Consider the following 120,636-nt stretch of genomic DNA (forward strand, 5'->3'; position numbering starts at 1 on the left):
AATATTTGCTTCGACCGGGAATTGAAACCGCTTCGTAGTCAGATTCTCTAGCGACTGGGCTATCCGGTCATCAAATTAAATTAAACTATAACGATGTAGAGCAATAGCCCTACTATTTTGTTATTCGCTACAGTCAAATATAAATTATTATTATCAGCGCTGGTCTCTTTTTCTGGTTTTTCTGTGCATCCATATGCCTCACTTTGTATTTTCGATATAGTTTCACGGGATACCCGTAAAAGTAACAAATTTGGAGTTGAAATAAAAAATACAAAAATACTCCAAAAAAAACAATCATAATTTGATTGCTTAGTAGCGATATCTCTTGTCTGGGTGAGCGGTTGGTTCCGAAAGAGTGTGACGTCTCTCGATGAGAGCGGAACATAGATGTCGCTAGTGCTGCTGCATAAGTAGCGTAGTAGAAATAAGCAACCTGAGATATGTATGCATAGGAAAAAATTTTGTCTACGAGTAGACTCCTGTCCAGCGGTGGTGTAGGGGTTATAGCACGCAGCACGGATTGCTGAGGACCTGGGTTCGATTCCCAGCGCTGGTCTCTTTTTCTGGTTTTTCTGTGCATCCATGTCTCAGTTTGTATTTTCGATATGGTTTCACGGGATACCCGTTAAAGTAACAAATTCTGAGTTGAAATAAAAAATACAAAAAGACTCCAAAAAAACAATCATAAATTATTACATTTTAGATATTTCAAGTAAATAAAACATTAATAATTGCAGGATTCGATTTTGGCAAATAAACGTCCAATCATATAAATCAGGGCAACGCGACGGTCTCCGAGGAAATTAAATTAAAAGCAACAGCGACGCCACCAAAGGCCATTCATGTTCGGTAATACCGTTAGGCTTGAATTTGCTTTTGCAGAATCCAATTTTCGCTATAACCGTATATAATTTTATGCGCAAATAAAACAAAAAGGGCCGTTACATCGTTCTCATTGCACAAGCCGTAGCGTGGTAACTTAATAGTAATGTCGAATAAATTCCTTCACCACCCAAAGGTCCAATTTTTTTTATACATATAGGCTTGCGTTTGGCCACAATCACGCCTGATGGAAAGCGAGGATGAGGCCTACAACGGAGCACGCTTGTCTATTAAATGCTCATTCACCCTTGACTTGAAAGCGGCCAAATTGTATTTTTCAGGAAACACAGTCGCAGGCAGGGAATTCCACTCTTTTGCTGTGCGGTTGATGAAGGAAGAGCAAAAACGCTTTGTGGGGGTTTTGGGAATAATGACAACGTAAGGGTGGAGACCATCTACTTTTAGTCGACCTGTGAAATAAAGGAGCAGGTGAAATAAGGCCGTGCAGTTCCGAAGCACATAGGTCCAATGTCCAGGTGAATAGCTTAAAACATCTAAAGCTATTTTCACTAATAAGTCAAATGTGTTATCAAGTTATCATTATCAGCCTTATTGTTTTTATTCTGATGCAGGAGCTGTCATAAAAACTGGATAAGTGTGAGTCGAACTCGCGTGGAGAGGGTTCCGGATGATGAAACGTTTTAAATTCATTTGTTAAGCCACACGATATAGTTTACAATTTTTTTTAAATTTTCTAGTTTACCCCCAAAATTCTTTAGGTCACCGATTTACATGTGTATAAATTTTCAACGCAATCTGTTCAGTAGTTTCGAAGCAAAGTGGCTGGGACAGACGGACAAACAGACACGCAAGTGATCTTATAAGGGCCCCGTTTTTTTCTTATGAGATACGGAACTTTAAAAATGACAAAACACTTACCAGGTTGACTATACGAGTGCTTCTCGAAACGAACTCGCACCTAACTTTTGATTTTTGAAGGTAAATGTACTATCTCATCGGAGGGCTCCTCGGTATATTGTACAGTACTCCAGATCCAGAAGTTTATTTTTCTTTAGTAAGGGAAACCTAACACATCTGTAAAGACACGGTATGACGTAATCCACAGCGCACGCTTTACCACGATGCCAATTGTATAAAGAAATATATTCCTGCCAAACTTTCTAAAGTTATACCTACACCTAATTTTAATATCCTCAACTTGTGAAAGCCTTATTTTAATTTACCTACACTAGAAAGCTTTACCATACTATAAAGTAGGTAATAAATATTTTACAAACCCATGGTTTACCTAAGAAACGAGCGTCAGGTAGGTTAGGTTATATAGGTATATGTTTATGAAAATTTAGAGCCAGCCAAAAATGTGACTATATAATTTTTCTTCCCCTATCGACAGCTAAGTTTTACCAGTCGTTTCTGAATGCGTCCAAGTCGTCCCGCCACCTCCGTCTCGGTCTGCCGCGCCTCCGTTGACCATCTAGGGGCGCCCACTGTTTAGTAACCTGTGGCCATCTCTCCGGGTGCATGCGGCAGATATGGCCAGCCCAGTCCCACTTCAGAAATTGGAAATCCGAGGAAGAGGCCTTTGCCCAGCAGTGGGACATAGAAAATGGCTAATATATAAATAAATAATAATATTTTTTCTGCCTGTTGTCTTCGTGAACCTAATCTCCCCGATTTTGAAAATGTTATCATATGTTAAAATAAGTAGTTAGCTATGTTGCACCGGAAAAAAATATATAACAGTAGTATGCAACTCTTAAATTATAAGAAGTGTTAATTCAGTAATTCTCTGAATATATATCCGCAAACTGCGTATCTTCTTGAAATCGTATGAATCTTCAGCGAAACGCAAGTCAACAAAGATGTTTTTTTTTCTGTCGAGCTTGTCGTATATTGATTTACCCCCATTGCCCGTAGCTTTGTTCGGCATAACTTTCTATATGACAGTCATAGTCATACTAAAAAAAGCATCTACCTAAGCGGTAAAGAGAGATAAAACGGCATTATCATTAATTTTGGAAGCGCCGGTAAATACCGCGTTTTCTCCAAAGAAATGTTTACATTAAAAACACTTGGCTGTATTTAGTTTTTTCAGATGAGGGCATCCGGAACTTACTTACATCATTAGATATATAACCATCAAATATTTTAAAAAGCTATAATACCTATCATTGTTTTCCCCTTATAAGTCATGGTGTTCTGTAATAAATAGTTAGCTTATGCTCTTACGAGTAAATCAATTTTAACCTGTTGTAAGAGGTGCCTGGAAGAGATTGCTCTGTAGCGATAAAGCCGGCTATCGCTTATCAGATACAATTTTTCTCTATAATTTGTAGGTATGTGTAAGAACACATACTGTAAGAACAGTGTGACGTCCGCAAAGTAGGTAACGGTTGATTGAACAAATTATTTAAATTGAGGGATATCAAATTGTTATTCTAACATTTTGTACCTCAATCTTAAGGTATGAAGACCTGCAGGGCTCCGTACTTGTTCGTAAGGTTTTAATAGTGTAACGAGTTTAACCCACTGTTTCACCACTCATTGATAATTTTTATATAACAAATATCTTTGATGCTGTCTCTGTTTGTTTTGTCCGAATAAACAGAGAGAGCATCACATTTATCTGTCAAATAAAATTTATCAATGAGTGGTGAAACATTCCCTTAATCTTCTAGCGGCGCTGGCCGTGTGTGCTTAGCTCTCGAGCGTGCGCCGCCGCCCCCGGCGGGGATGAGAGCGGGCTCACACTCGACAAATAATTTAAAATCTTCCTTATTTCTACTTATTCAAGTAAATGCAATGATATCAATTTCTGTGATGTTTTCTAGACTCTGGCCATTAACTGTTTCGAATAGTTAATTACAAGAGTCAGTGTTTTATTTTACCGAGCAAAATAAGATCTCACATTAGCACCCTAATTGGGTTTAAATGTACATACCAATTCAAAAGAAAAAAAAAGAGCCACACAGTAAGGACTAAGAAAGGCTTTCGGTTAATTTTATTTGAGTATCCTGTTTGTGCCTCCATAGTTTGCAGATCTGTTGTTAGTCGACAAGCAAGATTTTCATGTATATCTGAAGATTTATTAATATCTTAGTGAATCTAAATGAAACAGTCGATGAAATAACCGTGTAATGGATTGTTAAGTAAAAGCGTTAATCGTGATTAGCTGGGGAAATCCCGCTTATACTTTTAATCTAGATCGGCGCACAACAAAGCATTTCGCGCAAAGGGCGCCGAGGGAGGCAAGGCGAGCTAGGGGTGCCTGCGCGCGCAACCTCGCGCCGCGGCCGCGGGTCGATGGGGCTGAGTGTGCGCCGTGCCTGCCCCACACTCTTTACCCAACAATCAGGTGCAAAAGCGACATGGCCGACAGCGAGTTTGAAGAATTTCGGAGAGTTTTCGACAGGTTACCACAGCACACAAAGGCCCCGACGCCGTTCTATTCGTAAGCGCATTTTTTTCTCTATATCTTACATCAGTAACAACTGGTTACGGACGCGTTAACTATCGCAACTAATCACGTGAGTGAATAGTCTAAGACGTATTACGAGACACTGTGAGTGAGTCAGACGCACGGGAGATCTCCTAAAGTTGGAATGTGGTGTTACAGTTTAGTGCCAAATGTGGGTTTGGATGACGAGTCGCCATCATCAAAAAGCGATGGAACGCCGGAAGATGACCGAGGGTGCGTGGGCGACAATGATTCGGGCACGGCTGCTCCCGCGGGCCCGCCGTCACCGGGGCCCTCGCCGGACCTTGTCGAGGCGCAGCGGACCCCGCGACACCAGACCTTTGTCAATGGCGAAAGACGCAGACGAAAACTCCCCGAAATACCAAAATATAGAAAATGTAAGTTATATTTGTAGAACCAGTTTATGCATCGGATTCCTGTTGATTGTTTTCATTGGTTCAAGACCAAAGTTTATGGCCGGTTCGATAGTTTAACGCTGGCGCTTGCATCGTGCCTATTAATAGACTCTGCACCTGCGCTTTGGCGAATGCAAACTATTAGAGAACCGTCCACGACTAAGTATATTGCTGATGCGATTTTCCGAAACCTAGACTTCTTTCCTGCAGAAAAATCTTACAATATACAGTGTAATGATGAAGGAAGGTAGGTACGTACGTATCTTTAAAAGTTGATGACTGTTCTTCGGTATCTCTTAAATTTACTCTGCCTACGTGTATAGTAATCGTTCGTTTCATTGGGAATTAAATTTAACTTCATTTAAAAAACAATGTTTTAAATATCGACCATCATTTTCTTAAAATGCAAATTACAATGGATTTCATGGCTTCAAGATTTAGGTCTTCTTTTTTTCAGCAGTAAATATGTATCCAAATTTTTTGAAGTCATTAAAGTAGCTTAAAATCTAAATAGGTTACAAAACGTGTAGTTGTTATTTTGAAAGTCAGACACGTATTTAGTTGCGGAAGTTTGAGTGTGATGCGCATGCGTGACTTACGTACCGCTAAAGTAAAGGGTCCGTCAGTCGTAAGAAGAAAACAACGCAATTCCAGAACCACTCATTTGTTATCAAATGATAATGTTATTTTAGTTTAGTAATTTGTGCGTAACTACAGTTTTTAATTATTTAACCGATTGAAGTCCGAAAATAAAGCAGTGACGAGATTCGACAAGAGAATCGAAATTTCGGCAGGTGGTTTGATTTATAATATTTCTTAATAAATAAGCTGCACTGATAAGGCAATATTTTCAATTTTAAACAATATTTTTTTTCGTTTGAGTTATTTGCCTATTTGATTTTGGATACACAGACTAGACATTTTTTTTTTTAGCTAAAATCAGAGTAAATGGATAAAATGTATTTACTTAATTACAAAAATTGTAAAAGTTGTGGCTAAAATATAATTCTTTTACCTAAATGACAATTTAGCTAAAAGTGTTATGGTGTGGTAAAGTAGTAAGTGGCTTGACCAGAAATCACAGAACCAAAGTTCTCTGATTTCTAGACATGCTACACATAAGTTTACAACTTCGACCTTTCAGCCAAACCTTTATGTGGTTACTAATTGCATTATTACACTTCCAGCCACCATGCTGGCTTGTGGCCAGCCGGCGTCGCTCGCCGACGAACTAGGGGCCCTGGCTGGCCCCCTTATCCGACCAGGATGTCAAGGCCGCCCGCTCCTGGTGCTCAAATGCGGATACCTGCTCGACGAGGACTCGAGTCCGGACTCCGAAAGGTTGCAGAGCTTAGGCGACGTCGACAGCGGCCACAGCACAGCACACTCGCCCATAGACACAGGCCCTAAAAGTCTGTCCCCAACACCTTTACAACAGAATGGTAAGTAGGTACCTGTACTATTTATAACATAACATCACATACTCGAAGCAACGGTTATAATTTTACAAGGCTGATCATACGAGTAGGATAACAGGAGGGGTATCGTAATTAACTACATTTATAACAAAAAAAAACTGCTTTTGTGTTTATTTATTTTTTACCGTTTGTTTATTGAAAGGTGGAGTAACGCAAAATGAAATAGACTTCTCCTGGCTACAAAATTTACTGTCTTCTGAAGTCACATCAACGCATAAGCAATTAACATTAAATTTGTCGTTCTCTTTAACAGAAACAAACATTTCAGTTTCCCCATCATCCAGCTGTAGCATCAGTGGTATTAATTTTGCTGGCAACATGACGACGGTTCCTCACAGCCAACTGGAAATGCTCGAAGCTACCCACAGAGGCCTACACAAGTTCAATCCGAGGCATCACGACGAAATCGAAGTGGAGATCGGAGATCCTATCTATGTCCAAAAGGAAGCCGATGACTTGTGGTGCGAAGGTAATGTAGACAAAGTTATTTTTTTTAGCACCTGAAAACTGTCATGGTATATTTAACGTATTTGGGAGGATTCTAAAAAGTTGGGACATTTAAAACCCTACTGGTTAAAGTGAGGATTATTCTATTCTACAACAGACAGTTAATAATATAGGTAATTTGTATGAGTACTTTCTCTCATAACTATTAAAACTTCTACCAGCCGGTCGATTTGTATATTTAACTAACAGTTCACGTGGTCACGTAGGTACCTATCAAATTTAAAGCCAGACCAACCATAGAAAGTGTGTCGAACTTTTGTACAACTGTATATGTCAGTAAAATGCCTATATAGGCATTAACAGAATGGTATTCTATAAAACATTGCATTAAAAACTAAACTATTTGTTGTAGGTGTCAATTTAAGAACTGGACAGCAAGGAATATTCCCTTCAGCCTACGCTGTAGATATGGACTACAATGACTTCGATCCAGCAAATGCCAAAGTTAAAAGAGAACGCTATTTATTAGGGTATGTCTACAAAAAACTTACCTTTTTCAAGTAAATGTTAGCATTAAATAGGCATTCGATTCTTAATTACGAAGATCAATAACAGAAGTTTACAGTAATAACTATAAAATATCGCGTGTTAATATAAATGATTATTAAAAAAAACTATACCAAAAAGCCAGTAAGTACTCGGCTAGTAGTTAGATTAGGCTCACGAATAAGAAAGTCCATAGATAGACCACAAAGACATGATTAAATAATGTGGTATGTACTAAAAGCGCTTTTTTCAAAACTAAACTTAATATCACGGCTTCAAACCAGTATTATATCTCTGTTTAATACCGATATCATTTGTACTAGATTACAGCCCTGGCTCCATTTACCGGTTAAAATATATCCCTTTAATACAGGATACAGGCATTATGGGTACTAACTAGCTTAAAGCCTTCCAGGAAGTGGCAATATCGTAGCATATATTATTTTATACTCGTAGAACTTCTTGGTACTTTCCGTAAGTGATATATTTTCATAACAGGTGTAATAATGAGCCGAAACAACCTACACATCCCGCGACCTCTAGGAAATTACCCTTGACTCTTTTCTTTGTGTTTAGGTACATGGGGTCAGTAGAAACGTTAGCCCACAAAGGTACTGGGGTGGTGTGTCAAGCCGTCAAAAAGATAGTCGGAGAGTGCAGCGGGGAGCCGGGGACACAGCCGTGTATCCTGGAAGTGTCTGATCAGGGCCTGCGGATGGTCGACCGGTCAAAACCAGAGGTAAACTTCTTTACTTTCGTTTTTCAGAATCTTTTTGATCGCCATGAAGCTGTTTCATTTAGGGAACACTTTTAAGTTAATCTTAACGGTAAAATTTGCACACTTTTTTTAAATGAAATAACGAAACTATTTAAAATTGTGTTAACTTCTATAATAAATACCGCTAAAAAAGTTACATGTTAGGTAATTTTAGTCAATTTGTGTTCGAAATACCGAGAAACATGTGTTACAATTTGACCGATTATTCAAACCTTAAATTGAACGAAATATAAAGATTTATTTTTAAACTGTAATTTTTACATTAACTAGCTCTTTCTTACTTTTTTACCTCCACGTTATTTCATCCCCAGTATCACAATCGCGTATATTGCAATACACTTTCGAGCAGTGAAGGTATAACACTTATGGTCGCTACAGACCTTTAAGACGTTAAAATTAAAGCGCAACGTACACAACTGCATCTATTTCCTTTGCTCGACAGAGAGGTGGCAATGGACCCTGCATCGACTATTTCTACTCGCTGAAGAACGTTTCGTTCTGCGCGTTCCATCCGCGCGACCACCGTTACCTGGGCTTCATTACAAAACACCCGACGCTGCAACGGTTCGCCTGCCACGTGTTCCGCGGCCAGGAATCGACCAGACCTGTGGCTGAAGCTGTAGGGTAAGTGCTTATAAATTCATTGCCATAAAGCATCACGTAAATAGAAAAAGCTCGTAGCTCGAAGAATTGCAAAATTGAAGTGGCAGTGGGCGGACGTCTTTCGGCTGACATGATGATGATGATGATGATGATGATGATGATGATGATGATAATGAAATAGAAAAAGGGACGTGCTACTGCTTTAGCGGTGAATATTCGAGCGTTTTAACCGCTCGGTTAAAAGTCATTACCATTCCACGTTTATCAGCACAACGGAAGACCAAGTTGCAAGAATTTTGATCACACTAGATTTAGCATCGGTATTGTCTTTAGTTTTCATAAAAATTAAATCCTTAGCGTCATTTCTGATAATAATAGGTATCTACTTGCCAAAACGGTAATGATAATGACGAAAAAAACACTTCGAAAAAGCTGAGTATTTATTCTTAAAAATCTGTAATTTTCGTGTGACTGACATTACCAATTCTGTTTGCAGGCGAGCATTCCAGAGGTTTTATCAAAAGTTTATAGAAACGGCATATCCAATCGAGGATATATATATAGAGTAAAGCTATGTTATAGCAGTAGCAGTTGTAAAGGCTTCTCCGTTGCATTTGTCACAGTTATCGAAGATTGACTGTGGGGCGGCTGGACGGCGTACGTAACTAGATAAGTAAGACCGTGTTCAAATACACGCTTCTAAGAGTACTGAGCAGCAGGATGGTTGCTAGGCAGGACTTTGGTGCTAACATGTTTTCTCCCTCATTAACTTTACGGTTTAAATTAAAACATCGTTGGATTTTAACGATAAACCCTGCGTTATGTGAAAAGTTAATAATATGTAATTTTCCATAGCAATTTATGGTTAATTTTTCGGGCTTACAAGCATTTATTAATTATGTGGAGAAAATTTGTGAGCACGTATGCAGAACGTTTACTGTGACAAGTCCACGAAATCTTTGAACTCGTTGTCGAATGCTGTGTCGCCTACCAAAAATGTTTTGAGTATTTTTAATAATATCATTTAGATAAGTGTGGAATGAAATAACATCAATGATAATTGTCACCAGATTAAATTACCTTCAGAGTTTTACATATTCATCAGGTGGATCAATTAACGAACTGAATATTGTTTACTAATGCATTTATGTTAATGATAATTCAAATAACTAAAGAATTATATGTACGCTTCTTGCATAGAATAATTACAAAGATCCACAGTGAATATGGTAAATCTTAACTAAACTTACATGGAACCAACATAAAGAGGACATAAAATAATGAATACTGAAATGCCTGCCCGCAAAATTGTAGAAAAAATACTCATTTCTGTTACATTAGGAAAGTAACAGTTTTTAATGATTCTGATTCAGCATACTGTTCTAGTTAGTAACTGTTCATATCAGTAATCAACGCGATCTACATCAAGTACAGTAAAAATACGCTCAATATCTAAGTAATATCTAACAGTTGCTAGATACTTCGAGAAAATCATAAATCACAAGACAAGAAGGAAGTAATAGAAATAATATTTTGAACATGAAAGTACCGTGAGCTGAACTCGATTTAAGACGTGAGTTATCCGGGTCAATATATTTAATATGAGAAATAATATTGACGAATTTTTATTTAGCTATGATCAGAAGTTAAAATTTTCATAATTTCAAACAGTTCATAATTTGTGAAGTGCCAGAATAAACGCGTCAAAAAACCCCTGATAAGTACTTGCTTTCCTTTTCTAAAAATTCTAAAATTTTAAATAATTATTGAAAGTGTCGCCACTATCTTGCTCTATTTCCTAATCATTAGTATTTGTGCTTAACATATGTATAAATAATAGTGGGGCGCACGTGCTTAAGAAGAGTTACTGCTATTAGAAAGCAAAAGTAGATAGACTATGTAATGTTTGATATATATAATATATTATAATCATTAGAGTTTAAAATTGTAACTAATGTATAACGATTAATATTTGACAGTACTGTAACTCGGCACTCTGTTTTAGACAACAAACATCACAAGAGTCTACCAAGATGTGCTTATCAATATTAATGTCTATATTTAGTGGAGAAGCAAGTAGGTATAAATAGGACAAAAAGCAATTAAATCTGAAAAAGTACAACAAGGTTATTTTTCATGTTGAAAGAATCCAGTAGGGTGATGTTATGTTAGTCATATTTCTGTTTCGTAATAAATCATTTTGTAGGTAAAATATAAGCAATCTAGCCTTGATTACTTCATAAGGTAAGTAAAAATAAATATATTAATTTGCCTCGATAATTCCAAACAGCATAATTAATCCAGCGAACTTTGCGTAATATACGTAGTAGGTAATGTCTAACGTAAATGGATTATTATAGTAGGTAGGTTCGACGACCTGATGGCCTAGTGGTTAGAGAACCTGACTACGAAGCTTGAGGTCCCGGGTTCGATTCCCGTGTCGGGGCAGATATTTGTATAAAAAATACGACTGTTTGTTCTCGGGTCTTGGGTGTTTAATATGTATTTAAGTACCTATGTATCTATCTATATAATTATATTTATCCGTTGCTTAGTATTCATAACATTTATTGACGTCAGTAACGACGAACATGGCGAAAGCGGTGTACATTATGTATAATTGTGTTATTATACCCAAAGATATAAATCTAACTCACGCTTCTCTCACTCTCCCTTTCCTTACTCTCACTTACTTTAAGATATGTAGTTGGTGTTTTTTTGATTACGCTGCGTGTTGTCCATTAAAAATACCTACCAAGCATGTGTGAAAGAAGTAGCGCCACAATATGATTAGATAATGATCAAAATAGATATTGACGTTTTGGAAAGTTAGGACAGTTTTTTCCGAACATTTATACTTACGCAAATTGAACACTTATTTTCGTTAATGTGTCACAGCGCATTAATTTTAGGGCTTATAGACACTTGCGCTATAATTTCTGCACAATGTGAAAGAGAAATAAGATCAGGTAGTATGAAGATAGATAGATTGATGCTGGACTCGAACTTTGAGTGCGGATGACGTCAAATTACACACCCGAAAACCCCTACATACCAAATTTCATCGAAAACGTTGGAGCCGTAAGAAAGAAGATTTTCCGTTTTTGGAAGTATGTGACAAAAACGTGTATTGCTCTTGTTTCGATCGAAATATAGCACCGAAGATCAGCAATATCAAAAAACATTTGAAGACAACCAAATATGCCCTGAATTATTAAAATAACGCTTACTTTTATTTATTACGAGTATGTATGTAACGCTGAAAATTTTCAATGCAACCCATTTGACAAAATCAATGTATTTTATGATTATAATTCATCTACTTTTATTATAAATAATCTTACCTTATGGTAACTAACAAGTTTTGTTAATCTTATTTTATTTACCACATCATTCTGTATGGAAAATTACGTAATTTTTACATTATCCGCACTTAAAGTTCGAACCCTGTATCAGCATTTGTGCATATGCACGCGTCGAATACAGGGGTCCATATCGACTATCACAATTGTCGCAATTTGTAATGTAATGCTTGTCATAATATTGTATTGTTTTTCATAACTCTTTTTCTCTGAATCCATTACCTAACCTAACCTAACCTTTAGAGTGCTACAAGAAAACCATTTAGTAATTTCTATAAAAAATATTATTTCGACGGGAATAAATTATAAATAACAAACATTTAAATTATGAGAGTATTTAGATGCGCACCACGAATACAGACTCAGAAAAGAATATATATGCGTCCCCGTAGAGCGAAAAGTCAAGTCGTATTTTGCTGTTTTGAGATACGGTGGTTTAATAAATTAAAGTTGTAAAAATATAAAAAAAAACTAACGTTTTATGGCGTTGAATATTTATCATGATTGTGGTATTTATCAATGGTGATAGTGGATAAATTACATTATTTAAAGTTCCCATAAATGTCAGATAGTGATTTTTCGACTAGAGTAAGTGATTTTTCGGCTAGTTAGTGACTATTGGCATGATATTTAAATTATTATTTGAAAAAGCCGTGGTGGCCTAGTGGTTTGACCTATCGCCTCTCAAACAGAGGGTCGTGGGTTCAAACCCCGGCGCGCACCTCTGAGTTTTTCGAAATTCATGTGCGGAATTACATTTGAAATTTACCACGAGCTTTGCGGTGAAGGAAAACATCGTGAGGAAACCTGCACAAACCTGCGAAGAAATTCAATGGTGCGTGTGAAGTTCCCAATCCGCACTGGGCCCGCGTGGGAACTATGGCCCAAGCCCTCTTGTTCTGAGAGGAGGCCTGTGCCCAGCAGTGGGACGTATATAGGCTGGGATGATGATTGACATAGCAATAAGACTGAAATTTGCAGAAAAAAAATGCAATATCGATGGTATTAAAAAGTCTATTTCGTGATTTTGGGACTTGGTGACTTTTTGCTCTACGGGGACACGTCTAGAACAGCCAAACATTGAAATTTTTCTACGTAATGATTAAAGTAAAATTTAAATTAATTTCAATGAAGTACTTTTTTAGTTCCGATTTGTTTTAAAAAAAATATATATTTTAATCGGTTTTTACAAAAAGTACCTAAAGTTGTACAACTTGTGTTGTTGAGTAGTTGTGTTGAAGTTTAAAGCTTACAAGGCTTTAAGAGTACAGAGTACCCCAAAATCAACAATAAAGCTTATCCCGACTATTGTGCCTAAGATGTACCTCTACTCACGTGCTGTGCATTTTTATTTTTACACATATATTCAGCGAAAAATAGCTAGGTTAGTTATCAGTTAATTAATCTAAATGATAGCAAGAAGCAAAACCATATTTCAAGTAAATGATAATAATCATTAATAAAATTAAGATGACAGCGTGCCTTTGCAAATATTCTGTGCTATATTTATAAATATTATGATACATAATGGATGTTCCCTGCAATGAAAACAGTAGGTACATTAAAGTGACATATTTAATAAGAACCTTTTACTGCCGCATTTACTCTTAATTTTGATTATAGGCCGCGGGCCGTGTCTTGCTGACTTCTGCTTTACATAGATTATCGGCATTCGGGCATTTCTATTTAAAGTTGTACAGTTGCCATCAGATATATCGTAGCGGCCAAGGTGACCAAACCAAATTTAAATAAATTCTGCACATTGTAAATACCATTTATTTTATATCACAGCTATTACATTTGCATAAATATCTAAACACGATGTTTTTCAATAATTTCTTTGCATACGTTCAGCCAAAAATATCTGATCGCACAAAATGTCAAACGCAGGTGTCTAAGCAATAAGTGCTTTGACAAAGATCTGCTCATTTGAGGAAAATATGCCTTGTGTCATTGTCTTACGTAGTATAATTGGTGCAGATCTTTGTGAACGCTCTTATTGCTTCAATACGTTTGACATTTTGTGTGATCAAATATTTATGGCTGGACGTATGCAAACAAATTATTGAAAACCAGTGCTTAGATGTTTATGGCATTACGATAGTTATGATAGTTATTAGGGATGGGCCAAATATTCGTTTTATATTCGGTATTCGGCATATTCTGCATATTCAGCAGGTTTACCGAATATTCGTATTCGGCCAAATATTTGGCTAAGTCGCCGAATTTTCGGCAAAGTGGTACTCAAACTTTTTACTGTAATGAGCCATGTATGATTTGAGTGTTAATTGTGTTATTTTTATGAGGTATAGTGAGGCTTTATGCGTTTTTTGACACTGTAGCTTTATTTCCAATAACAGCAAATAAAAAGGATGGTAATGAAAAACAAAATACAAGTATGTACCTGTTGTGAGATTAAGCTACAGTGATCTTTATAACAAACTAATATGGTAATATAATCAATCAGGCCATTATTGTGAGAAATATTTTGTTTTAATCAAGAGTTGCATGATTAAATTAAAACATTTCAATAAAAAAATAATCATATTTCTAGTTTCTAGTTAGGAATCAATTATGCCGAATGTAAATGGTATTTGCAGTGTGCAGGATTTATTGAAATTTAGTCTTGCTCAGAAATATTTGGCCACCTTGGCCGCTCCCATAATATCTGAGGGCGACTGTACCCTCTCCGATTTTAACCAAATTTGGGAGGTAGACTCAGACTCAGACAGAGCTGTAAAACAGGGTCTCCAGGTGCGTTCCCAAAATATTGTATGGATGTACCCGTTTTGATAAAAAAAACAATAATTTTTAACAAAACGAACACATACAAACAATATTTTGGGGACACATCTGACACTGTTTTTACAGCTCGGAATCATAGATCGAGTCTACCTTCCAAATTTTGTTGAAATCGGAGAGATAAACTCAGGGTACAACTTTAAATACAAATGCCCATTCATATTTAATAAATTTTAACGTTCTAAAGACATAAAACTTAGAGAAAATAGCTATTCCATTCAGGATAAACTTCACAGTCAATGGATCTAGCTATAGCCTAATGATATTCCATGAAAAATATATTTGAGATTTCATCGAAATTTACTAGAATTGTTTAAACACTTGAATTATAAATTGCAAATTAAAATGCATGTCATTTTTTATAAACAGATTTTTTTTATTACACTTATACATTTATGGTATATATTTATTTTTTACATTCATAACTAACCGTTTGTTAGCAACAAGGTTTTATAATTTACTAATTAGCATTATTTTTAATGCATTACTTTTAAAGTAGATATTAGTAAATAAGATAATATTTATTATATTCTATTTTTCGTCTACGGTTTAGTGACAATACAACATAATAAACTCATTATAATAAACGCTCCCGTGATAGCTATAGAAGTTTAATTTGTATATTTTATGATTGTTAATAACAAAATATTAACAACAAAATCATATCCTTTTCAACACTTCTCATAAACTCCATCTGACCCAAAAACAAGTCAGAAGTCTACCGTAAATTAAAGTAATTATGAGGTAATTTTAAGGCCAAGTCAAATGAAAAAGTACTAAATTACTAAATTAATTAATATTATAGGAATATGTCTGAAATTATAATCATGTGTAATTCGTAGTATAAGTATTGAGGCGAAGAATTCTATGCGTACATAATATAGGTATATACTAATAGCTATTGGCCACACATCCAACATTTAAATGCAGTAAAAACTTCAAAAATAATAGTAGGAGTATAATGAAATATAAAACATTTCAGTTGGATTAGTATCAGGGAATAACTTTCTCGTTTAAATGGGTGAAACGTGCGCGTACGCAGACGGGCCAGCGCGTAGTGACGTCATAAAATCTATAAATATGACGGTGGTACGGATACTGCAACATTTCATAAATTAAACCTATAGTTAAGGCGATGTAAAAGACTGGATTTTTTCTTAAGCTTCAGTTTATTATATTTTTATTTAAAGTAATTTAGCATTTTTTTAAACCTTTTGTTCCTTTACGTGATGACACGTGACATTAAAATTATCAGTTGATAAGTGATTTTGGACCTCGAACAGAGATAATAATTTAGAAAATGAGTCATGCCATTCATGAACGTTACAAAATAAGTTACTTAATTAACATCAAAATGGAACGTTAAAGAGCAAAATCTGAATTTTGATATTTAAGTAAGTACCATTTTGTGTAACAATACTTTTTTTTTCATTTTTTACCGCTTTTAAATTTTTAGATTTAGTTTTTAAAATATTCGCCCCCATAATTATCCTCCTTGCATCTCGTGTGTCGACGCCATAATAAATAGGTACCTCAGCGGTTTCGCCTCTTGTACATACACTACTTAAATAAACACATCTTGGCTTAGCCAGAATAGTGCGCGGAAAAAAAGGCATTCTTTGACCAAGAATATTCATAGTTTCAGGAATATTGTTTAAATCCAAGTAATTTTTTTTTTATTCGCCTGGATGGTAAACGAGCAAGTGGGTCTCCTGATGGTAAGAGATCACCACCGCCCATAGACACCTGCAACACCAGGGGGATTGCAGATGCGTTGCCAACCTAGAGGCCTAAGATGGTATACCTCAAGTGCCAGTAATTTCACCGGCTGCCTTACTCTCCACGCCGAAACACAACAGTGCAAGCACTACTATTTCACGGCAGCGAGATGGTGGTAGCAATCCGGGCGGACCTTGCACAAGGTCCTACCACCTGCAAGCTGCATCTTTCTTTAAGTAAAATAATAGTTTTAACCCAAGATAATATTTGTCTTCATCCAATACAATATAGCGTCCGGCTATATACGAAATAATATTGTCTTGACCAAGGGTATATTGTCTTAATCTAAGACATCCTTTTTTTTCATGTGGGAGACGAAAAGTTTTAGTCGGGTAAAAATAAATGCAAAAAGTACCTATAGCTAAATACATTTTCTACCATTTCGGTTGTTACACACCGCGCGACCGCAGTTTTCACGCTGGGTTCTATTTTGGGCACTGTAACTAACTAATGGAGGAATTCTAATGATCTTCAGATCATCCGGCGACTTGGTGCGTGCGTCGTACGGTAAGCAACAGCTACGTATATTAACAAGGGCAGAGTTCAAAATATTTTACGAAAGCTCCTTACGCCTTTGGTAAAAGAGTTTGAATAGACTTTTGAGCTCTTCGGCTATGCGCATTATATTTGCTGCTGACTGTATAAATTCGATGTGTTTTCAGTTTGAGTCGTAAACTAATAAGACGGTATTTTTATTATACTAATTTATCATTACTAAATATCTGTCAGATTCACGCTTAAACCACTGATATGATTTAGATGAAATTTGGTATGAGACCATAGGTCAATTTTTATCCCGGAAAATCATCTGTAAGCGGTACAACACATTATTTCCCTTTTACTTATGAAATGACTTGGGATTATGTAAATATACGTTAGTGTTAGTAAGCATAATTAATCTGTCACTCTGAGCGAAGATGCATCCAAAAGATATATCCGTATGCTACGCCTTTCTACAAAGCACACTAATTGATTACAAAAATGTAGATGTAGGTACATGTAACTATATTTTGATTAAAGTGTTAGTGAAAGTAAAGTAAAAAAGAATCGTAGCATGCTTAACCCATAATAATAATAATAATGTAGTTGCTGTTTTCTTCAGTAGGTATATTTCATAAGCAAGATAGTGGTATGTACATTTTTTGTTGCTTTAAGTTATCCCGAAAACGCATCAAAGAAGTAAATACCATTTCGTACAATCTGGGCGACTGATCAAGTGAATACTTTTAAACTGTGCTGTTATAGACTTAATTTGGATTAAGTACTTAAATTGTTATTTCATGGCACGAAGAGGCCAACGGGTTTATTGCTCGTTTAATCTAAAGCCCTGTTTAGACCTGTAAGTAAAATTCTGCAAGGTGCGTTACATTGCGAGGCAGTTTTAAGTGGTCAATAGAACACCACGGTGTTGCCCAATGCAATGTGATGCAAGTCTAAACTGGGATTAAGAATATTAAAAATAGGAACAGATAAATTAAGATTGTCAAATTAATAATTTTGAAGTAGGGCTAAGAAAGTGTCGCCGAATAAATTAAAGTCACCGATAAACCAAGGTTAGCCCTATTCAGTCAAAATGTTTTTAAGTGGTTATTATTACTGACAATCAAAGTTAATTTTTGGTGACTACGTAACTGCGGCGTGGCATTTCACTATTCACCTTACAATAAATATGGTTGATTTAATTATTTAAATGTAAAGTATCGTGAGAATCTCAAGCACTGTGATATAGAACAGTTGAAGTGTGTAAATGTAAAATTGTTTATTCTTTTAACCTTTATTATACGTATTGTAAAATTTATTTTCGCTTTAGAGACTGACTGATGGATACCACATAAAGTATTACATTATATACAGCTGTCAACAATTAAGTATTTCACCTATGTTACGATGGTTATAGGTATTTATCATAAATGTATTCTTGTATTAACTGTATAAAATAACTTGATTGTAAACGAGACTATTAAAATTGGCTCTATAAAAATTGAAGATGATAATAAAGACTCGACTCTAGAAGTTTGGCACTGATATTCCGGGCCCTTGATAACTCAATGATAAAGTGGCGTACGTACTAGGTAATAAAAAGCACAACAACGTTTTCAAATTGCATTTAATCTTATAATATAGCTCCACACTTTTTGATCAGAGATATTCTGAAGATAAAATCATAAACACAGTCTTAATTAAATGAACTAAAAGAATTTCCTTGCTCACCCGCGACCTTACGATAGCTAAGCTTATGCAAAATATGCGTGTTCATGCAGTTCTTCCACCTCCAACTGTAAGAACACACACAAATCACACAAACCCATCGATCACCACCACCACACTACACTGACGCGTTTCGAACTCAACCAGAGCTCATCTTCAGAGTGACACAACCGTACACCATACTACCAGTTGTTAGACTAACGAACCACAACCACCGTTTTAATTTGTCACTGTAACTCCCCAAGTATCCACATATATTTTATGAAACAAAACAAAACTACCCACAAATTATATTTTTTTTTTAACCGTCCTTGATTTTTTATTTATTTACTGTCAAGGCATGTTTTATTATCTACCATTACTGAAATTAGATCCAAGCCGTAGCAAGGGAGATGAAACTAAATTTACCTGCTCATTAATAATAGACCCCATACTGTTGTATCTAATTATCTCCATACATTCTAAAACATCGAGACGAAATTCCTTGCCACAATAATGTAACACTTCATACGAATCTGAGTCCGATAAAGAATTATTTAATTCCAACAAATGTTTGGCAAAATTCGACTTATCAGGATGCTCATGAATGAATGGAATTCTTTTAGTTCATTGATATGGACCTCCGCAAAGTAACGCCTGATTCAATAAATTACAGTCTTAATTTTCTAGTGTTATTGTTTTCTAAAGACTTAAATGGAAATTAAATTATAAAACTTGCTTATTTCGGAGCATGTCATGCAATCTTGCAACCGTAAGATAACTTTACCTAGCTGGAGTTTTTTTTAATCGACTGGTAGGCAAACGAGCAAGTGGGTCTCCTGATAGTAAAAGATCACCACCGCCCATAAACATCTGCAACACTAGGGGTATTGCAGACGCGTTGCCAACCTAGAAGAGGTCTAAGATGGGATACCTCAAGTGCCAGTTTTCACGCAATGAGTTTTTCTCTTTTTCAGTGGGTTACTGTACCTACTGCGTTGAAGGTACTGTACTGAGACATACTTTATTATTTAATTTCAGTATAACATATACGTATGACTTCACAGGAATAATAATGAATCAGTTTTAACATGAAAAATATTTAGACCTCCATCTATGAATATATTTCTAGCTTTCATTGCGTCATACAGCATTAGTTATATTTCTCAGAATAAAGAATTACATTTACAATTCACAAAAGATAGAATATTACCATACTTAAACCTAAACTCTTCTGATGTTTAATGCATACTTTCCAAAATTATTGATTGAAACAGTTACAAGATTTATTTTATTTTAAAACTTTCACTTTGACACAAGTGATTGACTTGACTATTATCGACTATACTTTGATTTGATATTGATAAAAATGATAACTATAAACATTTTTGGCCTATATTTAACTGCCTGCATGTAAATAATAACAAGACGGTATCGTTCGGGATTTCCAGTAATGGAGAGACTACGGCCGGTCGCTGCAGCTGAATTCAGGGACACAATATACCTGAAGACACGCTGCTGCAGCAATGACAATACACTAGTAACCCTGCAGAACCTAGACAGCAATTCAAAAGAAAACAAAGCTGAACAGAGCTGTGAATCAAATGTTATTTATTTTTTCATATAATGCATAGGCAACTGACATTACATTTAAATAATACAATCCGCCTCAAAATTGTTCCTAAATGTTTGAGCACATGGTTCGGATGGTTTGACTGTAAAGGCAAACCCCAGGTTCTACATTTTGTCACACCTTTGACGTGGTACAGTTAGAATATCAAGTGATGCAAATATGAAACATTATTCAACCACAATAAAATAATCCTGAAAAACATTTGCAGGGGAGTTCAGCGAAACTAATCCAACTACCTGCTGAAATATTCCTGAATAATTTTGAGACGCCTTGTATAACGCAGGAGAGTGGTTCTTTATAGTTACTTACGAGAACATTTAAAAGTGAGCTTAGTTTAAATTAAACATTTGGCTACTGTTTGAGGCATCTACTAACGGATATATACAGTGAAATAACTGTATCATTTAGTGTACCTACGTGCAGTCAACATCTTTATTAACAGAATAAATTAATAAATCAACTGCAAACGAAACTAGCTCTTTTCTCTCGATGTATGTTAATTCTGACTGTAGTACACAACATGACGTAAAATTTCGACAGTTGGGTTAGGTATTCGAAATCTAAACAAGATACCTTAGTTAGAATTGAAGTACTATTTAACAACTTTAACACTTGTTTAGCCAGTCTGCCGAAATTTATATGTCTTATATGAACCCCGTACTCTTTGGACACTTAGCCAGTGAAATTGTTATTAACCAACTTCAAAAAGGAGGAGGTTCTAATTTTGGTTCTATTCTTTTTACTCAATCTGTGTGCAACTTCTGTATACCTAGTTAAAATACATTGTTTTGAAACTTATAGTTTGTTTGACTCATTCGTGTCTTGCCTTTAAATAGAAACTGGTACAATTATTTTTTAATTAAAATAATAATAGTCAAGTCTAGGTACTAAGACTATTACATACTAGTCAAAGGGAAATAAGGGCCACTTGAGTTTCATCGGTAAAATCAAATAAGTTAACACGAATTTTTCCTATGCATACATATCTGCATAAGTAGCGTAGTAGAAATAAGCAACCTGAGATATGTATGCATAGGAAAAATTCGTGTCTAGATTCCTGTCCAGCGGTGGTGTAGGGGTTATAGCACGCAGCACGGATTGCTGAGGACCTGGGTTCGTTTCCCAGCGCTGGTCTCTTTTTCTGGTTTTTCTGTGCATCCATGTCTCAGTTTGTATTTTCGATAAGAAGTATTTGTATTTTGTCATCTTGTATTAGTAAAACCATTTACAAAGGATGTTATAAATAATTATATTATTATTAGTATGTTTGTTTTACCGTAAACTCACCTGGCCCCAATTTTCTTTTGGGTAGTATACAAGGTGTTCATTAAATAACTGAAAACCAGAAAGTAGTTTGCTCAGAATAGAGAGTAGAATCGAGTACACTCTGTTTTTAATTAAGTTGTGCTCGTGTTTATGAATCCCTTTTTTATTGTGCCCAGTCTAAAAGTTAGGACTGCAACAGGGGCTAAATAAATATTTCTTTCCGGTGCATTCGACAGTAAACTCAAAATACACCAATACTCAATACGACCCAATATCCAAAAAAAACTATTCTCATAACGAATAAAACCCAAATTAAATTATTACCAAAATGAACCGTTCTCGATATGCAGTTTTCTCAATATGAGCCAATTTTGAAATTTGGAGCTCATAAAAGCCGTAACACAGAAGGCTCCATTCCCAATATACCATAGATTTGAAATTGCAGAACACCCGATTCCCATAATGATTGATTCACAAAACGGCCTGTTCCCAAAATACACTAAATTCTCGATTTTTATACCAAAGCCTTTTTAATGGAATAAAACCTCGTGTAAACATAACTGCCACTACAGATGCTAAAAATTAAGTGTCAATACGATCATAAAAGGAACCGCTATCACTATTTATTGTTTCTTGAGCTTCGCAATGTCTAATAGTGAAATATTTTTTTTTGAAAACCAGAAAGGACGCCCCGCTCTCATTTATGACGGGCACAGGTACAATTTTAGCCGCAACAATAAAAGTTCTAGTAAATGGAAATGTGCGAATCGAACGACAGGTTGCTTTGCCTCCGCGACTTTGAACAAGAATAAAGACACAGTACTGAAGGCAAGTGACCATCTCTGCAAGAGCCACTACAATGAGAACATACGCAATGTTGCCATAGATGCTTGTAAGGTGGAAGCATGTAAGAAGATGACACCGGTAAAGAAAACTTTTGAACTAAAAGTGACAGAGCTGCATCAAGCCGATCCCAGCTTTAGTATGTGCTCCTTTGACGAAGTAAGAAGTTCTTTGTACAGGGCCAGGCAGAAGTTTCTGGAGCAAAATAAAACTGAGTTTACTCGGATGGAAAATGTCAAAGTACCAGATTTATTGGCACACGAATTTCTGGTACGGGAAGATGGAGACAAGGAGAAAATTTTAATTTTTTCGACTAATATTTGCAACGAATATTAGAGATATTGAGAAAACTGCAAATCGAGAACCGTTCATTTTGGTAATACTTAAGTTAATTTGGGTTTCATTCGTTATGAGAATAGTTTTTTTAGATATTGGGTCGTATTGAGTATTGGTGTATTTTGAGTTTACTGTCGAATGCACCGGAAAGAAATATTATAGTGAGGTTGGTTTTATTTCGATAATTTAATACTAATTGTTTTGCTGTCAATGTGTGATTTTCTTTTAAAAACGTCAGAGCGCAACTGACAAATACAAATTATGAGTGTAGAGTTAGAAATGAAGTAGAATAAGGTATTCAAAAATAAATGCAATCAAGTGACTTTAAATGGAAAAATATTTTTGGGGTGTCTGAGGTTTTTAGCTAGGTATTTAATTAACAAACTGTACCTATATGCTATACTTACATGCTGGGGAACCATTACTTCAAAGTTATTCAAGGAGGAAAACGTTTTATGCCGAAACATAATTTTGACATATGTAGCTGTGGAAAAAAAAACATTGCATACCTTAACATTATTTTCGTAACGCTGTTATTGTATTGGTAATAGGTAAGTACATTCTGTATAGGTAGAGTCATTTACGATGACGCGTGACGTGGTTCTTATTTCAATGTCATTAATGTGTAATTTTGACAAAATCACGCGTTTTCGTGGATGGCACTATGTATATTCAGTCTAAACATCACCACACCACTAAACTCGTGGACTGCTACTTATACTTTAAAATCCTGACATCTACCAGATTTCTACAGTATCACTATCTACCTCACAGATCATATCGAGGTACGCAGCTTGGCAACGTTGCGTTATATCTCTATAAACAGAGATGGCGCTGAACCTCATTTTAAATCGCCTTTATAAAAAGGTGAGATTCTTAGTTCGTCGAGAGCTTTTTATCTATTACATAAAGATGGCGAGTACCTAACCTAGCCATAATTATATGGGTTTCACTTCTTCTTATAGTTTGGCATTTCTTTCTACCATTGTACCCTGAGTTTATCTCTCCGATTTCAAAATTTGGGAGGTAGACTCAGTCCATGATTCCGAGCTGTAAAAACATGGTCTCCAGATGTGTTCCCAAAATACTGTATAGATGTTCCCGTTTTGTTACAAATTTTTCTTAATAATTTTCCAATACCAATCAATACAATATTTACCAATCCATAAAATATTTTAGGGACACATCTGGAGACCCTGTTTTGACAGCTCGGAATCCCAAATTTTGTTGAAATCGGAGAGATAAACTCAGCGTACAACGGTAAATAAGAAATGCCCAGTTACGAAGATTAAGGTCACCTTGAAACTAAAATTTATATTCTATATAGCAGTTCTTAAGCCTTTATTCTGATAACTGAGGCCTAAAATTCATAAACAAGTACCTGTACCTACTCGAACGCTATAGATATAGTTTTCACTTCATTACTTTTCTGATTTTCTGTCTAAGCGGCACTGCCGTAGCAATATTACATTTCTTTTAATTACGGGTAACGAGAGTATGTGTGAAGGAAGAGTAGCGATGCTTAAGGTCATTGACGCTTGCCTTGTTATCATCTTAAAGCCGTGCTTTGCGTTTAACTGGAAGTTAACGACAACAGTTAAGATTATTTGCGGCTACCGGTGCGCGCTCTCCGCGCTCTTTCTCAAAGACCACTAGGAGTAAATTAGAGACTTGAAATTTGATATTGTTTTTATCAAAAATCAATTTTTGAAAAAAATCCTATAGAACCCTAAGAAGAAGAGATAGCAAAGCATTTTATTTTCGCTCATATGATCACGTTCGGTGTTTAAGATCCAAGCGGTAGCACAGAAATGTCTCCTTTATTTATCTAAACTGTCTTTTGTAGTCCAATTTAGCCATACCGCGCAGAGCGAGCACGGAAGTTCCCCTGCCAAGTTGGACCACCGCCAAATAAAACAACAGTGCAGATCACATTCTTTATTGGATCAAAAACTAAATATTTCTTACACCATTGTAACTAAGTGATAAATTTATTATGTTTGAGCAACATCATAGATCTATGTACTTATTATAAGTATAGATTTCACGTGAAATAAATGTATAAGTGTAAATAAATATTGCTCTAACAATGCGCCAATGACGCACAATACTTATTTGGATTGGATTTCTATTGTTGTTGTTTAAAATGAAACGTTAATTTGTATACTGAACTGATGTGCCAAAGGAAACTTTCAAAGATTACGGAATTTTTCATATATGTAGGGAAATTTCGTAGGAAAATTTCGGAAGCTTCTCACCATTTTGTATAGGGGTTGAAACATTCCGTTTCTTAAACTTAAATTTCCTATATTTTTTGTGAAAATTTCCAGAAATTTTAGAGAACATTTGTAACTTCTTGGAAAATTTAAACAAATTGCGTATCTGTATCTAGGTACAGCACACGCTGCGCAAGATACAATTTTGTCTACAAAGAGATCGATACTGTCAAAGTTAAAAAAGTATGAGTACCTACCTACCTACCAACATGTCCTTAGTATTACGTTAATAAAGTCGTGTAATCGAACATTAGACGTATCAATATCTTTGTAGTTGGATGTACACACCCAAGCGATAAACACCAGCTACGATTTAAGTGTTGTCACGTGCTGCATACGCTTGTGCTGTAGTAGGCTTTTAAAAATAGCGGGATTTTCGTGCATTCATGAGCTAGAATTTCCATACATTATAAGTGTGTGTAGTACGGTCAGCATCAAGAGTAGCTGCATACTTTTGTATCCATTGTAGCTTTACAGCAACGTACTTAACACCATACTAGTTTGACAAATGTGTTAAAACGACAAAGTAAAAAAAAAATATAACAAAAAATTTAACCGACTACAAAAAACCATGAAAATAGTTTTCTACCAGTCTGAAGTCGGTGCCTCAGCACGAGCCAGCAGGAGTGGACCTATAGTCGTCTACCTCACCTACATACTATACGCGTATATTGGGTTTCAATCACTCCTACTGGCTCGTGCTGAGGCACCGACTTCAGGCTGGTAGAAAGTTATTTTCATGGTTTTTTGTAGTCTGTTCAATTTTTTGTTATAATTTTTTTTCGCTCTTTTTAGTGTAAACGATCTAAGATACAATAGTTTATTGTTGTACAATTAGTTTAGTGTTGAAAAATTGCTTTTTCCGATGCAGAGACGTTCATTATTGAGTTGTCCTGGTGCTTCGTCACCCGTTCCGTTTCACCATATGCATAACGATGAGCTTAAATTGTTTCGCAACTGTGTTAAAGAAATTAAAATTCAACCCGTGAGTTACTTGTTATTGAATAGTCCTCCGTTAATCGAATGTGGTCTTCATCATCAGTAACACTTCACCAAATGATGATTTTCAAGCGCAAATGCATTTTTGAAATCGGTTCATAAATGACGGAGTTCTGAGGTAACAAACATAAAAAAATACAACCAAATTGATAACCTCCTCCTTTTTTTGAAGTCGGTTAAAAAGTGATCTGCTACTTTTGATGCTGAATATACATAGTAATTTATTAGGTATTTATAATTTTCTAAATTCGTCTCAGTATTAACACGTGGAAGAAGTAATTATTCCCAGCGGAGCTAATAATATATATTGTTTACAGTTATTATAAGTAAAAGCACGTAGTGTCTCAAAACACATCGTTTGAAAACAATTATGCTCACAAAATTTGCAGCTTTTTATAGATTGATTGTAATACAAAATACATGATGGGTTTAAAAAGACATAAATCACTAATGGTCATTAACAACATAGCCAACCCAAAAATTACCTCTAAGGTGTGACAGGATATGAAATTTACAACCCCATGTTAAAGGTATTATCGAAACTCAAATTTACAAAGATTATTACGATTCGATTCGAATCCGCGCCTCCTGCGACTTTGTACCGCTAACGCATAACTTTTTTTAACCCTTTTCCAGGCCCCGCCAATTTAGATACGCTACAATAAAACGTTTTATATTGTCTACTTATGAGGGCTTAATTTAAAAACGAATAATATTTTTAACGACTTCAATTGATTTTGTATCTAAGATATTGTAAGTTTAGGAAGGTCGAATATTTGTATACATTTATGTCTTCGATGCACTAGGCCAGGAAAAAGGTTTTAAAAAATCTTGGGTTTCGTTGTCCAAGCGTATTGCTGTAAATACAAAGAGCAATAGGTACTCTCCTACTTTTATCAAATACAGACAGCAAGTACCTAATTCGTCGAACGTAAAACTAGAAGAAATAACAGGTTTTTAAAGTACGTGATCGACAAATTTACTATTATTGAACGCTGCGGTAAAAATTGTGTTAGAGAGTGCTATTATAATTAACAAAATGTGCATTAGAATATTTTTTTTACTTCCTTCATTTTATTTTTAAGCATTTTATTATAATATTTATAAATCATATTGAAGAGTTGGGTCTGTTGGGGGTTTATACAAATTAATATAACTTTTTTTCCTTATCCAATCGTCACACGATTTTATACCTGATGATTTTATGACAACATATACGAAATAAATTATTTGGAATACTTAATTTATACATTTAAAGTCAGTCTCAAAGAAATATAGTTATAGGATAACATCAATTTAGAATACATTTATTGCTAGATTATATTATGGTCTAACAAGGAGATTTGTTTCGGAAGTTCATTTATGAACCTACTTAAAAAAACTTTTACTTAAATAGTTTATCTTATAATTTACTACTTCTTACATAACTTATAAAGCCTTATAATTACTTTCCTATATCCCTCTGTGAAAATAAGCTGTAAGTGTAGTAATTATCGAAGACATCCTAAATTTAAAAACGTTTATAGATCGTCTTCGTCTATGAAAAAAAAATACAATGATACTCGTACCTACTAAAGTTAAAAACATCGAATGTCGGAACATTACTCTGAAGCTGATAGGTACTTTACTCATAAAATATGCGGCGCTTTTGAAAAAGTGTAATAAGATTATCTCAAATTCGAAACTACCTACGTATCTATAGTACTGGTTGCAATAATAAATAATGAACAACTTTAGTTGTGTATATATTTTAGCAATAAAGTTGTTAGAAAAGTTACAGCTATACTTTGGCACTTTTTTAATAAAAGAGTTGTTACTATCCTAACAAAGGGTACCTATACGAGTCCACAGCTGTGTAAGTATGTGGGTACTCCAAATAAAAATGAATTTTAAAGCTACGTTTGTTGCGTCTGTTGATTACTTGTTCATACAATATAACTAGTGAATGAATACCTATAACGCAACGAATATAGTTCGTACTATCACCACCACCACCATCCCAGCCTATATACGTCTCACTGCTGGCCACAGGCCTCCTCTCAGAACAAGAGGGCTTGGGCCATAGTTCCCACGCGGGCCCAACTATTCGTACTATCAAAGATTAGATAAAAAGAACATGTTTGTCCAAGTTACCATTTTGTGTTCTGCACGTTACATCCTAAATACAGTCTTTAATAGAGGTTGCCACATTACCTATGTGGTCGTACTCAAAGCAAGTATTAAGTGTATACAACGTGTTATTTTTTTAATCTCCGTTAACTTCAACAGCTCAAATGAAGTTAATTTATCTAAGAAACTAGTGGTGTAACTGTAAAAAGATGATCAAGAACATAAATTAGGTAATATTAAAATAACTGTGCGCTGTGTTAGGCGTGGTAAAACAGCGCAAAAGGTTCTCAATTATATTGTTTTCGATTCATACATACCTATTTAACTAAAGAAGGTTAAAAAAAGTATGTAGTAAGTGATTTCTCTTTTAAGTATTACGTCAACTTTATTTATTCAAGTTTCTGAATTTTACTAAGTATTTGATATTTTGCAATAACGTTTATAAACGAAAAAAAAATTTCCACATGGCCAAAGTCAATTACTTAAGCTACTTTTGAAGTTGATGGAAATAAAAAGAACACGATGTATAGCTGTATGAAATTCATCAAGCCCCTGTACTTTGGCATTGCTGATCTTTACAGCCTTGTAACAAATCAATACATACATATATAACATATTTCACTTAGTTTTAAAGACTGCAAGTAAATTCAATTCATCGGCAAATAGCGTAAAAGATTTTTCCTTCGAATAGGTACAAAAAAAAATTAGGTATATGTTTTATGTTGTTTAGTTGTTAGTTGTAAGTTGTACATATTTATTTTCATTTTATTAGTGGACCGCATTGCTCTAGTACTAGTAAGTACTTAAAATTATTTACTTTGATTTGACTACGTCCTAACAACAGAAATATCTTTCAATATATTTTCAACTTTAATTTGATATACTTAACAATAATAATAATCTAAATAAGTAGATTTTAATAGACGAACTTTTCAATTATATTATCTAATTTATTAAATATATTTAGAATTTTGTTACACAAATGTGGTTTACGGGCAATGCGCGCTATTTTACTATGAACAATTAAACGTCAGAATAAAATCTAACTCAATTTGCTTTAGTTGTGTGAAAAATACACACATACGGCATTGTAAATTCGTTTTTTTTTTGTATACTTACATTTGACGATCCTTTTCTGAATTTCTTATAATTACCTGACATGTGTTTATAATGGATTTTTCAAAAAGGTCATAAATAAATTCATTTATCTATATATCATAATTTGCAATCATGGTTGATTTTTGGAGCATCGCTAACGCAATATCGACGGTAAATAACAATAAGGGCGTATCCCGAAAAAGGTCGTAACTAGACTAAGCTAAGGCTATAATCAGCTTTTTTTTTCTGCGTCGATTGGTCCGTGTATCGTTGCTCTACGATGACATAAAATCTGAGAATCGAGCAGGTTTTTGAAAAGTTTATGTGACGTTTTTGGTCGTAACTACCCAAAAAACAACGAATTTAAACTTTTTAGACATACGTCGAGGCGAATTTTGCATTTTTCACAAAAAAATAGATACGCTGTTCCTGTTTTTACGCACGATAGCTGTTCCGACCTTTTTGCGGTATGCATTTTTTAAACTGTATTGCTTACGACATCCTTACGCTTCGTATTTTTCTAAAGACAATGAATAACCTCTAATACTGCAATTTCGTTGGTGACTAAAATCAATTCAAACCATGTTAAAACAATATTAATAGAATCAATATATTGAACTACCTATAGTTAAGACGAATCATAGGTTTTATTATCTGTAAAACATTCCAGTTTTTCCACGCTTACACCCCAGGCAATTATAAATCTACTTATAAGCGATTTTTGTTAATTATTTCAGTTGACGCACAAATTATGATTATTATAGGTACTGATTTCGTGTTGTTATTAATTAAAATTCAAATAAGTAATTGTGACGTAGGTATTTCCGAGTTAAAATACGATTTTGATACGTGTACATTTTAAAGTTCAATAAATTTACACTCGGAAAAGCTTACGACATTTTAATGAGATCATTGGACTTCTAGCGATTTAAGATACGGCCAAACTTTCTAGCCATTATTTTCATTACGAACCTACTTAAGGTGATTTTTCCACCGGCGAGGCGAGACGAGACGAGACGAGAATTAAAATTTGTATGGCAGCGCCCGCGACGGCCTGCGGCGGGCGCGCGAGAATGCCGACAAATTTCAATTCTTATCTCGTCTCGCCTCGCCGGTGGAAAATCACCATTACACCCCGTTCCTAACAGGAAATTTTAAAATAAATCAGTTACACACTTTTTAAGGTTAGCAAATTTTTCATAATTTCATGCTTCAGTACAAACACCATGTCAAGATATTTTTGAGGTCTGCAATATCTGTAGGCAATGGTCGTCACTCGTCACGCGAATAACTCTGTTTCTAGCAATAGGAAATTCATATTCTGTAGACGATTGAATACCCATTTGGATTTTATAGTTATAGTCCAAAAATTACGTCTATACGATATGCCGTTTCAAGTTTATGATTTTTTTTCTGTTTTTTGGCTCTGGTGCAAAGTTGGGTTTTCAGGGTTACGCCCTTATCGTTTTTTGTCGTCATTAGCTCTGAACGGAAGTCGCGCTTAAAACACATAGTAAATGTATTGTATTGTAATAGGATAAACTGATAGTCGTATCCATGTTTACATAAGTAGAAAAAAATAGCAGGTAAATGACGCGCCTTGCCCGCTCCCCATCTGCTGTATTATACGCTAATATTGTAACTTAGAGACTAGGTGCAATAAATGCGGATCCACAACTTTTATAGTTCTTTCAATTAATTGAAAACGTTATTTTTGCGAAGTACTTATGAATACTACACGTAAAGTGACTTATGTAAGTACTTAGAATCTTAGATTGACCGTCTGTATTATCCTAATTAATAAGTTACGAAATACAGACAGCCAAAAATACTTGTCTTAAATATTTTTTATAAACAACTTTTGATAGTTGTCATCCCCGACCGGTTCCGCGTAAACGAAAAATAATTGTTCTTGGATGACATCTCTCGTAATTGACTTATACCTAGTGCCATCCACGAAGACGCGTGATTTTGTCAAAATTAGACATTAATGACATTGTAATAAGAATCATGGCACGCGTCATCGTGAATGACTCTACCTATACCTATAATAAATCTCCAAGTTTTAGTACAGACTGAATAACTTATCTGTGAATCGAAAAAGTTTTTACAATGCACGTGCTCGGAAAGTGCCTCTTGACGTGGGTCAACATATCCATAGAAAATTAGTGATTCCTGCATGCATCCACAAGTGTGCAGAAAAGTTGTATGGATTTTACTTACCGCACTTGTGCGGTAAAGTAACTTTTTAAATTGCCAAATGATGTCCAAAGTATTGTTTAATAGTTATTTATGATACAAGTGCGGAAAGTAGGCAATTCCCAACGAGTGGCGGAGAACTTGAAACACGAGCGAAGCGAGTGTTTTGAGCCGGCACGAGTTGGGAATTTCCTACTTTCGACACGTATATCATACAACGTTTTACAATGCATTATGCGAGGAAAAAAATCGAGGCAGTGACTACATCATTTATTTGCCATACTCCTTTTACTACAGTAGCAGGCAGTAGATATACATACCGACATGCACACCGAACCAAAATCGTTAACATATACACTTTATTTAACCAACTTTCATAACAATCATTGACTCAGAAGATTAGAACAGCTACAGCTACTAATGATATGTAAAGGAGACTTTGTTTTAATATCGTGATTTTTTATGATTAATTATTAGCCCTTGTTGCTTGACATTTTTCACACTTATATCGGCTAGTCCTTATGGAGGAGTGCACGCTCCTATAATGCTAAATATCAGTGCAACCCGTGAATAAATCCCTGTAATAGTTAAGTAACATCAAGTATATGTATTATGTATCTAATCTACCAGCTCTTAACAAAAAGTTACCGTAAATCTGAGATTTTTTGGCTTTGGAACTGTAAATAAATCAAAACTGGTTCACTAATTCTAATAGATAAAAGCAATTAAATAAGAATAAGACATACCGGTAGATGTTATAATATCCATGCGTGTAGAAGTAGATTATTCTATCAATTTACGATGTTTATTAACTTAGGTATGTATATTATAGTTCACGTATTTTGTTCAGCATTGAGTTTGTCACTGACAATATGTGCTTTGTGGAGGACGTAAGGCGGCGTAAAGTCAGATATAAATTCATCATTTAAACTCTTCATTTTAATTTACTCATCAAAAATTAATTCATCGGACTGAACTCATGAACATTACTTTGGCGGGGTTTCATGACAGGCGCGAACGGGTAACCATGATTGGTCCGTGCTACGTCGTGCGCGCGCACTGGAAGCTCATTGGTTAACTTTCGAGTGCGCGCGCTTGACGTCGCACGGTCCGAATTGGACTCAAGAATTTATTTCATTTTTTTTCATAACTTTAGACGGAATTAAAATACGAGTTTACTTACATGAAAAAAAAATTAACGTTCTCTTTTCTGTCGCGTTTAATCTGTATTATCTTATCAGTAAATATTCTGTTGGCTGCATCAAACGTTTTCTTATTTGTTCAAAGCCTAACTATAACGACTCTTTAGACTTATTTTTTACAATGCACGTGCTCGGAATGTGCCTCTTGACGTGGGTCAACATATCCATAGAAAATTAGTGATTCCTGCACGCATCCACAAGTGTGCTGTAAAGTTGTATGGATTTTACTTACCGCACTTGTGCGGTAAAGTAACTTTTTAAATTGCCAAATGATGTCCAAAGTATTGTTAAAAAAATAAGTCTAAAGAGTCGTTATAGTTAGGCTTTGAACAAATAAGAAAACGTTTGATGCAGCCAACAGAATATTTACTGATAAGATAATACAGATTAAACGCGACAGAAAAGAGAACGTTAATTTTTTTTTCATGTAAGTAAACTCGTATTTTAATTCCGTCTAAAGTTATGAAAAAAAATGAAATAAATTCTTGAGTCCAATTCGGACCGTGCGACGTCAAGCGCGCGCGCTCGAAAGTTAACCAATGAGCTTCCAGTGCGCGCGCACGACGTAGCACGAACCAATCATGGTTACCCGTTCGCGCCTGTCATGAAACCCCGCCAAAGTAATGTTCATGAGTTCAGTCCGGTGATTTTTTTTAATGAGTAAGTAAATTAAAATGAAGAGTTCAAATGATGAATTTATATCTGACTTTACGCCGCCTTACGTCCTCCACGAAGCACATTATTGTCAGTGACAAACTAATGCTGAACAAAATACGTGAACTATAATATACATACCTAAGTTAATAAACATCGTAAATTGATAGAATAATCTACTTCTACACACATGGATATTATAACATCTAGCGGTATGTCTTATTCTTATTTATTTGCTTTTATCTATTAGAATTAGTGAACCAATTTTGATTTATTTACAGTTCCAAAGCTAAAAAATCTCAGATTTACGGTAACTTTTTGTTAATAGCTGGTAGATTAGATACATAATACATATACTTGATGATAATTAACCATTACACGGATTTATTCACGGGTTGCACTGATATTTAGCATTATAGGAGCGTACAGGAGATAAGGACTAGCCAATATAAGTGTGGAAAATGTCAAGCAACAAGGGCTAATAATTAATCATAAAAAATCACGATACTAAAACAAAGTCTCCTTTTACTATCATTAGTAGCTGTAGCTGTTCTAATCTTCTGAGTCAATGATTGTTATGAAAGTTGGTTTAATAAAGTGTATACGTTAACGATTTTGGTTTGGCGTGCATGTCGGTATGTATATCTACTGCCTGCTACTGTAGTAAAAGGAGTATGGCAAATAAAGGATGTAGTCACTGCCTCGATTTTTTTCCTCACTTAATGAATTGTAAAACCTTGTATGATATACGTGTCGAAAGTAGGAAATTCCCAACTCGTGCCGTCTCCGCCACTCGTTGGGAATTGCCTACTTTCCGCACTTGTATCATAAATAACTATAATGTCGTTAGCATAAAGTTATTGCTTAATCTGATTCACAGATAGGTAAGTTAGTGTGTAGAGACTTGAGCTTTTGCTTTCTGTCATATTATTTAACACCAATATAAACTATCGATATGAATACAAACATTTTGACAAAATGTAAATAATGGGTATTTACATTAATAATGCAATAAAGTGATCCCACCTATGGTCGGACAATGCCTTTTGCTAAATATTGTTTGTAGTTTATAGACTTTAATTGAAGTGTAACTTGTAACTAAAGCAAATGTATAATAAAAACCAAAGTTATCTGGTTGAATATAACATGCGATGCGACCGATAAAATCTATTCTATCTAACAACTGTTTATAATTAGATACTGTATAAGCTGTCAAGGTAAAATAAAATTTGCCAACATGTGAAATACATTTTAAACAATTTAATATTACTTTCAAAAAATAAATAGTACTCCTACCTACTATATAATGAAGCCTATGACTGCTGGTAGGAGCCGAGTGAATCCGAAGACAGAGTGCCACGAGAGCGTGCAATAAAAACCGGTAGTAGTGGGCTGTAGGTCTCGTTAACATACGCATAATGCTTTGGTTCCATTCCATGTTCTACTATCAGGATGATTTCGGGGTCGAGATTCTAACTATTATTTTCTGACTCAGTAAATGATTGCGATGTGAACTGTTATGTCTTATGGGTATTCATTTATTTTAATTTTAAAAAGTTATTAACTTAAAATTATAGTCACCCTACTTTTTAATCTCCAGCCTTTTTGTAAACTAACCGTCTTTGCTAGAATACTTAAGAAATTATGAGTAATAATGTCACATTACGTCAAAGTCAATCAACATGAAAATAAAGTTGAAAGAGTAGGGTGGCCATAATGTCCATTCATTCCAGTTCTTTTTTTGGTTGTTTGTAACAAACTAAGGCATATAATACCTTTAGTTCTATCCTACTATGATTATTTTATAAAAGTATGTTTGATGCTCATTCTTTGCTCCACGACGCCGAAATCACCCTGTATTGATTTTGTCACTAAGTTGATACGTTTTCCAGAAAAGGAAAACAATAGGTAAGTACATCAAGTTTGATGTGTCCAAGTGAGTATTAGCAAAATAATAGTATCGAAAATACAAACTGAGACATGGATGCACAGAAAAACCAGAAAAAGAGTTACTCCTGTCCTGTCCTGTCCAGTGGTAGTGTGGGTATGGGACGCAGCAAGGAATGCTGAGGACCTGGTTTCGATTCCCAGCGCTGGTCTCTTTTTCTGGTTTTTCTGTGCACCCATGTCTCTGTTTGTATTTTCAATGTGGTTTTATGGGATGACCGTAAAAGTAAAAAATTTGGAGTTGAAATAAAAAATACAAAAAGACTCCAAATAACCAATCATAAAATAGTAGTTTTTAACCTAAAGATCTTATCTACGTTAAGGTACTCTAGACGTGAAATTGGCACCATGGCGCTCTAAGTACCTACCTACGCAACGCACCAACATTCCGCCTACATTTTTCTTTCAAAAATCCCTTAACTGAGGTGAATAACGTTACCGAGTGGAGTCAAATAATTTACGTGATAACTTTATATTGTATTCCGATCCAATTTATGACAAGCGTAAACAAAGACGCCCATTAACCCGACCATAGACATTTAGTGATGTGAAAACCTAGAACCTATTGCAAAATAATTAATCTGTTCAGTAAATCGATTATTTCTTAATTGAAAAGATCAACGTATTTTTGTCTATTTCATTATTTACAATACTTCATTTAATTCCAAATACTGTTTATTCAATTATAAAAGCAGTAACTATTTTTTAATTTTAAGGAAAGTAAAAAAAAACGCTTATTCATCCGCGCATCAATCGATTTTTAAAATGTAAAAATTTTCCACTATCTCTACGCTAGTCTATGCTACTACAGATTATACATGTCGGCGGCCGATCGTAAAATCCGCCAGATCACGAAATTCCTAGGCATATCGTGAAACGCCGCCATTTCATGATATGCCTAAACGTTGGCCAGGCATATCACGATGTGCCTGAGAAATAATACGGCAGATCGATTAGAGCAACGCATTCGTCGATATTCCTAGCTCTATACCGGGCACATCGTAAAATAGTTTCTTTTTTGGCCACTGGCGGCGCTGCGTATGCAATGGCGACCATGACCAGCTGACCGGCCGTGTTTGTTTAGCGCGTGAAAAATGTCGGCGTCGCAACAAAATGATCTTTAAACCGAAAATAGTGATTGAATTCAAAAAAGAAGTGCAAAAGAAGCTTTTGAACATCAGCTCCGTTCTTTTTATGTGAATGTCGGACTCTGTACACAATGTGAAAAAACCATGCACGTCTGCCCGTATTTTAGAGGTTAGTATTTTGTTGATAAATAAAGTATTCACTAGTTGTTATTTATTTATATAGAAAAATTTTGGTACGACGAGCGAACCGAGGAGTGGTTAGTATTAATTATGATCACGACGCACGAGCCGAGCGAGCGAAGCGAGCGTGCCACGGCAGCAGCCGGCGAAGTGCCAGAACCGATATGGCGGCGTTTCATGATACGCCTAGGAATTTCATGATCTGCCTAAACGTCACTAGGCAAATCGCTAAACGGTGAGTTTTGAACGATATGGCGGATGTCCCTTAGCCAATTCATGAAATGGCGGCATTTCATGATATGCCTAGGAATTTCGTGATATGGTGGATTTTACGATCGGCCGCCGACATACACATGTTTCAATCAAGAAATAACGTCAGATTTTGACGAAGATTTTTCAAATGAAAAATAAATATCAAAATCAAGTGAATTTTGGTGAAAAATGTGATTAGACATCTAGTTAAAGTCACGAATTATAGATTAATGTGTTATTGATTCGATCCAGTGGGTGTTTATACAAGAATTTTGATGAAATCGGTTTGTTTACACTTTTAATAAATTGGATAGGCATAACGTATACTAAGTTGAGCATATTTCAAATGTGACAACTAGATTTGATGAATCCTCCTTAACTTGAAAAAAATAATCATCTCAAATATGTCGCACTGCAGGGCACAGGTCTCCTCTCAGAATGAGAGGTTTTGAGACGTAGTTTCCGCGCGGGCCCAATGTGTACTGAGAACTTCACACACACCTGCAGGCTTCGTCACGATAGTTTCTTTCAAATATAAATATAACCATATAAATGGTTGTTTATACTCATAAGTTGAAGTTGGTACACCTACCGCAAAAGACGCGGGTAAAAAAAATCTAGTCTATATATTATCTTTATTTTTTTAATCATTGAGCAATGCAATATAGATCGAAAATATTGTTAAGTTATCAATAAGTGACTGATGTTTTTAAAAAACGAACGTATTATATTACTAACGTATTATAACTTCAAAGTTTCTCAACTATGTTAACTTCGTCAGTAATGACTCTCTTATAAGCGAAATTAATAACTACCTCGTGTTTAAACGTCACAGCTCATTAGTGCCACCCAGCACCCGACCAGCACCGACCGCCTTGTCGTTCGGCGTCCACTCGTTGTCGACAGTTGGTCCACGTGTGAACGCCGCTTTGACACCGAGTGGACATCGCGTGGTCCACGAATCTCCGAGTAGTCTACTATGAAGGGAGAGCGCCGCATCGCAAGCGTGCGGGCAGCGAGCTATCACCGAGTAGTCTACTCGCCGTCCGCGCGTGGGATCATCACGGCCGAGGCGATCCGGTGACTCAACGGAGTTGGTGTAGTGAGTGCATGCCCATACAAATCCATATAAAGTATACTAACCGCTCGCGGCGAGACGGTGCGGATTGGGTGCCGGGTGGCTCTAATGAGCTGAGACCCATAAATAATGCGAGCACCAGCTTTTGTTCGTAACTTCCTCCAGGTATGTCTTACTCGATAACAGGGCCATACATCGGGTCCAAATTATCTTATCTTTCAAGTTAGAACCAACCATACAAATATTATATAAATTTTCGTAGAAATCGGTTAGATGGTTTCAGATCTTAATGTTTTAAAACATAGTAAAATGTGATTTTTATGTATTTCTTTTATAAGTAAAAGTAAAATTAATAGTCAATAAGTGACGTAAGTCTTCGTTAGAGTTTTTTTTCCAATAAGTATAAGAGATCAAAATGTATTGTCTCGTTTTACTAAAACTATAATCTTCCCAAAAATTAAACACAGGAAACGTAGGTACTTATTAGTTTTTCATATATTATAGTCTTTTTAAAATGTCAGTGCCAGTTAGTAGTCTAATTCAAATCATGTTGGTATGTAGGGGTACAATCAGCAGCCTAAGTTGATAACCGGTTGTGGTGCTCAAAATAATCTAAACACTCTCTTATTACCTTCGTGTGTAGAACCTTTTGAGCACTTCCATCCATCCTTCCGCTGCTGACTGTACCTAACGGAATTGTTGACCATGTCGTTCCATATCGCTTCATGCAGCCACTACGCCTGTCAGTAGAAGTGGATGTGCGCGCTAGTCAACTTTAGATTAATTGTGATCATTGTAACCGCTCATTCTCTTTTGCTGCTAACTGTACAACAGAATGTAAAAATTTGACCACTGTGTGTGACAATCTAACTACGATATCGCCCATAAACGGGCAAAAATGGTTTCGTTACAACAGGATGTTTAGCGTGCAAACCTATTTTTATGTTTATATACCTACCTGACTACAGGTACACATATTTGTCTACTTTTATTTTTATCCTTTAAAGACACCATAGGATTACAGTATAAAGACTTATACTGTGGGGTATAAAAGTACCGACTGTCCACTCAAATACTTTGTATGAGCAACTCAGACGCAGACGTCTTTTTTCGAAACCCAACGTTCAAAGCAGAGAACTGTATCTTTTGAACATGAAACTACCAGCTAAACACACACATGTCGAGCTAAATTCGATTTAAGACGTGAGTTATCCGGGTCAATATATTTAACTGTATCTTTGTGGTGATCGTCCATGCTCACTAATTGAGTAAACGAATTGTACGTAGTACGTAGTAAACAAAAACGTATGATGAATTATCGAAACCATGCTAACCAAGTGGAGATTCATATTTTTTGTATAATTCCTTAACAGCCTGCAAACCGCTCCCTAAGTTTAATAAGCCTTCGCTTGCCATTTAAAATTATCATTAGGTATTGTCAGAGGGTTTTTATTTTATAATTCGATGGATAGTTCCTATTTACATGCAGGGCAACGATTATAAAAGTGGCATTTGTGAATAATCTTAAAAATTGTTACTCAAATATCTGGTGATATTAGAACATAAAATAGTTACTTAATAGAGAATATGCAAGCATTTTTTTAATTCTCCAAATATATCTTTTTTGTATGTCAAACCAAGTCGTGTTTTTTTTATATCTTGAAAATAAAATCAAATTCAAAAGAAAAAGAACGAAGATATGGACATTTTAAATTGACAATAAGACATGAATGAACTTTGACGTCAATGCAAACTTCATTCGCTCATATACATATGTCGCTCATAATAATAATAGGTACCTTGTTTATTCTTCAGCAGATATTGATGATTTTCACTATGAAATGTTTAAGAGAAAATTTGGGTTTGATGCATATTCCCTATTGGTGCCGATATGAGGACATTAGATTACTTATACCTGTAATAATTAGAACATCTTACGACTAAGGCATTGTCCTAATAGAACGCGAATGCGCGATCAAGCGCGAGTAAGCGAATGCGACCATTAATCGCGTGTTCGCGCGATGGCAAAAACTGGGTGGCCTATCATCGCGCGAATTGACGACGCGAATTGACGACGCGAGCGAGCGAGCGAGCGAGGTGCCCCGCCGACGCAAAATCGCGCGATTTTCAATTAGGACACCTATTCGAATGCAATGTGTTTGATCGCGCGTTCGTACGAACTAAGTTCGCGCGAATAGATTTACAAACATTTGAGTCGCGCGAACGCGTCGTGCGATTGTCAGTTAGGACACCTATTCAAGTTCAACGCGTTCGCGTTCGCGCGTTCGTACCTACGAGTAAAGTTCGCGCGAACCTATAATGTTCGCGCATTAGCGTTCTATTAAGACAATGCCTAATATGTTGGCGAATGAGATCGCATACTACGAACATACTCGTATCGTATGACAGGCAAATATATTGATTATTTAATAAAATTTAATAAATTCTCGTTATTAGTGTTCCTCGCCCAGCAGTACCAGATCGTCGGCCACGACGTCGGAGACGTGCAGATAAATGATCCAGTACATGAGGTTGAAGCACACGAAGCACACGGGAAATACGATGCGCGAATACTTGTCGATGTCCGAGGGGGTAGTGCCCAGTATTTTACTGATGCCCTGCAAATATTCGTCATCTCGTTTCAAAAAGCTGCTAAACTTACTTAAGCTTTTACTTGTAATGAGAATTCTAGCCAAGGTAAGAGCTCACAAAATGAACAGTAGCGTTTTAGCGAGCCTTCAAGCGAAACAACGGAAAGTTTGCTTCGAACTTTTTACTCAGCATGTGTCAAACAATAATGTCATTTTTAGCGATCCAATTTACAGAAAGGGTAAACAAAGACGCCATTAACTTGACCACAGACATTTAGGGGCTGTTTCACCATCCATTGATTAGTGTTAACTGACGGTTAAATGTGATGCATTCTCTAGTTGTTTTGTTCGAATAGACGGAGACGGCGTCACATTTAACCGTCAGTTAACACTAATCAATGGACGGTGAAACAGCCCCTTAATGATGTGAAAACCTAGAACCTATTGCAAAATAATTAATCTGTTCAGTAAATCGATTTCTTTCTAGAAGTTAACCTATATATCATTTATTCACAGCACAAGATACACCAATGAGGAAACAAAATAAATCTACATAAATATACCTAACAATAAAAAGAAAACACCATGTAAAAGGCCCTCCTGCGGCATAGACCCCAACACACTGGCGGCATTAATTATTAATTGAATAGATCAAAGTATTTTTGTCTATTATATTATTTACAATACTTGATTTAATTCCAAAGACTGTTTACTCAATTATAAAAGCAGTAACTATTTATTAATTTTGAGGTAAATAAATAATAATCGCTTATTCAATCGAGTATTAATCGATTATTAAAATGTCAAATTTTCCACCATCTCTACGCTAGTCTATGCTACTAATTACAGATTATACACGAGTTTCATTCAAGAAATAACGTCAGATTTTGACGAAAGTTTTCAAATGAAAGTTAAATATTGAAATCATGTGAATTTTGGTAAATAAAGTGATTAGACGTCTAGTTAAAAGACACGATATTAGATAAATGTGTTATTGTTTCGATCCAGTGGGTGTTTATACAAGAATTTTGATGAAATCGGTTTATTTACACTTTCCATAAATTGGATTGGCATAACGTATAAAGCATTTTCTACAATGATCGTGTAAATTTTCGTAGCCGTTTGGCTCTATGCTGGGTAGGCTCTGTTCATTGTTTGATATTCTGTTACAAGTGAAAGCTCAAGTTTATCAGCACCTTAAGGCGTTCAAAGCAATTTTACCAGGAAAATTTGCGATATTAGTTTTTTATATAACAGGGGGCAAAGAGCATGCGGGTTACCTGATGGGAAGCAATCACCGCCGCCCATGGACACCTGCCAACACGAGGGGTATCACAGGTACGTTGCCGGCCCTTTGAGAGACTGATAGGCTCGTTTTTTAAAGATCCCTAAGCTGTACCGCTCCGAAAACACTGTCCCAGGAAGCTGTTTCTATATTTTAGTCGTGCGTGGAAAAAAAAATCACTTAAAGCGGACGGTGCTAGCTTACCAATCATCAAGGTGGTGAAGATGAAATTACTGACGCCTGTGCGAAGTACGGTAGTGAAACCTAGCTGCATGCAATAATCCGAATAATTCATCTGAACACCCCATGATACAAGATACAGAGTGATGCAACATCCCTCCGCATTGCCATAGGATCAAGCCGGTGAGATACGAGTAGTGTCCGGTTGCCGACAAATCTAGCAGCCCTACATTGGATGCGGTCAAATGGAAGAAGCTGATACTGGGCTGATATGTGGATGGGAACAGTACTCCATAAGCGGCCTAACCTGTGCTTTAAAAAGCTATAGGCGACGGGTCGGCGTGTAGTACTGCGTTGCTCTATTCAGTACCCCCAGTTTCTTTGAAGCTAGTCTAGCTTTGCCCTCCAAATGACCACGAAACTGTACGTCACTCGAAATGTCGACTCCCAGAATCCCAATAGTCGGCTTGACCTCAAGTGATTTGCCCTCAAAACGAGGCGATACAACAAAGGGATCCTTTTGAGCGGAAAACATGCATACCTACTTGTGTCTTTTGGTGATTAAATTGGACCAAGTTTAGTCTGCCCCAATTAGTTCAGCAAAACATTTTGTAAATGTACCTATGTGTAATTTTAGTACCTTAGCGGCTTTCAGAACATGAGGCGGAGTAGGTTCCTCGTCGGCGTGCGGTGGAGGTGGAGGAGGCACAGCCGAACGAACCACGTTGACTGTGTTCTCATGAGTGCTTCCTTTGGAGTACGCTTTAGGGTCGTGGACTTTGAATCTTACTTCCTGTACGCGCAAAGTGGAAATATTACGATCGAAATTGCCTATGAGGTTCGTCCAAGAACAGGACGAATCATTAATATTGAACTAAAAATAATTACTTTACTCCCGCGCAACCCTACGTATATGCAAGACCACACACATATCACACAAATCCAACTATCACCACCACCACACTGCACTGAGACGTTGCGTCAGCCGTTCGCCATGCTACCAGATCACATCAGATCAGATAAGATGGTTGCTGGTAGCATGGTGTATGGTTGTGTTGCTCTGAGGATGAACTCTGGTTGAGTTCGAATTGCGTCAGCGTAGTGTGGTGGTGGTGAGGGTGACGGTTGGGTTTGTGTGATTTGTTAGGAATCCCGCAGCGGAGAGGCGGCTCGCCTGATTCAATAGACAATTAACAATTGATTCAATGTTACCGATGAGCGGCTAGACGGTGGTCTGTTCAGCGGGATCCCCCGCGGCGGCGGCACCGGCTCCGGCCCAGATGGACCAGGCAAGCCGTCAGGCTGTGGCTTCTTGCCATCGGTTTGCAGTTTCTGAGCAGCTGTGAATCGCTGCTTCCTCATCTGTATCCTCTTTGCCATGTAGCCGACCGTAGCGTACTCTGTAAAGGTTTATAAAAATATAAAGTAGATTAGACTCTAATCGGTTTTTGTTTTTTAATTTGGTTATAAGAAAGTGGAGGCTTTTCCCTGCAGTGAGACACCATTATAAGCTAGTTTAAAAAAAAGAGAACGTTAGAGAACATGGCAAATTAGGTGGTTTTTAGGGTTCCGTAGCTTAAAAGGGAAAAAAAGGAACCATTATAAGATCACTTCGTTGACTGTCTACGCGTCTAGCTTAGGAGCGCTTGGCTTTGCTATAATAACATTCAATTTTATACATAGATATGGATTTTATGGAGCCTTGAAAGATAACGAGCGCTTCGGTATTCTGACACTTCCAAACTTGTACAGAGCTCTCGGTGGGCAAGTCCGTAACTCACTTGGTCGGTTTTTAACCACTCTATCTGCTTGTGTCAGTAACTTTTTTTTTATAAAAATAGGCTTACGTTTGGCCTCAATCTCGCTTGTTGGAAGGCGAAGGTGATGCCTAAGATGGTACACGTTTGCCTAGAAGGAGTCTGTTCACTTTGACCTTTTAACCGCCAATACGTTTTCATTCGTACGTGCCCGTATCGCCACCTACACCGAAACTATATGACATTTTGACTTAATTATAAGACTGCGGCGAAATGAGCTGAATAATTTTTGTCTTATAATTCAGACAATGACGGTTAAAGGGTTAAAGATGTCTATGAACCCCCAACCACACTGTGTTTTGCTTAGGAGAGGGGCTCAGCAAGCACTATATAGTTGTAGACATCTACAAATTTGTACAAAACCCGCAGTTCGCGAGTCCGACTCGCACTTGGCCGGTTTTTCTTAACCATTACTATTGGATAGATTTCTGAGTGAAAAAAATCTATAGATTAGGAGAAAATATTGGACACAGCTTTTTCTTTTGTTAATCAAACAAAACATTACAATGATGAGGCTCGTCAAAGTTTGGGAGTGAAAGCCCGTGATATCACTCCTTAGTAAAAAGTGTACGTAGGTGTCACATGGAGCTGTTAGTTATTATATCCATATATTTTTTTTATTTTGTACCTAAGAGACTGGCAAAAACCATGACGAAGCAGGTGCCGAGGTAGACGTCGATGGACTTGACGTAGGAGATCTTGGGCAGCGCCGCGTTGGTGGACGACATGAGCGTGGTCATGGTGAGCACGGTGGTGACGCCGAGCGACACGCGCGCCGGCGTGGCGTTGCGGTTCAGCCAGAATGACACCCACGAGATTATCACGATCAGCCCCGACGGGATGTAGATCTGGATCAGGTAGTAGCCCATCGACCGCACGAACTGGATCTCGCACGCCAACCGAGAATAGTTTCCTGTTTCGATATAAAACTAGCGTGACACTCGGGCACAACGATTACTAGAAGACGAGCAACGGCATACGTACAAGCACCGGCATCAATATCAATATCTGACACAACAGAGTGTGCATAAATATCTGGTATGGCTCTATTTCTTCGTTTTCTTTAATTCATCCCTGGTTGGTTACAGAGTTACAGAGCCGTGGTGGCTGAGTGGTTTGACCTCTGGCCTCTCAAGCCGTGAATCGTGGGCTCAAACCACGGCTCGCACCTCCGAGTTTTTCTAAACTCATTTGCGAAATTACATTTTAAATTTACCACGAGCTTTACGGTGAAGGAAAACATCGTGAGGAAACCTGCACAAACCTGCGAAGCAATTCAATGGTGTGTGTGAAGTTCCCAATCCGCACTGGGCCCGTGTGGGAACTACGGCCCAAGCCCTCTCATTGTGAGCGGTGGCCTGTGCCCAGCAGTGGGACGTATATAGGCTGGGATAATGGCTCTATTTCTAGGGCGCCGGTATAACGTGTCAGATATTTTTGCATGCTCCACTGTGGCAGATATTAATGCAGATACTGTACAGTCGAACAAATTGAATCATGACCCAGGGTGAACCTTTGTGCTACTAATGTCATGTTGACATCTCATACCTTTGACAAGGAAATCATAGTGAAATTGATTATTAAAAGGTTCCACCCTGGGTCATGATCATGAATAGTCATGATTCAATTTGTTCGACCGTACATAAGTAAACTGTGTGTACGCCAATGAGCTCAAAAATCGAAAAATATTTTTTTTTAATAAGTCCATAGAGTAGAGATACTCAGCCTGTCCAAATCGTTTGCCCTACTTATTTATTACTAGCTCTAGCTCGCGACTCCGTCCGTGTAGAATTCGTTTATCGCTATCCCGCGGGAACTATGCAATTTTCCGGGATTAAAATGTATGCTGTGTCCTTCCCCGGGATTAAAACTATCTGTATACCGAATTTCATATAAATCAGTTCAGTAGGTCCAGAGAGTACCCCGTACAACCTCACAAACCTGTAGTACTTAGTAGTAATAGTGTAAATAGTATATGTATGTATACGTATAGTCTATACTAGGTATTGAAAATACAAACTGAAATATAGATGCACGCACAGAAAAAAAATTCTGTGCATCTATATTTCAGTTTGTATTTTCAATTTAGGTTTTACGGGTGACCGTAAAAGTAATAATTTGGAATTGAAATAAAAAATACAAAAGATTCCAAAAAACAAATCTTATACTAGGTATATCATTTGTCAAAGGATATTTGACAAAGGATAGGAACCCAAACTTCTGTGGTTGAATAGGCATTGTGGACAAGACAAGAAGAATAATTTACTGTTTACTTTTATTTTTATGAGTCCAAAGTATAGTTACCTATAATTTGAAAAAAAAATCGCAGACAGAGATTTAAAGCTAATAAAAAAAAATTAAAAGTCCTTATGCCGCCTGGCGGTGCAATAAATCTGGTTTTAGTTAAAAGCATGGTACTGTCAAACTGAATTCAGGTTAAACTGCAAACCAGGATTAGGGTTTTCTTTACTACAAATTGCGATAGAATAAACATTTGACTTGAATAAGGTAAAAAATAAATACGATAGATAAGAGAGAGGTGTGTGCGTGACCAAACCCTTTAAGTCGACTTAATGTATCGGAGGAGTTTTAAGTTAGCGTGTTTTATAGAGTTTTTTTTTTCAACAGTCAAATAATTCGACTTATGGGGTTTGACCTGGGAATTAAACTGAAATAATTTCGAAATTTTCTTATTTTAAAATTCAATCATATTGCGTTTTATTTAAAGTTTATTTGGGAAATGTGAATGTTTCGAATTGTTTCAGTTTAATTTCAAAGGTGCGAATATGACTAATATACAGCCACACCACTCTTTTTGTGCAATGATACAAAAGCAGGACGTGAAAAGATTCGTGACTGTTTCTGTCCAGTGTTTTAGGTAGTGGTCTTTTCACTTGTTAGTTTCGGGTAAGTCTCCCGCGATACCTGTAGTAAGGGAGATCTCCATGGCTCGCTGGCGATGCCCGAGCACCTTGAACTGCGGCAGCGACACCTCGCTGGACACGCCCACCGAGTTGGGCCCCTCGTTCCATTTGTATCGGATGTCTCGCATGGTGTAGCCGACTGTACCATGCACAAATTTGAAAGTAAGCACCCATCGCACTGGGCTTTTGATGTAAAAAGGAACTTTTTCACTTCAAGGAAGTAGTAACCAACATTCAACAAAAACCAACAAAATTAAGCAGTAAGATCACTAATTTTTATGTTAACTTTATTCTGCTATAAATAAATATGAGGTAGGTAAGAATATGTACAATGGATAAAAATTCAAGCCATACACATACTTGTACAATGAGTTATTAAGACTGGTTCAAAATTGTAGTACGTAGATACGTACGGAAAGAAATAAGGTTAACAAACGTAAGCGATATGGTACAAATTCACTCACAACTCTCTATTTCAATATTGCATAATTGACGATCCATTGGAAAATATTGCAGATCCATAGGACAGGACGCCGTGATGGTCAGCCTGCAACAAAAACGTAATGCAGCAAACTGACAAAAACACTATCTATCACATTAGGTCATTAATTTTACTACATAGTTTACCTAATGCTCCTCGTGATAGACCCAGAGTGATGTATGCGAATAAATTCGTTACTCGTCGTAGCGATGTGAAAATAAGACTGCTTCTCATTGACGAAGAACGTATCGGGTACCCAAATGTTTCTTATGAATTCTGATCCAACGGAAAGCGTTTCAACGCCAGGGCGTTTCTTGTAGGCGAGCCTCGGGTCAGTCCAAAATTGACGAAAATAGAAGTCCAATGTAAAATCCTGGAATGGGACAAATATTTTTAAAAGTGAAAACTCTTGAGTCTATATAGGGGCAGCTTATGTGTACCTATGGCCTTCCTTTAATGTGCTTTTAAATATGCGAGAAAAACTTGCAAGTCACTTTACGCAGAGCTAACTATGTAGTTGCAAATTATCAATTGATCTTCGAGCAGTAATGCTAATTTGCACTTTAGTACCTAATTGTTTTAGATCTTTGTGAAGAAACCGACTGTGAACCAGTGATACAGGTGATACAGGAGGGACTTTAATTAAATTGAAATTTATAGGTACCTATTTACGAGTAAAATACCACGTCAGTAAACGTGCCCAAGTGATTTTAATTAAGTAGATTAATGTAATATTTTCTTCAAAGTTTAGGACTTTAGAACATTAAAAAACTTTACTGCGCCTGCGTATGTATAGTAGTTTATCATCATCATCGTAATCGTTTTGATTTATTGTTTCCATTCTGATTGTGACCAAAAGCTGGAACGGAATCGCTATCCCGCAGTAACTTTGCAGTTTACTGAGATAAAAAGCATCTTTTGTTTATAATTTATAATGCTATGTGCCATTATAATCCGTCCTACCGCTTTTAGCGCCAAAGAGTACACACATTAAACGTACACACAGTACACATTTCCGTGTATCTTGAGTGTTGTGTTGTCTTAGGCCCTGAATTTGGTTCGCTGGTTAAGTTCTCGCGAACTTTATAAGCGGAATGTTATTAAATTTGGTTAATTATTTAGGATCTTAAAAAGCCACAGATAGCACAGGTTATTCTTTGTTTTAAAAATGCCAATCCAGCCAGCTACGTAATTGCAGGCTCGACATTATCAAGCATGTATGAGCATTTCGTATAGGTATTATAGGCTAACTAAACGCAATGCTTACTTGCAGAAGCGTTGTAATTTCTTTGACGCATGGATAATTAAAAGGGTTGCTCATGTACGTTTTTCGAGCATGCCGCTACTTATAGAGTTGGCTTTACATGGCTTGCTACTCTTAATCTCAGGTCCACATAAAATCACGTCCAGTAGTGAGTTCAGGCAGTCCCCTTGATTTGGTTTCCACATGGGGTCACATACCCTGGTGTCACTTTGACAGTTTCATTTGGAACCAACAAGGATAAGTCCAGGTACGAAGTAGGCATCATGAAAACAGGGTCTTAACATATTAAATATCACACAAATCACATCACGACATCCATCTAGTACCGAGAGGTATAGTAAGTATCACGTCACCATAATAATATAAATAGAGGTAATATTCAAAAAGCAAATAGATATAACATAAAATAAAATAAAAAACTACTACTTCAACCACACTGTACTGTAATATCGTTTGAAATTTAGTTGTCAACATTAGAAAAAAAAATCATTCAAATGAAGTAGGTAAGAGCTCTTGGAATAATTTATTAAATAGCACGTGTACATAATTATTTTAATTATATTAGACACAGTATGGTACATGAGAAATTTATAGGTACTTACACAGAAGATATACAAAAAACATAAAAAGCTCAAAACAATAATATGGAGCACAATTTGGTCCTGTTTTGCTTGTAGTAATGTTTTTCAGCAAATTCCATCTTAAGTAGGTATATTTTTGGACTGAAACTTTGATCTTCCTGGACGGACGCACCATTGTTATTTTTTAATACATGTAGGATTGTTCTACAATCACAAGCATCATAGTTATGAACCTATAAATACATGGGTTCGTAATTTCGATCTTATCTTTTGGCATATTGACATTTTATTTTGTACCTGAAGCCAAACAGAAACTATTTATATTATTCCGTAAGTACCAAAGAGTAAACCAAAATTTGATTAATAAGTGAATAAGTATATAATTTTCATTAAGTAATTCAACGTTTCATTCTTAAATCAACAAATATTGTACTGGTTTTTTGTACTGATTTAAGAAGCTATTGTGCCATTTATTATCCTTGTGTCAAGATGCTTAAAAAAAGGGTCTAAGTATTATGGAAATGTTTATGAAATTCTCCTACAACTTTCTGGCATATGCCTTCTGCTGACGTCGATCATGAATTGTGGGCGCAAACCATCGCTGAAAATAATGACACATAATACAGTTAATTTGGTACCAAAAACTAAAAATGGTGCATCGCACTCCAGGAAGTCGGCTCTAAAACCGCATGCTCGCAGCCTCGTGTCTGGGGCTGCTCGGCCGCCGCGGCTGCCGCCGGAGCGACCGAGACAAGCGTGAGTTGACAGTGGCGAGTACCATGAGCACTTCGGAGACGGAGCCGATAGAGAGCACATACATGGTGACGCCCACCTGCACTGGCGGACCTGCAATCAAGTCCAATAGTGAGTCGCCCGTGAAAACCAAACCAGATAGAGAGCTGTCGCCGGAGGAACACGACGGAACGCGCGCTGAGTTCTGCCGTAGACCTCAGCCCTCGCTCCACCGAGCTTTAACCCTATACGCTGCTTACGTCATTTGTCACACTAACTATAAATGACGAACTACTTTAAGCACTTTTACAGTATTTAATACCATTTTCACTTCAGATAAGGAGCTGATGGAGAGCACGTACATGGTGACTCCCACATCCACGGGTGGTCCTGAAATTACATCGGTTGAGTTACCCTTGTGCTTTCCTGTGCAACTGTGGCACTACAAGCATGCCATAATATTAGTAACTGGACTGTGCGTAAATCTGGTATTCAATAATCCAATGCCGAAAATGGAATTCAAAAAGATTCACAAAGAATATAGCACATGCAACTATTGTTGCCGAATTTTTTTTACGATAAGTATTTATTTAAAATTCTTTGAGGCAATATTGTATTCGAAACAAGCCAATAGTATAAGTAGGCAGGGTAGGTAATGGCTAAATGCTATTCAATGGCACTCGTTCAGCTGCGATCGCTAACATAATTAATTTAAAAAAAAACAGACCTCATCCAAAATAAACTGACGAGCATTAGTAAACAATGCTACATATAGATCTCTTCCTACCGGGTGATTGTACGTTTTACTCGTCGATACAAGATATTATTAATTTGCTTTTGTTATGGTAAACCTTAAAAACCCATGCTAGACCACACGGCAGTGATATTTGTTTTAAACATTTATTTTTCTTACCTCCATAGTTCGGCCTCACTCTCTTGTCGTAGCTGACGCTTAGAGAATCCAAAATGGCGGAAATATTGACATCGCCGAACATTCCACCACCTCCCGTGCCTCTGTAACAAAGAAAAGAATGGGGAAAATCTTAATACCGCCCTCAGATTTATAATTTATACTTATTAGGGTATATAGTTCTAACTAGCCTCTTAACCGCTATCAGTTAGCAGGTATCCTGTCACAGATGTTGAAGAAATGAGCGATACCGAGCGGTTTCTTTTTAAACAGTGTGCTTAGTATACAATTTCAATTCGTTAATATTTTATGCTAACTCTCGGGTATTTCCTTGATATTTGCAACGGGAAACAGACAGCGGTTGAAACGCTACTAGAACTACCCCTTAATCGTTTTCATTTGCTATCAACTGGTTCTAGGTATATTTAATTTTAATAAACTTGTGGCGACCTTATTTGTGTATTGTTGTAATTGTATTTTATTATTGTTTTTGTTGTGTTTTGTAGACGGACCCTATTTACTGTAGCACAATTGTAGTGTGGGCCGCCTACAATAACGTTAGTATTTATATTAAGTAAGCCGCTCGGTGCGATGCGCGCGCGCAGCTGTTCGACCGGTTCTTACGTTCGGCAAACATCGGTAGCCGCCGCGCGCGGGAGCCGAGCGCGCCTTCGTGTGTTTTCGGTTTGGACAGTGAGTTGCGAATTTACCTCTGTCGATGTAGGACGCCGCGCTCGCGCGCCGCTCGACCTAACGGTTTACTGGTACTTTACTACGCGACTTGTATAACTGTCGGTTTGCTTGGGCGCCTTAGTTGTTGTTTAACTATGGTAGAACGCTGTTGCTTTTGCTAAGCTTTTATAGCATATTGTTTCGCTTGCCATAGTACGCTTTTATGTGACTTTCTATTTCTTTCTTCTGTGACTTTCGTTTTTATTTCTTGTGACATTATAATTAATATATGTGGAACAAATTAGTTTTAATCATATCCATTTAGAACGTTCCCATAAAGTCTTCTTTTAATTTTCCTTTCAAAAAGTTGCTTTCTTCGCAGAATCCCACATAATAACATTATTTATGTGTCGGATATCCGTATACCTTTCATAATTTGAAAATAAATTAAAGTACCTAGTCGTAGGACCTACAAATACTAAAACAACAAAAAAAGTACTAATACAAATAAATAAAAAATACTTTTATCTTTAAAACGCCAAAATATGTTTTTACTTAAAAGTTATTATTAGAAAGCAACAGCGCTAATGCTCTCGGCAGTCCAGTTTATAGAGGCTTTGTGACTCTTGGGGAAATCCGAACGAGCTTACAAAAGGCAATACAAAGCGAATTCAGTTTCTAATATAAAGTTATATGGTCAAACTATTGAATTTGTAAAATCAACAGTATTTTTAGAAATAACGCTCGATTCTAAACTACAGTGGAGACCTCACGTCACAGCAATCGCGGGTAGATTGAGCTCTGCTGCTTTTGCAGTTTGGAAAATACGGCCTTATTTTATGGGATCCCCGGCTGCAGACATTGAGTAAATTTTTATCTTACAAAAGAGAGCAATTAGAGCAATTTATAATTTGAAGACAAGCGAATCTTTAAGATCTTTTATTAAGGAAACAGGTATCTTAACCCTGCTGTCGCTTTATGTTTTTGAAATAATCATGTATGTTAGGAAGAACGTATGTGATTTTCCCACTAACGTCAAATAGCCGAAGGCTACTAGAAACACAGGGAAGCTTAAAGTTCCATCTTAAAGACTGGCTAAAACCAAAAAGTCCTTTCTGGGAAATTGCATACGTTTTTTTGTAATTAAATTCCAATAAATATTACAAATGAAACGGATACAAAATTCAGATCTATTGTCAAGAAGACATTAATATTCTTTTTAATCAATTGCTCGTACCTACGTACATGGGGGTTGGTACGTGCATGTTTCCAGTAGTCTTAAAGTCACTCTATAATGGTCTTAATTTGGACCATTTTTAATAACTAAAATGCAACCATAATTTTAATAACTAACATGATTTTATCACATGAAAAGGATAACCGCTGATTTCTTCTTCTTCTCTTTTAAAATATGGCTTTTCTGTCCTAATTAATAGGACAATTTCGCCAGTGTCAAGGTAAACTCTCTTTGAGAGGGACGTTGTACGGTAATTGTAGTTTTTGCAACTTGATATTAAGATTCCAGAAACCACGTGGAGACCACTTGCATATTAAAAAAATGTTAGACACGAGAACAATATAGGATTTTGGGATCACTGTTCACTGTTAAGGTTAATCGCCGCATAAAACACTATCAAAATTATACTTCAACTAGCCAAAGAAACAGAAATAGCAAAATTAGATATTGTCTACATCCGCCATCTTCGAATGCTACAAATCGAATCAACCGCTGATTTACAAAGTGACAGTAAAATGGCACTAACTTGTGCACGGTACTCGTACACTGTACTTACTTCAAAATAAAAGTGCGGGGCAAATTTCAAGCGTTACACTAGCAATTAAATATAGTACACTCGACTGTACTATATTAGTGACAGATAAGATAAAACAATGGTAAATTCAAAATTGGACGATCAGTATTCGTTGTATTAATTTTAGACTATATTTATGCTTGATTACTTGAGTAACTTCTAGATTGTTTTAATAGTCACTACATCAGCTAAGCCTAGGTTTTAAACTTGAGCTCGGTCACCGTAACAGCCTGGCCCAGCAAACTGCTGACCTTGACCTTACCCCAATTTGGCTCCAAAGTTAGACACATTTTTATACTTTTAGAATTCCCGCAGCAATATACCTAGCCAATCCCAACGAAGCGTTCATTTATTCAATAGGCACAGCACGCCAACACTATGGTTGGTGCAGTATTCTGACCGCGTTTTACAAGTTTTGCTTCTCTTTACATAATTGTATGTACAGAATGAAACTGATTCCATTCGCAATAATGACATCTATATACTAAAATATCATTCATTTTTGAAGGATCACTTTATTGTCCGCCTGTCTGTCAATCCATCTGTCTGTGAAATCTATATCATATTATTTTTCGTCTATAAAAATTGATCCCAGAATGCGTAAATTTTGCTTAGCAGCAGAGTTTTGCTGATACTGAATATTCAAAGTTATCTACAAATTTGTACCTACGCAACTCTTGCTGCGCTAGTCCGACTCCGACTTACACTTGGCCGGAATGGGATATAAATATTTCCAACGAGGGTTTCTTTCTGTGACAGGCTTTGTAGTTGGAGCTAGTATCGTAAGGTCGGTTTGCCAACTTTGACATTTGCGTCACGTTTATGATTGGTTTAATAACAGAATGAGCTAATCATAAGCAAGATTGTAACGTCAGATAGACTCAGACTTCACGGTACTTACACCATCTAGCAATATTTCGCTTATTCTGTCGATTATTTCTTTCAAAATTCGCATTTATTTCTTTCAACTTTTCCTAGTAATACAACATACCTATATCTATACATACAGCAAACAGCTTATGTTAAATTTAGAATCTGCAACGAGGCTATCCGACACAGACCTAATGTCATCGACATAACTAAGACAATAAACAAGTTGAAGTAACAGTGGGCTGGCCAAATCTGCCGAAGAACCGACAATTGGTGGAGTATACGAATTTGAGTGGAGACCGCGTCTCGGCAAACGTACCTAGTGTAACTTTATGTTTATATTATAATCAGATTGTACTTATACCTAAATTGCCTTAATTAATGTTAAAAATAATTCGATGTTTTCCTGCAGAAGTTACCCAGTCGAGATATCTGTCACTGTTGTGTAATGTCAACAATATGTTTTTATTTTAAGCAATTTGTTACTCATAAGTAAACACAAAGTGTTCCTATAAATAAATGAATAATAAAAATCATTAATACAATTTCTTGAGGGAACATATTTCATCACCGCTGGTGCGTGGTGCCTCTTTTTAAGTAAAATAATACCTGTGCACAGATATCTACTTTGTATAGTGGAAATTTTTATGCAAAATATTGCATGGGAGAGGCCTATGTCCAGCCTAGACTGTTATAGGCGGCTGCTGCTGATGACGATGATGATAATGATGATGACGGTTAGTAAGATGACGGTTAAAAAGAATATTAGGATTGCAAATCTAAATCAATCAATGCTAAGGGTTTGTTATAATTGCTCTAGAGCGAAGAGCCTCAGGGGCAGCGGAGAGGCTCTCGATAAGAGGGCTGTTGGCGAGTATGCTCTGAAACACTGCTCAAGGTTCTTAATGACGACTTGTTAAGAATTATCATTATAAACCGTCTTTAAAAAAAGAGGTTCTATATTCCACTGTGAAATATTTTTAACCGGCTTAATTTTTTTAATATTATAGTTACTTTTAAGTAGCTAAATATATAATCTAAAAAAATCATATGTTTGAACTTAAAGTGAGCCAAGTAAAGCAAGTTAGCTGAAGGCTAAATAAAGCTACAAAAATGCTTGCGTTAGTCAACTTCCTTCTCTAACTCTACTTTGATATCATCTAGTTATTACAATGTTTCAATAAGTTTTATTAAGCTATCGAATTCATTAAGTACGCCATGCCATGATCGACGGAGATCAACAAAGCAAGTGAAGTGATATCTAAAGCCCTAGTAACAGTAAGACAGCACGAACATTTATTGACCTTGGGAAGTGGCTAAAGGAGTTATAAAAGCACACTGCGCAAACCTGTTTCTACTGCCGAAACGTGCCCCAATCATATGAGTGAAAGCCCCACAGAGACAAAACTTTGTCCAACTGCACTTCGATAAGTAGCTACATACGAAATAGAACATACGGGAGAAGAAAATGCTAACCTTCTGGTAATGTTTAGATAAAAGCCAAAGCAACAGAAATCCCAAAATACAGAGATCCATCCACATTTGGATCAGATATCGCATTCCTAGAACAAAATTAGATCAACTCAAAATAATAAATCTAGTGAATAATGTTTTGCCATCGTTTTTGTCGGAAAAGTTTATAATGATCTGGCATTGGTCTCAAAAAAACCATTTTTAATTTTATATTTTTTTTCATAAAATAGGCGACTTTAAGACACCTATTCGAAGGATTTTGGTTTTAGTTTAGTTTTAAATTTATTACCCTATTTAGAAGTTAACGGAATTATAGCTAAACATAGACGCCACGGCTTTAAAAAGTAAGTTTATCTTTGCCCCGTCACAATTATTTAATAGGCGGTTTAGTTATAGGTATAACGTTTATTTACAATTAAAGTCAAACAAAGGACAAACGATATTTTTCAAATATATACACACGTTCAAGTAGTATTTTTTTACTGAAATTTTATAAAATGATTAAACAAACCTATTCCTAATGGAAATGGTATTGGAAATGGTTTTGGAATTAGACCACTTTGTAAAAAAAGTGATCAATGCCATTTTAGCTTCAGTAAACTTCTGTACATCTGTACCCCATTTTCATTTAGACTTCATTCAATTTCTAGAACATCTAAATTAAAATGGTGGATTATCTATATTTACAGTTGCTATGCTCTTGATCTAGGATTCTAGGAGTACCAAGTACCAATAGAGGAAGAAAGCAATTTATTTTGACATAATATTCATCACATATCCCTTAGGCCTCTAGGTTGGCAACGCATCTGCAATCCCCCTGGTGTTCTGCAATCCCCCTGGGGTCTTCCAACTGTAGAGGCAGTATACGGAATTCTTTATAAAAAAAAACAAGAGAAGCGGCATTAATGCAACGAAGTTGCATACTTTATTAAAAGATCGGGATAATTTACATTTTGAAAATATTTCGTTGTCATGTAATTTATTAGGTATCGATATATTTTTAATACCATAATTTAATTTAAGATTGTAATCAACACATTTGATCATTAATTAATTCCTCTTAATGGCGGCCATAAGGCTTGCGCCAATGTCAGTTAAATTAAAGATAAATATATTCTTCTTATTCACGTTGTACGGTGATTGTAGTTTTTGCAACTTGATAGCAAAATTCCAGAAACCACGCGGAGACCACTTGCGCATTAAAAAATGTCAGACACGAGAGCAATATAGAATTATACTTCAACTAGCCAAAGAAGCAGAAATATCAAAATTAGATATCGTCTACATCCGCCATGTTCGAATGCTACAAATCGAATCCACATTTGATCCTATCTCTCGCTTTTTTCGTGTTGAAGTGATAGTGACAGATCTAAGTGAAGTTCAAATATTTGGAATTCAGTGAGTAGACCCAACACTGTACTCAGCATTTTAAAAAAAATTACTTTGTCTCACGGGGTGTGCAAAATGCGATTTTGCTCACTGATTTCTCATAGCAAAAACTACCTGTTTGAGGTGCTGAGGTGAAAATGTTATTGTTATTGGTCATTTTAGTTCCCCGTTAGACTCAGGCGGTTATTGTAAGATTTGCTGTCTAATTAGGTGACTACCTATCAACTGTCTATCAACTGATTTAATAGGTATAATTTATTTAATAATATCAACTGATTTAATTGAGGGACGCGTTATTTTAGCTTAGATAATCTCTAGCTCGTTATATAAACTTGATGCAACTCACGCTAAGCGTGAGAAAGTTACTAAGTATAAGGTAAACGTACGAGTGCTCGTCTCTGTGACAATAGTTGCCATCTTTCATTTTATATTGTCATTAGCAATGGATGTGACAGAAGGGTGTCATCTATTGGGCATTAGCGTGTCGAGCACTCGGACGTTTACCTTACTATTTTCACTTCTCATGCTCGTAAAGTTCGTGTTTATGCTGTATCTAGGCGACATAAAATGACTTTTTAAGCTCTAGTGCATAAAATAAAATCTTCGTCTAATACCAACTCAAGACCAAGGTAATCTGGTGTCAACAGCCACAAACAAAAAAGTTTCTATATATTTGTTGAATAATTTTTAATTTGTATCAAACTAAAAATCAATCAAATCAATCATAATAAATCAGTAACATTAAAATAATGGAATTATTATAATAATGCATAAAAAATAAAAGGTACATCAGTGAATCATTGTTTCCACTGTTGCTATTTCACTTCCTCGCCATCGAAGTGAAAAATAGAGTGTAAAACTCGAGCATTAAACCCATTTTCTCCTCGACGTGTCTATCCACCCTCGCCGTACCGGCTCGGGTGGCTATATGTGAACGCCTCGGGTAAAATGGCTCGTTTTATGCTCTAGTTGTACAAACTACTAATGTCAAATCACCTGTCAAATTTCCGGTTTAGAAAATTACTGCAAGCTGAGCCAAGATATTTTATCGTTATAGTCACATGGTGCAACTCACGCTACTCACACCATATCAATGACCGGCAAGTTACATTCTGAAACACCAGTTTTTTTTTTCAAAAGGCTACCTACTAAAATAATTATAAAAAAAATACCTGCTCGTGGCAAGATTTGCCGTGAAGACACGTAAATCACATTTCCACCAAATACCTATTTACTGGTAGAATTTTACAATAAGACCTTAGGCTATCTAAAAGGATTTGAACAATGGATCAATATGTCTATGATTTGGATTTGAAGCGAATCCGATCCGAATGCGCAACCCAACCGGATTGGTTGACTTGGATTTTAAAAATTACCGTAGCGTTCTGAGTTTGTTCTTTTATGGGCCTATGCTGTAGTAACCAACCGTTGAAAATTTTGCAGTTTCACTCCGCCGAGACAGCGTGCATTATTGAGGGCTCTCGTCAGCAGCAGAAAAATCTAGTTAGTTTGAGAGGCCTTTAGAACCGTCTAGTCTGCATCATCTTTGGATGGATTTGGATTACTATTAAAAATGAATTCTGAGTAACGTTCCAACATGTGAAAGAAAGAAAATACATTTATTGACAACACAAGACACAAGAATAGCATTAAGTACAAATAGACAGTACGAAGGATTGTATGTGTCATTACGGTTGTGAATCGGACACTGGTTCAGCATAATGCTAAAGCTTTATAATAAACACACCACCGCTGATTTTCTGCCAGCACCGTTGGTGACCCTCGGACCGTCGGATACGCATGATTTAATAGTTATTTATGTGGCTGGTGCATAATGCCTAATTATGTATAGCCGCATACATAACTTTATCTACATGCATATCATAAGTTTTCTATAATATGTTCAGATATGGCCTGTATTTTTAAGTTAGTGTTATTGATAACTAGTTTGAAGTACCTACCAAAGCTTAAATAAAACAGATAATAAAAAACTAAAGTTTTATTTATAATAATAATAATTATTATCTACATGCATGTCATAAGTTTTCTACAATATGTACAGATATGCATTGTTAAAAAAAGTATTACCGATACTTTAATGTAAACATTAAGATGCACTGTACTTTAATGTGAACATTAAGATGCACCCGCAGATACCAGGTTTCTTAATAAAGGCCATTTGATAGTCGTTTCTGAACATATAATAGGGAAGTTATGATATGCATGTAGATAAAATATGTTTTCTTATTCCAATTGATTTAATTCAAGTCATGTAAACTTTTTACATCATATCTTTTTAGAAATTTGTAACCAACCAAGGATGAATTCAATCTTAATTACTTTGTGGGATAACCATAATGATTCTTGAATAACTTTATAGTTTAAACGAAATGGAATTAAAAAAAATAGTTACGGACATTAGCGTAGTTCACAGTTGTTCCTTTTATTTACTTACTTACACGTAGGTACCGGGTGAGTAGGTACTGATTATTGAAATCATATTTATTACTAGAAAATACCATTCGAATGTAGGAAAATCGGTACATATATTGGTGCAACACCAGTCCAATACAATTTTAACCTAGTGGTTAAAATTTCATTACTGCTGTAGCCTTCTCGTATTTAAATTCAGCACAAATTTTCAACATGTTAATTTATTTGGTGTTTTCGATTAACTGCGTGTGCTAGATTAGAAGGACCACGGTTGTTGTGAAGAATGTTATCAGAAATTGGTGCAAACGGGCTGAGCGTATAGGTACGGGGAATCTCTTAGTTATTTAATTTATTGGGTTAGCCGGGTCACTCGGGCGGATCAGTTCAAGGTTAATACCTGAGTTCACCCTTGACCGCCATGTTCTAGCTGGCAGTAAAAAAAATATCTAAAAGTAATTGCTTGCATAAACGTAGCTATCATAAGGTCGCAGATGAGCAAAGTTTTTGTTTTAATTTAAGAGCACTGCTGTCCACTCTCACATCATATGAGTATCTTAGAACACCCACATAAAAAAGAAAAGTCAGCCTAAAATAACATAGTGATTATACCGAAAATAGTAAATAAGTCATAGCAACATAGTAAATAATTAATATTATTAAAAGTTAATTTTTTGATAAATCAAATTTTATACCACCCATAAGTGGCAATTTAAATCGGGAATATATAACCTAGCTCAAAACGATAGAGCTGCACTAGCCGAACCACCTTATTTTATATTTATTACATCAGATGCTGACCCAACGGGAGTGAGTCCTTAACCTAGTTTATAGTGTAGTTTACCAGAATCTGGAAGGAGCTGAATGTAATACTGGGATTCGTCTGGGAGCTACGGACCGGGCGTTATTAACTCGGCAGCGATATTTTTATTATTATTTTTATTTATGAAATAGGGAGGCAAACGATTATCTGGATTACATGGTAGTGAGTGAATGAGCACCATCACTCCTGTCCCTGCATTAATGTCTGCAACAGCGGAGCGTGAAAAATCTGACACTTCCTACTGGCCCTGGAAATAGTGTCGTATCAGATATTGGCCCGAGGTACAGGCTTCTGCCTAGTTTGGGGCCGGCCGGATATCTCACAATACGAATGTACCTACATATTTTCAATGATGGTTTATAAATAAATGTATTCTTCTTATTCTTATTTATGCACGCTTTGATGTGTCAAATATGAATGCTGGTAATTGTACACTGATCACACCAGAGGATTGCAGATGTGATGCCAGCTACTAGTATCTTCAAGAAAGAAGAAAAAGTAAAGAAGAAGAAAAAGAAAAAGAGTGAAGATGTAGTAAATAATTCATGCGTCAGTAGTTTTATTGGCTGCCTGAACCACCTCGCTGTGACACAGCAGCAGCAATTCTCGCCAGCGATTAAGTTAACGTTATGAAATTAATTTATATACAATGCACAATCTGATTTGTTTCGCGCGACTTCGTCTGCGAATAATTTCTTTCCCCCTTATTCATAAAACTTAACAAGCCTATGTTAACTAACAAATGCTTTGTCCCTTTCTAACAAATACAAATGTCGAAGTGACAGATAAGGACAAACGAATTTTAGCGGCATTTTAACTAAAATAGGTTTGATTGTCGTTTATGAATAAGGGGGTAACTATGTAATTTGACGGATGTATGAAAAGAGGGGGGAGGGGGTTAGTATGTTCTTTTCAGAATCATAAACTATGTCCATACCAAATTTCATCGAAATCAGTTCAGCGTTCAACAGACAGACAGAGTTACTTTCACATTTATACTGTTGGTAAGACTGGTAGGTCTCGATGTCGATGGTAGGCGGTTCCATTTTTTGTTATTTTTTTATTTTTTTGGAGTCGGCTTTACTTTTTTGTTAAAAATTTTCTTTATTTCTCACTTTTTAGTGGTTTGTAGCCAAAGTACATCTCACAACGATTCCATGAAGCCCAAACACGGCTTAGTTACGTTGTTTTATAACAGAGTTCCGTTGCCTACCTTCCCGGCTTCAGTATCAGATCAGTTCGAAAGAATCATTAACTTAAAGCTCCTTCTTTGTCGCTTATCTAGGTATATTAATAATGATCGTTTCGGTTTGTCTCATGACGAGCGAGAATTACTTAGCTTTGACGAGTTCCAATGGTCATCTACGGTCTTCTTCATCAGGTCCAGTTTACCAAATGATACTTTCTGAATATAAATGCTTATCTTAATGCTAAAAATGCCTAAATCGCCATAGGTGTGCCTATAAAATTTGAGGTTTGCCCTCGATTACCCTAAGAGCCCATCATCAGATCTTAACTTGGTGACAATGGACCACCTCACAAGAATACTCTTTCGCATAAAAAAAGAATTTTGAAAATCGGTCCATAATTGGCCGAGTTATCGGTGAACATACATAAAAAAAATACAAACGTTTGAACATAGAACCTCCTCCTTTTTTGAAGTCGGTTAAAAAGCACTATACAAACCTCGGCCAGAACAGGGATTGCTGGACTCGTTTTATCCGGCCTCGTTTACGACTCGGTCGTCCGTCAATCCCTTACTTCATGGCCTCTGCAGTAATGTACATTATTACTTTGTCTCATCTATCAATATAGAGAAACGTAGTTAGTCACCATCGTGTAACTATGTAATACGAGCGCCGTGTGTATGTGGTCAAAAATATCTAAACACGACCGCATTTGCAATCGTGTAAGTTGTTCAGATATTTTTAAGGATTTAGACAGCTCCGATGTTATTGAAGGTGACTGTACAGAGCTAATACCAGACAAGATGTCCTGATTTCATAGTATAGTGGTTTATAAGTTAAATAAGTTGATAAACTGGCCAAGAGCGAATCGTATCACCGTAGCGTCGAAAACAATTGTTTTTTTACAGACCGGATAACACTTATTAATTTAAACCTCCTCAAAAAACTGTCGTATATTGCATGCTGCATGTTTTATACATTACATTGTTCATAAACTAGACTTAACACCCAGCTTCGCTCGCGTTATACATTAGATTTTGCATTCAAATTGAAATTCCGGGATATCGCAAAATTCCCGCGGAAATTTCTATTAGTGACATCGTAGTCTTCATTGACTATGCATGCACTCTTAGCGTTTGACATTTCGGAACTTTATTCCGATCATGTGGGAAAATTGGGATAAACGTAGGCTACAGCAGCAAGGGATCTATCTAACTGTATGTATGCCAAACTTCAAGTAAATCCGGTCTGTCATTTTACCGTGAAAGAGCCACAAACACACGAATGCTGATTCTCACAAACTTTCACATTTATCGTATTAGTAGGTAGCATAAGCAACTCATTCATGTTATTTATGTTGGCAATTTATCAAAGTAACAAATAAAATACTTAGTGTCCCGGCCTATCTTTTACCTCTGATTACTTAAAAACCATTTCTTATCTTGTTAGGTATACGAGGGAGGCCTATGTCCAACAGTGGACGTCCTAAGTAAGTCGTCAACGTCTGATATGATGACGATAATGATGATCTTGTTAATGATTGCATTAAGGGTAGGCAATCAGCAGTATTGTAAAACAAGGGCTGGAGAGCCGCACGATATTTATAATAATCTAACGTTTTTGGTTGCTCGTACGGTCAAGGAGTATAATTCATTAGCCACCATGGAACATTTCACAGTAAACGTCATAGTGACATCGCATTAATTAACAAGGAAAGTCGTAATGACCTTTCCTTTGAAAAGGTTCCATGGTGGGCCATGAATTAAATTCCTTGACTGTACCACAATAGAGACTTCCTAACAAACAGGCACCAATGACAACATAGCACTGACACACACACACACACACACACACACACACACACACACACACATAGACTTTGAACGAAATTTTTCGATTCAGACGTCACCTTAAAATTGTATCTAGTCGTTATAGCAATATAATGAAACCTACAAAGTAATAAAAATAAAAACTAACATCCAACATGTAAATAACGCTCGCAAAGCTTTCAATTCCAATATTTCAAATACCAATACGAACTGCAAATAATAATTTACCAAATATTTATTTTTCAATCAGTTTGAAAAATCCATAGATCTCTACCTCTTCTCTTCTCTTTGGTATCTACCAATCCATTAACATCTCGTATGCTGAATGAAATCTGCATTCTACTTTTGTTGTAATTTTAGGGACCGAAAAAAATATAGTCTTTAAATTTGGCGCAAATTTTTTTAGGCATACGAAAGGTGGTACTGAGCGGCAAAAAATCTGGCCCTCAATTGTATGCAGTAATAGGTAATTTTGTATGTAGAGTGGGCCAAATTTTGTGCCGCTCAGTATATTATGATTGCAACAACTAACTCTCGCACTAAGAGACGTCAATTGATATTATCGGTAATTCATTTGGCAAATCTCCATGCAAAAACATACGACAGCGGAACGAGTTGATAATTCATTAAACAATTGATTGGGGTTTCTTAGTGCGACAGTTAACCCTTCAGCAGCAGCACACTGTTTCATAATAGAGTTTGCCTTGAAACATAAAACAATTACAAACAAATAAGTAGTGGGACGAGGCTTTGCCAACTTTGAGCCTATGGCTTCACTAACGCGTAAACATAAAATCACTGTGGTTTGTGCATAGACCGTGCCTTATCAAGAATACGTTAAGACTAACCTCATGTTCCGAAAAAAACCATTTCATACAGGCTTTAACACAGGACCTTTAATAAATGTCAGATTGCATATAAATAAATTACATCATACAACTGACACTTCGAAGCAATACGTGCTTTAAACAATTTCGCGATCGTTTGATACTCACGCGGCTTGGTCCGCATGCGGCAGATAGGCGAAAACTATAGCCATTATAAGACCGAAGTTTTGCACGCTGCCCGGATGAGTCGTGTGCATGTTAGAAGGTGGGCACCGGGCGGCTCCGGGTGCCGGCCGCGTGTCAGGTGCCGGCGGACTGGCGGCGGCGTGCCGGAGCGAGCGCGGAGCCCGGCGGCGGCGCCTGCGCGCTGCGCTATCGACCGCGGCCCGGCCGTCCTCTCGCAGCATCGCCGCATCCTCCGAGGATCATCGCTGCCTCGCACCGACCCTTATCGACGTACCGTCACGCCTTGCTTCGATTTACCACCACCGCTCATGTTTTATTAATGTTTACTTTTCACTGACCCACCGTGCTTTGACCTCTTCAACGACTCATACATTTTACGCTATTGCAAAAAGAACAACCAGACTTTCGGACACATAATCCAATTTTATTTTTACTCGGTGATAACTAGTTATCACTAAGGATTTAATTTTCCTTTCAAATTACTGTTTTTTTTTAACAGTTATCTGCGAGGAAAATTTATTCCTCGGAGATAATTAGCTATCTCTGAGGAATAGATTTTCCTCAATATCTGATGGCGACTACACGTACTTACCAAGGTATATTAATATTATTATTATTGATTATCTATATAGTTTTTATAACGAATATAAATTATATAGAATAGTATAATGAAGCTAACTCGTATGTTTAGAGCACTGTGCTATTTAATTTAAATTTTGGTTTACGCTTCAACGCTTCCTTTTTTAGATTATTTTAATAAAATTTAAATTTTTAATTATTTTTGACCATCCTCTGACTCCATCATCAGACCCGAAATACCATCTAGCATCAAAGTTCTCGTCAAGGCAAATTAAATGAACCTGAACTCGACGGGGTTGCGTCGTTTTATTACAGAGTTACCATGGCCACCTCACCTTCCAGCTCCATCATCAGATCAGCTCCATGTCATAATAATATTGCATTTGTCATCCAATTTACACATGTATGCAAATTTTCAGCTTCATCGTAAAATGGGAAATGGGTCAAATTTAACTTGCAAAATTTGACCCGCACATACATAGATACATACATTTTAAGTTAAATAAAAGCTTTTTAAAAGACTTGATTTTTCTTAAAGCTAATTATATATGTACATACGAACTTAAAAATTATAATTATTAATTAGATACCTAAAAAATTACAAAATAAAACCTTCTAAAAGTATGACTCATAAAAAGAAAATTGAAAATGCATTTAGTTGTAAACATTTTACTGAAAATAAAACATGCTTAAAACACGCTAACCTCTAATAAGTTAAGTATAACATCGCTTTAACCAGTAAGCTTTTCCATGATTTAACATACAAATATATAAAATTCCAATCCAAGGTCATATTTTTATGCTTGCCAATATTTTCTTTCAAATAATAATATGTACTTCGATCTTTAATTCCGCGGAATTCTGACAATTCTCAACAATGGGAAATTTTTACCTGAAATCTGTGATAAATATTCTCACCACAGCTATTCAAAATGCTATTGTTGCTATTGCAAAGGAAATTAAAAGTAGATTAAAATATCATAAATTTATAATTATAGTACAGGGCTTCCTGATATGAGGACATGAAAATTTTAAGACAAAAAAGAAATTTTTTTGAACACAGGAAGAAAGTAGAGATCCCTACCTATTAACCGAAATAGAACTAATTCGGTTGACAATGAATGACAGCCACAAATTTAATTAAATGACAAGTCAGTCTCCTAATAATTAGTTCGGTTGAAAAAAGTTTATTACCTCTAAAACGTCTCGTTATTGTCAGAATTCCGGGGAATTAAAAATCAAAGTATAACAATACACATTTATGTATACAAATAATAAGTAATTACTTAAGCATAATTTCCCCGTAGCTATGTAGATGTGTTAAACTTGAGGGGTACCTTTGGTTCCGATTGATATCTAGGAGGCTGAGTGAGCTTGTCCTGCGGAGGACCAGCGGGGAATACAGCTCGTGTCTATTGATTTGAAAAAGATATCCTCCTCACCCAATAACGGTTGCTATTGGTAATACGAATCAACCAAATGAAACGGTCGTATTTTTTTCTGATCTATTATTTCTTCAGTCCAAAGTACTGATGTCCAGGTTTATGACACTTGAAGGCTGCCTCTTCGGATCGGCCTCGTATAAGTGTGTGAGAGAGGTTTCTGAACTCCCAACTGAGGTTCTGGCCTTTTCGGTGTGCATCAGTGGTAAATGATTACACGTAACGTCTTCCTAAAAGATATCCAGACAAGAAATTAAATTTATAAGAATTAAAAGTATTGCGTCTAACTTTTGGACAACTATGAAGCTTAAACCAAGTTCACACCAAAAGCGGCTTGAACAGCGGCAAGTGCTTTGATAATTGTTAAGATGACATAATATTTGATCAGAGTCAACGAACGTGTCTGATTTTTACTTAAGCCGGAACGCCGGCTATAGTGCACGCTTGCTCCGTATCCTATCACGATATCAAGAAGAGAATCTAAACATAATTTTGAAACACGCGTGCCACCGCTGTTGTGGGCTTGGCCATTCAAACGTTTGAACGGAGCATCCCTTTCTTGCTTACCGATTAGTGTGGGCCTTGATTGGTCTTAGTCTGTCAGTAAATAACACACTGAGTGGCAAAGCGCCATGTGCCGTGCTTTAGTCGACCGGTAACCCTACTAGCATATAAGGCTTAAGTCATCCATTCTCTTCGTTCTCGCATATTGATAAGACAGAGACAAAGTAAAACAATAAAAGCTACCGTGCTACGGAGTGAATATTCGAACGTTTTGACTGTCTGGGGTCAAACGTCATTATCCTATCACGAATTAACATAACGAAGGCCAAATCACAACACTTTTACTTAAATTAGACCCAGCATCAGTAGTGTATTTCATTTCCGTAAAAAGTACAATACATTACACTACATAACTCTACATCATCACTTTTAACAACATAAGCCGAGAGAATAGAAACGAAAACAACTTATAACGCTGAATACACCCGCACCGCACCCTGTGGCTACAAGCAATTTAACAACAATAAAATTATTTAACAAAGCATAAATTATAACTATACTTACTCACATCTAGAATCATGCAATTATGTAAACATTTTCTGTGATATATATGAACGTTGTAATTTCGTCTTTGTTGACGATCCTCAGGGTCAGGCGGTCCGTATTTTTTTTTTGCTCTAAACGCTCCCATTAAATTCTGTGAAAAATATTTAAAATTAAAAAACATTTTCCAATATAAGAACCTACTCTACAAATTAATTGAAATCTCACGGTATTAACGACACTTGAAGGCTTATTACAAAAAGCATTAAAAAGAAGTAAAAAAAATGTTTAAGCAGTTGCATATTTTCATCTTGTTGTGTAGTAAACAAGTAATGTAATAACAAAGTGTGTTTCAACATACAGGATGCCTCTAATCATGGAACTTATTAAATGCAAGGTTGGATCCTATTTGCATAACTGAGCTACCTTTGTTTTGGGACATTTTCAAATAAATTGAATTTTTAAATATTTTATTTATCCTCAAAGTTCAATCGTTAAATCAGTGTATCGTACGGTCGACCAAAAAAGTGCTTTACCAATTTTAATGACAGTTCCTACTTCAGAAATAAAACAAGAAGGCTGATTGTCATATTGACTTGTGAGTGAAAATAGGCTTTGACGTTTTAAGCGCTTAAATTAAATTCCTTGGTCGACTATACATGGGGGATGTTATTGCGGTATGTTACAGTCGAGGTCAAAGATATGTTTACACTTTAGTACCTTGTCGCTGTCACTTCGTTCGTTTAAAATTTCATATAAAATTATCACAAGGTTTACAGTGACAAGGCACTATATTAAAGTGTAAAGATATTTTTACGGAGGTAGGTATTTAAATAATTTGATATTTGACGTATCTTTAAGATAGAAGTTTATCAATGTGCTGTCAACTTAGTATTATTAGGTATTGCATTTAAAAAAATTAAATTAATCTGTATGAAAAAAAAATACATGTAAGAACAAATCTAGCTCAGTTATGCAATTAGAATCGAACCTTCTTCACCTCAAGGGCACCCTGTACACTCTGACACGTACGTTTTCTACTACGTAGTAAGCTATCGTCTTGGACTGGAAGATTGCAGAAATGAGAATCGAGAGCATCAACCAGCAAACACCGGCTACTAGTTCGATTGTTTCGAGCGTTGTTAGGTACATAAAGCCGTCCACAAATAATACCTGTAATTAGATTAATTGTAGTCAATACTTTTTCTATACATATGACAAAATGAAGTGCAGCTATGACCCGACGCACAAAGTTGGTTAAAAATTATTGCGATAGTAAGAGTAGAAAATTCATAATGAAGCACTAAAATATACTTAGCAGAAAAACTCTGCCCCTCAAATTTATGCAGTAATAGGTAATTTTATTAAATATAATGACCCGGATAACTCACGTCTTAAATCGAGTTTAGCTCGACATGTTTCGGTCTAATCCGTAGCCCTTCGTCTTCGGAGCAACGCGACTCAGCGGCTGCTGCAACACGCGCACTGCGCGCCGCCGCTCTGCTCGCGCGACTACCCGACGAAACTGACACCGGCACACAACTACCCGCGTTTTCATCATCATTACAACTGTCAAATGTAGGGTAACCCACAACACTAACAACATGGCTCTGTAAAGGTACGTTCACACACACCGATGCGATGAGCTAAACTCGATTTAAGACGTGAGTTATCCGGGTCATTATATTTAATATGAGTGAGTCTCACGGTAGTTTCATGTTCAAAATAGGTAATTTTATATGTAGTGGGCCAAATTTTGTGCCGTTGAGTATAGTTCGTTGCCGTTGATATTTCGCCGTTGATTATAAAGTTCATAATAAAAATAGGACAATGATGAAGAAACTAGTGCCCTCTAGTGAGGATTGTTGTGAATGGCTAGTTGGCACTATCGTTAGGTGCGTTTGGCATTTGGGTCAAGTTTAGAATTTATTTTAAAATTTTAAAAGCCAATCTCAAGCATGACTGTAACGTTAAACGGACCTCAGGATACTAACGTCATCTAGCGATATTGCATCATTTCCACCTGCTATAAACTTCTTGTTGCTACTCTAGAGAAGTAAAAAGGTTTAGCGGGCTAAGGAAGGACACGTGGCCCCTGTGAGGAATAGTTGAATTGGTGAATGTCAATTGTTTGTCGCCTCATAACGCAGCCCTCTATCTTGAACTGTCGCAGAGATAATGTCAAAAATATGTCTCCTTAACATTTTTTTCCAAATTCGTTTTTCTCATAATCCATAGCAGCTAAAGTATCGAAACAAAATCACAGCTTCGTGGTTTGAGTGGGATTATACCTTACAATTTTATTAATTTTTTATACGTAAAAAATAAAAATCACAATTTATTTTTTGACACCTTTTAACAAGTTTTTTTGAAGGTAAAACTATGAAAAAATCATATAAACTGCAAATAGTACTAGCTACTACCATGTGAAAAATCAATTGTTTATAATTGATGCAACATACTGAAAAAAATAAAAAACTAGCGAAAGTATTCAAACACAGCAGCCGTTCAGTAACCTTTTGTGACTGCCATACGTCAAATACAAAATAATACACTCTTTGTTGCTGGGCAACGAACATGAAACTTTAAAAGCGAACTTTCAGAAGACTACAATTTTGATACTTGAATACTTTCGTTAGTTTTTTATTTTTTTCAGTATGTTGCACCAATTATAATTAATTGATTTTTCGTACGGTAGTAGCTAATACTATTTGCAATTTATGTTTTTTTTTTCACAGTTGTACCTTCAAAAAAATTTGTTAAAAGAAGATGAAAAAAAAAATGTCATTTTTTATTTTTATTTCTCACGTATAAAATATTAATTAAATTGTAAGATATACCCCCACTCAAACCACGTAGCTGTGATTTTGTTTTGATGCTTTAGCTGCTGTGGATTACGAGAAAAACGAGTTTGTTTTTTTAAATACATTTTTGACATTATATCTGTGACAGTTAAAGATAGAGGGCTGAAAGTTGGAGTGATTACTAGTTATGAGGCGACAAACAAACAATTCAACTATTCCTCACAGGGGCCACATGACGTTCCTTAGCCTGTTAAACCCTCTTTAATAAAATAAAAAAATATTTAAAATTAAGATAGGTTCGGTTTTTGGATAGACTTTTCAATAAACATTGCATTTATAATCAGTAACAAACAAAACAAAGAACACAAACATACTGTTTATTTTACTCATCAGGTAAAAAAGGGTAAAAATAATACTAATTATGATTACTTGACAAAAAGGAATTTACCAATAAAACTGCAGGTAAAACCTTCCAAGACCAAGTCCAAAAACATGTCGGCTTGTATCCGAGCCAAAATTGTATATCAGTTGAGAACCTCTCGACTCCGTACCCCCACATAATGAGAGCCATTCTCATGCCGGCCAAGTAAAACAAAGTAGTATAAAATCCATATCGTAGTCCATTTCTGACTCTATTCCAGGACGGTAGCTTAAAAAATAATTGATATTGGTCACAAATACGAAGAAACAAAAAATCTCTAGAATTTGAAACTTGAATGTGCGTAGGTACACGATTCTATGCTCTATGAGCTACACATAATCTCTTAGTTCTCTCGGATGAAGGACTAATTTCTTTGCTTTGAATTGGACAGTTTATTTACAAAAGTTGGCCAGATTCCAGTCAGACTCGCACACTAAGGGTTCTGTAGGTATACATAGTCAATGTCATAAATAAGTGATCACTTTTGTACCATGTTACTTTAACGTCATGTTTGAAAATCCATACGAAATTATGTAACCACTGAAAGCGACAAGGTACAGAAGTAATCACTTACGAGTATTTATGACGTTGACTGAACAAGATAGACTATGTACTTTTTTATTTTGGTTAACTTTGACATATTGCTTGGTACACTTATATACATACTTAAACGTCGTTTTTGTTCAAAGGAAAAAAAATGTTTTCATTCATTTATAATACCGGACAAAGATAGCTCTCTATTAATATGCCAAAACAGGGATTGGCATAAAATTCCAAAGTTTCAACAGCTAGGATTAGACACCTCGTGTTTAGTATTGTCCTCTTTAGTCCCTCGATAGTTATAAAACATACCATTATAGACAGGAAAAAACAGTCAAGACAGTTACCATCAACATCGGTGCAGACAGACAGAATCCAAGAATACAGAGTAGGCCCACTATGTAGACGCTTTTTATCGTGCGAAATTGCATGTGTAATATTTTCGACATTGTTAGTGTAAACAGAGTCTGTAAACAAAAAAAAATCTTGACTGCTGTGAGCTTAGAAATCGCGGATTTGGGTTAAAATTTTAATTTTACAGCCGCGATTTTTTTAAAGATTACTTAGCGTTATCGATCAAGGTGGTGGTGGGACGATTTGAAACTTTTGTAAAGGACTGGCCTCACATTTCGCCAGACCAGGAGTAATGGATGTCAAGAGGAGAGACAATTGCCCAGTAGCGGCGGAACACTATAATAATCATCATCGTATCAGTCGAAAGACTTGCACTACTGTTGAGTTCCACAACAATCGGTTCTGTGTTACCCGCATCTATCTGGTTCCTGTGACCTATCCCAGATTAGCGGTCTATCTTGTTGGGGGCCTTCCCACGTTATGTCTTCCGGTTCGCGGTCACACTGCCTAATTGGCCGTCGGTTCTACGAGCAATGCGCCCCGTCCTCAAGCTGAGCATGGCAATATGAGTGACACAACTTTACCATGGCCTCTAGCCCCCAGCCTTGTTATTACTGGCTACGGCAGAAGTCAATTTACTTTTAGGGTTAGGGGAAAGGAAATGTGGTTCCACTAAATACGTCGTATTGGGCGGGCCATAAAATAAAAACATTGTGGTGCGCCAGTTCGCTGGACGCTCGAGCCATACAGTTCTGTTGTGTCGCCAAAATTTTCTATTGTGCCCATGAATTGATAATCGTGTATTGCGCTGTTTGTTATTTTAGAAATACGCCATGGTGTGTAGTGAAGTCGTGTACTATTATATAATAGGCTATAAAAGCTACTATAATTTTAGCTAGTCATACATTCTAGTGTTCGGTGTAAACTATGACAATATCTTTTTACTTACCAAGTACGATACTGTAGCAATCGCTCTATTTGCATATATGTATATAGCGTGAAGTTTCTTTCCGAAAAGAAATTCAGTGCTTAACGGCAACAAAACAAACGAGAGATAGTGCGATGACATTATGCTTCTGTCATATATTAAGCAATCAGCCATACTTAGGTACATAATTCTTACAATCATAGATCTCATTAGAGCAATAGATGTATAAACAACTGTAAAAATGACCACAGTGTTGTCGGGCATGGTGAACGGCGACATTGTTCCTAAATCGTATATGCCAATCATTCCTACACCATAGACTAGCGCTATTTCTTGCATCGCATCTCTCTGCAAATATATTTAAATTAAGAAAATATTAATCCCTAAGGGCCGTCGCTAGCTGGCGCGGGTGCACGGTGCGGGTGCACGCCTGCTGGTGCGCCTACAGGTAAAATCCGTCGCACGCGACGCGTGCAGTTAGCGCTGCTCATACTATTTTACAAAGGCACCCACCCCCTCCGTTCAAACCGCGTCAGCTAGCGTAGGCCCTAACACTTTCCCTGCTAAGGGCCCTTTCCACACCGCGTTTTTTAATCGCGCCGTCGTCACGCGTTTGACTCAATACAAAGGGCGCACACGAATTGTATTTATTACAGCTGATCTATTTATTCAGTCCACGCAAAAAACGCTGTGTGCAAATGCTCTAAATATATACGTACTCGTACCTATTCGCATACAATCACCAACAGGGGCCGTATTGACTAACGCGTTCACGTTCGCGATTGCATTCACCATCTCTTTCTACCCTCACCTTATACCGTGTGACAGAAAGAAGTGGTAAAACGATTGTGATTCCGAGTGTGATAGACAATAAGACCTCAGTATTTCTATTTTCTTAATGCCTCGCTGGTCAAAATTTTTATTTTCACTGTAGTTGGGTTTCGACTAGTTGCATTGAAAATAAATAAGCGAAGTGATTAATATGATTATGGTCACAATTAGAATATAGAAGAATTGTAGTGACATTAGGGTGTTTCACGCGAAACAAGGTTCTTATTCAGATTATTTACTGCTACCTAGCTTAAATTACTAGTACCTACTGACTAATTTATTCGCATTGACTAAACTTGCAAAGTACCACTAAATAGGCAATTCTTCATAATAGAACGTGGTAAATTTAAAATGTAATTTCGCACATGGATTTCAAAAACGCAGAGGAGCAAGCCCGGCTTTGAACCCATAACAATCCTCAACTTGAGAGACCTATGGTAAATAATATTTTTTAAGTTGTGAATAATCTGGCTACATTAACCTTTTCCAGGCCACGCTAATTTAGGTAAGCTACTACAAAACTAACCTAACCTTAAAAAAAAACATTTTAATACAAGCGTTTGCTGACTGTACCTTCTTTTTGTTGACTGTACTTGCATTATCACCCAAACTACATTAAAATTTGCACACCAAATTTCAAGTCCTGGCTGGACTACCACTACTAAATTATTGTATTGTCACGCAATTTACATAAGTATTCCAAATTTCAAGCCATTCTGACTACTGGGAGTTGGTCAAATTTAACTTGCAAAATTTGATAACAGACAGACAGGCAGATAGACAGACAGACAACGGGACAGGTTAAACTAAATAAAAGCTTGTAATGAATTATTTTTTTATGATGTTTAGGTATAAGCGATTAATTTAAAAACAATTATATATTTTTATGACTTCAATTAAATAAAAGCTGTGGTGGCCTAGTGGTTTGACCTATCGCCTCTCAAGCAGAGGGTCGTGGGTTCAAACCCCGGCTTGCACCTCTGAGTTTTTCGAAATTCATGTGCGGAATTACATTTGAAATTTACCACGAGCTTTGCGGTGAAGGAAAACATCGTGAGGAAACCTGCACAAACCTGCGAAGCAATTCAATGGTGCGTGTGAAGTTCCCAATCCGCACTGGGCCCGCGTGGGAACTATCGCCCAAGCCCTCTTGTTCTGAGAGGAGGCCTGTGCCCAGCAGTGGGACGTATATAGGCTGGGATGATGATGATGATGATGATGACTTCAATTGATTTTGTACCATATTGCAAATGTAGCAAGGTCAAATATTTGTGTACATAATATATGTGGTCACTATACAACGTGTGATTTCCATAAGAACATATATTTTAAGAGCTGAAAGCATAAGACCTAATGAACGTAAGTTAGTATTTCTAGTTAAAAAATAAAACACATTTTTTTTCATACAAATTAATTCGACACGCAATGTATCGGTAACAGAGATAACAACTAACAATAACATTTGCTGCCTCTGAAACGTCAAATAAATGTTTGCATTCCATTGCTGCTCGACAAAATTAAAAATATTAATGACTCTCCCATTAATAAATGTGATTGAACTGTTATATTTTTTGGATTAAACGGTTTTCAATAGTTAAAGCTATCCTTAATTATAAGTTATGTTCTTATGGATGTCAGACGATGTATGCACTATGCCTGGAAAAGGGTTAAAACAAAGAAAAGTGATTGATTTCATCTTTACAGGCTATAGTTAATTTGATTAACCCTAATTTTGAATGAAAATTTACCCCGCCCGTAGCATAACGACATTAAAGCAAAGCGGCTTAATAAAGTAGATTAATCCCTACTGCTTTAACAAAATTTAGAAACTGAATAATTAATTCCCTTGCGATTCCACCGAGCTCAATAACCTAACCAACAAAAAGTTGGAAAACCCCCGACTTTGTCACTTCAAATCAGATCATCGCTAGCAAACCTGATTTCAAATAAAAAATCCGCATCCAAATCGGTCAACCCCTTTAAGAGCTACGGTCCACAGACAAACACACATAGCGGTCAAACTTATAACACCACTCTTTTGCGTCGGCGGTTAAAAAAGTTTTTCAATTTCTCGCTCATTACATGCATGTTTTGCCTCATATATCCAGCATACCTATCTATAGCATAACTTCATTGCTTATGAAATTAAGTTTAAGTTTTTTCAAATAAAAGTAGTCATTTTAATTATGATTCCTTACCATATGACCCGATTTATCATTGAAGTCCATGATTTGTAGAAGAGCTCTCATCGTGTCATTGGTAAAAATCATTAAAAAACCCAATGTAAAAACCGTGGAAAGATTTGTGGCCAAAAATATAACTTTGTACAACTGAAACAAAAAGTTACGTGTAATTATTTTAATACTTAATGATGAATTCGCTGAATACTTATGATGAAACGTTTGTGTCGGTATGAACATAAGCTTAAGAATTCATTTGTAATGAGCAAGTAAAAGCCACAAAATAAACAGCAGCGTTTAAGCGAGCATTCTGACGAGCATTTTAGAGAGCGTTCTAGCGAGCATTCTAGGGAGCATGCTAGCGAGCGTTCAAGCGAAACGACGGTAAATTTTCAATATAATAATAAAAATAGCCAAGTATAATAATAAAAATTTTGACGAGCATTAACTAGAGCGCGTTCCCTCGACTAGAATGATCGTGTGATTAATGTTCGTAGCAATGTTTGGCTCTATTCTTGGCTCTGTTCGTTGTTCATTACAACAAATTACAAAACGGCGAATGCTCCATGTTTTGTTACAAGTGAATCTTCAAGTTTGTCAGCACAGTTAATTCGACTAGCACAGTCGGCATGCCCTATACAAGGTGGGCCCTGTAACAGAAGCAAAAAATGAAACCAAAGCTTCCATTCTTCATCTTGAGTTAATTTAGTTCTACAACTGTTGAAAAAAACTTGTATTATGATTTTTATTACAGTTTAAAGTTTATTAATTAGACAAGCAATGTATTGCGAAATCCGTCATTTTGTTACGTGACAGGCGATGTCATTTAGGCTATTGGATGCAGTACATTGAAAATACCATTTAATTTGTTTGGAATAAGCAGTGATAAAATTACTTGATTTTTGAAAGTTGCAGAACTAAAGGGCATCACACAGAGAGGACAGGCGCGGGTCGTGCGCGGGCCCGCGACGTGCGTATTTGCATGGCGGTATATGGACGCCTTCACACAGAACGCGGGCCCGCGCCCGTCGCCCGTCGTCACAAACAACGCGCGGGCCGAGCGCAGAGTTACCAACTCTCAAAAGTATTTATCCCTAAAGATTAAGTTAATAACCCCTAAAATTGCTTTAATTAATTGGAAATCCCCCTAAAACATGTTAGTATAGGTAGTGCCACATGAGTTGAAGTGATTGAATGATTACACACACAGCTACATGTCGTGTAATGACATCATAATTTTGACATTTACTCATTCATTTAATTTATTCTTCTTTTGTGCAATCAGTTATATATTTTTGTAGCTGTGTGTGTACTCATTCACTTAAACTCTCGTGGCACTACCTATATTAAGTATTAAAAAACCGGCCAAGAGCGTGTCTGACACGCCCAAAATAGGGTTCCGTAGCCATTAGAAAAAAATTAAGTAAGTATAATTTTTCTAAGGATTTCGTATTTTGTACGGAATATTCCAAGTTTAGGTATATTTTATACCTTAGGCTGCCACCTTAGAGGTTGGGAATTCAAAATCGGTTTTTGATGTAAGTATGGAGAAAAACCGAAAACCGGGTTTACTCCATACAATAAAAACATCATCACATAAATTGGATTTAATTTAGTAAGTAAATAAAGTTTAACCTTGGTGCGCAAGCGTGTTCGGCGTTTTCCACATATATCTCGCGGCACTGTATAATTCTATGTCGAGTTGACAAAAATGTCGTATAATTAATTGGTTCAATAATTGGTTCTAGAACTGTTTTAATTTTTTCTCCAAAAGTCGCCAGATAAACCATTTTGGTCGCTAAGATTAATGCAAAAGTCGTCACTTCTAGGGACGTCCGACCCGCTCTCTGTGTGAATACAACGAACCGCGCGGCTCACGCGCTGGACACGACCCGACCCGCGCACGCTTTCTGTGTGTGTTGCCCTTAAACTATCCATTTGAGTAGCAGAACCTGTGTTTTAATTTTTTGCTCCTGTTACAGGGCCCACCTGGTATATAGACAGATATTTTGTTCCATCAATCATTGACCAACGACATAGCAGAAAAAAATTGGATGCACATTCAATCGTACGTCGATAAAACCCAAACTACGGAAATCCACTGTTAAACCTACCTATACCTACCTACTAGGGGATAGCCTAGAAGGATAAGGAGGAACAGGGTTCAGAAGTTAAGGCTCTGACATTGTAGGTACTTAAACTTTATTGAAAGAAAATCGAATTTTAAAACACTCTTGTTTTAAGCGTTGGGAAGCGTAATTAGATAGTTCGTACTTTATCGTTCACCTTAAATGGTAGTTTTTATTTAATCGCTTTATTTTTAGTTTCATAAACTATATGTTGAGGATTCTTAAAACTAATGATATTGAGATGGTAACCTTCAATATTGAGTCGTCGGTCACAGTTGATAGCAAGAAATTCAACGTCCACACTATGGCACTGACAAAAAATCTAGTTGTGATTATTGATCTGTCTTCTGTTTCAAACTGTCTCCTGAAATATATTATAACACGTTTAGACAAGACAATGCACTCAGTTACGATTATGATAGACTTGGGGGATCGTTTATCGACACATAATAATATACTCAGTCAGCGGCACAAAATTTGGCCCACTCTACATACAAAATGACCTATTTCTCCATGCATTTGAGGGCCAGATTTTTTACCGCTCAGTCTATGATTTGATTACTGAATTAGGTGTTGTGCTTAGAGTAAACCCTATAACGCAAGCAAGGATACCCTATAATACGAGTACGATCACATTCCAAAACAGGATTACATACAAGGTTATCCTCGCGCTGTATATGTTATATTCGACTATATCATTGTCATTTTTTTCACCCACTCATCTTCCATTGGTCGGTCAGTTCTCAAGCGTTCCTCCAAAATAATTGTTATCACAAATTCGATGATGATACCCTTCACCACTATTAAGTGGATTTCCATAAACATGTTCGGCACCAGCAATGTTCCACTAAGCCCTTACGCTAAGCCGGTCGAAATTATCGCAGTCACGAATGTGTGTCAAAGGCACAGGAGTAGGAATTCCGTAGCCACACATGTGTGTCAACTGATATTTTTTATAGGTAAAATAGTAGATGTGTTTATATCTATTTTATGGCATCAGTTGTATGTCCAACGTGTTTTTAAGTGGTGCTCTGACACAATAATCTTAGTAAACACATGTTGTTGGACCCCATATTATGAGTTAAGGCGAGAATAAAAACAATCACTTTGTCCGCGTGGTTAATACATTTGCAAAGTTACAGCTTCCTAGCACTAATAGTCTTGGACCTTATTTCGCATAACATTAATTGTCCTAAATGAATTCGCATAACAGATTTGGGATAACAAAATAGTGCATAACAGGAAACTTGCATAATTATAAAGGAGCATAACACTATTTAGCATAATAATGAATTCGCACAATTGAAATATGCATCAAATTATTAACTATAACTTTAACTGTTATAAAATGAATTCGCATTTTCTTCTTTATAATTATTTTTTTCTTTATATATATATTGCTTGACAAATAAAATATACAATTTCATTAAAAATAACCATTTTATGTTTAAGTATACTGTTCAATACTTATGCAAGGTTAAATTCATGGCAACTTACCGTTATGCCAATCCACATTATGCGATTCGATTCAATTATGCGAATTAATAATTATGTGAAATTGCGTTATGCCAATTTCAATAATGCCAATTAATTTTATGCAAATTAATATAGAACCACTTGTACGACTACGGAATCCGTAAAATGAGTAAACAAAGAAAAAGCATATAGTCGATAACGTAATTCCTTTGTTCAGGGCCCCTTCGCGCGTGAACAACGGGCCGTAACGAAATGGCTTCGATTTCTCAGCATATATGGCAATAATAACGTAATGGTCATTTATTTCCAGTTACAAGGACATTATGATACTCAAAATTATTACGTACTAGTTTGGCCGGCGACTTCGTCTGCCAAGAACTTGTTCCTTTCTGATAAATACTATCCTAAGTCCTTTCCAGGGTCTTAAAATATCTGCATGCCAAATTTAAGCGATTTAAACGTGAAGACGTAACAGACAAATTACTTTCGCTTGTACAATATACTAGTAAGCATAAGGATACTGTTATACATATATAACATGTTGTATTTATCATGAGATTACTGGTGCAACTTCTAATAATTTAAGGAACGCACTACAGAGGCCGTATTGCCTAACGTTTCTGGCGCTCGCGATCGCAATCAAATGACAGATTTCGCATTTAAAAACTGTCATTTGATTGCGATCGCGAGCGTCAGAAACATTAGGCAATACGGCCTCTGGTCCCACCCTCAGAATGAAATTGATTTAATTCTAAATATTCTAATTTCAAAAATAAACTTCTTAGCTCTAGTGGAAACAGCTGAGCGGAGCGAGAATAAGTAAACGAAGCAATTCTATTGGTTCATGAGAAACACATTCCCAGCAACGCATCCTCGCACATCTCAGGTGGAAACGTAGCCCAAAAGATGAAATGGGAGAGAGAGAGAGTAAGAGATTAGTTTGTTACGAGTATGTAGTGTAGAGTAAAATTTTCATTGCGAACGTTTGGCTCCCGTGATAATTTAGTAAGACTGTACCTTTACGGAGACAATATATGGATTGTATTCCAATCCAATTTATGACAAGCGTAAACAAAGATGCCACTAACCCGACCATAGACATTTAGTGATGTGAAACCTAGAACCTATTGCAAAATAATTAATCTGTTCAGTAAATCGATTATTTATTTATTGAAGAGATCAACGTATCGTACAAAAGTAAATAAAAATCGCTTATTCATCCGCGCATTAATCGATTTTTAAAATGTCAAATTTTCCACCTACAGATTATACTATGTTTCTAAGAAATACGTCAGATTATACACATTTTTCAAACAAAAAATATGACGTCAGATTTTGACGAAGATTTTTCAAACGAAAAATAAATATTGATTTCAAGTGAATTTTGGTGAAAAAAGTGATTAGACATCTAGTTAAAAGACACGAATTATAGATACTTAAATGTGTTATTGATTCGATCCAGTGGGTGTTTATACAAGAAAATTTTGATGAAATCGGTTTGCTTACACTTTTAATAAATTGGATAGGCATAACGTATACCTTTTAAATTGCGAACTTTTTGCTCCAATGACTTATTACATACGGACATTTTGTCAACGAGAAAGTTCTGCTAGAAGGACATCCTGGCCCTATACTACGAAGTGCAAAATTCGAACTTCGTTTCTTGCCGTCCCGCTGATGCGAATATTATTTAATGCGAGAGTGAGAGGGATGGTACGATACGAACTTCGAATTTCGAAGTAGTTCCTCTGGTCCGAATTAGTAAGTTTTTATGAATAATGGAGTTATTTCAACTTGCATATAATTAAGATGAGCAGACGTTATCTTCACTTCAATGTGGTCCCGCTTCGCGCATCTGCGCACTAGTTCTGCAGGACTAATACATTGCGTGTGGTTGAGTCCGCGCTGGCATTGGGACCACGCCGCGGAACCCCCCAACCCGGTGAAGAGATATCTCACAGCGTCGCCAGCGTCTCTCGCGTTCTGCGATAAACTAGTTGTAGATAAATACCATAAAGCCAAGGATTACTATCTTCTGTTATAGGGTGGCAAACGATCAACAAACACGTGAGGATTGCTGGTGCATTGCCAGTCTAGAGCAGTGTTTTCAAACTTTTTCAAGACGCGGCCCGCCTTGGTTTGAAATATATTTGACGACCCCCGGCTTACCTTCACTTACAGTTATTTTGTATTATCTTACGTTGATAATACAAACATTGAATAATCATGTTATCGCACAATAACGATGAGCGTATTTGAAAGATATTGCGACACCCCTTGAGGGGCATCCGCGACCCCTCAGGGGGTCGCGAACCACACATTGAAAAACACTGGTCTAGAGGGCTGAGACAGTAAGTCGCAGGTGCAATTAATTTCAGCAGCTGTATACTCTCCGCGCTTCGGCGCGGCAGCGAAGAACTGTTACCGGCTGGCTACAACCCTTCTACAACCAAATATTATGATATTTATGATTATTGATTTTTGATATTTGGTTGTAGAAGGGTTGTAGCCAACCGGTAACATTTCTTACGCTGCCGCACTGAAGCGCGAAGAGTATACAGCTGGTGAAATTAATTTGCACCTGCGATTGGATTATGATACCATTTTCTTAGTACGTCGCAATGTCAAAACAGATATCAAAAATCTCAAAAAGAATTGATTTCAATATAACAAAACGTCATAATTACCTTCAGATACACATTACATTACATCCGGTATTCAAAATGAATAATTGGTAAAACGAACCATTGCTTCAAATATCGAACTATTATTTAGACTGAAGGTGAAAATACTTTTCAAAAATACTTTTGGTCAAATGACCCAAAGATCAAAATTACTCTGTCTCATATAATAATATGATATTTGGTTGTAGCGAACCGGTAACCAATAACTGCTCCTTAGCGGCAGGATTAGCGTTAGATTAAGACGATTCGAACCGATCTTGCACAAGGTCCTACCACCCGCTACTCTTGTACCCCCGACGCCAATGTCTGTCTGTGGCATCGTAGCTCTCAAACGGACGGACCGATATCTATGCGATTTTTTGACGTGAAAGCATCCTTGCGGTGGTTTTTAGCTAAGTTGAATTAAAATTGGTTCAGCCGTTTTTAAGATATTGAACTTTGAATTGGCAGTGTCGGGGGTATTTCAACTGGTTTATCAATGGACTACTTCTTCCTTATAGTCTGTTATGTATTTCTAAAAAGTATTTTTTTTATTGTGAGAGGAAGGCAAACGAGCAAGCGAGTCATCTGATGGGAAATGATACATACATACGTAAGTATTACATTATTTCGTCCAATTTTTATAACTCCAACTATATACATATCTACGAGAGCTCTTAAGTACTTATGTATATCAATACTTACGTATAAATTCCAAAACGTAGTTTGAATTAAAATTGATACTGTTAAGCCCTTTATGAGTGGATTTAAATCTTGATTGAAGTCTAGCCGTCTAGTATATTGCTTTATAAACAAATCAGCGCACATGTAAGTGATACCTATAGTTACTGCTGCGAACGTAAAATTAAATAGAGTAACTGGAACAAAAAATATCATATTACGACCAGATAACCAAGTGGTTAGAGAACTTAATTACGAAACTTGAGATCTCTATTTCGATTACCGGTCGGGGCAGAATGTTTGTGCTAGAGTCTTGGGTGTTTATTTATTATATTGTACAATAGCTGTTGCCCGTGGCTTCGCCACAGTTCCAGTTTTTTTGTTTTCAAATTTGTTACGCACTAACCTTGTCCTGACAATAATGAACACAGCAAAAAATAATTATTCAATTCGGTGCCGTCGTTCGGAAGTTTAGCGCGTACATACATTTCGCCGATTCTGTTTTATTTATAGATTCTATTTATACAGGCTGTCTCGTTAGTTGCTCTACAAACTCAAGGGGGAGGTAGGTGGGCAGGTCACCTACCAAATACAAAAAACATCATAGTAAAAATCTCACCAGCTTCGTTTCATCCGCACAAGTTTTTCAGTTGTGGGATACGGAATGAATTACTTTTAAATTTTTTTTTGCAAAACAATTTGAAATACTTATTTTGCCAAATGCTTTGTAAACCAACTGGTACGGTCAAAGGCTTTAATTATGTCATGAGCCACCATGGAACCTATACAAAGGAAAAGTCATTACGATGTTCCTTGTTAATTAATGCGTTGTCACTATGACGTTTACTGTGAAATGGTTCCATGGTGGCTCAAGAATTAAAGTCCTTGGCCGTACTAGAACACATAGAAAAAGTTCATTCCGCGCCATTGCTACTGACTGTTTTCTATAATGCTCTATTGCCTAATTATAAAATTAAAGACAAATTCTTACTTCTTTCATGAAGTAATTTAGAGAAGAGATCATAATCGAACGCACTCGATGCGTGTACAAACGCGACGTATAAAAATTTCCTTATACTTATCCATTTGAAGTGACTTTCTTGGGTTAGATCCTGAAAACAAAGTAGGTATCAGTGGCGTGACGCCAAAACGACTTGATTCTTACAGCCGTTAACAATAGTCGTGTTCAGATATTTTTGATAAAATTTTTGCTCACAGGTTTATGAACTCGACTGTACCAGATTGCCTAACAACAATGATCACTCCACGATATTGATAGTTAAATATATTTAAATTAAATAGTCAATCGATTATACTAATAACATGAGTAAAGTACAGTCAAGTGTAAAAATATGAACTTATTCAAAGTTTCAAAAATAAGTGCCACAGACTCTTATTCCGTCGCAATAAGGCTTATTTTTTTTTTGCACTTGACTGTACGTAGATGCGTAAGACAAGGACAGACAAGCGTGCCTAATGCCCCGTTGGGTGCTAACAGACGATCGAACGGTCCGGCGGCCGAGAGGGACGCAGCCATCTGTTAGAATGGGATATCCATACCACCATCTTACACTAACAGACAGTTGTGTCCCTCTCCGTTCTCCCCTCTGTTACGGCTAGGCTTAGGTACGCTTGTCTGTCCAGGTGTAGGTCTGTAAAAGTTGTTTAATTATACTTAAATGCGATCTCATAAATAAATTAGATACATTACATAGGTGTCAAGAACTCAGAATCTCGTCACGCTTTACTTCTAAAGTAATGAGGATCACGCGTACTCGTGTGTATTTTCCTAATTTTGTTTCTGTTATTTATTATATACATTAAAACAATCTTTAAAATAGCGATTCATAAATATATGAGCCGTGGTTGCCTAGTGGTTTGCCCTATCGCCTCTCAAGCAGAGGGTCGTGGGTTCAAACCCCGGCTCGCACCTCTGAGTTTTTCGAAATTCATGTGCGGAGTTACATTTGACATTTACCACGAGCTTTGCGGTGAAGGAAAACATCGCGAGGAAACCTGCACAAACCTGCGAAGCAATTCAATGGTGCGTGTGAAGTTCCCAATCCGCACTGGGCCCGCGTGGGAACTATGGCCCAAGCCCTCTTGTTCTGAGAGGAGGCCTCAGCCCAGCAGTGGGACGTATATAGGCTGGGATGGATGGATGGAAATATTTATGTATTGATCTCAGAAACGGCTCAAATGATTGATGTTTTTGGGGGAGTTCGGGGGCAAGCCACCGGTCTAGATTGGTCCATCTCTCGGAAAACGCGTATTTTTAAGTTATAATGTTTTTTTGTAAGAAACTCACGTGCAAGAAGAAGACAGCTATCGATGCAGATATATCGTTAGTTCTATCATTAGCACGAGGATTTGTAAACTGCAGGTATAAGCTCCAAATCTAGTTCGTACAGTGCTAATGAGAAGGAAGATGCTCCTCGTGTTTTTGAAGATTTAGATACGTAGGAATTCCAACATATCGACTGTAATATTCCATAGTTTAGTTTCAAAATAAGTATTTGTAACGGCCATAAATGTGATTCGGCTGTGCTGTAGGTGGCGCATGGCATGCATCTAATTAACAAGCGCGCAGTTCTCGGGTGAGTAGTTATTTAGATTGATTTAATAACGCGAATTTCAGATCGAAATTGATACTTAAATTATGCCAGCAGCTTGAACGTTTTAGGACTCCAATATATTTATAGGGACCTACCTACTCGTATGTAGGTAGCCATTTACAGGTCTCTACCCACTACACCGTATAATGCCATGACCGTAATAAGCACGTGTCAGGAACGGAATATCAAGTGCATGTATATGTCGGCGGCCGATCGTTAAATCCGCCGGATCATGAAATTCCTAGGCATATCGTGAAATGGCGCCATTTCATGAATTGGCTAAGGGAAATCCGCCATATCGTTGGAAACTCACCGTTTAACGATTTGCCTAGTGACGTTTAGGCAGATCATGAAATGCCGCCGTCGTTTCGCTCGTCGTGCCAAAATTTTCTTTTTTTCGACATATCACTATGTGCCCGGTATATGAGCTAGGAATATCGACGAATGCATTGCTCTAATCGATCTGCCATATTGTTTCTCAGGCACATCGTGATATGCCTGGCCAACAAACATTAAGGCATATCATGAAATGGCGCCATTTCACGATATGCCTAGGAATTTCGTGATCTGGTGGATTTAACGATCGGCCGCCGACATACACATGGCATGCAACGGCGACGGTTGATCAGGAAACGGGCTAGAGGGCATAGTCTGATATTTTTCAATACTAAGAATAATAGTACATTGTGTCTTAAGGGCGGTAAATAAGGAATTACGAACGAGAGTCTATTAGAAGCCCGAAGTCGAAGACTGAGGGCTTTAATGAGTCGATGTTCGTAATTCTAGTACCGCCCGTGCGACATACAATGTTTTTCATCACTTTTTTCAAAAATTGCCGATACCGCTGATAGCGCTCTTGGCAGCGCCAGCTCCCCCTCCGCAGCATGTGCATGGCGTGCGTGTGCAGCGCGCGCACGGAGCAGCAGCACACCATGAAGTAACAAACTCATTTACCGACCTAGGGCTTCATGACATGAAAATTAGTACGGGCAATGACTCATTTACCGACCACGGGTTTCATGACAAGCACATTAAGGTCGAGTTGCAACCAAGGTAGCCTGCTTGTTACGACACTGTTTACGAGCAAGTGTGATGAAAAATATTTTTCACTCGTAAAGTTTGTGTTTATGCTGGATCTAGGCGACATAAAATGACTTTTTATGCTCTTGTGCGTAAAGTAAAATCTGCGTCTAAGACCAAGGAAATCTGGTGTTAACAAAAAGCAAAAGTATTTGTAATTATATTAGCAATGCTTAAGGTACCGAACAATTGTTTCCACTTGTGTTATTTCATCCTCCTACCAATCGAAGTGAAAATCAGTGGAGCATTAAACTTATTTTCCCTCGACGTGTCTATCCATATGGCCTATATGAACGTCTCGGGTAAAATGGCTCGTTTTATGCTCTTGTACTATTTGCCTGACACGTTGCTATTACATGGTATGATACGTAGCACATTGTATAACAGAACTAGATGTAAGGCCGGTATTATACTAGTTATATAAAATTAATATACCATTCGTAAAGTTTGTGTTTATGCTTGGATCTTAAAATGACTTTTTATTGTGAAATTGCGTCTAAGACCAAGGAAATCTGGTGTTAACAAAAAGTTTTAATATATTTTTTTAATAATTTTTATAAAACTAATAATTAATCAAATAAATCAAAATATATCAAAAGTATTTATAATTATATTAGCAATGCTAGAAAATAGTAAGTGAACAATTGTTTCCACTTGTGTTATTTCATCCTCCTACCAATCGAAGTGAAAATCAGTGTAAAACTCGAGCATTAAACTTATTTTCCCCTCGACGTGTCTATCCATATGGCTATGGCTATATGAACGTCTCGGGTAAAATGGCTCGTTTTATGCTCTTGTTGTACAATCTACTATTTGCCTGACACGTTGCTATTACGGTCATGGTATGATACGGTGTAATGGGTAGACTTTAAAGAACCCACATTGTATAACAGAACTAGATGTAAGGCCGGTATTATACTAGTTGTATTTTTTGGTAAAATACGTAATATACCGTATTATAGGTGTTCCCTTCTTTCACAGACAGAAATTTCACAGAATTTCGTTTCGCAGAAAATGTTTCATATAATATTTAGTCCTTGTATTTTTACTTCGAATATTATTGTTTAAATTACTATTTACTTGAATGAAACATATATTTAATAGAAAAATAATTCAATGAATTTTATAGTGAAATTATTTTATTTAACAATTGTGTCAAACCAAAGAATATTTTTTTAAAGTTTTTTTTTCTGTTTATTTATTCACGATATTTTGTTTCAACGAAAATGTAAACATAGACGGGTTTACTATGTTTCGGCGAATAACGTTCGGCAACCTGTTTAATTTCCCAACTATTTAATATTTCTGAAACTGTAAATATTTCAGGATTTTTATAAAACTAACCTAACCTAACCTAAAGGGTTAGGAGTACGATGGTCCAGAAATAAATCCTGAAATATTCACAGTTTTAGAGTTTGCGAAATGAAAAGTTTCGAAATAAAACAGGTTGCCAAACGTTACGTTGCGAAAAAGCAGTACTCCAAATAGACGTTATGTTGTCCATAATTTAATAAAAAGTAACACATTTTAATATAGTAATTTTATGTAGGTTAGATTTGGTTAGATTAGAGCTGTGACCCCACAGAAAGCGAATCGCTACCAGAAAAGTATAACAAAAATCAATGATACAAATTTCTTCAAAGTAAGTGTTCCATATATTGACTATTCTATGAAACAATAATATGAGAAAAAATATCTGTTAAACGAAATTCTATTAAAATGTTGTTTGCGAAACAACGTACAGCCCGTATTATACTATACCCAGCTGTATTTTTGTTATTATTCGTTTTACATGTTTAGTTTAAAGTCACCAATGATATGTGAAAAATCGAAGAAAAAATCATTTATGTACAAAAATAAATATCTATTCGAACCACTCAAAAATATGTTACTACGGCCCTATTGCGTCGGAATAAGAGTCTGTGGTACTTATTTTTGAAACTTTGAATAAGCTCACATTCTACACTTGACTGTACTAAAACATAAAATACGAAATATACCATACTTTTCATTTGATCATTCGGTATTTTCAACCTGATCATTTGGTATTTTACTCTATGATACGGTATTTTGATAACTCTTAAAAATAAAGAAGAGGAATAGAAATGAATTGTTATGATATGACAATCAATTGTTCTGCGAGCAAATGTATCCACATTTATATATCTACGTTTCGGCCGTGTAGCATTTTGCAGACTCACGTGGATGACGAGTAGACCAAAGGATAAATAAGGCTCGTGTTCAGCGGTACATGAAGTCTACGTAAATAACCTAGTAAAAAGTGCTCCGCTGAATATTATTTGTCAAATTACTTAGCTGCCAACCCTTATGATACCTAGGTACTGCCGAAGAGTAAAAAGACCAAACAAATATCAAAAAATATTGCTGACAGTTGGTTAATGTTATTTGACCGAGCTTGCAGACAAATAAATAGGGACATCTAAATGCAAAGTGATTTTTTATCCATTTTGTTTCTATATGTTTACAAGTTTCAGCTTAAACGTAAATACTTACCTTAGTGGCCAAGTGGCCAGAGAGAGAGCTTCCTAAAGACTCGGAGAGCCTGCGTGAGTAAGGCATTAGAGTTATAATACTCAAACCGATCAAATGCTAGTTTTTCTAAACGGTTAATCGTTGCATCACCCGACACCGAATAATTTATTGTATTTTAAATTGTATCTGATACACATGTTTGACGTGAGATCCTACTGTGCGACTTGACAAATCTCAAACCAAAGAGTATTAGTATCCATAGAGAAACCTAAAAGAGAAACCGGAAAAACCAAAGCAAGTCTGTCAGTGACAATATAGATTGAAAAAAAACGGCATTCTAATTCAGTAAAGAGGTTGTTAACTAGATACTAACCATTATGGGCGTAAATAACATAAATTGTCTTTGGTTCAAATTTATGTAATCTCTTATCTCAGAATACATCAGAGCGTATTCAAATTATCCGATCCGATATCGGTATCGGACGACGATAGACGACATCCGATAGATGACACCATGTGCTGCTTACACTGTCATATTTCCGACAAAATCGTTCCGATACGGCCGGCTCAAAATTGCCGCCACGCATCGGGCTCTGCGCGCACAGAGACAATTTAGATACACGCATAGCAAACATACAAACATTATAATCCGACAGCCCACGGGCGTCCGATTCGATGGTGCCGCCCACATATTGGTGTCGGCTCCGATATCCGATATCGGCCGGCCAATGTGAAAAACAGGTACATATTTCATACATTTTACTTGCCTCGATATCGGATCGGATAATGTGAAAACGCTGTTACACCTCTCAGATCACACCAAAGTAGACCAGAGACAAGATTTCATCATTGTATACTGTGTTTTGTTTAAACAAGTAGTCAATTTATAAGTATCTCTTAGTAGTCTGTGAACTTATATGTATAGGTAGAGTTAGCTAGCTACATATTAGTAATCTGTGGGTAGAGTCATTCACGATGACGCGTGCCGTGATTCTTATTACAATGTTATTAACATCTAATTTTGACAAAATCACGCGCCTTCGTAGATGGCACTAGGTATAGAAGGATCACACATTTAGGTGCATATATTTTGCTTTTTTGTAGAAAAAAAAACTAAATAATTACCTCCCGTTTACAGCTATATGTTAAATTCCTTTTAATTTGTGTGATAGATATCCGTTGGCAACATAAATAGTAGATTGTACAACCACAGTATAAACGAGCCATTTTACCCGAGACGTTCATATAGCCACCCGGATAGACACGTCGAGGGGAACATGGGTTTAATGCTCGAGTTTTACACTCTGCTTTTCACTTCGATGGCGAGAAAATGAAACAGGAACAGTGGAAAAAATTGTTCGCTTACTATGTACCATTTATTATTCATGCATTACTATATAATTAAAACTTTTTAGTTTAGAAAACGGGATCACATGTATCTCTGCTGCTCATAATAATTGGGACGTACCAGAAAGGAGTGAAACAGGCTCTGACTCTTACAATAGGTACAGTGTTTATAAAAATGAAAATTAAGACAAAAACGTATCAAGCTATTTTAATAATGAAATTACCCAACACCATACCCATATAACTATACCTTATACAGGTGGTTCTCATAGGTGAATAGCGAAAACAATTAACTTTCGTTACATACTAGAGCATTTACAATTAGAATGTGATAATCGGCCAAAACCATCCCGCTTATTTTTTTTTAACGTACAAATGTCCAATAATAACTAGAAGAAAAAATGTGATTCCAACTATTTTAGCAATGTAATTATCATTCCATAGCCATCTAACTATTAACAAAGGTGATTCAAAGGTAATTAGCGCAAAAAAAAAAACAATTTGGCCAAAAGCGTACCACTGAGCATTTTTTTATTTACGAATGTCCAAGGACTGGGGCCTGTATTCAGTTTTATTATACATGCTAAATTACAGTTTTCTATTAGATATTAAGAGTTTTTGAACTAAGCGAAACTACGTTTCCATTTTTGTGTACAGAAGCTCGATTACAGTTCCAGGGCCACCGGTAATATTATCAATTTCTTTTCACAAAACTTGCAGAGTACGGCCTGGGAGCTGCAATTAACCCTATGACTGGTTCGTCACTGGGCAGAAGACCGTTGACACACTGTATCTTGAACTTTTGTAGTATCCCCACGAAAGTAAGGAAAATAAAAGAGCGTGCTAGAGAATCACCGGGACACCTTCTGCGTCCTGAAATAAAATAAAAACTTATTACCAATCAGAAACTATTATTTTTGAAGAAAATATATTACAGTAATCATCATTATCTCGGCCTATATAACCACTGCAGGGCCAGAGTTTCCTCTCGGAATGAGGGGGCTTGGGAACTTCACTTACACTACTGATTTTATTCGCAGTGTGTGGTCAATTTAAATGTATTCCCAAGTAAATCCCGAAAACTCAGGGGTGCGAGCATTTTACCAAGACACTGTGCTCAAGCCATATACAAATCACCTGGCAACCACGGCTATTGTATAAAAAATAATGGATATGGAATTAAGCACTTTTTCATTGCAATAGGCAGTTTTTATCTACATAAAGGTTTTTGGTAAAAATTACATTTTTAATACAAGCTTTTTTGCTGACTGTACTTTTTGTTAACTGTACTTGTATTGTCACCCAAACTACATTGGCATACCAAATTTCAAGTCGACGAGTTCCGTCCTGTGGAGACGATCCTGGCCGGACTACCAGGATGACACTACCAGATTATTGTATTGTCACGCAATTTATATAAGTACCTATACCAAATTTCAAGTCAATCCAACTACTGGAAGTCGGTCGAATTTAACTTGCAAGATTTGATTACAGACAGACAACGGGACAGGTGAAACTAAATAAAAGCTTTTAAAAACAGATTAGTAATTATCTCATGAAACCCATCGTTCCTCTGGATAGTGGTAAATGAATTATAACATTGATTTCTAAGGATCAGCATTGTCTTTGAAAACATCTCTTAAAGCGCACCCGGAGCAAAGTCTAACTAGATATGTCTCGGGAACTTTCAAGGAACCTCCCTGCTTTAGTTCGAAATTTACTAAGTTCAATACAAAGAAAAAGTTTATCTCAATTGAAACTTCCTGCCACTGATTAAATTAAGTAGTTAAACAGAAACTATTGCACAAAATAGCAGCCCACGCATAACATGCTAGACATAGTTAACGAGGACGACGGATATATTGTAATCCTTACGACCAATTCACAATAATAAAGAATTCGCATTTACTTATTAAAAAAAAAAACGTGAAAATGACAATTTAAAATGATTCAAGGTTAATTGGAGTAATGTACATGACCAAAATAAATACACGAACATATTGATGATTATTGGTTATATGTAACCGGGATCATGATGCATGCATGCGAAATGTTGGGAAGTTATTAAAGGTTTGGTCTATTTACTACTATAAGTCCGTAAGAAAAATTACTAAAGAAATAAAGGAAGTTCTACGCGTTGTATAAAATAATGACAAATGAAATTATTATTATTCGATAAGCATTGTTATAAACATTAAGGGGCTGTTTCACCATCCATTGATTAGTGTTAACTGACGGTTAAATGTGATGCCGTCTCCGTCTATTCGGACAAAATAAATCGAGACGGCATCACATTTAACCGTCAGTTATCACTAATCAATGGATGGTGAAACAGCCCCTTGAATAGATAAAATTAACATAAGCCGCCTCTCTATGGTGGCCCAAAAATCAAAATGGTGAACTGTACATATTTACTAGTTAAAAAGGCGTTTGCAATACTTAGCAATGCTAAACGTACCTATTATATACTTATGCACTAATAACAATTTACACAGTCGAAAGCATGTTACCCACTAAATGCGCCGATCATGCTAATGTGAACTAAAATAGTTGATGAAATCTATTTAAATGTAAAAATGACGAAATCTGATAACAAAGGAATACAAATAGCCATCAGTGATTCAAAAGAAGCTTATCTACCTCATCAGTGCGTATTATAGTGGATCCCAAACTGTAAATAGAATCGAGAGGCGGCCTACCTAACCCGAAGGTGTAAACGTGCTCTGCATTCTTCAGCGCGCCTTGCTCGTTGATAAATCTCTCTGGCTTAAATTCATGAGGATCGTCGTAAAGGTTTGGATCGAAGTTGAGGTCCCCGACTGCCAACAATATGGTGGTTTCCTTCGGGATCGAATAACCACCTATGACGGTGTCACTAAGGACTCTCCTCGGACCAGCGAGCGGCACTATTGTGTAGTAACGCTGAACTTCTAAGAGAAAAGCGGATGTGTAAACCAGCCTGAAATTAAAACAGATAATGCATGTACATACAACATTTTACATTATTTTTTTTATTGTTACAATATTTTTAATAAATTTATGAATGAAAATGAAAAAAACTACACAGAATAAATAGAAAATGTCACAGCAAATATTTCGTTCAGTGAATAGTGACCGAGCAAGTTCAAATTAACATCCCTCGTCCCAAAATTTTTCATTCAAGGCTACGTTACTTACACGTTGAACTTTGGCTAAATGTTACAGTCAAGAAAACTGAATCCACCAGGGTGGAACCTTTTCATAATCTATTTCGCTATGATTTCTCTGGCAAATGTATGAGATGTCAACATGACATTAGGTGCACAAAGGTACGTGATTCAAATAAAAGATTAAAATCCCACGTCAGTACAAGAGATACGTATTGCATGTATGCATTAATAGTTGATCGCTGGCTGGCAAGAATTCTCTTTCCACTAGTTTATCGTAGCGACAAGAGCTATCAGAGACAAAATTCGTTCAACATTGCTCGCTTGTCAGTTAAAATCTCTCGCTAAGAGAAAAAATAGAATTTATTTCACTCTACAATGCGAGCAATCTTTCGTCGCACTCGTATACTCAACTCACTTACAGCCCAGCGACTAAACTATTGGAACATTACTCGCATCCCGCTGCAGTCATGCATGTAATTTCTAGCTCTACTCGCTTCTAGTTCAAAGTCAACGTTGGAACAAGTGCTATAAAAGTAAGTCAAACAGTTACTTATGGCTGTCGGTCCAACATGGTGTGCTATCCCCAATAATTCTTGTGATTTCCTCGTAGATCTTCTCCTGTATGTGCTGATTCCTCAAAGCTGTGAGAATCGCGAACTCCAACAGATTGCTCGTTGTTTGAGAGCCAGCTATAAAGAGGTCTAGACATATCACCTTTAATTGTTCTTCTGTAACAAGATATGCCAAATTCAGAGTAAGACTCTTAACTCTATGAAAGAATAAAAAATTTGACTAAAAATATGGAGAGAGAGCGCAACAGAAAGTTTAACACCTTGTTTAAAGCCCATTTTAGACCTGCAAGAAAAATCGTGCAATTTGCATTACATAGCGGCGTTCGACTAACCACTTCATAATCGTTCGCTTTACGGCCTCGTAATGTAATGCAACTTGAATGATTTTTAATGCAGATCTAAACGTTTTGATACTAACAAACTAATAACTTTTGGCAATACTCATTACGATTTAGTTTAATCGCTGAATTGAAATTCAAAGCCGCAGCTAAAGGCTGGTGTAACCATAAAACGTGTAACTAGAGTTACAGATATTATTGCGTCTTCACACGGCAGCCGGTGAGCGAAGAGATTTCATATAGGTACCAATACCACTTGACCTTGCATTGGAGTTACATGGAGGTGCACGACGTTAGATGGGCATTTCTGTAGATTAGGGATTTTACTCTAATTACTTTAGTTAGTACCTACTTTGTCACTGTTTCAGTGCTCTATTTCTCTAGTTTTGAGTTTGACTGTATTTAAGCGATATTTTTTCTTTCTTTATTTTGTTTGCTATGAAATTAGAATGTACAAAAAGCCATGCTTACAAAAAAATGCAATAAAAACGACATGTTTGTGGATATTTTTTCTATTTGTCCTGATCTTGATGAAATGTGTTCACTATGTATAACAAGAGGTATTAAGCTGAAATTAATATCAAATAGTCAATTCTGTTCCCCTTGGAGCAAATCAATACCTAAAAGGTACTTGCGATTCTCCGAGATACTTAAAATTCTGTGTGAAATAGCTCTTCAAGCACAACCAATAAAAAAAAGTCTGAATATCTTAATGTTTTTCAAAACAGCCACATGGTAATCTATATTGTCAGTGATAATGAATTTGTCGTTTTTTACATTATTCTTGAAAACCCTGGATAATACGGTCAATAATAAAATTGTATTACTATACTTTACTCAGTAAGTATGTGTGTTTCTGCAGCGGTTCTGGTAGTAATTAAGACTTCAGGTGACATTAAGACAAATTATCACATTTTGTCTATGAACTACGTCAAATACTTATGAAAATATAAACAAACGCCTTGCTTACTAAAAATGCCCATTTCACTATTATCCAAGATCAAAGGCTGTTACGCTGTTACAGAAGTTACCTTCATACACCGTGGGCATACACAGTGGACCTACTCATACGCAGTGAGTTATTACTACTACCGAAGTTCCTTACCCGTAAATGTGTCTTTGTTGTCCTTCATGTGTTCTAGATAGGAATATATGAAGTCGTTATTTGTGGCTTTGTTCTTGTGATTTTCAATTGCTTCCTGAAATGAAAAAAAAAATAAAAAAAAATTAAAGGTAAAGTGGGTGTCGTATTTTAACGTCGACGTAATATGCTGGTGTCTTTAAAAATTCAAATTAATCCGCTAGTTAGATAATCAAATGATTTTGGACATGTATTTTTTCTTTTGTAAATTAAACAAAAAATATGAAGATAAGCCCTCACTCTCGAGTGTTTTCGTTCGGACGCCGATACGATATCGGGGCAAGTTAAATGTATGATATATGATCCAATATCGAATCGGATAATCTGAAAAACAGGTACATATTTCATCGCTTCATTTCGCTCTCACGCGCTTCATCTTTGTATTTTTTTATTTGATTGATAATAGAATAAATGCGAGTCCAACATTTTGTGACAATCTATCTGGCGGAGTAAAATTTTTATTAATCAAGGTATAGGATATTATGAACGGTGGATACAATAAATAAACTAAAACTAGATTAAAATGAAATAAACTAAAACTACAATATGGCCCAAACCCTCTTGTTCTGAGAGGAGGCCTGTGCCCAGCAGGGGGACGTATATAGGCTGGGATGATGATGATGATGATTCGACTGTGCCAATAGAGATACTACTGAACTACTAGATTTTATATACTATAGCTTATGCCCGAGGCTTTGCCCAAATTGCACACGTAGTTTTTTTTTAAAAAAAGCTGGCTCGCTCTTTTTCACCTCTACATATGATCATCAAGTAATGTATGTATCTATGTATGTAAACTCTTTATTTGTACAAATAATGTAAACAAACACAATTGAAAAACATTGAGATATATGCCCAAAGGCGAACTAATCCCTTTAAGGGATCTCTACCAGTCAACCTTTGAGTGGATGAGAGGAGCATTCAGTTAGAGCCAGACAAAAAGTGAGTTAAAAAAAATAACCCTTTATCAGGCCGCAAAAAACAAAAACGAGAGTGTCTTAATAAGTTATTTATACTGATTTGCATCCATTATGAATGTATTGTTCAAAATGTATTTACAAGCCGGATACGTTTCTGTAAACCAGAAAAAAAAATGTGGGATACGGTATTCCCATTGCCTGTCAAGGTAATGAACTGGCATATTTAATTTAGAGTCATTACATTCTTTATATAATTAATGTAAATATAAATATAATTAACGTATATATAGATAAGTACCAAAAAGTAACAAAAGCCAAAGGCAAAAGTCAGTCGAAAAAAGAGATTCGACATCTAACCGGGCTATGGGAGGTACATGGTCAAACTCTAACAAGGCAATGGGATAGTGGCATCTCACATCCTAATTCTAGTCATATTACAAAAATGCATGTAATATATTTAGCTAAGTATAGGATTACATTATCTTATACCACTAAAAAAAACTACAAACTATCAAAAAAATCGTCCGACCTTTCTACTTTTATTTCGCCAAAATGAAGTAAAGTATTCGGATTTTGCCACAAATTACTTAAATGACTGGTTAAGTGAATTTAAACGGCTACCAAAGATACTTTATTGGATTTAGTTGCGTGTTGTGAATGAAAATCATGAAATCATATTTCCGGGGATCAGTATTTATAATGTTTTTAGGAGATTTTCAGTTGAAATTGGACTATGGTAAATGAAATACTATGTGGGAGACATCACCCTTTGCCTGGTTAAGGGTTAAAATGTACATGTACTCCGCCAAATTTAAAGTCTCAAGCTTACCTACAGTGGTGTAGGCTGGGCTGATCTAGATTATTCGTGGCATAGGTTATACCACGCGCCATATAAATCTGCCTAAAAGTTCATTACTAATACTCAGTTTTGACGCATTTTTGACATAGGTACATTTTTTATGCGACGCCTTTACGTTACTTCCGGATTGTGTTCGAATCGCTTAACGGTATAGTGCCTATTCAATTATTGGGATTATACCTTTATATTTTTTGTGGTACTAGTAGTGGCAATTAACTTTTAGGCAAAGTTAGGCGGCGGAAGATATACCATCTGTTATAAATGCTTTGAGCTCGAATATGAATAGCGAACAGTAAGAGCCACTCCTAAGTTTAGGTTTCTGTTAAGAAGTAGCTGTACATACCTCAATAATATCTGCTAGTTGTTTGTTTATCCTTCTTATTAATGTGTATCCACTGGCTTCGGGGAAGATAAATCTACACCAAGGGAACTGGTTAAGCCAACCTCCAGCCATGGAGAATGCTTTAGAACGCGCACTCAGTAGATCCAATAGTAATGTCAAACGGTCTTTCGCTATAGATTCACCTGAAATGTGTAATGTACGGTATATATTTATTTTCGGAAACAAATTTTATATAGGAACCTAAAAGAGATTCGGAACCTAATAGTGTATGAATCCTAAAATGCAGTCCAACAAGTAGCATATCTCGTTGAACTATGAGTTTAGACAAGAAAAAAACCGGCCAAGAGCGTGTCGGACACGCCCGGAATAGGGTTCCGTAGCCATTACGAAACAATTAAATAATAGTTTTCTAAGGATTTTGTTCCGAATATTCCAAGTTTAGGTATATTTCATAGCTTAGGCTGCTATTTACTCTTAAACTACTAATAAATTGAAAACGGTAGTAGGGCATTTTCATTAATTTTCCTTTTTTTGGAAAAATATGGTTTTTCCTACACAGAATCAAGAGCACAATCGATTCAGATAGTTTAAATGACCAAAAAAAAATTACAGTTTTGTGACGTTTTTTTCATACACTCAGTATGGGCGTCACAGAAGTGACTCGGAAAATTTTGTATGAAAGAAAAAGGTACATAAAAACCCGCATAATTTACCTGCTACATACTTCCATAGAACATTCATAACAGATGAAGCAAAAATGTTCTTGGGGGTGATCGGTTTATTACTACTACTTATGTAGTCCACGATCCTGTTCATTTCATATTGTATCTCTTTTTCCATTGCAGTCTTGCCAAACCCAACGTTTTTGAGATGTTTTACAGTAAATTGACGGTGTAATGACCATAGAGGTCCATCTGCGGACGTGATACCTGTAATCAAGGTAATTGAGGTCTGAAATCAATTAACTTATACGTAACTCCTAAAGTTTGTAGGTACCTAATAAGAAAGCAAAGTCAGGTACTAAAAAGGCGTTAAGGCATGAAAACATATAAACAATAAATAAATAAATAAATATCACGGGACAATTCACACCAATTGACCTAGTCCCAAAGTAAGCTTAGCAAAGCTTGTGTTATGGGTACTAAGATCAGTGGTACTAAGCAACGGATAAATATAATTATATAGATAGATACATACTTAAATACATAGTAAACACCCAAGACCCGAGAACAAACATTCGTATTTTTCATACAAATATCTGCCCAGACACGGGAATCGAACCCGGGACCTCAAGCTTCGTAGTCAGGTTCTCTAACCACTAGGCTATCTGGTCGTCGCCTTGCCTAGTTTGTGAGTCAGTCACTTGTTTATAATTGTGCTATGTATGTTAAACCTTAGTTGTTTTCTTTGTAATTGTTTATTTCCTCTATTGTGCAATTTTGTATCCGCTCTGCTCAGCTGTTTCCACCAGAGATGTGCTGTGCGAGGATAAGTAAATGAAGCGTTTCTATTGGTTCATGAGAAACACATTCCTCGCACATCTTTGGTGGAAACTCAGCCTTAACATCATTCCCATGTTTATTAGCACAACGGAAGGACAAGTCGCTAAGTTAAAGCTACTAAAGTTACTGTGTCCGTATTGTTTTTAGTTTTTATAAAAAATTAACCCTAAGCATAATACTTGCCGAAACGGTAATGAAATGAGGAAAAAATGCCGCAAAACAGCTGAATTTACCCAATCCAACGAGAACCAAATATTTGCATATTCCAAATTTGTGCATATTTAGATGAAGAAATATGGGTCGGGTAATTCGTTATTCGTTATGCTAGTGTCAGACCAATACTTCTCCGTTAGAAACTTACCCATTCTTTTCCCAAAACATCGCAATTTTATGAAAAAACTGTCTGGTCTTCCTTCAAATTCTGTATCTATAAATACTTGTCGTATGTTTCGATCTCCATAGACAACTACCACTAAGTCACTTCCTAATTTCAGACCTAGAACTTCACTTGAATACTCTTTGGCTAAATGAGACAGTGCCTTCCATTGCGAGCCGTAAAATTTGGTTAATTTTTGTACTGCGTTGCTGGACCCGACCATCGGCAGCCATCTTGGACCTGGAACAAGTAAAAAACATGAAAATAAATGAATGTATACACCTTAAAAATAGTAAGCCCCCTTTTACGTAGAATATTTCGGACCGCGGTCTACCATAGCAAAAGTACCGTTAGCAAAATAGGTTTTCTTATGTGCGTTTATTTATTTCATAACTAGTGTTTACCAGCGGCTTTGCACATTCATTAGATCCAGCAGCTGAATTGAAATTTTGGGATTTTTGAAAAATTCCCTTGGGAACTCCCGAAAATAAAATCGTGATTTTCAATGACGTTACATTAAAAACAATCATGTCTAATTTCATGACTAAGCCCAGCGGTTGTTGCTTCGAGATCTTATAAGAGAGAGTAACAAACATACTCACTCACTCACTCACTCACAAACTTTTACATTTATAATATTGTTATTATTATCTTTATTTCTTTTTTTTTAATTGTTCTGATTTAAGTGCATTCGGCTAATGCCGAAAATCGGGTAATTCTAATAATCTCAATTTTCTACCAAACTGGCCATTATTTTTTAGTCTGGCATTTCTAACTTAGCCGCCATGTTCATCCGCTCCCCCCGCCTCGGCTGATTTAAGTCGCTACAAGTGAGCGTACGTGTGCCATGCGTCATTTTCTGAGACAAGTAAAATTTCCCGCATTTTTGCATTTTCGGAATTACACGAACAATAATATCTTTGAAATTTGGTAAGTATTTGACTTGATTGTTTTTGTTTTCGATAGTTTTTCGTTTTTGTGTAATGCTGAATAAGTTCAGTACTGTATAGCTCAAGAAATTTTGATTTTCAGGAATTATCCGACGAGGGTAATTCCGTATGAAAAATAGTTCGGAATTTTCCGAAATTTATTTTCCATACAAAAGGCCAGCGGCTCTCAACATTGTTTCGCGTGGAAAAATTGACGACATATTTTTTACAGTAATATATAAAGTATTATTTCAATAATATTTTTTATAAACATATTACTAGCTGAACTCATTCCAATTTACACCAAAGCAGAAAAATGACAATTTGAAATACATCAACATGGAAAATTGTTCATCGTCAATATCGTCGAAAATGAAATATTGTCTCATGGAAATATTGTCAAATTTTAATTTGATGTATGGCGAATAAAAAACGACCACTATATTGTTTTTAAGTACACTCAGAAATATGACGAACTAGCTTTTGCCCGCGACTTCGTCCGCGTGGAATAGTAACTTGGGGAGTATTTAATTTATTTGGATACCTGTTCTGCCAATAAAAGTACATAGAAACTTCTACGGTTTACCGAAAATAACCTATTATAATACATTGCTATAAATATAAACTATTTTTTTTTGTTCTTCCATCCATCCGATGTTCTTTGGTAAGACATAAATATTTTGCCGGTAGCCACATTTTAGCAATACGACGTGTATTCTACCCTGCCAACACAAAAGGACTAATTCTTCATATTGAACTCTTGACACCTTACGTCCTTAGAAGGATAAGTTTAGCTAGACATATTTCCGATAAATATACTCATAGTAATTAAATATTCCATGAGCACCATCAGCCAAATAAGTGGTCTATCAATTTTTTAAACAAGTTCCTATCAAATGAATATGTCGATAAAGTCGAACTTTCAAGGCATCATTGGCATTATTGTTTTATGACATGCAAACGATCAACTTAAGGGTGGTAGACCACATATTTGGCTGATTGTAGCTATCTCTCATATTATTTATTTCGTTTTCTAGAATTTTTTACCGTAGAACGGCAAAGGCACTGGCAAAATTGACCTCCAATTGACAGAGCCATATTAAAGAAAAAAACAACAACAGGTACAGTCAACGTCATAAATAAGTGATCATTTCTGTACCTTGTCGCTTTCAGTCGTTACACAATTTCGTAGGCTTTTCAAACATCACGTTAAAGTGAGAAGGTACCAAATTGATCACTTATTTATGACGTTGACTGTACTTGCTAAATATAGTACATTGTTGTAGAGGCTGAAAAGTAAGCAATAGATGAGCGAGTTAGTTTGAAGGCCGACCCGAAGGGGAGACCTTCGATAATAAGAGATCATCTATTGCACTTTTGGCCAAGACTAAACATTGTGTTTTTCACGATCACTGCGAGGAAATAAAAAATATTTATCACAAATCCAATGACTGCGTTGCTCCCGCCGTGTGACACTCTTTACCGGCCCGGATAATACCGAGATGGAAAAACCGACCCGATTTTTCTTGTACACGCCCATAGAAACTCATGTCAGTTTGACAATAATCGAGTCGGTAAATATTGTCACCCTTCCCGCCGATTTTAGTATTTCTTTTGTAGCATAATTTTTTTTAACGAGTCCGTTCTTATTGGCCAGTACCCAACCATACACATACATACATATTTAAAAAATCAAAACATCATCCTCGTCATGTCTCACCTTTGTGTCTGACCTGCTGCGATGCTGTGGCGTTTTTAAATATTTAATAAAATTGGTTAGGCTTCTGGGGCTAATTTCAGAAAATTTATGAGGATACTGAGCCGAGTAATGATGATAAATACCAGTAAGTATCTCGTACAAGCTATGAAAGTAAACTCAAACGTACGCGAGTTGGTGGAAAGTTTCCCTCCGTCCGGCACGAGCTACCTTAACGGTACGGCTTTGGAACACTTGAAGAGCCTTAGGGGACACAGGATTGCTTAGTGTGTCTGTAGCTTCAGTAGTCTTTCGCCCGCCACCACGTACTAACATGTGTTCCTCTGTTAGTAATAAATGGAGTCAAGTACAAAACACTTTATTATTTGGAACAACCCACAAGAACTAGCAATTAATTTAACCCTAAATTGGTGACCCCTGTGAATTGGACTTAATTTTTTGGTTGTGCTCGGAATGGAAGACTTTTGGCGAGAGACTACTCCCTCCTAGCAAGGCCGCGTGGCCACGCAATGCCACGTGTTGCGCTAGGAGGCCGGTGGAAGGTGGGCCAGCTGCGTTCTAGATGGAGCCGTGTAGAGGAGGCTCACGGAAACCATCTCGGAGGCCAGTACCGGATTCGGCGTTCGCGGGGTGCCGCAGGCAGCGGATACCCGGGAGAAGACAGGAGCCGAGGCAGCAGCACGAACTACCGTGACATTCGACTTCGTTTTTCGTACCATGGCGGGCTAGGCATCGCCCGTCCCTGTCGTCACAGAAGGGAATAAGAAAAGTGCGGGTCGCGAGTGTCAGTGCTGCAGTGTAGGGTTAAGTACGTTTATTTTTGTCTATTTAGTTTTAATTTCATAGAATAATTTTGTGCAAAATTAGTTAGATAGTCAGTACGTATTTATCGATTAACTTTGTGCGTAGCAACGTTCCTGCGGCAAGATAATACGGTTAAATACGCTTATGTAGTACCTAATGGTCAGATTTTATCGAGAAGGCTAGGTCTATGGGTTCCTACTTACGTATTCGGGAACAGTAAGTACCTGGATATACCTACTTAGCAATACGTGGACGAGGCGTTTGCGAGGCACGCCATACCGCGAGCGCTATGTTGCCGGTAATCGAGTGCTCGATAATATCTGCCATTGTGAATTTTAGGAATAGCATCGTGTGTCATCTTGTACATCGATGTACAAGTAGCGTGCTAAATTTCGCGAATTAGACATCGAATTTTTATAAAAGCGAGCACCGGCCAGCGATTTTACAGAATGTGCTCGGCTCGCGAAAGGCTAGCGATTGTTATTTCCTACTACCTATTATGATGTTACATTTTGTTAATACTTATTTTCATGTGTTGTAATTTTAAGTTTTTATTGGTTTTCTTTTTTTTGTTAGGGGAGGGCTAGTGTAGGGACACAGGATTGCTTAGCTTGCGATATGGTTAACACGCGCTGGCTAAACGGTATGTAGCTTCAGTAGTCTTTCGCCCACCACCGCATACTAACATGTGTTTCTCTTTTAGTAATAAATGGAGTCAAGTGCAAGACACTTTATTATTTGGAACAACCCACAAGGACTAGCAATTGATTTAACCCTAAAAGCCTTTTTGCCAGGGACGAGATTCTTGTGGAAACTTATGTGCACGAGCTGCTGTGACTTGTATTGTGTCAAGCAAAGGGTGAATAATTTTTGGACACTAGGTCATTATTATGATAAGTTAATGACATGAGTACAGGCTTTAGACGCATTAGGCGTAACAAAAGAGAAATACGAGGCTATGCTCTATCCTTTGGTGGAGTCTGCGCTACCTGAAAATGTTTTGTTAGCGTGTGGGATAGGTCTTAGATACAGTACAAGGACCCAAGCGTTCAGACCAATAGAGCCATCTTTTTGGCTTCTTTTAGGATTTTTAAGAAGTGAAGTTGAAACTGAAGAACGAATAAGACTTTCTAGGGCGGAGTTCGTCCCCGGGCTTTCGAGTTTTTCGTACAACAACTCTCACGACAGCATGCCTAAAAATACGCCTACAGCAGCCTGCATTGTATCTGCAGAAGCAAAAGAGACTAAGAAAAGCGATGAAAACACTGTTTGTTATAATTGCCTTATAAAAAGTCACAATGCTAAGTATTGCAGAAATAGGGTTTTTCTGGAATGTCTCTCATGTCAAAAACGTCACCTTGTCATTATTATGCTAAGTTATTATGTGTCCATAGGGGCGACACATGGGCGACACTAGCACAAACCTCCAGGACAAAGTCAGATTTCATTATACAGGCAGGGTGTTTCTGGCTTTAAGGTTCGATTCTACGCACGAATCTAAGCTAATTTAGTTTTGTAACATTTTCAATTTTTTTTATTGATCATAATTTTTTAGTATATCGGACATGGCGGTGTTATATCTGTCTCTTGGTACGGGGCCTTAACATTTTTTTAGACATTTATTTCGCATCTCTAAGATAAACATTTATCAATGTGCTGTCAATTAAGTATTGTATCACATACATTAAAATTTAAATTGAATTTGTATGAAAAAAATTAAATTAACAGTAGTCATATTTTTTAAAGTAGCAGAACAAAAGTAGTTCAGTTAAATGCGACTAGAATCGAACCCTGGAAGCGCGATGGTCAGAGACTCCCTGTATTTTGTGTTATTGGTATTTATGTTATTATGGCATCAAAAACCTGTTTACTGTTTTGTGCTAGTGCTGCACTCTGACGGCAGAAAATTGCAGTAATATTCCCTATTGCATAAAGTTAAACTCGAAACACCAGAACCAAATTGGATTCGCGCTGTCATCGTTCATCCACCATTACCTCTCATATATATGTATATAGAGTCTGTTGAGCATTTTCTAATGGTGTATAAAAAACAAAAAGCCAAATTATAAAAAGATACGGAGGCTCGAAATTGCCATTGGTACACAAAATTAGAAAAAAAAATCTTACAAAGAAGAGTGAAATACCAACAAAAACATGCTGTAATAAAATACCAAGTCTCAATGGAGATGATTTCTCAGAAATAGTAGAGAAATCTCACAAATAGTCCAAGCTGTGGGAGGCTGATGAAAAAAATATCCAGTTTTGGCTAAAATCTGGTCTTCTGTGGAATTCAAAATAACTTATTCTAATAAAACTTAAACTCAAGAAAAGAAATTAAACGTAATAACGATGACTCCTACAGTATTTTCAACGGTGAACACGTTTTTATAGCATTTTTTTTGTTGAGATCAGTTTGTTCACTGAAATTCTTAAAAGCAAGCGGTGTCACTTACGAGTATGCCGCTTATTAGAGACAGAATTCAGTTGCCATAAATAGTTTTCAACGAGGAGGTAATCAATGTAAATTGCCTTTTGTACGTCTAGGAGCGGTTCAGCGCATAACGCAATGCTTAAAATCACTGTCTTGGTTGTTTGGTAGATTTACCTCACGTACCCATCAATCACTAATAATTAAGGCAAACTTTGCCAAAATAGCCTAAGTTATCCCCGTGGTAATAAGCACTTTTAGGTTAGAAATGTCAAAACATTTCACGAAACCAAACTGACTTGGTGCTTAAGTAATAATTAAAAAACTCGAAAATACTAAAAATGCTTATTATTTAAATTCGTTACGTAATGTGAAACTGAAAAAAAATAAAGTTGTAATGTTGTGAAACAATGAAACATTAAAATAAAACACACAATTATGTTTTGCTTACGTACCTGGTGGATATTTCTTAGGTTTAGTTACTGCTTGGAGTATGTATCCTGTCATAAATAGCACTAATGAAGCAAAAAGGAGTGCTGTAATCATTTTGTGAGAGCGCGGGGTGCGCGTGCGGCGATCCCGAGTGAGTGACGGATGTGATCGCGGAGCGGCGCACGCGTCGGCGACCAAAGATCGACTGTACTCTTCTCACTTGACATTCCCTGTCTGTATTTGTTTATGGGTAGTGTTGCGGTACTCACGACAGTATCCTAATTACGTGTAAGATTCCACGTTTCCAGCACTAAAAAAAAAATTAACACTGACCGTTTTTATGTCAGTTTAATTTTTATCTAAAAACGGCGAAACACAGCTGACATTAGTACAAATTACGAATGTAGAGTTAGAAATTTAAATTTAGTATTGACTTTGCAAAACAAACGATTTATTTTTTGAATAATTAAGTATTTGAAAAAAATGTAGTAAGTACCTAAACTAATTTAAAATGAAAAAAATGTGTATGTATTACGGCTCAAGAGATAGAGCCAGACGGATGAACAGACAGACACCTGACAGCTGAGTCTCAGTAATAGGGTCCTGTTGGCACGCTTTGGGTATACGGGTCCCTAAAAAGGATGTTGGGGTGTCTAAGGTTTTCAGTTATTTAATAGGGAATGTTACAGCGGAGATATTGCTTTTAATGCGAAAGTGTGTTTGTATGTTTGTGTGTTTGTCCGTCTTTCACGCCGTAACGGAGCGACGGATCGACGTGATTTTTGGCATAGAGATAGTTTATGGGCCCGAGAGTGACATAGACTACTTATTATCCGGAAAAATGCACAGTTCCCGAGGGAGCAGCGCGCGTTAACCGAATACCACGCGGGCGGAGCCACGGGCAAAAGCTAGTTTAATATAAGGTTTTTAACAAATTTTGAACTTTAATTAACTTGACAAGCGCGCGCTTTGCCATGCCATTAGTCACACTGTACCTATTCGTCATACCTACATACCTAATTATCTAACAATTTCGAGACCTGCATACTCGTAAGAATGCATAGTAGTTCACTCTTACTGAGATAACGTAAAAAAAAGTATGCTCGTACGCATATTACCTAACTCTTCAGTTTGGTTTCACATTGAAACATATGTAAGTATAGTAGGTATAATATACACTTAAGTACTTATAAAAATTTAAATTGTCAACGGCCAATAAAAAAATTGTAACATGACAAGTTTGCATGTCAATTGTTTATTACAAAGTTGATTGTCATATTATCTTTCCCAATGTAAAACGTAAAGTTATGCAAGTGGCTTGTTAATATTATAATACAGTTTTAGGAACTAGTTCAAGGGCCAGTGTTGGAACCTTTTCAAAGGAAAAGTATTAAGCTTTTTTTCTTCTAGTTGTGACAAAGTCACCATAATTCTTGGGCCAATGTCACGTTATTTTTGAAACATTTTTTTTTCTTCAGTTTAAAGCTTGTTTTACTATGATTATAGTATTTTGCAACTTATTGAAAACATATGTAAGTATAGTAGGTATAATTACACTTAAAAAATTCACACGGCCAATAAAAATTTTGTAACCTAAGTTTTCACTCAGTAGGTTAATCGCCGCATAAAATCTTTCCCAATGTAAAACGTAAAGTTTGCCAAGTAGGCTACATAATATTAGGTACAGTCTAGGAATTTATTCATAGACCACCATGGAACCTTTTTAAAGGAAAAGTCATTACGACTTTCTTTGTTAATGAATGCGATGTCACTGTGACGTTTACTGTGAAATGGTTCCATGGTGGCTCAAGAAATAAAATCCTTGACCGTACGTAAGTACAAGATATTAAAACTTAATTAAGTACCTATGTAATAATAATTTTATAATACTTAGTGAAATATATTTTATTTAAACAAACGCATTTAGAACATGAAACTACCGTGAGACTCATATTAAAGGATTGTAACGGACAGTCACAATATCAGTCAGTTAGTAGTCAGTTCGTCGGGCAGTTGGCGCGTATCGCGATGCTCCTGAGGAGAAGGGCTACGAAATAGCGCGTAACATGTCGAGCTAAACTCGGTTTAAGACGTGAGTTATCCGTTACAATATCATTTAACAAACGCAGTATTGAAAACGTACAATTGAAGTACTTATACTAAACTTTATTTTATTTTAACAAACATTATAAAGAAACGATAACAATTATATAGATTAAAAAAATATCTAAACCCTGTATCTCTCCTACCCGGGGCATCGTGCCTAGTATGCTTGCGGCATTCCCTCGCTGCACGGCTAAGCTCAGCCTCTGGGCGAAAAAAGACCCGGCCCTGGGATCGCCAGAGACGCCAACTTATTTATCCGACACCTCGCGAACAAATTTTTTGGTGTCGGATGACCACGGTCCTAAAGTTTCTAACGCAAGTGCCGCAAATAATATGTAATCATTCGTTAAAAACGCGTATTTGCGGCACTTCGTTGTCTGGGCGTGGTCGGCAGCAGTCCCTGGCTTATTGGCAGAACCTCTGACGTAGGACGGAGTCAGCGTGTCTGAGCACGTAACGTCCCACACCAAAGGCTTGCCTAAGCTCCAAGGTACCAATGTACAACCGTCGGGTCTTTTTCCGTCCGAGGCAGACATGCCTGAGGGCTCGAGAGTCGCCGTTATAGCAATAGTGCTGAGTGCCCGGCGGATAAGGTCGTTAAGCGACGCATGTCTAATTGTCTATATACACGACCAGCACTCAGTTGACAATGTAAGCCGTGTCGGCCTAAACCATCAACTGTATTACCACACCGGCAGCAAGTGTGAGGTTCACAAGCTTTTAATCCAAGCCGCAAACATACTAAACTATCTTAAAAATTACTTAACTATATATACAATTCCCCCGAATCTGGTCCCTGCGGAAGAGTGTCCATAAGGCTGGCTGCATTTCCGCGCTGTATCGAGATCCCAATACGTTGGGCGAGAAATGCACCAGCCCTATGGTCATTGGTAATTTCGAATATTATTTTTTTATTTGACCAAAAAGTTTGTGAGCGTCCGAACTGCACGGACCCAAAGTTTCAACAGCAAAAGCCGCAAATATGTAGTCTTTATAGAGCCCTGTATATTTACTTACGAATAAAAATACTGAAATAACCAATATCATTAAATCAATAAATTATAGTCGATCAAAATTTAGTATTGATTATTAGGGCTGTTTCAGACTAGCGTTTTATTCGCATGTAAGTATATATTTAAGCTCGTTTTGGGAAGTGTGTGTACGCGCGTACAAATACGGTATTGTTTTCTTCGATGGACACGCAGGAATATCATGGGGCACTTGACACCAATTGACCTAGTCCCAAACTAAGCAAAGCTTGTACTATGAATACTAGGCAACGGATAAACATACTTATAATATATAATTACATACATATTAAACATCCAAGACCCGAGACCAAACATTCGTATTATTCGAACAAATATCTGCCCGGCCGGGAATCGAACCCGGGACCTCAAGCTCCGTAGTCAGGTTCTCTAACCACTTGGCCATCCGGTCGTCAAAATATCATGAATGGAATACAAAATACTAAGAAGGGAATGAGCGCTACACGTATGCCAATAACCTAACCAACAAAAAATTGGAAAACCCCCTACTTTGTCACTTCAAAGTTCAATATCTCAAAAACGGCTGAACCGATTTTGATGAAACATGTCTAAAAACCATCGCTAGAAAACCTGCTTTCAAATAAAAAAACAAATTCAAATCGAGTAACCCGTTTAAGAGAAACAGGGTAATTCCAAGATAGATGCCTCAGTGGGATAGATGCCTCAGTGGGATAGATGCCTCGATTTTAATTTCGGTTAGTAGTAGAACTGTGCGACTAAAATTCCACCACATAATAGCAAGCGCCTTCCCCGCAAACCTCGGTGCTGCTGCCATCGTGAGCAAGAGCGCACGCGTTTCGTCATAAAGTGCCAAAACGTAGAGAGACCAAAAACCTAGAGCGTGGAAATTATATTCGTAAGGGCTACATGGATTATTAGGTATGTTTTTTTGTAATTTTATTTTTTTTTTATTAAGTACCTAAAAGGGCATCTATCCTATGCGAATAGTGTAGTTGCCCCGTTTTTTAATCGCCATAGATGCCCCTAAGGGCATCTATCCTCAACTTGGTTTAAATATAGAATAATTTTGTTGCAGAGGGGCGGTAGCTGCAGGTCCCTTCCAACTGAAGCAACTGGAGGTATATGGGGGAGGCGTATGCCCAACAGTGGACGTCCTACGGCTGATATGATGTTATTGATAGGGCCAAAATGCCCCATAAATAATATAAGAGAAAACAGGGCATTGTAGTAGCATGCAAGCAGCCTTCGAGGAAATGAAGAAGAGAGAAAAAGGAGTCAACAATATTTTGATTTTGGCTATCGCCATAACATGGAATACCGTCTAGGACTCTAAGACGAAGTTTTACCAGGAATTACGAAAAACAAATTATACGTATACAAAACTTGCATTTAGTGCGGTTCTCTTGTATTTGCACAAAAAAAACTAATTATTTCAAAATAATGAAAAGAAAAACTGATAATGTTCAATTCAGCTTGTTCATTTTAAAGAGTATAAAGATACTAACCCGTATATAGATACTAGAGGATAGCCTCTAACCCGTTTTTGCCGCCGAGTCGTCTATCCCCCACGGTAGGCATCTATCCCATTTTTAAGGGGTCAAAAAAAGTACGATTTACACAAAATCTATACGAAATATGTCAAAACAAGTACAATAAAATAATAGATTAAGGATCATAGTTATGATGCGTATTAAACGCATTGCTATAAAATGATGAATTAATGAGTTATAAAGCTTTTTCAAAAAGTGGGGCATCTATCCTGGAATTACCCTAGTTATTGGCAGTCCACACTTTATCTCGCGGATTTCTGACTTGGTGGTTCCAAACTTGTATTTTGATAGTACAATTGTTCTTTTCTCGTCTACCGTCAGAAATCTGGGGATCATAATAGACCAAACGCTTTCTTGGTCGGCCCAAGTGACTGATATCAGTCGTAAACTTTTTGCCTCGCTACACTCGCTCAGGCGCTTGCAAAACTTTCTACCTCTTCAAACGAAAATTACTCTGGATCAGTCTCTTTTGCTTCCGTTGCTTGACTATGGTGATATTGGCTATCTGGATCTGAGTGAGGGGCTGCTTGGCAAGCTTGACCGCCTTCAGAATGTATGTATACGATACATTTTTGGACTCCGCAAGTACGACCACGTGTCTAATTTCAGGGTTCAGCTGAAGTGATTGCCTATAAGGGATCGTAGGAACATCCACGTTCTGTCATTACTTTTCAACACCCTTTTTAATCCTTCTGCTCCCTTATATCTTTCCGAGCGTGTCAGGGCTTGAGAAGGATGTGGCTTACACCTTTTCCTTAAACATTTGAGGACATTTCCTTTGTGGTATTCGCATGTAAAAGTATGTATTAAGGTATTAGGTATATATATTGTAGTTTATGTATTATAATGTTTAAAAGACTGTATAGTAGCTTCCACATTTTTTTACTCTTAACTCATTCTTTGTCGGACCCTAACTGGTTACTCCTCTCATCTACGCAAAGGTTGACAGGTAGAGATCCCTTACAGGGATAAGTTCGCCTTTGTACAAGTATCTCAAAGTGTGTCAATTGTGTTTTGTTTCTTTTCTTTTGTACAATAAAGAGTTTACATACCTACATGTAACCCAAATAAAAGACCTATTGTATGTTTGACCTATGTTTAGTAATTAAGAAGAGAAATCTCAACATATAATGATGATATAACGGTCTCGAAGTGAAGTTTTCTCAAATTGAACTTAGCAAGCATAAATAAAGTATTATTATTATATCATTTATTTATAATTAGAACAATCAGGGCTTTTATAAATAAAATAAATAAATAAAAATAATTTATTTCAGGTCGTTTTTGTAACTCATATTTTTACATCGATAAGTATAAATTAAATTAAATTATAATAATTTAAAATCAATTTAAATTAAATGAGGTTATACATAACATATGAAGCTAATGCTGTTAATTAATAAGACCGACACACACGTCGCCAGTTTTTAAAATTATCAGATATTGTTAACAAAAAACAATTAAAGTTTTGTCTTACTCGTAAGTAGATATTTTGTTCCATGTCTCAACAATCGTTGACTTCCGTGATAGGTAATTGTAAAAAAAATGGTTGATTCGTAAATATTCTGGAAACAATGCATTGCTTTGGGGAACTGATCGCATTTTTATCGCTCTCGTGTTGCCTTCACGAACAATAGATATTAGTTCTGTTGGTATTGGTTAGGGGAAGACCACGGAATACCACGAATTGTATTTCATTCATAGTCAAAATACCATTATACGGGACTTATCACGCTGTTTTTACACAAGTAATAGGTATTTACCTCGACGTTTCGGCAACGTTACAGTTGCCGTGGTCACGAGTAGACTGAAGTGTGGAGTCCTATATGGTATTTTGACTATGAGTGAGAATCACGAAAGTTTAAAACGTTGTATTTCATTGCTTTGTAAAACTTGTCTAGCGCATTCTTATACAATAACTAGCTTTTGCCCGCGTGTAATTCGGTTATCGCGCGGCTTCTGACATTTCTTTCCTATTAATTGTTTAGCATGAGTTTTATTCTCGTCTACTATTCCTACAGGCTACTGCGAAACTCGAAACTCGAAGTTCGTATCGTACCGTCCCTCTCGCTCTCGTATTAAATATTATAAGTGTCAGAGGGACCGCACGACACGAACTTCGAGTTTCGTAGTAGCCCTGCAGTAATAGCTGGAAGAGAAGCAGATTATGCACCTCGCATTAAGTAATTTATATTGCCGATTTACAAACCGAAAACCGAAATAAATAACTGATAAATAACTTTCTGCTTGGTGCAACAGTCTACTATTATTGTTTGGTTTGTGACTGTTTCTATGTTGTAATGATATTTGCAAAACTTTATTTCATCACACTTGCTCGTAAACAATGTCGTATCACGCAGGCTACCTTGGTTGCGACCCCCGAAATAAAACTTAGGTACTAGTAATAAAGTAATAAAACGTACTGCTTGTTGGCTAACTTGATTAGGCTAGTAGCACATTTCGTCGGGTGAGAATACGTTTGTGCCATACGCCTCATACCTTGGTTTACAGGAGAGCAAAATAAAGCAAAATATTTAATTTTACATTAAGTTATATTTTAGTGTAAATTTAAAGTAAATGGTCAAAAAGGTACACATATATACTATTCTTAGTACAATAAACATACACTCAGTATAGTGTTATTAATGAGATTTTTGCAGATTTGCGATTGCTATATCCATTTTTAATGAACAGTTGTTTATCGTTTAATGTATGATATGGCACAAATACTTGGATATGGCACCAGATGGTTCATTACTTTTAATTAAATTTGTACCACATCCATTATAAATTCAATAATTATAGAGCTTTTTTTTATATATCGTAGATATGTAATGTCAAATTTTCTATTTTAATAAGACTTCAGAGTAAGTTTTTGATAAAAAAATCCATTTTTCATATGACTGACTGTACTTTTTGTCAACTTTACTTGCATTGTCACTCAAACTAAATTTGCATACCAAATTTCAAGTCGATGCCATTAACCGTTGAAGAGTTCCGCCCTGTGGAGATGATCCTGGCCAGACTACCAGTATGTCACTACCAGATTATTGTATCGTCCAAATTTTAAGTCAATTTGACTACTGGAAGTCGGTCAAATTTAACTTGCAAGATTTGATTACAGACAGACAGACAGACAGACAACGGGACAGGTGAAACTAAATAATAAGCTTGTAAAAAGATTTATCGTCTTTGGGCATGAATGTCAACATAGAATGTCCGATATTTTTTTACTTATACTTTTATTAATGTTTTTCTCATTCAGGTGGTAAACTTTTAGGCAAAATTAGGCGGCAGAAGGTATATAAATGGTAATTCCATAGTTGATTCAGAGTGGATATGTCACAAAATTGTAAAAGATCATGTCGTTTGTCACAATGTTTACTTGAGTTTAAGCATTGTTTTGTGCCATATCCGGATATAGCACACATTTGTGATTACCATTTATTTCGTATCGTGGATATGGTACAAATTGAATGTAATTTACTTAGTAAAAAATAAGTATTCTGACGCAACGATTTGTGCAAATCTTTTGAAATCTTTTTCACGATCTGAAATATTAAGCTTAACTCGAAATCCATTTTGGTAAAAAATGGATATGGCACAAACGCATTCTCACCCGACGATTTACTACGTCTGACTTCAAAAATCAGAAAGGTTAATCTTCAGAAAATCTTTCAGAAATTCCAGATTGGAGATTTTAGTCTTACAACTAAATAAATGTAATAAACTCTTGAGATTGTTTTACTAATCTATATTTTACACTAACTGTTAAGTACTTGATTATTTAAATGCTGTTACTTTGTTCCAACATTCCTGTCCGCCACAACGATCTGCTAAATCGAAACGTCAACGCATCCTTAGAAAGCTTTCTTGTCTGTTCCTGACTTTATGAAGTATGGAAACCGGAAATAAACATTGATCATTTTACATGTTAAAATAATTTTATTATAAACTTATACAATAGATAAATAAGAAATTGTTCTTTGTAACGTCATAATAAAATAAATAAGTAATTTTAACAATTATAACTAACTTGAACAATGGCAAAAATAATTCTAATTTCAAAATTCAAATCGCTCAGAACATCGCGGCTAGCGTCGCGCGGCCATACTTTTTCACCAAGTACCTACTCAAAGTGGCCCCGCCATGTCTCTGTGATTTTTTTACGACAGTGTAGTGTAAATAAAAGTAAAAACAATCAAACTAAAAATAAAGTTGTGCCATTCGATACTCAAGTAAGTAACCAATGAATTCTTTGATAAATAACCGAGTGTTAAGTTAGAGTCATATATCTTTTAAGTGGTTAAAACTTGAATGGAAACCGTCTCGATTTTCTTTTGTTTTTTCTTTTAACGCTATTGCGCGATCATTTAAAACAATTCATAGCAATTATATAATCATAATTTAATCTGTTTTTGGGTATAATCGTTGCACATAATGATTAATTACTGGTTTGTTTACAATCGGTATAAATACTAACCGTACGTAACTTTTCTTTCAACAATGAAAGCAGCTATTTTTTCGGCATAATGCATAGCTGCAAATTCGGGTTAAATTAATAGGTGATGTCTGAGTTTATATACTTGTTTATAGGAAATAAATTTAACGTTACAACGCCGCCAGCCGTCACTGCCAATCGTATAAGGGCAAGCCATTTATTCGGAATTTCAACTATATTTTACTGGAATGTATTTAAATAAGGACGGGACAAGAGAAATTTAATCTTTCTGCGCAAGCTAAGGTATGTTTTATGGGGAACATTAATCATATTAGTGATCAGTGTGTACCTATCTTTGTTTTGATTTATCTTCCGAAAGAATACTTATCCTTATGAAAATTTAACAATGATCTAGTCTTAGATGAATGATTGGTCTCGCGCGCTCGCTCGACTAGATACCGCCGGCGTACTTGTCAAATGCGGCAACAAATAGTACGCCGAAATCGGCGTACTTGAGCCCGAGGCGAGTCAGTCGCGTTGCAAACTGTGCGTAATGTGCATGTCCCGAATTTTTGTTAAATTTTGGTCATAAACCGAAGTAAAATGCCAGTTTTCGCAGTGAAACTGTTTAAAAATAATACTACAAGAAATAAGAAGGACACTGGGATCACATACCATCAGTAAATATCGTATAATTTCGAAATTACAAAATAAAATAACATGAACCCTAAACGCCATTCTGTGTTGCCGCGTACACAAGAATCAAATTCCCCGTGGTTGAGATTTTAATAAATTGAATTTTATTGTTATCATCATTAAATGATGATAAATTTTAATAACTTATTTTATTTAACTATCTAACGTAATTATTATATATACATAACCTAGTTCTATATTATTTAATGTTTATCTTTGTGATATTATACACTGAAGGTGTATAAATTGTTACCCGACACTATTTAATTAAGGGGTGAATGTGTCTTAAAATTAAAAATGTTTTTCGTCTTCCCAGTCAAAAGCCCGATCAGCTGATTGACTTAGGTATTACGAAAACGAAAAAAATTTTTTTTTCCTATTTCTACCCATTTTCCTGAAATGTTAACTTTTTACCCGACTGCCCGAAGGAGGGTTATGTTTTTCAAGCGTATGTAAGTATGTATGTATGCATGTACCTATGTATGTATATTTTGTAAACAATTATTTTTATTTTAGTTTTAATTAACTTGTAAATTATATTAGGTTTAACTATAGGTGCAACGTGTTAAGTACGCAAAACTTCTTAGTTGGTGACTCAGTCCATGAATTTTCAGTAATAATTTGTAAATATTGAATGTCCTTAAATATATATATTTTTTAATTAAAAGTGAGGCCTGATCATTGATATACCTACATCATACCTACCATTTTTTTAAAGAAGAAACCTACGCCTAACCTATACACAAACATATTAATACATTCACTCTTAATTAGTTCTTAATTTCTAAGTATTTCCCAAGATACATTTTGTATCCAGTAACTTAATAGACCACAGAATAATTTATTTTCCCAATAATTCGGGTAACAGTGGAACAGCTGGCAACACAATTCGTCACGCACACTAGCATCCTTGCAAATTGTCTTACACCGTTCTTACGCACACTACAATATTGAGTTGCCGCATTCACGAACGTTTTGTTTTTAGTTACCGCGGTATCTAGTCGAGCGAGCGCGCGAGACCAATCATTCATCTAAGGATCTAGTGAAAGACAATTAACAGGTCTGCTCAACAAGTATGAATGCATAGATAGATTGATTAAATAAGGAATTTTTGTTTAAGTATCAATTTGTTTGAATACAACATTTGTATAGAAACTTTTTGCATGCGACAGCTAGTAAAAGGTGTTACTATACCAAATTAAAACATATTGCTAATAAAATTTTAGTATGAGTTCCTGAAAATTGGTGTGTATGTTAAAATAATTTATTTGCCTTTATGTCATAAGCATAATTACCTCTAAATAAAAATTTAAATATTTAAAAATTATTGACAGTTGCCTACTCATTCACTTCCCCAATCAATAAGGATTATAGTCAGATGCAATTTCTAATAGATTCAATCCCATATTCTGATAATTTTATTACTTTAATTAAATAGGTATTAATAAAGACAGAAACTAGCCAGCAAGTCAATCAAATCATACTCAGCTGATAATAATTTATTGTTTTCACTGCATGTCATTATAGTGTTCATTTAATTTCAGATTAAAATTTATTTCTTACCACAATGGAAGAAATACTTTTAAAACACTTAGCGCTATTTATAACTGAAATAAAAACTTTATCAGAGCAAGCTCTCAATCTCTGCAAGACATTAAATAATGGAAATATAGACACATCTAAAGTAGTGACAGCAAAACTCAAATCCTTTCTTTCTCGCTTTACATCTGAACTTCACAACTATTTCAATATGTGCAAAAATCCAGATGCCGATGAAATATCCAACTTTACTACCTATCAGTTACAAGGAGAAGAAGTGTTAGCTGAACTTGAAGCGAAGATTAAATTGAAGCTCGAAGAAACTACTCCAAGAAAGAAGGTGAAAAGTCAGCATATAGCAAACTGCCCGACTTGACTTTACCTGAGTTTAGCGGCAACCTATTGGAATGGCACCAATTTTGGGATCAGTTCACATCAAACATAAACCGCAGAAAACTAAATGATGTTGACAAGTTGCTGTACCTTAAGAGTTCCTTAAGAGGAGATGCAGCAAGACTTGTAGATGGATTTAGTACCACTAACAAAAGCTACCAGCTCGCTGTCAACACTCTGAAGGCAAGATATGGGAAGGAGAATGAGATCATATATGCACATCATAAGGATTTGAGTAACATTGAACCAGCAGAAAATATGGAAGACTGCAGAATAACTTTGGATGAAATCTAAAGACACTTAAGAGTGCTTCAGTCCATGGGTGAAAACATCAGTTCTAATCATGTACGATTCCTCATCATGGAAAAATTCCCTAGTGAGATAATTTATGAAGTTAAAATGAGACTTGGGTCTAACGGGACAGAGTCCGTTGAAGATATCTGGAAACAATTATCTATAATTATCTCAGCTAAGGAAGAAGCTCAAAGAATGACACATATGAAGAATATCAGTGAAACACCACAATATACAATAGAAACTTTACATGTCAGTGAGAACGCACAACAGAAAGAAAACAAATCTCATAATATGAGACCTCGTGGAAATCAGTCAAACAATTTCGAGGCTGGAAGTAATCATTGGAATTCAAGATCAAATGATTCATCCATGAAAAGAAAATTTGAGTCTAAGAGAGAAAATAATGGGAGATTTTATAATGAAAAAAGAAAAAAGTGGTCACATTTTTGTGGAGAGAACCATTATAATTTCCTTTGTGAAAGAGTTAAAACAATGGAAGAACGGAAGGCCAAACTGAGAAACAGATGCTTCAACTGCCTTAAAGAAGGACACTTAATATGACAATGCTCATCCAAGAATTATTGCAATCAATGTAGTACGAAAGGAACTTACATTCGTCACCATAAAGCATTGTGTCCCAACAATTGTCAAAGGAAAACTGAAACAAGAGAAATATCTACCAGTACCAGCTCAATCAACTAAAATTTTCATTTAATTTAATTTCACTTAAATTCATTCATTCACGAAATATCATTTGCTGAAGTTTGAACTAGAAGTTTGTGAGTCTTAATTGACAATCTTCTAACACAGTACATGCTCAAGTACATCAAATTTAATGTTACACACCAATTTCTTTGGACGGCCAATCACATTCTGATTGATTTGTACAATTTGAACAAACTCTTACCGCTATTTGTTGCCAGAAGAATCGAAGGAATTAAGAGAAATAAGAACCTGACAATCCGACATGTGCCAACTGCTCTGATTCCAGCTGATGTTGCTACCAAACCAGACATGCCCAAGGAGAAAAAGCTAAGTGATTAGCTGGACCAGATTTCTTTGCACAATTCTAGTCGTGGCTGACTTGCACAATGACGGTGTCAGATATTTCGTTTCTGGCCGTGGAGGTTCCTACGGAAAATGTTGTAATTGATACTGCAACTTCAGATGAAGATTTAAACATAATGGATATTGTAGAATCACTGGATATCGACACAGATAAACACAAAAATAACATCCAAGAATTTGACAGCCAAAATATCGGATTAGACAATAATAAAAAATATGAAGTGACTGAACTACAAAATAGTATGCTAAATGAAATCAAGAAAATACAAGCTGTACATTTCAAAGAAGAAGTTACTGGAAAGGAAACCAATCTGAGCCGAAATTTAGGCCTATTTAAACATTGATGGTATTTTGCAATTTAATATGCTGAATGGTCTTTTGACAAAGAGATTCTATAATTATACCTCAGACAGTCAGTTATCAACCGTTACCACAGACCATTACCAAAGAAATAGAAGCGGTCATAAACACGCAACCTTTAACATGTGTTGATACTGAACTGGAACATGTTTTGACACCAGTAGGTTTTCTACATGTAGGCAGATTTGTCAGGGTTTGTTTACTTCATATTTAGTTGTACTTTTACTGTAAAACGAAAAGATAAAGCTATCTTATTGGTTTCTTTCAATAATAGTAAAATTATATAATTGTTCTTATATCGCTAGTCATAAATTAAATATCGTTTTCAGATCAAAATGAGTATCATTTTGAAGACCGGTTTTGAGAGTATCACTCAATACCTCAATACTAATAGAATTTCAACCACAAACCGTTTCATAAGGAAAATTGTTGCTGGACATGTCCGAGATGTAGAGAAATTAAGAACAAAACAGGGTCAGTGTCAGTGTTCAATAATTCAAGCTCTCATCATAGCACATACATCTATTACTAAAATTGGATAGTTGTTGTTGTTGTTTCTTTAAAAAAATATGGCTCTGTCCATCGGAGAAATTTTGCCAGTGTCTAGTAGTTTTTTGCCGTTGTACGGTAAAAAATTCTAGAAAACGAAATATGAGAGTAATGGTGATGAACGATGACAGCGCGAATCAAAATTGGATAGTTAAAGTCTATACAAATTGCTTTGTTAATGACAGATTCATGAGTATGACAGATGACAGTGCCTAGATTACTTCTTCTTTTGGCCATATAGATCAGGGCTTGTTAACGTTACCAAATTCACACTATAAGTAACGTTAAATAACGGTAAAAATCATAAAAATACCTAGTACCGGTATTAAAATTTAACGTTAATTGATAACAACATTATTTAACGTTACCTAATTACCTTTATTTTTACCGGTAAATCTACTTTACATTGTAGGGCTTGTTAACGTTACCCAATTCCATTATTATAACGATACCGAAGTAACACTATCGGTAATTTTTGCTATGCTACAGTGTTGCCCAATTTAGCGCGTGCATACTCGCTCGATAATGAGGATAATCTGCATTTACGTTAACCCAAGCTTACGGTAATAGTATATAAATACTGTTAAAATGATTTAACGATACTTTTGAATTAACGTTAATTTAATAAATAGCTGATAACGTTACCATTTTTTTTTACCGGTAAAAGTTGTATAGTAAGTAAACGTTAACGTTAATTATCATTTTAACGTTAAAACGGTTTGACAGTTGGTACGTTAACTTTTTAACGGTATTTAAAGCCTGATATAGATATCCTTACCTCCACGAGTCTTCGCACCCTCCTTTCTTTTCGGGGACCAGTAAATGCTCGACCCTATACTGCTAAGCCATCACTGTACGATCAGATAATACGAACTCATTTGGATTATAATTATCAAGTCGTACAATATTAGGTCGTGCATTATTAGGGTGTCCAAATTTTTGCTCGGCCTGTTAATGCTCGACCTGTTATTGTACGTCGTTATAATCGGAATCCAATCGAATCGAATGACCATAGATTTGTGTTAGGTTGTGTTAGGTCCAATTGTGACCACAATGCGCGAGCCGAGCGAGCGTAGCGAGCGTGCCGCGGCAGCGGCCGGCGAAGCGCCAGGACCAAATTAATTTATTTTCTACTAAATTTATTAATATTCGGTGTACACGAAAAACATGATCAATCGTGCGAATGCTTTCTGTCAAAAGTGTGCTCCGATTATTAGGTCGTACAAATCAGGTTGTCCAATAGCACCTTGAACATTATCGGTACAGGGTGATAAAGCTCGACCCGTGTTCCAAGTGACATGTGATTGAATTATCAGGTCGTACAAAATGGTCGAGCATTGTCCAGGTCGTACAATAATACACCCATTTTTTCTACGCAATCTTGTTT

The 120,636-nt window shown here is 36.4% G+C and overlaps 4 protein-coding genes across 11 annotated transcripts; 1 reads left to right on the forward strand and 3 right to left on the reverse strand.

Annotated features, from left to right (window-relative positions):
* The first annotated feature begins 4,186 nt into the window (after positions 1-4,186).
* On the forward strand, positions 4,187-11,286 carry Aplip1 (JNK-interacting protein Aplip1). Of its 2 annotated transcripts, none has more exons than XM_074099108.1 (8): positions 4,187-4,294; positions 4,460-4,698; positions 5,904-6,158; positions 6,448-6,663; positions 7,054-7,171; positions 7,764-7,926; positions 8,408-8,589; positions 9,065-11,286. In XM_074099108.1, the coding sequence occupies exons 1-8, from the start codon at positions 4,212-4,214 to the stop codon at positions 9,135-9,137; spliced, it is 1,329 nt and encodes a 442-aa protein (XP_073955209.1). In that variant the 5' UTR covers positions 4,187-4,211; the 3' UTR covers positions 9,138-11,286. The 2 variants fall into 2 exon arrangements, with proteins under 2 accessions (XP_073955209.1, XP_073955216.1); XM_074099115.1 differs by having other exon boundaries at positions 6,463-6,663.
* A 28,640-nt stretch (positions 11,287-39,926) lies between these two features.
* On the reverse strand, positions 39,927-64,232 carry LOC141436232 (gamma-aminobutyric acid receptor subunit beta-like). Its single transcript, XM_074099127.1, has 10 exons — positions 64,103-64,232; positions 50,627-50,727; positions 50,036-50,103; positions 47,283-47,509; positions 47,120-47,202; positions 46,657-46,794; positions 44,360-44,644; positions 43,127-43,314; positions 42,555-42,707; positions 39,927-40,476 (listed from the first exon to the last, which is right to left on the reverse strand). The coding sequence occupies exons 1-10, from the start codon at positions 64,189-64,191 to the stop codon at positions 40,312-40,314; spliced, it is 1,497 nt and encodes a 498-aa protein (XP_073955228.1). The 5' UTR covers positions 64,192-64,232; the 3' UTR covers positions 39,927-40,311.
* Positions 64,233-65,379: 1,147 nt separating this feature from the next.
* Positions 65,380-88,611, reverse strand: LOC141439887 (uncharacterized). 6 transcript variants are annotated; one of them, XM_074104314.1, is made up of 12 exons: positions 88,405-88,611; positions 83,187-83,307; positions 82,220-82,392; positions 80,650-80,834; positions 77,625-77,739; positions 75,265-75,396; positions 72,257-72,583; positions 71,301-71,420; positions 70,441-70,641; positions 68,221-68,361; positions 67,214-67,342; positions 65,380-66,371 (listed from the first exon to the last, which is right to left on the reverse strand). In XM_074104314.1, the coding sequence occupies exons 1-12, from the start codon at positions 88,468-88,470 to the stop codon at positions 66,216-66,218; spliced, it is 1,866 nt and encodes a 621-aa protein (XP_073960415.1). In that variant the 5' UTR covers positions 88,471-88,611; the 3' UTR covers positions 65,380-66,215. The 6 variants fall into 6 exon arrangements, with proteins under 6 accessions (XP_073960415.1, XP_073960461.1, XP_073960442.1 ...); XM_074104321.1 differs by having other exon boundaries at positions 66,258-66,367; XM_074104331.1 differs by having other exon boundaries at positions 66,276-66,371; positions 67,210-67,342.
* Positions 88,612-90,398: 1,787 nt separating this feature from the next.
* LOC141436241 (probable cytochrome P450 305a1) lies at positions 90,399-119,224 on the reverse strand. 2 transcript variants are annotated; one of them, XM_074099145.1, is made up of 8 exons: positions 119,111-119,224; positions 98,916-99,170; positions 97,766-97,981; positions 97,053-97,234; positions 94,895-94,988; positions 93,430-93,607; positions 92,430-92,689; positions 90,399-90,603 (listed from the first exon to the last, which is right to left on the reverse strand). In XM_074099145.1, the coding sequence occupies exons 2-8, from the start codon at positions 99,151-99,153 to the stop codon at positions 90,425-90,427; spliced, it is 1,347 nt and encodes a 448-aa protein (XP_073955246.1). In that variant the 5' UTR covers positions 99,154-99,170; positions 119,111-119,224; the 3' UTR covers positions 90,399-90,424. The 2 variants fall into 2 exon arrangements, with proteins under 2 accessions (XP_073955246.1, XP_073955237.1); XM_074099136.1 differs by lacking the exon at positions 119,111-119,224 and adding an exon at positions 105,264-105,440.
* Between the last annotated feature and the right edge of the window lie 1,412 nt (positions 119,225-120,636).

Source organism: Choristoneura fumiferana, chromosome Z (genome assembly GCF_025370935.1).
Source record: "Choristoneura fumiferana chromosome Z, NRCan_CFum_1, whole genome shotgun sequence".
Classification (NCBI taxonomy): domain Eukaryota; kingdom Metazoa; phylum Arthropoda; class Insecta; order Lepidoptera; family Tortricidae; genus Choristoneura; species Choristoneura fumiferana.

Coding starts and splice junctions, on each gene's coding strand:
- Aplip1 (XM_074099108.1), top strand. CDS start 4,212: ATGGCCGACAGCGAGTTTGAAGAATTTCGGAGAGTTTTCGACAGGTTA. Junction 7,172..7,763: donor AGAGAACGCTATTTATTAGG/GTATGTCTACAA, acceptor CTTTGTGTTTAG/GTACATGGGGTCAGTAGAAA. Junction 7,927..8,407: donor TCGACCGGTCAAAACCAGAG/GTAAACTTCTTT, acceptor TTTGCTCGACAG/AGAGGTGGCAATGGACCCTG.
- LOC141436232 (XM_074099127.1), bottom strand. CDS start 64,191: ATGCACACGACTCATCCGGGCAGCGTGCAAAACTTCGGTCTTATAATG. Junction 47,510..50,035: donor CCTTATCTGAAGTGAAAATG/GTATTAAATACT, acceptor GTCCCATTCCAG/GATTTTACATTGGACTTCTA. Junction 46,795..47,119: donor CAATATTGAAATAGAGAGTT/GTGAGTGAATTT, acceptor TGCATGGTACAG/TCGGCTACACCATGCGAGAC.
- LOC141439887 (XM_074104314.1), bottom strand. CDS start 88,470: ATGCCTTACTCACGCAGGCTCTCCGAGTCTTTAGGAAGCTCTCTCTCT. Junction 72,584..75,264: donor ATGATAAATCGGGTCATATG/GTAAGGAATCAT, acceptor ATATATTTGCAG/AGAGATGCGATGCAAGAAAT. Junction 68,362..70,440: donor TTTTACCTGCAGTTTTATTG/GTAAATTCCTTT, acceptor ATCTAATTACAG/GTATTATTTGTGGACGGCTT.
- LOC141436241 (XM_074099136.1), bottom strand. CDS start 105,354: ATGATTACAGCACTCCTTTTTGCTTCATTAGTGCTATTTATGACAGGA. Junction 97,982..98,915: donor ATGTTTTGGGAAAAGAATGG/GTAAGTTTCTAA, acceptor CCTTGATTACAG/GTATCACGTCCGCAGATGGA. Junction 92,690..93,429: donor TGTTGGACCGACAGCCATAA/GTAACTGTTTGA, acceptor TTTTAATTTCAG/GCTGGTTTACACATCCGCTT.